Source organism: Chiroxiphia lanceolata, chromosome 3 (assembly GCF_009829145.1).
Source record: "Chiroxiphia lanceolata isolate bChiLan1 chromosome 3, bChiLan1.pri, whole genome shotgun sequence".
NCBI lineage: Eukaryota > Metazoa > Chordata > Aves > Passeriformes > Pipridae > Chiroxiphia > Chiroxiphia lanceolata.
In genome coordinates this window covers 11212106-11351234 of record NC_045639.1, presented here as the reverse complement: position 1 = coordinate 11351234, position 139129 = coordinate 11212106, and the positions used below count along the sequence as shown (strand labels likewise).

At 44.0% G+C, this 139129-nt stretch overlaps 4 protein-coding genes and 1 long non-coding RNA gene across 13 annotated transcripts; 2 read left to right on the top strand and 3 right to left on the bottom strand.

Annotated features, from left to right (window-relative positions):
* Nucleotides 1-21289: 21289 nt before the first annotated feature.
* Nucleotides 21290-45215, bottom strand: ACTR2 (actin related protein 2). Of its 3 annotated transcripts, none has more exons than XM_032681543.1 (10): nt 44811-44973; nt 38656-38766; nt 35754-35768; nt 33488-33703; nt 29831-29903; nt 27800-27936; nt 26868-27017; nt 26026-26171; nt 25528-25660; nt 21290-24356 (listed from the first exon to the last, which is right to left on the bottom strand). In XM_032681543.1, the coding sequence occupies exons 1-10, from the start codon at nt 44856-44858 to the stop codon at nt 24186-24188; spliced, it is 1200 nt and encodes a 399-aa protein (XP_032537434.1). In that variant the 5' UTR covers nt 44859-44973; the 3' UTR covers nt 21290-24185. The 3 variants fall into 3 exon arrangements, with proteins under 3 accessions (XP_032537434.1, XP_032537436.1, XP_032537435.1); XM_032681545.1 differs by lacking the exon at nt 44811-44973 and adding an exon at nt 45116-45215 and having other exon boundaries at nt 21767-24356; XM_032681544.1 differs by lacking the exon at nt 35754-35768 and having other exon boundaries at nt 21767-24356.
* A 608-nt stretch (nt 45216-45823) lies between these two features.
* On the top strand, nt 45824-60160 carry LOC116783740. Its single transcript, XR_004355808.1, has 2 exons — nt 45824-46664; nt 58534-60160. It is a non-coding gene; the product is annotated as an uncharacterized LOC116783740 (long non-coding RNA).
* An 11712-nt stretch (nt 60161-71872) lies between these two features.
* Nucleotides 71873-85429, top strand: RAB1A (RAB1A, member RAS oncogene family). Its single transcript, XM_032681546.1, is given in 9 exon segments — nt 71873-71926; nt 71928-72161; nt 72163-72198; nt 72200-72264; nt 78479-78551; nt 80653-80748; nt 82094-82189; nt 83177-83308; nt 83581-85429. Coding segments are annotated over 9 exon segments (984 nt in total). The 3' UTR covers nt 83779-85429.
* A 1017-nt stretch (nt 85430-86446) lies between these two features.
* Nucleotides 86447-95289, bottom strand: CEP68 (centrosomal protein 68). 7 transcript variants are annotated; one of them, XM_032681533.1, is made up of 9 exons: nt 94400-94942; nt 93022-93075; nt 91721-92146; nt 89786-91234; nt 88666-88788; nt 88377-88473; nt 87419-87574; nt 86954-87011; nt 86447-86814 (listed from the first exon to the last, which is right to left on the bottom strand). In XM_032681533.1, exons 1-8 carry the CDS (start codon nt 94400-94402, stop codon nt 86962-86964), a joined length of 2358 nt encoding a protein of 785 aa, XP_032537424.1. In that variant the 5' UTR covers nt 94403-94942; the 3' UTR covers nt 86447-86814; nt 86954-86961. The 7 variants fall into 7 exon arrangements, with proteins under 7 accessions (XP_032537424.1, XP_032537429.1, XP_032537430.1 ...); XM_032681538.1 differs by lacking the exons at nt 93022-93075; nt 94400-94942 and adding an exon at nt 95219-95289; XM_032681539.1 differs by lacking the exons at nt 93022-93075; nt 94400-94942 and adding an exon at nt 94949-95208.
* A 5175-nt stretch (nt 95290-100464) lies between these two features.
* Nucleotides 100465-135630, bottom strand: SLC1A4 (solute carrier family 1 member 4). Its single transcript, XM_032682875.1, has 8 exons — nt 135075-135630; nt 124816-124858; nt 123629-123691; nt 118530-118696; nt 115511-115744; nt 114179-114373; nt 112594-112728; nt 100465-109960 (listed from the first exon to the last, which is right to left on the bottom strand). Exons 1-8 carry the CDS (start codon nt 135611-135613, stop codon nt 109726-109728), a joined length of 1611 nt encoding a protein of 536 aa, XP_032538766.1. The 5' UTR covers nt 135614-135630; the 3' UTR covers nt 100465-109725.
* Between the last annotated feature and the right edge of the window lie 3499 nt (nt 135631-139129).

The window sequence follows — 139129 nt, the reverse complement described above, 5'->3', positions numbered from 1 at the left end:
GTTGGGAGGATGTGGCCTGGTGACACCGTGCCCCAGTAGGCCCTGGCAGCAAACGGGGCTTCCTCCTGCTCTCCCTGCTCTTCTTCCCAGGTCCTCATCCCACACACTGCTTGGGGCTGAGGTAAAAACGCTGTGGAGCTGGTTTTATTTTGTTTTGTTTCACCCAAGCAGAGTGGCTCCAAGGAGGAGGGGAGAGCAGGGAAGGGTGACAGACATGGCTGCTGAGCAAGGGCCACCTCGATTCCTGAGGGCACGCGGAGCGGGTTTGCAGCAGCTGGTAAGGAGGGATTCCTGAGGTGCCTGGCACTGCCATCCCTGCTCAGAGAGACTTAGTGCGGGAGATGGCAGGAGAAAAACCCGGTTAAAGTGGACACCAGGCTGCCCCCAATCAACTGAGGAAACTGGGGGGAAACTAGTGAGTATATCCAAATTTTTATAATTATTTCCAACAGGAGTTGGTCAGGCCACCACCAACCGCATCTGCCGAGCTCAGGTTTATTTTTCCATAGGTAAGTGGTAACACAGCCAAGCTGTTGCTCCTTTTTATGCGCTGCTGCTTGTTTCGCTGCTGAACAGCAGAGCTGCCTGGAGCGATGTCAGAGAGGAGGCAAAGAGCACGCTTTTTGTTGGTTTATATTTGTATTTACATATTCCTGGAAATGTTATATGCTCATATAAACAAATATTTCTGTGTAGGTTTATTATACAATTGCACGGATGTTACATATTTTTAAAAAAAGACTTGCAGTCCTCATGACAAGCACAGACACTGTTGAGTCAGGTGCTGTGTTTTGGACTTGCTGCACACAAAATCATTCAGTCTGTGTTGGTGTTTGGTTCCATCCACAGCAAAGCTGCAGAGTGACTCCAACAGCCTGTTGCTCACAGTCCATGCTCACTTGACTAATTATGCCAGAACTCCTCCAACCCTGTTCCTGGCCACTTGGATTTAGCTTGTCCCACAAATGCCCAGCTATGCACATTTCTTACAGCCTACAATGTCCTCTTACTTCCATCTGTGAATCAAAGGTGTCGCTTATGCCTGGAGATTTCTAAACTGAACCAGAAAACAGTACATTTGGACCCCGAACCTGTGGAAAATTGTAATGTCACCAAGATACAAGGCAGCATGAATGGCAACCAACCTTTTGCAACCTAATTTACTCTTGAACATCTGGGACAGGTACTGTCCTCGTGGTAGGATGGAGTCACAGAGACTGAGTTTGGAAAGGACACAGATACTGTAGGCTTGCAACCATATGAAACAATCTTGAATATTTTCTGGTTTAAAAAAAAATCTATTTCACTAGTAAACGTGATACAAATTACATTTTAGAATACTCTCAGGAGTGTAGCTGCCTACCGTTGCTTTTAGGGGCAGAATGTTTGCACGAGGAGAGTTCACCTGGCCTGCTTTAATCACTGAGTAATCTAAGCTTTTCTCACTCTGCTTGGAGAACTTGTAATTTAAATAGGCAAAATGGACTTATCCCTGTTGTGAAAACAGGTAAGTCCAAGAGTTTGAATGACTTATGTAAAGTCGTATGGGGATTTTGTGGCACAGTCTGGCCTGGAGTATCCTGAGCACAAGTTCATCACCATCTTCATCCAAAGGTCATTTCTCCTATCATTCTGAAGATTAATTGGGAAGTTTGGGCTTCAGCAGGAGTTTGCTGCATGGAGCATAAACCAAACCACCAGCCAGGGGTGTGTAAATCTCCTTTCTCTGCTAATTCCACCTGGAAAGGCAAATTAGAAGTAGCTCTCAGGATGCCTGGAAGCAAGAGGTATCGTTGCATGTGTTCTCAGTGCTTACCACAGACAGAACTTGGCTTCTTGTACAAAAGAAATGCAGCCTTTTTCTTTGAGAGCAACAAGGAGATGCTTTCCTGTCTTCAGGACACCATGCTAGGTGAGTTAACATCCTCCTCACGCCTTATCCTTTTCCAGGATGGTCAGCCTACTGGTATTTTCTTTACATTTTGAATTAGGCAATTAAATTCCTTAGAATCTCGGTGACATATGTGGAAATAAATAGAAAAATGTTTGGCTTCCACCCAGAGACAAGATATTTAAATGGTGGAAAGTATGTGTGTATTTTCGGGTGGTATACTTAGATCCCCACAAATATTTTTAGTTGCTTCCCTGCACTCATGCACAACCATGCCATGCCATTCATCTCATTCCCCCATTCCCCACTTGTAAATTCATTTAGGAAGAACTGACAGACTTTGGTTTGGCTTCTGCTTAATTCCAGCACTGCTGCCTAATGTCGTGTGAGACGGGATCTCACGGCAGCACTCTGGGTGGTTGTAAAGGGGAAGGTTTGTGAGGACTGTAACACATCTGATCTCTCTGCATGAGCAATCACAGCTCCTTGCTCAAAGGTGACAGGGAGAGTACAAAGTCATTTTCAGGCTTAATATAATCCCTGTAATCACCTAAAGAGTCACAGATGGTAGGTAGGAGCAAGTATTGTTGCTTGGGGGAGCTAGAATTAATGCATACTTTGGGATGGCTAAGACATTGCCAAATCATACACAGCCTTAAACTTAATTCTTATCTAGATTACTTAATTATTATTAATTATATAGAAAATGTCATACAAACTGGCATTCCTTTTTTTTGCATTTTCTAAGGTTATGTCACAATGAGCTGCAGAATTGGCCAACATCTGTTTTAAGACAACTGACAGGATTGCTATCAGGCTTATTGCTTTGAGCCAGCACTATGCTGATTTTCACACTCTTTAATTTTCCAATTCAGTGCTGTGCCAGTATTTTCTTATCAACTGATAGAGCTCTTGATATGATATTTCAATCTCAGGAAAGAACACAGGAAGAGAACTTGTCAATACAGTGAGATCCTTGAAGTATCAAGTCTGGTATGTTCCAGATTCAAAAATATCTTCAAATCTGAGATTTCCAGTATGCAGATTGTATTTTCCTCCAAACTGATTCAGAAACTAAAAGCTCAGACACTTCTAAAATTTGAAGCATTAACATCCTTGTGCCCCAGAGAGTCATTTCCTATCTTAAAAGCCCAATTCCAGAACTACTGAACTCAAGTGATTTCACTTTAAAACTGCTTACTCTTTACAACTTCCTGAGAACAATGATAAAAGCCAGGTTACAAAGTATAACTTTCAACCACGTTCTGCAAAAGTGCTGGCCACAATTTAAAGCAGAGAGTATTTTGGTGTGGGCAGTCAAAAGAAGCAGTACTCTGCTGGTTTTTTGCAGGAGTCTGAACATTGCAAAGTTCAAATTCCAATAAATTTATTTCAGAAAACTCTGAGCAGCTAAAAAAAAAAGATTAGAAGCTAGGACTGCAAGATATATGGTTCATCCTAGATATGAAACATAAGTAGAAATACAGTCCTTTTTTTCTTTTTTTTTCTTTTTTTTTTTTTGAGGGGTACCTAAAATGAAGCTCCCAGTGTCACAGTAATGTGTGGCTATGGGGCCGTGATGTTCAAGCTAAAGTACCCCCGGCAGTTTCCATGTATTTCTGCAAGGAAGGGCAGATGTTCTGTGCCTCCAAGAGGAGTGCTCAGACCAACACTGAGGCACAGGCTGCCAAAATGGAAATGTATATGCACATAACACACATAGATGCACATGTGTGTGCATATCCTTTTGGAGCAGAAATATGAAATTACCAACATGAGCTAAAAACCCAAGTGACAGTTACCCTTTAAATAACTAAACAAACAGGTAAAACTCCAGCTGTGTGGCTGCCCCTGGTGGCTTGGCAACAATGAATAGGGTTTTCTGTGCAGTGACCCCAAGTCTTGGGGATTGCTGCAGGATTTCTCTGTTCATTTAGTGAATAGTTCTCAGTGAACATCCTCATCTTGAGGAAAACCCCAGAACCCTATTAAGTGGTTGAGCCAGCCACAGAAATGAGAAAGCTTCCGAAGTAGAAAGCAAAATAGCTGTAGGATGAAGCAGAGAGATATATTCTGCTCAGAGGAGTTTTCTGCTTTGCTGTGGCTTGAGGGTCATGTGCTGAATGGTCAGTGATGCTGTTTCTCTGGGGCCAGTGACTGGGCTGTGGGGAAACCATGGGCATTTTGGCAAACAAGAAAGCCTGTGCATTCATTCATCCGTCTGAAATGGAGGGGTTTGTGGCAAACCATTTGGCCAGAGCAAGGCAGCCTTTGCAGTGATGCCAGTTCCATAGTTTAAGTACAGTTTCTGCCACAGGGCTGAGACACAGTTGTATTTCCACATGTGACCAGATGTGCCACAGGCCTGGATTAGCCTGTAGGGTGAGCAAAGTCCTCACACTCACCCATGTCTTTTCAGGGAGATTTAAAGGGCTACAATGTGGCAGAGAGGTGGCAAGAATTACCACATACATTTAATTTCAAAACTCTAGCAGCCATCACCAGTGCAATGCTATTTGCTGCCTTTCTGCTTCCCTAGGTTTTGAACAAATGGACTTCTTCCAGCAAAAAGTAAGAGATGGCTGGAGACTGTTCTCCAGTTCCCTGAGGTAAAATCCTGACTCCACTTTAGTCAGTGTCAAAAATCTCAAAAACCAAAGTGAAGCTAAGATTTGTCTCCTGGAATCTGCAGGACTTGGATGCCAGTATCTCAAGGTTTGGCACCCAAAGTACCTTCTCCACAGGCAACTCAGGTGAACTTTCCATGGTCTTCTTGTTCAGCCTGGAGGAGACTGAGGGGAGACCTCACAGAGACTACAGCTTCCTCATGAGGAGCAGCAGAGGAGCAGGCCCTGATCTCTCTGGTGACCCCAGGGAATGGCTGAAGCTTTGTTAGGGGTTTAGGTTGGATATTAAGAAAAGGTTCTTCACCCAAAGGGTGGTTGGGCACTGGAACAGGCTCCCCAGGGAAGTGGTCACAGCACCAAGCCTATTTGAGTTCAAGTGTCTGGACAATGCTCTCAGGCACACGGTGTGATTCTTGGGATGTTCCCTGCGGGGCCAGGAGTTGGACTCAGTGATCCTTGTGGGTCCCTTCTAACTGAGGATATTCTATGATTCTTTGATTCTCCCTCCCCCATTCTCCTCAGGGACACTGGGTACAATGTCCAAGTTCATAAAAAGGGGTCTCTTATCCTACGCACTGCTCCAGCTCCCCGATTCTGTCTTTAAAGGGCTGTTTGAAATGGGAACCACTTTCTCCTCCTGCAAAGGAGCAAGAGTGTCCTGCTGACAGATGAGGAAGGCCTTTTGGGACCCTCTGATCCCCAGTTTTAAACTTAGCCCCTTAGCTTGTCCCCTCTTTTTTTCCTGTGCCCAATTACTAGGACATTTCATTTGCTTGGACCTTCCCAAACCAGCTTGGAAAAAAAAACTGTATCTTGGAGGAGTAAGCAGTTTTGACTGAAAAAGTGACAAAATTGTCAGGGAGGTTCCCTCAGCCACCTCTCACTCATTTTTGACAGGGTTTCAAGCTGGCAGCAATCCTTTTTCATATTAGGTCAAAATTCCAATTGAAGTTTAAAAAAAAAAAAAAAAAGTTGAAAGGGTGCCTGTGTACTAACATTCATGACAGAAAGGTCCTGAAACAAAGAAGCACCTCTGAAAGGGCTGTGTTTTCAAATCCACTCACATACATAACATTTTAAGAGCTGTCACCATCAGAGCACGTTTTATGGCCAGTTCCTGAAGGAAGTGGTTGTAAAGATGTGGCACGAAGAGCAGCAAATCCAGGTGCTGAGCAGAGAGCTTTTGAACTTAGAGCAAATGCGTGATGCTTTTTTCTAACCAGAACAACTGCTGTTTGTGACCATCTGAACTTTGAGCTACAAGAAAATGTCTTTGGGGTTCGTCAGGCTGATATCCTGTCTCTAACCACAGCCTGTACCAGATACTTCAAAGGGAGAGAATACAAGAAACTCTGTATTGGAATCATCTGCTAGCAGAGGAAATTTCTTCCCAACATCAGACAATTTGTCATTGATTTATCTCCTCAAGCAGGAAAGTTTATGTGCCTCTTAAAAAAAAAAAACCAATTGAACATAACAGTGATGAAAGTTTATTCATTAAACCTAACAAATTTTTATTTGAAATGTATTTGATTCCTCTAAAATACCATAACAACCCTTCTACCATTTTCTCTGGTGGTTTTTCTAGTGCTAAAGTGATAGTTTGAGGGGGTTTTCCAGCCATTTTTTTATACAGATAGCCCTGCAGATGTGACAATGTTCAGGAGCTGTGGCCCTATAGCAGCCACTTTGCAAATGCCAGTGTCTCCTCCTGCAAATCTCTCTCCTGGCAAGAGTTTTTAATACCCTTTTATGAATTCTTTAACTGTAATTTTCTTATTGTTGGGATGATGTTGTGTCCTTGTTGTTGTACAGTTTCTCTGAAGCCTCCTGTGTGTCAAAAGACTCAAAACAGATTGAAGGTATGAGACGGGTAGTGAAAAGACAGCAAACTTATTGGTTTGCTTATCTGTCAGGTTGCTGACAATGAGCTGGATTTATAATACTTGTTTTCTGGAACTCAGATACTTTCCAAAGCAGCTGTGCTCTAGCTGTGAATGTAAACTAGGATGAACCACAGGAAGGTGTAAAGTCAGTATTCAGGCTCAAAAGTACAATGGGCTTTGCTCTGAGCGGTGTTGAATGTCTTAGTTTTTTCCTGAAACCCATAAGCTTGGTAGATGTAAAACATTGGCCCCACTGAGGTCAATGGCACACTTCCCACTGGCTTCAGTAAAGTATAATCAACTCCAAAATACAAAGTTAGGACACTAATTAGTGGCAGCTATTTTTCTAAGAGCCTGAGCTAATACACAGAACAATACCAGAATGCCTCTGTGTGTTTTATTTCTTTGTGCAAAGGTCTTCTATGCATTTTCCCATACCCTATAATGAAATATAGGAAAATTCTGCAGCCTAAGTTGCCATCACAGTCAATTTATTCAGTCTTAGTCACAAGCAACACAAGTGAAAGACCTGCTTTGTTTAAAACAAGGCCTGGCCAGGTGAGCAGTTCAGCCAAATCGTAGAAACTTTGGGGTTCTGATGCAGAAACTCACTGGCTGATGTTTGGATCCTAATTTGAACTTCTAATATGATTGTTTTTAGTTGCTTCAACATGAACTACAGATGAGCAGCATCTCTGGAAATCAGACCACAGATCACTGAAAATAGCAGGTATGGGGTTTTCTAAGATGTGGATCCTAAGGCTCTGCGCCTCATTGAATTTAATCACAGCTTGGAATAAAAAGACAAATTCATCTTTGGCTTGGTTTCTGACAGACTTGTATTTGCACCATTAATATTCTGCGTGTAATAGTCTTCTCCAGTAATGGTTCTTGAGCCACATGTCCAGGGAAAACCAAACTGAGGCCTCAAAGACATTAATTTCCTACAGGCCTCATAAAAATAGGCAGCTGGGTAAAACAGAGCGCTATTAATGCTCTTGCTGAGCTCATCCCTGATTAAACACTGAGAAAAGTGTGGGAAAAACCTCGTGATGAATGCCTTACCTGTGGATAAACTCAGCTGGCAGTCATGCCCTGCTGGACACTGAACAGCCACCCAACCAGAGCAGCTTTGCTTTCACACCGTACCTCTCACTTAAACAGCCAGTCACGCTCAGACACATCCTCTGGAAACCAAGCCCTGTTTATTTCATCGCTTGTGGAATACTTGTTTTAACATATCCCAGTGATATCTAGGAGGGAAGTGACATGTTTTCCCAATCAGGGCAAAGAAATGTGTTAAGTAATGCCCTGGTGTTTTTCAGTCTGACTTTAGCTGCTAAAGGGTCTGCTTCACAATTTGTTAATTCAGCTGAGAGTGTTGGCTGCACCTTTGAAGGGCTGTAGGTGGATGGTTTTCTTTTTTGTTGTTGTCAGATTGAAGTCTGCTTTCACCTTTTTTTAAATCACTTTCTTGTGCATCAATATAAACATCTTTCCATCTATGAAATTAAATTATTGTAACTGAAAAGTCAGTGATACCAAGAGTTTTCTGTGGGCTTCTACCTGCATGATGAGAGAGATTCCTGGGCTCCAAAAGGCTTAAAATGTCTGTGTCTTGCTAATAATAACAACCCAAAAGGGAATAGTCCAGCTGACTGTATGTAGGCCAGACTTAATCAATTAACACAGAGATAATGACATACCAGCTTGTGGAGCCTCCTAAATATAATCACTTGTGAGGAAGCCCACCAGCTACAGGAGGTTATTTTGGCTTCACAAGTTAAATAGCAAAGACCTGCCAACATTCAGATCTGGGATTTCCAGAAAGCCACACTGAGATAGAGAGCAACAGCGATTTCTGAAGAGATCTTTCCATGCATCTTTCCATGCTAGTATCTCTAGAAAAACCATAGCTCAGGGTTAGCTCAGGGTTAGCTAAGACCAGAAATTTACTTACACTGCCATCCTTTATGGCTGGTGGGTGCGAACTGATACCTGATGGAGTTGTTCAGCCAATGGCACTGTTCCCACATCCATCTTTGCAGAGCGTACGGAAACGTTGCGTACTTTGAAAGTTTCAGAACTATGTGGCTCCGTATTGTTCGAGCTCATGTGAGCTGAAGTTTGTATAACAGCTCTTAAAAAAGTGAGCCTCGAAATGTCAAAGGGAGCCCCCCTTTCATGTAAAAGATGAAAGCCACATTGTCTTGGCTGGATTCCAGCATCTATCCTTGTGTGTTCGAGTGGATGATGGAGGATTTCTGGTGGTGGCTCCTGAACCGGGTGCCCTTTTACAGCCAATAAAGCTAAGTCGATTTGCCTTGATTTTGCTGTGGGCTAAATTGTGTACAAAGGGGTTACAGTAAACTCCTAATTGGTGGCTGCTTGAGTGTGTATGTGAGCCCTTAGTTCACCCATCTGTACAATGAGGGCAAAAGAGGGGTCTCTTCCTTTTTGACCCTTTTGTCTACTCTGGTTTGACTGTAAGTTCTTCCAGGCAGAGATTGTTACCACATGGTTGCACATGGTCCGCTGGGATGGGGACCCTGGTTCCAGTGGTAAATAACAGCCTTCAACAGTTATTCTCACGTGAATAAAATACGACCGGCAGAGTGATCTGAGTCATCTATCAAATAACCCACAGCTCCACCCGCGTGCAGCTCCTCCATATGAGTCCTGAGGTTAATTAAAAGAATCTAAAGAATGACGGGGTTAGGGCGATTTTGGTTGAGCGTTGAAGATTGATGTAACCTCACAAGCTCCCTGTGCTGTTCCTCCAGGCTTAGGGTTTTGAATCTTTGCTGGTTAGTCCCCAAAAGGCCAGGACTAGGGTTTCTGGCTGCCCTGTGGAGGCCATGCCAAACTACAGGTTTAAATATTCATTGCATTCTTCACATGCCAAATCATCCAAGTTGGAAAGCAGGAGTCTAAGATTTTGCAAAGCTGCTCTCACAGAGAAAGACCATTAAAAATTCATTGTGACAGGATAAAAACAACAACACTGCCAGAAGTAGGGAACTTTCTGTTAACTTGGCTAATTCTGTGTGGAGCTAAGTTAGAGCTAACCCACATTAATCCACTTAAGGGTGGAAGGGTGAGCCTGATCCAGTAAAAGCAATAAATCCTCTTTAGAGCTGACCAGACTCCAGTTGCACTATAGGAGAACCAGGCTGAATGGCAAACAGTTGGCAGGAGGTAACTGGATGGGGCCTGAATTTCCAATGCACCAGGTAATTTAACCCGCAGTATCCCTTTTTCCCTATGTGCGCAAACCAGTTGTGGGTAGGACCACATCCCAAAGTTCTTGGCACCAGAGGTGGAATGATAGACTGGGGGATGGGGAAACTCCCTGCCAATACAGAACTGGAAAGGTTGAAGCAGCTCTCTGTCATCACAGGGAGTGGGTACCTGAGGTGCCTGTTTTGGCAGAGTTATCATCCCAGGCAGCTCAAGCAAAAAGGGTGGGATGCAGAGAAGTGAGATGGACAGACAAGTGCCTGACCCAAAGCTGCCTTGTCTTGGATGCAGCCTCCAGATGTGAGCAGAGAAGGGCCAGCTGCTGCTGCTTGCTGTGGGTGAGGGACTAACTGGGTTGGTGTTAAACTCCACAGAATTATATCTGAAGCTGAACTGGCTCGGGAGCAAGTGGACCAGGAAGTGGCTGTTACTGTCAGAGAGCAATTTTCTCAAGGCTGACCCAAGACATGGAACTAAATCCAGACTGGGTGAATAGCTCTGTTTCCTTATTCCTCTGAGAAACTGGGCCTGAATTTAAAAGGCTGTTTAACACTTTGAAGCCACCCACAGTTCTGTCTTTGCCTCCCACGCAAGCTCCAAGGAACTGACTCATTCCCACCGTATTTTCAGCTGCGCGTAGATCCTGCTCAGAGCCCGGGAAGTTCCCCGCTCAGCCAAGCAAATCAAGCACACATTGTGACTCCAGTTAGCTGAGCTTGAAAGGGCTTTGCGACACCGACTAACAGCCGACAGTATCTGAAGACATCTGGCCTGCCTTTTAAAGTGGAGTAGGAGCCATATTCTTTAGTTGGCTGTATAATTTATGCCTTATCTGCTGTTCTCTATTCATTACGCTTCCTTATGTTAAATAGCTGTTTGTGAAAATAAGTGACGCTGTCATCTGCTGTTGAATGAAAAGAGGTCTGCTCACAAGCAGGCATTCACCCCTCCTCTCCCCTTCTGCGTGGCAAACTCGTGTTGCTTCTCTCCCCATGGGGACACTGCTTTGGTTTTTGCAGAGCTTTGTAGGGTGTGAGTGATATGTGCAGCTCTAGGCGGTTTGTAACTCAGGAAAGCTTTTCTGCAAGGGGAGACCTCTGTCTCCTGCCAGTCTGGTGAGCTCAAGTGCTCTTTCCAGTCTGGACTAAAGTCCCGACATCCCTGGATATCTGGCTCACTGGTTCTTTCACTGCTGAGGAGGACAACTCACTTCTTGCTGACACCATGCTGTCCTCCCGCTATGCCGGATCCACTGTGAGTCTTTAAAACTTCTTGCTGTGCCTGAACAATTACACCCACGTTTTGACTGGGAAACAGAGACAAATGAAGGCAGTTAGAAGGAGGACGTGGGAGCCTTGTCTTCTTTCTGTTTTCCTGTTCTTCACACTGGGCTCATTGCTGCTGTCTTTCCCCCTGCCTGGTAGCAAATTTCCAGCAAATGTGTTCGGATCACCGCTCTGTGCCTTCTCCTTGCTTCTCTGCAGAAATACCCCTGGTCTGTTTTGGCTCTGGACCACTTGTGCATGCCATTACACCACAGCACAGTCTTTACAGATAAACATTTGCAGGTTTGTGAGCATAATCCTACTCAATACCTCATTACAGAAGAGAGGGGGAGTAAACGTCCTCTGCAGTACAAAGGAATTGTCAACAAACTCAGAGAAGAAGGGGGGAAATATCCAAAGGCACGCTCCATTTTTGGCTTGTTGCATTTGGTTTCTTTCATGCAACTGACTGAATGTTTGCCCCCCTCTGCAAAAATCCAGGGCAAAGGCCTGGCTCTTGTCTGCACTATTAGCTAATGAAGTCAGGAATTTACCTCTGTCACCACCTGGGAATTGAATAATATAAAACCCAGCTCCTCCATCCTACTGGCACTGGGCTGAGTTCCATCAGCTTCTGAGGAGCTTTTTGGAGTGCAGAGTCCTGACCTGCTCACAGTGGCTAGTATGAGCTGAGACATGAATAAACAATAAAGGAGATAAAGGAGAGGCTGGGTTGAAAGCAACAGCTGTTTCCTATGGACTCCTGAATAAACTCCGGCTCCTCTTGCTGATGGGTTGGGCTTTTGTCCTTGTGCAAAGGAATGAGCTGCTCTGGGAACTGCATTCTGATATGAGGGCAGAGTGGTGTTTGTTTATCACTAAACATAAAGGGTCAGCTCAAAAAGTTTTGGGAAGAAAAAAGTGTCTGCTTTAAAATGTGCTTATTTCAGGTAGTTCCCAAACTTTCAGCTGTGTTATATCACTTCAGCTGCTCTAGGAGCAGAATTACACCCAGACTTGCATGTGCAGTTCATAAATGGCAAAGAGCAAAGTCCTTGGCCCGAGATAGCCTTTTGCTGACTCCAGATGTGCTCCTCTGCCACAAAACCCTTTGGAGGCCCAATGCTGTGTTACATAAGCCACTCAGTGGCTTTAACACTGATTTCAACAGAAGGAGCGATCCCTTCTCTGTGTAACTAAGCAAAAGGTTTGTCTTGAGCCTGTTGCTATAATGAATTCCTAAAGCTGGGCTTGTGGGAATGACTCCATCAGTAAAGCACGAGCCTCTGCTCTGCTCTACCCCCAGGAGTTCAAATGAAGTTCTGGAGTTTTAGGCATTTAGTCCTGATTTCCACTAGTGGAGCAGAGAGATGAGCTTGGCCAGGAGAGGTGGATTTTCCTCATACTTCTCTTGTGTAAGCTCATTCCATTTGTGTGGAAATCAGGCATTTTTCTTTTATAGAGAGGCAGAGGTTTTGGTTATCTCAAGGGTACAGCAAGAGGAAATTCTAATATCATGATCCAGGAAATAGATAAATGCAATATATCTTAATGCAACAATGTCCTTTTCGGTTTACTACTACTAAGTTGTAAAGGACTGAAAGTCCTTTACAAAGTCTATTCACACAGGCAATCTCTTAGTTTGCTGAGGGCCTGGTCCCTTGTGTTTATATTGGTAGAACCCACAACAACGTATTCCAGATTAGCCAGTCCCTATCCTCTCTCTCTGTCTCCCAGCTGCAGAAGGGTGGCTGCAAACTGCCGTTGGCATTGGCACTGCAGAGACCGTCCCCACAAAAATAAAGATTTTGTAAGGAGCCAGAGTTTGAACAGTGCCATGTTTGATTTTTCCTCCTTTTTCTTTTTTTTTTCCCTTTTTCTTTTTTTTTAAAGCAGTGTATATAACTTATTTTAATACATGAATTAGCAGAACCTGGAGGGGGTCCCCAGGTGTATCTCCGTTTTCAATATGAGGTACTTGGCTCCAGCTGCAGTGGGAACTGAGGGCAGCTGGGTCTAGTGGGCTGTGCTATGGGCCAGGGCAGCTGCAGTGACTTTGTAATGGATCTGTGGCTCTTTGGGGTGGCTGTATCAAACTGGGCAGTTGGCAAACCAGCCACCTTAGGAGAACAGAGTGTGCCAGACTCATCTCCTCCGTGAACACTGAAATGGAGCAGTGATTGCATCTGCTACATCCAGGTTGTTCGTATCTTCTTTTATTTTATAGAGGGAGGGTGAGTAAAATCCCTGGAAAAGTAAAATCTAAGGGTAATCAAGTCTTAAAAATTCTATTTATATATTTGAAAATAATTTGTATAATACCTTGCCTTAGAGCAAACCTAAATATACAGAAATACAAACCTGCTAAATTTCTTATGCTGTTTTGGAAGATGGTGTATTTGTTTTAAAGTTAGAACTCAAGTCAATCCCTTCAACATTTCCTTTTTGATTTCTCTTTTCTATTTTTCACCAAGCCTTGCCCATCTCAACCGCTTTCCTGAGGCTCTTTTTTGTTTATCCTACACAATTTCCTTCCTTCCTTCAAGTCCAGATCCCCTTGTTCCCCTGGGACTTCCTATGATAGCTAGGCACTAATCGTGTACTTCTGCCCCAGAAGCACATATAGAGGCTTCCTCCCCCTGCTTCCAGTCAAAGGAGGATGCAAGGCATAATGGTAATCTTAAACAACACTGCTATTCATTGTTTGGGAGATCTGGGAAATATCCTTGAATTCAGCTTGCTAAATTAGCTGCTTCTTGAGTAACCCACAGCTGCTGCGTATCTGTCCCATTACATTTTACAAAAAATGCAGCAGTTCTCATTACATATGATATTCTCTCAACATATGGACCTTCCACTAGTTTATGTCTCGGTGTAGCTCTGTTGCCATGAATGTACACACAGAAACATTTTCTTTTGTACTTAAAAAAAAAAAAAAATCAAAACCCCAAAGCCAACAGTTCTTGAAAATAGATTAAAGACAGGCATTTGCAATTACTCAGATGGAGCAAAGATGTTGGAGTGCCTCAGAATACAGCCTCTGTCAGGAGCCAATACTTAGATTAAAATGTTGCTTCTGGCAGTAAAAGTGTAACTACTAGTGGTTTTAAAACTTCGTCCTGCCTGTTGTGCACGTGAATATCTCTCTTGAAGTTGGCAGGCAACGTCTTGTGCTTGCAGATATTGAAAGTCAGATGGACCATCCATGTAAGGTGATGCTCAACTGTCTACATGAGGCAATGACATGGGTTTTGGACTTGGTCTTGTGTGTTTGCTCCTTCACAGTGATTCACAGAGGAACTTGGTTTGAAAGAAAATGCATTCCTGGTGTTAGTGGATTTACACTCCCTATCCTTTAATAACTTCTCCACATGAGCAGGGAACTTGAGCAAACCTTGGGGAGGAAGGTTTCTATGTCTCCTCCCTCTTGTGCACTTTTCTAGGCTTTGCCCCTCAAAATGGAGCTGTGTCCTTGAGGAAAACCCAGAGTTCCATCTTTACTGTGCTCCCTGTGACATAACTAGTTCCAACAGGGAGTAATCACTGATGCATCAAGTACTTTAACTAAAAATGGAATGGTGGAACAAGTGAAAATTTTCCTTGGACCCCTCGAGCCCTGTTCAACACCTCTCTTATCCCATCCAGGGCTGATTTCATTGATTTCAAAAGGAGTCTGGACAGGGATGAGCATCCACTTGCACTCTAAACCTTGTGAAAAGTGCCACAAGTTTGCACATTGACTGTTGGCACCTCACACAAAACAAGGGGTGACAGACCATGTCCTCTGTAGTGCATCCTTGGGCTCTGCTTGAATGCATGGTCACCTGCAAACGTGGCCTTGATTGTGTAACTAGGGTTGGTAAGCCAGTGGTATCCCTCTCATTGCCATCCCTCCCTCCTTTCCTGGTCATCTCCATTGTCCTTCTTCCCCCTCTTTGCTTCTTTCCCATTCTGTTTGGTTTTCCTTGCTTGAGTTGTATTTTCCTTGTTCTGTTTCTGTCTTACCATGAGCTGATGCAAGTTTGGGGCACTAGATACCCATCATTCTTTGGGATGTTGCCTTGCATCTTAATCCTGTCTGCTTCAGGGATGTGATTTTGGGGCTTCCAATTAAAATTAAAATTAAAAAAAATTCAAAATTAAAATTATGTCATTCTGGTTTACACCTCTTTGCTCCTTTTATAACTAAACATGTCCCCTCAAATTTATCCACCTATGAACAGGTATAGCCTGAGTAACTTCTGTATCTGAGCCTTCTGCAATGCACATTTATATCCAATACCTGCTTAGTACACTGGTGCTGCAGGAGAGGAGGATCATTTCTCTCCTGCAGGAGTTACAGAGCAGTTGGAGATTTGAATCTATGCGAGGATGTGGCTTTCCTGTAGCCTGGGGGAGCTGCCAGTTCTAGGGGCCGTCAGGTACCTTTTCCATTCTGGTGCATGAGGGATGGTGTGCAATCGATCCCTGGGTGTTGCTCAGCTGTGGGAAAGGAGCTGCCAAACCCTGGCAAACTGGAGAGGCTGAGGACACTGCTGTGGGCCCTCAAAGCCAGCCAGGTGCTTTATCCTGTATTAGAAGGAGATGTCTCCTCCTCACCAGGATGCACAGGCAGGAACTCTCTGCAAGAGAGGCCCTTCTCATGAAACAGAGGAAGAGGGTTTGGGTTTCCTTTCAGTGGCCTCTAAATCATTTGTCCAGAGCTGTCTCTTCCTGGAGGTTTTTAGGCTCATTCCTTTAGAAGTCATCTATGATTGTGTTAGTATTTGTGCATAAATGAATATTAATGGTAAATGTGGTCTGACTACTGGCCCCATTTCCTCCCACAGCTGTTTTTGTGAGAGACTTGATCCAAAAACATCTTGCGCACACATCTTCCAGCCTGGCTCCGCAGGCGAGCTTGATAGAGAACGCTTTGCTGGTAGGGCCTGTTGTGGTTTAGGCATGGACACAGCACATAGCTGCTCAGTGCTGTCAGGGTCTCAACAGATCTGCACTCGCCTCACAGCAGACTTTTAGGTACCGAGGGAACTTGAGTTTTAACTGGAAAAAAGCTTATGTGCCAAAGGCCTCCCGTTATAGGGGAGGTTGCAGCTGAGCAGAGGTTTGGAGGGGCTTAACACTGGAGTTGGCTGATGCAGCTGGCAAGGAAAGCCCACCCACAGCTTAGGTGGGACCAGCACCTGAAATCAAGTATCGAAACACCTGCATTATAGCACTTTTATTTGGTTTGGGTATGATTCTGTGCAGTTCTGCATTTATCTTTTCTTCCCCTGTGGATTTATCCCAAAGATATTGCTGGGACTGAGTCTGGGATTCCTGCAGCAAAAGATGATCCCAGAGACAACAGATTCTGAGACCAAATACTCCAAATACCCAAATTTTTAATCATTAAATGCGCATATCCTTACAGATTTAGATTTATTTGAGTAGGGAAAGGGATTTGCTGTATGACTCACTTGTCCAAAGTATTGCTGCTCATTTCTTGATGCAAAACCCTCCCAAGTGCTTGCAAATGATCTGCAACGGATGTGTGTGCTCGGAAACTCTTGAGCAAGTGATTTTGGCCTCGAACACTCAAAAAGGTTGTTTGCAGATGATACACATGCTGACCACTTCTGTTGAGAAGGGGGCCTAACTCAGAGTGTAACAGCAGGCAGCAAAAAGGTTCCCGTTGCCTGAAATTAGTCACGAATAACTTGCCTGGCTCTTGGTTTCGATCACATGATCCAATTACAACTTAATCCCATCAATACGAAATAAATGTGCCCACCTTTGGGGTTTTTTCTTGATGTGGAAAGCTGCTCACAGCCTCATGCCCAGCAATGTTTTGTGTTGCTGTTACAAAAGAGGAAGGGGGATGCGGGAAGGCTGGTTGGGGAAACATACAGCTTGAAAACCTTTCTTTCGGCCCAAAGTGGGAGCGGAGCAGCCCATGGAGATACTGTCACGGATCCAAGCAGGCTGGGGTTAAACGGTTTCCTCAGCTTTTCTTCCTAAATCAATTTGAATATTCTTGGCAAGCTCTCTTACTATGCATGGTGGGCAGCTGTGATTCAAGCAGGGAATTTTTTTTCCCCTTTCTACTGTCCCAGTCTTCCTGTCTTGTGCAGATGTGATCCTTTCCCTCTGTCTGCCTAACAGCTAATTATTTTACCAGATGAGCCAACAGTCTGAAGAAAACAGACCATGCATATTCCTGAAAGCAACAACTGTGTTACAATGTCAGGGGGGATGGGTAATTAAAAAAATAAGGAGTCACTTCCTTCTGACCCACTCCACTCCTTAGGAAAACCTCCAGAAATAGCAAGCATTCTGATTTACAAGGGACCAACCTACCTCCCAAGTTAGTACCCCCCACCTTTAACAGCAGAAACTTGCACTGTGCTTTTTGGGAAAGTAGAGAAAAAGTCAACTTGGATATAGAAGACATCCAGCTAGCAGCTCTGCAATCAATGACAACCCAAAACTGTACACACCCCTGTAACTGCAAGAATGTGGACAAGAGCACATCAGCTGCTCCCCAGAAACTGCCTGGGTGTCTCTGCACTCGCTTGAAATTTCATTCCTAATCCCAATTAAGCTTTTCCTGATTAAAATCATTAGTCCCTGGCTCTGAAAGGGGCAGAAATTCTGCTTTGGTGGTTATGTTTGAGGGGGCTTTTCTGGCAGGGCAGATATCTGGGCTTTGTAGCTCGCTCCAAAGCCAGCGGCTCTAAATCACAGTCTGCCACGGTGTCCCAGGTGTGAGCTGTGAGCTACCAGAGAGCACCATAACCATGCCAGGTGTGTTTTATAGCCTACAGACTGTGTTTTGAGAATGCCTATAGTATTGGGTTACACAGGCAGGACAGGCAGACGAACGCTTCACTCCCAAATCCCACAGCAGCTCAGCACCTGTTGCTTGCTGGAGCACCGCTGCCATAGGAGTTGAAGTGTGTGGTCCTGCTGAGCCAGCTTTGCTGCCTGCCTTCATCTCTCAACAGCACCCCAAGAACAGCAGGTCAGGGGTGTTTGCTCTGAAAAGGCTGGCAAATCCCTTGTATTTGGGAGACCCTGGTTTAAGTAGTGAGGGCTTGGTGTTTTTACCAGGGCAGTGATAACATATGAATGCTGAGAGGCAGGAATGAGGACTCCAAAGGAAGACATGTGGCTCGAGATGAGGTAGAAGCTGCCTGGTACTTTTTGCAAAGTTAAGTTAGAGCCTAAGGTGCTGATCATTGGTGGACTCAGCACACAGGATAAGGGGTTTTACAGAGGTCTACTACTGCTGCAACAAAAGCTGCACAGTCTTGAATCACACAGAAAAAAACCACAGCTGCTTTTTTTTTGACAGGCAGCTCTTTTCCTAGGTGGAAACTGCTTGTCTCAACATGGAGTAAAATCATGGCCTGTCCTCAGCACACTGCATCCACACCAAGGGACCAAGCGCTCCAGATACTTTAAAACTCTGCACAAGCAAGTGTAAAAGGTGACCCATATGGCTCTGAAGGCCAGCATGGGCTGCCTTTCTGGATAACCTGGGCCAGTGAATCCTCCTTCATTTTGAGTTGGAGCACAAAAGCTGAGTTGCTTTTGAGTAGGCAGACAACTCACCTTAAAGCAAGCTCCCTGCCTCAGTCCTTGCAGCAGGATGGGGAGAGCTTTATCCATCCTGGAATTTCTCATTCACCTTTCAAGGAACACGTGACTTTGCTGACAGTACTGGAAAAAGAGCCGAAAGAATGAGTTTTCCTCATCTCTTTGTTGCCATTTTAAGAGCAGATAACCATCTAATTTGTTTTCACCCTCTGGGGCTGTAAGTTCTTGAATAATTAGATAATGAGCAACTATCATTACAGCACTTTGTTCTCACGTGGCACTACGTGGATTCCAGCACTGACCACGTGTCAAAGGCTGGTGTTCCAGGTTATTACCCAGTAACACCATGAGAAGCACTAACACTCTCTTTACAAGAAGACTTTGAGGGGACAAATCTACCAGTATTACAGGTGCTAATGTAAATCCCACCTGCTCTTACTGGACTTGCCCCACAGTAGCTGGAAGTAGTGCTGATACCCACTACAACAGGAAACCCCTAAAATATTCCAAGGAGATTATGTGGTTGGGCGCTTCCCGAAATACTGCCTTTCATGTCCTTAATGCCACCCTTGCTTTTCCTGCTTTGGCAGGGAAAGCCAAAATCAGGGTTACACGGAGTGGTTTAGAACAGGAAGTTGTTGGATGACACAAAGGTTTCAATTTGTAGCCCCCAGAAGCGCCGCTGCGCTAAGAAAAGCGCCTGATGAGAGTCAGGACTTACAGGATCTACTTATGTTGAGGTCAACAACTGGCAATTAATTCATTCGTTAAAATACCTGGAGAGATTTAAAATGGGCACATGGTGAGAACACGCCAGCAAGAGGAGGATCTTGAAACCACTTAAGCTTTAGGGCAAACAAAAACCAGATGGGAGATGGGTGCAGAGATGAAAAGGTGTAGGCAAGGGGCCCATATCTGTCATTATTCCTGCAGCTACAATTTAATTACTAGTCCTAGGCTTCGGGGAACAGTGATTTTTTTTTAATAATAACAAAAAAAAAGGTATGGGAAGGAACATGAGTTCTGTGGCTGAAGGATGCCCCTTATTATCATCCCAAGTCTCTGCTAAAACTCTTACTATGCCTTATTCATGACCTAGAATAGAAACTGCTTCCCTAATCTTCAATGTTAATGAATTGCTTTCAAAGGGAAAAAAAAAAATTAAAAAAACAATTGAGAAACAAAGTCCCATGCTTCCTCTCCTCTCCAGAAGCACCAGAACTCTGCCTGAGGCACAAGGCAGGCAAAACTCTCTTCTCCAGTTGTTTTGGGCAACAAGCAGATGTGCACTGCAGTGTTGTTTTGTGCAGTTGTTGGTTGGGTCAAGGGGCTGCAGCACCAGGTTAGAGAAAGGTGAGCAACTTACAGGGAGGATGTTACTTAAAGCTGATCTTAATGTTGTAATGAAGTGAAGGCAAGAGGTACAATTAGCAGTCTACTCTGAATGGAAGATCTTTTTTTCTTGAGGCCTATAATGGCAAAGTGACAGTGACTTCGTGACCACCAGAACAAACCAATTCTTTAGAAGGGAACAAGCATCACATGGTGAGGGCTAAAATAAAGAAAATTTTAGTCAAATACTTCCTGAAAAGGTCCAAATCAATTTTTTCTAACACCATTTTCCCTGTAGCTAGAACATAGGAAGAGATGTATTTGGATTTAAAAAAAACTAAAAACAACAAAAATTAAAAAAAACCCACAACCAACCAAAAAAGACCCCAACAACAACAAAAAAAAGGCAAACTTTGATTTTTCACTGCACTGAAAAAGCTAATGACACTAGTTTGTGGAAAATAGCTGAAGTGCCTGCAGGGAGGAATTCACTATTGAAAGAGTTGACTGGCAAATGTCAACTGAGTTGTATTTAGTCCTTTCCACACAAAGGCCATGCCAGGAAAAACAAGCTAAAGGGGAGGAGCAGGGAATATGAATTAGTACTGTGCAGAGGTAGGGCAGATGTATTTATTTGTTTCCCAAGAATGCAAAGTGATGGAACAGAGACTTGGGTTTTGGGAAACCTTTTTTTTTTTTTCTTCCTATTAAAAATCCCGTCTACCTTGTATCTATCCCTAAGATGACAAGTGTTTGACCAAGCCACTGAGAGAGATGTATCCAGAGCCAAAGTATACATATTGGGTCCTTCTAAGAAATCCAAAGGCATTATCCTACCAAGGACACGATGCCTGGGGAACACACCTCCAGCACAGCACACACAGTGAGCTGGGGGGGAGGGAAGAGGCTGATTGAGCTCCTTTCAAAGGCCAGACAAATGCATCGTGACTGGGGGACCAGTCACTAACCCACACAACCAGTCCAGAATTACAAGATTTCAGCTGCAAGAGCTGCTTCAAACCAGTGTATCCTTCTGAATGCAACTGGTTAACCCCACACACCGTTTTTTCTATCAGTTAAAATAAGGGATGCAAGTGAAGCAGCACACAAAGTCACAATGCCAAAGAGACTTTTTCTAAACAGGGCATCATTATGTGGCTTCTGAGCTTAGCCAAGGATGCTGAGGCCAGTACAACCTAAGGGGTCTTCCCATTTTGCAGTACTGAAGTTGAACTAGAAAAAGATTCCTGTCCAAGGATAAGGATTTTATTTTCTTTTTAAAGAAACTGGGATGGAAGGAGTGGGGTATTGGCTAGAGAATAGAGTATGACAGCAATCAGTAGAGAATGTGTTGTCAAGTCAGATTTCCTCAGCAAAAGCTGCTCCTGGTAGTTTTGTGATGGAAGTTAAGTTAGAGAAAAACTGACAGAACTGTGATTTCCCAAAGGAAACAAAGCAAACATAATCTACTTTGAAAAAAATCTGATTTTATTTTTGTATTGAAAAGACCTGTCAATTTAAATAGATGTTTATTTCCATTCACGGTCTCAACCAGTGTTGTGTGTTAACATTATTCAGAACTGTATAAAAAGCCATTTGTGTTACATCGGTTAACATCCTAGAACACTGGGGGAGGGGAGGGTTTGAAGCAGCTTAACATTAAAAATAGGATGTTCCCAAAAAACTTACAACTGATGCGGCATCTTCTATTCTAATTTTATAGGAGCTGAAGCATTTTGCAAATACAATTCAAGTTATTTGGTCTTCAAAAAAAAAGAATATTTTAAAACCAGATTGCTTTCATAGCAATATTGAAGCTGTCAGCTGAGAGAACACACACACACACACTCTTGTGTGTGCAAACACACACGTGGAGAACCACACTGAGCACAACTGGAACACCCCATTCAGTACTTGGATTACATATGTGTTCCTCTGAATCCACGATAACAGTTAATTTAAAATGCTAGTTGCCTCTTTTTTTTTTTTTTTTTAATATATACATGGTTTCCATGGAAACCCAAGATTCTGCACAATCAACTGACATTTATTACTCATGGTGCTGTGAAGTTCTCTAGTGAAAGGGCCAAATTCCAAAACTTTAACTCAAACATGCACATACCTAACCAAGTCCAATGGACAGGGGAGAAGATGGTTTAGAAAAGGGGTTGCAGGGTCAAGGTCTAGATCTGAAAAACCACATGACAGATTGTCATTCAAAAAAAGTTTTTTAAGTCATTCTTTGGTTTATTTCCATGATTCCCAACACTGTCTGAAAAGCCCAGAGACAGTCACTTGAGAAATCATAGCTCTAAAGCAAGCCCACAGCATTTTTTAAGTCTTGTGTATTAAATGTTTAGAAGACTACAGGAATTCAGAGTACCCCTTACATTCATGTCCCCAAAAATCTAGTAACTGCTTAAGTGCATGCACTGAGGCACGACCGGCATGCCTGTAAATTCATATTGTTCAAGTTAAGAGTAAATATAGCTGCAAAAAACCCCACCCACCTATAATTAAATGGTCATTACTAGCAATACTATAGTGACTGTCTTGTTATTAAAGAAATGCAGACATGGTTTCTGCCCCTTTGGCTCGCTCAGCCAAAGGAAGCTGTCTGCTTGATTTAGAAAGAAAGCAGATTTTAAGAATCCAAGGGAGTTTAATATTTCTGTGTTCCTGGGGTCAATTATTAATGCAAAGATGTAGACAAATGGCAAGTATATGAAAGCATCTCTTGTACATTCCAAGCTTTGGAAGTCAAAAGCAGGTCTTAACTTCCTTATGCTTAAATGTTATGGTAGGCTTCGAAAACCAGCAAGAAGTAATGTATTATTTCCATGGAAAGTAAAGTAGAACTAAGTCTAACTGGCAGTTTTTGCTATGCTTACTGTAAGGCAGATTTTATTGCAAAGATAGTTACCAGTCTGCTAGTAGGAAAAAAAAATACAGGCAACTATACTCAGAGAAGGTGGCTGATAATTACTAGTGACAACTTCTATTTTTTAGAACAGCTCAGCTTTAATGTACTTTCTCGAAAACAGCATTTTCATCACTGGTTTTCACTTCCTTCCCCATCCCATGTTAAGTATCAAAAATCAAGACGGGATAGAATGAATTGTGGCTATTTACCAACCAACAACATCTCATATTCCAATGTTATTTTTAACTGGAAGAAATATAAGTCATTCTTTATAACCTACTGCCACTGGTTGTTTATAAATATCTGCTTGCTGCAATAAACACTGGTCATTGAAATATTCATTTGCAGTAACTACTTGGCACTAGGTTAATATACTTGTAAAGTTTAATGGAAGTGCTTCTGATGTACACACAAGCACTTAAAACATCAGACTTTTTTAAAACTTAGTTCTGGGGGTTTTAATATCTATAGTTACAGTTTTCACAAGCGTTTCTGAAAGTATTAAATCACTTCAATAAGTTTAGAGGCTCCTGTCTCAGCATATCTAAGTTTCTCAACAATTACAGAATAGCTAATTTAACATTCTTGCTCCCTATGCTGAGACAACGTGGTACCAAAATTTAGTTATAAAAAGAGGCATTTTTGGTCAGGCTGACCCCCCCCAGCTGTCCCTTAACAAAAAAAGCAACATGCTCAAACCTGTCTCCTCTCTCCAGAAAAAAAAAGACACCTAAGGCCACAAATGTACATTTGCCAGAACATCAGGTGTTGTCTCCATTTGTGGCAACTGTACATTCCCACTTTAAAGAAATACAGTCTGAAAGCCCCACCACCACCACCTTTAAGGATAAACCCCCTCAGAAGCCAGTTTAGGCAGCAGTGCATATGGAACCACATTACATGGAAACGGTGTGTTAAAGCCATTCCAGCTACTTCAACTAGTTTCTAGCAATGTTTAATCAAAATTCCTAATTTGCAAGAAAAGAAAAAAAAATGAACTTGATGTAGAGAGAGGCATAAAGATGCAAAGATAATCACCACAATGATCCAATACCAAAACCTCTTGTTTAAAGGTTTTCTTATGCTAGAAAAGGCACACAACTCCTTGTGAACTAGAGACAAAAGCTAGCAGGACTACAGCAATAAACCCAGAAGAAAAAGCCTACCAGAATTACCCAATTGCCTACTGGGAAGGAACAATGAAGTAGACAGGCTGCTCTTGCTCCGTTTTGTTTGCAGGGAAGTGGTCAAATTTAATAGTCAAATTTAGCCACATTAAGAAACGTTTAACAAAAGCTACCCCAAGAAACCAGAACAAAACTTGACGTTTGGGTCAAAAGGCCAAGACAGGCCCTTCCATAGCATGTAGCTGAGTGAGTTCAGAGATTGGCAATGAAAGAAAAAAAGCTTTAGACATGTGATGGGAACAAGCTTTGGGATTTATCGAACAGTCACACCAAGCTTCTCCAGCACACGCACTCCCTTTTCCTGGTATTCTTGTCGGGTCATCCAGAAGTTGTCTTTGTCTTTCATGATGTCTGCTAGAACCGCGCCCCCCAGGAACACCATGTGCTTCCGACGGGGTGGATCCTCGATTCGGATCTTAAATTTCTAAGAGAAAGGAAAGAAACTGTTACTGTCAAAGCCCTTCAAAGATAAAACGGGGCTTTTCCACCAGAACAACGAAGTGGAAACTATAGTGAGAAAAACACGGCCAAAGAACTGAAACGTCAGCTCACCGGGCGCTCCGTGTGAGCCTCCAGCTTGTGCAACCCAAGTAAAATAACTGCTTTGCACTGGAAATCAGAGACAGCCATTGACACCTCCTCCAAAACTGTACTTTCGGTATATCCACAAAAAGTTCAGGAGTCAGAATATAAAATTAAAGACCCAATTTTGTGCATTTCATGAACACAGTAAACACTGAAATACTTCATAAGCTTCAATGGCTAAAATTATCAGAAGTTACCAGATCATCAAATCACAAAATATTTTACAATTATACCCAGTTTTAGAAGGATAGCCGAAACAGATTTTAAATTTACACAACCAGCTTAACAAATTAATATTCCCTTAAATTCTTCAATGCTAAAGCTCTAACTTCAAGAGCTTTGAGTACAGTCATTTGTGTGCAATATTATCTCAGTTGTAAAACATTCTGTACAACTGAGTCATTCCATATTGCCCCAAAAGATATTTAGAGGACACTGTATTAAGAATCAGGGAAGTTCAATTTAGTTCAACATTGGAAACTCCACTCAAAGGAGTTTTCTCTGTAAATATCTCCTCCTTGAAAAGCAGACAGCATTATAACACAGTGCTACTTCTGTAATGTGTGTGTGGCTGTTGCCTCCTTATCACAGTAACCAATGAAATCGGAAAACTTATTCCACTTGAACTCCGGCCTCTCACTTTTGAGTATTTCATTTGTAGTATGAATCAAAACTTTCACAGATTAAAAAAAATATATTTTTGCCCAACGATGACTTTAAGGCACAAAAGACTTTCCTTAGCTTTGTTTAGCCTACATTACAAGTTGTGTCCTAGCCCATTTCACATTCGAACTAATCCAAGACTTAAGGAATTACTTGCTTTTAGCACGGACTAAAAGGTGACTATTGCAAAGGAAACGCAGGGGTGTGAAGAACAGAGAGGCAGCGATTTTGCAAGTCACACGGAGGGCCACCCGCAGCCTTTCATTTTTGACTACTTGGTTCCCTCTAGTGGGGATTCAGGATAAGACTCCGTGTCCCCCCAAATGAAGCAGCCACTCGATACCCACCGAGAGCTTTTCCACGTCTCCTTTCAGAACTCGTTCCAGGTAGAGCTGTTTCAGTTCCCGCTCCAGCCGCGAAGGGAGCCCGGGGTACATGGTGGACCCTCCAGACAGCACAATGTGCTTGTAGAATTCAGACCTGACCCAAAGAAAAACAGTCCTTCTAGTGTTGTATAGTTTACCTGTTATGAGGGGTAGATACCTGTACGGACAGGGGAGCAAATACAAACCTAAAAAATGGTGACTACACAAAGACAGACTTGCTCATGCTTTACCACAAAGCAGCAGTAAAAAAAAAAAACCTGTGCTTTCAAGATTTTATCTGCTCATTCACACCAAAATAGTTTCCAGACAACCTGCTGAGCTCCAAGACCACAGCCTGAGCCCCTCTCCCAGCATATGCCCTCCCCTAGCAACACACATTAGTGTCTAAAGCAAAAGATGTTACTTTGAAAGCAGTTCTCACATCACCCCTGCATCCTGACAGAGGATTTGTGCTCTTACCTGGTATCAATGTCAGCGGCCTGGATGGTGTTAAACAGCAACTCAGCCACACCAACCCCTTCTACATTTATTAAGTGAGGCTGGAAAAGGGCCTCTGGTGCCTCGAACCGTTCTCCACCAACTTTGATAATCCTGCCATCCGGGAGCTAGTGAAGCAAAAACACCATTGAGAAGGCTACTTTTAGCCACTTGAATACTAAAAAAAAACCAAGAGGAAATGACCTACATTGCTCCCTAATGTTTTAAAACAGGAAATTGTTGATACTTGTCAGCACTGCAAGAAGTCCTTCAGTACTACTGAAAGAATACACAAATTCTTTAATCACTGCAACTCACTCTGAGACATCAGGGACCAGACACATCCATACCAAACATTTCCTTACAATACCAACTCCTATTATCAATTTAAAAGATGATCTTACAGCAAGAGTAATGCTTTTCTGCAAATTATTTTCTCCCATGTGTGATCACAGGAAGTTTCCACTAGGAGCAAGTTTACCACTCCTGACAGCAGATATCAGTCTCATATGTCCCACTGTTATATGGATGAAGCTGAAAGAATTTGATATGCTGGAGTAAGTCCACTTTCTCTACAAGTTCCCACACTGCAATAGTCAAATTTCAAAGATCTACAATGGCAAAAACGAGTGCAAAGTCTTACGGAAAATCTGAAAAGAAAAAAAGCTTTTAGAAGCTTTTCCCAGAACCAAGTAATCTGATTCTTACAGACTCCTATGGCTGGGAAACGAGCTACTGCCAAGAAAAATTGTGAAGGAATCAAAGATAAATGAATTTAAACCTAGGAAGTTTAGGACAAGAAAAACTGTCTCTAAGACACTTACCGTGTAGGATTCAACTAATACTGTGGTCTCTAGTGCCAGTTTCTGCTCCTGTTCAATGTTGTATCCCACATAACAGAGCTTTTCCTTGATCATGCGAACCGTCTCAAAATCAGCAGAATGGTTGAAAGCGTAACCTCGCAGCAGGAGGAGCTGGAGGGAACACAGCAGGTTAGTCCAGATCTCTCAGTAGAGGTGTACACTTAAGCATGTATCTTTAAAAGCTCATCTCCCTTTTTTAACTGCAAGTTTAGTGTTGAGACAAATCCATCCTGGTATATCCGTTATGACCAGAAAAGCGGAACAGCAGCAGCGTGACTCCAAGTGGGAAATTTTCTTCATCATTACAACTTTCAGTGTAGCCATCACAAAGACAAATTAAAGATAACCAAAATAATTCTTATATTTAGCACTTCACTTCAGAACACTCCAGTGTTCCAGTTTAACCATCAAATTTGTCAATCCAGAATGCTGCTTATACTTAAAGCACCCAAACAAACAAATTGTCTTTCAAACATGCTGTCTTATTTAATAATCAGGGAAGAATCACTACACTATTTTCCACACTGTAAGAAAGTCTTTCTGAAAACAGACAAGTAGAACTGCGAGAATACAGTTTAGCTTTCATTTTATGTGTTGAGAAAGCCAACTTTTGAGGTTTTCCTTGCCAAATATGGAATAAATTCCCTTCCTACAAGACTGCCACTAAGAAAATGTGATGTCTCTGAATAACATCAATATCATCACGTGTGATTTACATGAGGAAACATAAGAATAGACTGAAGGAATACAGAGACAAAGGAGTTCTTTATCTAAATTAATATATGAATAATAAAGGGAAACTGTATAGTGGTTTATTGCTATCAAGGGATTTTAACTTGAACCAAAGTACCACAGATACCAGCCTCAACCTTTAAGAACTCTTCCCAGCTTACCTTAATGAGGTACCTAGTGATATCCCTCCCAGCAATATCTAACCGTCTCGTGAGATGAGGGAGAGAGAAACCTTCATAAACTGGGCAAATGTGGGTTACACCATCTCCAGAGTCCACAACAACACCAGTCAACAAACCTAATAGAATGGGGAGGAAAAAAAAAAAAAAAAGGTGCAACTTCTGTTAGTACTTTCATAAATAGAGCAGAACAGTAGCGAGTTTAAGATTTTTTCATTGTAATCTTAACACAGCCTCAGTTCCCTCAGTCATCACTGGATTTTAAAGTTAATGTGTTCACAGTAACAAATGCTTTCATATATTTTTTTTTAAAAGTATTACCTCTACTTTTACCTAGATGCTTAGAACTCTACCGTTTGCAATTTTACCTGGTGTTTTGACATCTTAAATTGCACTCTAATTAAAGAGAGTATCTATGCTCATTAAATGCTTGTTGGGGCACAAATTCCTCCACAGATTCAGCTGTATATGTGCAACCTTATATTAATTTTCAAATATGAAGAAACTTAGAGATATTCAGGCCACGATTTTACCTTTTACAACACTTAGGACTTGTTGATTTTGACTGGTATTCAAAAAACCAAACCAATGCTTTCATAAGGTGGAGAATATTTGGACTGCACAGCGTACACCTAATTTTTTCCACACAGAAGCAGCATTAGGCTGAATCAGATCCACTGTCACGGACCAAAAAAAAAATCAACTCTCGTGAAAAAAGTTTACCATAAAACCATTAACTTCTAAGGTGTAAAAAACTGAGATATCATAAACGTGTAGAAACATACATTTCTTTACTTTAGAGGCACAAATCAATGGTGAAAGTTGACCAGAAAATAGTTTTATAGTTTTTCACAAGCTGCCTAAAGCAAGAAAACATATTTTAAAGGAAGGCTTTAAAAATGCACTGAAACGAGGCACATCTCTATGTAACTTTAGCCACTACTTTAACCTTTAATATAAAATAAAGAAGTAAGATGTTTTAAAGGGCTTTTTTAATTTTCAAAAGCAAATGTTTTAATTATGGGCCCCTTGACTGTTACACTTTAGAAGGTCTTCAACTTTGTTTTAGATGATGGTATGTAGAAACACTGCAGACTGCTCTAAGTTGTGACACCATTTTGTTATTCACAAAATAATTGAGCACTACACAGTAGGGTACATGAACAATTACAGCAGATTTTAAAACTGTAGATGTTAGTCAATTAAATACTTAAAAGAAGTAGACCAAAGAAAAAGTAAGGGGAAAAAAACATAATAGCACAGATTGCAGCAAATAAAATTAATATTCAGGTGTGCAAAAGTGGTTTTGGTTTAACTAGTTTTAATGACTTGCATAACAGAACTACCTTTCCAGTACCCCATCACTTTGCCTCTTGGACACAGAAACTGCAATGATGTGTTAATGGACAAGGATATTTATGTCCTGCTATGTGACAGCTAAATACACCAAGCCACTAATAAACAGATGTAAGGAGTCATTGTATTAGAACTGATGTGCTTGAGTCACTCCTTAAAATCCTAGATGGACTGCAGCCAGTGGTAGAATTTCCACTGGATTTAGTCAATCCCTAATTTTCTGCTCAGGCTGAGGATCTTTTAACCTACTTTATCTACAGCAAAAGACTCAACTTTCTACTTATTTCCCCCCCTGAAAATATTGCAAAAGTCACGTGATCATCATCTTGAAATTCACTCATGATCAGAAAATCAAAAGTCAGCCATTATGACTTGGTGCCAAAGGCAAAACAATCACACCTTGAAACAGTAACAGTTTTGATAAGCCAGGATTTTGCATTTACAAGCATGTCCCCATATGCTTGTAATCCAGGAAAATAACACTGACAGTGATACCTATCAATATTTCCCCAAAACAAAAAGCAAGCCTGTCAGTTAGAGCTGAGCTTGCTCAGAGAACAGCGTTGAATTAAGCCCAAGACCCAGTGATGCCATATTAGTAGCTTGGCTCAGCAACACATTAATAAACTAAAGAGATTTTAGGTTATTTTTGCCTACCTTGAGCATACAGAGTAAGAACAGCCTGGATGGCTACATATACCCCAGAAAACTGGTACGTCTCAAACATAACCTGTAAGATGAAGGCAAAAATTAGCTCCCAAAAGCAGGCCAAATACTAAAAGAAATTTCATAGGTGTTTGAAAACTGTATTTCTAGCATTTTATATTTTTTCTAATCAAAAACACAGTAGTACATTCAGTTCTATACTTCACCTGTTCACACCAGATAAGCCAGATGAAATATTCCACATCTGTTTAGCAGAATGCTCACAAGAAAACCCTTACAAGAAGCGAATACTCACAAGAAAATCCACACACCAACTTCTGCAGCTTTACTAAGCCCTTTTCCAGAGTGCTTAATGAGTGGGAGGCAGTACTTGCAGACCAGACAAGCACCTCATTACTGAAGTGTGACTTGGGAATGAAATGTTTGTTAAAGGTGTATCCTCTAAAACGAAGTTCAGGGGTTTATTATTCTGCATATCAAGCCTCATAGACTTTGTACAACTGCAGAGTCTGTCAAGTAAAACCAGACTCCTGTGCATCCGGGACCAGAACAAGTCCAGTGTCACAGGTTTCTCTCTGCACCTGGGCCACCTTTTTCACTTCTTTAAAGCACAACCAATGACAAACTTCTAAAATCAGTGCAAACTCCACTACAGACAGAAAACTGCAGGTTTGCAGAACTCATACTGAAATATGAGAAGTAACTGCTTGTCTTGCACACGAGGTTCCCCTAACCACTAAACTAGTTTCAGTGAAGAAACAGGCCAAGATTAAAGGATGTAGGGTTTATAGGATCTTGTCTTCTTTATAAACACAAAAAAGGCCAAGTAAACAAATCATACTGTACAGCAATTTTCCCCTCAAAATGCTTTACCAGGAAAAACGGATGAACTCTGATTATTTCAACACATACTGAAGTTTTGCTTTTGCTACTCTGCAGCCTCCTGAGCCCTTCTGCAACTTCTAGGATTAGAAACTGATTAAATCCTAAGTACTCCCACAGCTCAAGTAAAAGATATCCAAATATTGTTGAAGAAAAAAGCTGATGCCTGACAATTTTAGAATTCTGAGCTATTTAAGGAACCTCCTCTGTTAGAATAATGTGAAAAGGAACAGAAAGGGAACAGTTGAAAGGGCAGCAACTCAAAGAGATTCCATATGAGTAGTCATTGTCTAAACCCGACACTATTCCAAGTAGATGAGACTTTCAAACAACGTGCTTATTAAATGAAAAAATAACATAACGAAAACCTAAATTATCAACTTCATACAACAAAATGAATACTCAAATGGCATTAGTTACTGCCTTCACATGTTGTACCAAACCTGTTTATAACCTATATGCAAGGCCTTTTGGGGATTGTTATTCTTTCCTTCAAGACATATTTGACATGAAAAATGCCTTGACATGGGATATATATGTTAACAAATCTTAAGATGCAAATACTGAGCAGGGTGTTCTATGAAAAGATTCTTCTTCCCTTGAGAGCAGATTTTGGATTACCTACAAAGTGATGTCCTAACTAGAAAGGAAGAATTAAAAACTGGGAAGAATGGTAATGAATTCTAGTTTGGGATTAGAAGTGACTGTGCTCGAGTATCTCTACAGCTACTTGATATGCCATTACAGTCTGGCTGCTTCTGAGGGTGTTACAGAATGAGAATGCAGCAGAGAGAGACAAACAGCAAACACTTAGTTAAGCTGAAGAGCAACCAGTGTCCAGAACATGCTCTGAAAGAAAAGGCACTTTTTAAATACATATTTTACAATATAGCTGTCACGTGAACACCTGCTGCCTTACTCTGAGGCTGAGTTTGATGAAGAAATGAGGTAAGGAATGAGAATTACTAAAAATAGAATGAGGGACAGCATATGTAATTATCTATCCTCTTGATATGGTCCAGATGACTAAGCTTTCCTTTCAGAATGCTACTGCACTGTATCCCAAATTGCACAGACATTATTATATTTACTGCAGGCTTTAGGAAATATCTTCATTCAGTCCTCTGCTTCACACTGGGCTACCCTCCCTGGAAAGAAGGAGGCCATGTCAAAAACGGAAGGAGTATAAATACACTGTGGTTAAAATAAATATTGCAAGTCCTCATAACATTGTGTTCCATTAAAAATATTAATAGAAACAATGAGCTTCTGTGTAACTCAAATTTAAATTTACAGAAATGAATTCTAGCTCTCACTAATCCTCTAGATCATGATTACGTATCTACAATCTCTGGAGTGGTATAAAAAAAGCAAAAGGAGCAATGCAAATATTTTATCAGAGCTCAGAGGCCATACTGTTTTCAATTTATGGTATAAAATTGCTTGATACCAGAATAACTAAAATCCAGCCTTTTGTGTTCAGCAGGAAAACAGAAACAAGAACACCATTGTAGACAGCTGAAAAGCAAAGAAGCCTGGGCAGGAAATACAGCCATTCCTGCTACATGGAGGCCAACCAGAATAATCTGCTATGCCTATCACACCACAGCTGACTGATGTGCAGGACGTGGTGTTACTAGTGTTGCACTACATAACAGTTGTGTAATAGTTCCCTAATGTCCACAATTGCTAAAAAATGCTGAATTTAGATTGCACGGTTTGACTTTTTTCACTTAAGTTTTACCTTTGCTAGAATTCATTTGCTCCCAAGTCCCTGAAAGAAAGGATTAGCATAGATACATTCACTGCCATGTTGCAAGGGGAAAAGAAAAAAAGCACTACTGTACTTGTGACAACAAAAGGATTTTAAGGGAAAGGTCAGCAGGTAACAATAAATATAAATTCTTATTAGAATAAGCAAAAATTTGGGGGAAAAATATATATATAAGCTTTCATATTCAAAGCTCTGACAAATGGATATGGTTACAGACTTGGAATCCATTTTTCCCATCCTATCAGGTATTCTAACAGCACTTTTTTTTAATTACATTTTAGTTACACTGAACACTTATATTAATTGAAAATACCTATGATGCTTGAGAGGAAAAAAAAAACCCAAACAAAATGGGAAACTAAACTTTTTGTTCTCTTCAAACATTATTGCTCTTCAAAACTATATCTTTGTCACATAGTACTGGAGCTAAACAATATCTGACAACCTACATGAACACAAGCTTAGATCACCCAGGGCAGCCCTCTGAGATCGAGGATCCAAGAACCAGGCCTTCCTTCTTAGAAGGCTCTCATTGATAATCCCTAGCACTAATTAATGATTAGTGCATTGGTTGTCATCACACCTTTGTCTCGACCACCTCCAACAACATCACTCCATCTGGTGAGCATCATCCAGCTCCAATCTCCTCTGCAGCATTACTGGCTTACAGAAGTCCAAGTCATTTAAAGTAATTAACATTCATCCAATAGCTCATAATCAACAGATCTTGGATATATGCAGACAGACATGTATTCCCAATTCTGTGTTCTAATGCTGGTATGGCTTGAGACAAGGAGCCTGCTACAGCTTTTGAATGAGATCAGCTTGTTTCAGTTTAAGCTCAGGAGCATTCATGACTATGGCTGAGGATGAGTTTTGGTTAGAAAACAGAACTGCTTTGCCTCAGACAGTCACTGTGTGTTGACGGAACAAGAAACCTCTTAGCAATATTTCAAGGACAGTCTGTATCAGCTTCTACTAGACAGACATACCTCCACAATCTTCTCCCTGTTTTTAGTTGGATTCATGGGAGGTTCTGTGAGTAGAATTTTACAATTTTTTGTGTCAATATTAAGTTTCTCTGGTCCAAACGTGTAATCCCAAAGGTGCTTCATATCATCCCAGTTTCGAACTATGCCGTTCTCCATTGGATAATTCACTTCCAGCATTGACCGTAATTCACTGGCTTCATCACCAACCATGAGATCCTGCGAAAATTTTAATACAGAGACATGTCAGTGCTTGCAAAGTTTTCTGAACACCAAACTCCTCAAGAATGACAGTGAACTGCTTCAGCCTGTGTCCAGCTGTGTTCTTAAGCAATGCCCACATTTTTGAACCATTTTCAGGTATTTAGGAGAGAAGTAGAATATATTTCATGTAGTATTTAAAATTTGGCTGTTACCCATCCCAAACCTTTTCCAAAATGAACATTATTAATTCAATTAATTCAATTTCAATTAACCTTAAACAAACCAATAAACCCTGTTAGAGACTACGAGCACCTCTGTAAGTACAGATGTTTCTCCACTGACACCTCCAAAATTATTTTATCAAATACTAATTTCTAAGAGCTGAGATGCAAAACAGCACATAAGGGTAGTAGGTGGGATTGGCAGAGTATTTTTCCATGCATGTTGCAAATTTCTGTGCACAATACCAAAAAAGGAATAATGAGTGGTGAATAAGCATACCGAACAGTAGCAAAAGCAAATAAGAGATTGTAAGTTCCACACTAGACATTAAAAGAAACAATGGTTTACATATTGCCTGTGTCAGTAGGGTGTGAAGAGACACATCTAAATATAAAATATAACCTCGTCTGTTCCTTGCCAGAAGTTTCAAGCCAAAAACCCAAGTAATGCATTCTTGCACAAACACAACCAACTAATGCAGTTTGTATAGTCATTTCACACTGATTAAGCAATCTGTTTATTAAAGTTAGTTATGCAAACACTGCAAATTCAAATTAGTAGCATCACATCTTCTCCTTTCCCACGTATTTCCCAGAGGAAGCATGTACAATAACATCTTATCTTCGCTCCCTATTATATCCCACAGTTGTCTGGGATAAAGAAGCCTGGACTGACTCACCTGTACTTAGCCTATAAGAACATAATTCTAGATACCAACAGCCCTGTGTCTATACTAATATTAATTGCCAAAAAAAAAAAAAAAAAAAAAGCCAGCTGCTTCATCCAAAAATATGCCACTGCAGTTTGCAGTTGCTGTGGCACAGCAAACTTGGAAGTGAGGATTACTCAACCTACTACTCAATGCCAGGGAAAAAAAGATGCACAGCGAAAAAATCCGGTGCCTGGTTTACAATGCCCTTAACAGTAACCTAGTTACTGTTGACTATGTAAAAGGAAGTTCATTGAAAATAGTTTATGTTAAACCATTCTTCTTCCACCCCCTCTCACTGACAAGGTGTTTTGTTTGTTTTCCTTGCCCAGTAGATCACGCTTCAGCTCTCGACTGTACAGAACACAAAAGTCAGGACTCCAGTGTTTTAAACCAAAGGTACTCTGTTGAAACCGTACTATTAGAATTCCACCACGCAGCCACACTACTCATGAGAATTTAGGATGACAGAAACTCCACCAGTTAGAAGACTTGGAAGCCTTTTTGTGCATTGTTCTCTGAGGCTCTCTGCTGCCGGACAGGACACAGCCCAGGAAAAGCTGCTATTCAAAGGTGCAATGTGAAAGTTGCACGAAACTTTCACGTCCTTTTAAAACCAAGATAAAGGGCAGAACAATTGTTCTCTCTTGAGAACATTAGTGCTAGCACACTAACAAACAGGCACACTTGGCAGGTGAAGAGGAAGAAGGACGACACAACTGAGTTTGCGGAGAGGAATCAGTATCGTGACATCCAATATTTCCACCACTTGGTTACTCAGGAATAGTTTGTCTAACTGAAATCTGAACATTTCTTCAAACTCTCGAGTTTTAATGTTCAACAGAGCACTTTCTACTGTTAAAGATGCTGAGTTCATGTTGATCTTTCAGTGTTATCCTTGCATCTTGCAAAACTACAGGTTATGTAGCACTTAGAAGCAATACATAAAATATTCTCATGAATTAGTTTTGCCAGTAAACCAAAGCGATGAACAATGTCCAAAATAAGTATGTATTCAAATGTAAAATGTAAGACAAGACAAAACAATGAATAGCATTAAAAAAATAACATAACAGCTACTAGGTCTCATCAAGCAAAAATGGTAAACAAAAAGCACAGGGGCACCTCACTTACCATCTTTTTGTTATTCTACTTCAACAGGTCAAGAAAGGTGAAGAAAAGGTAGAAGCAAGAAAGTCAGAAAAGGCCTAAATGAAATTCTCAAATTACTTTAAGTACACAGTAGAATTAGGCTGAAAAGAGATGCAGGTACAGCAGGAAACGATCCGAGTTAGTTTAGTTAGGGCCAAACTAACATTCTCAGGGTATCAGATTAAATTGTCTCTTTAAAGGAAGCTACTGCTACATGTCAGTGGCATGTCATGTTTATGCATCCTAGGTTGCAAACAGGATCAGTATATCTGCCTATCTCTCATAAATAGGATTCTGTGTATAAATATTCTGTAACAATGGAGTTTTACCCTGGGCAAGGTGTTTATCTGAAGCAGACAAGACTCTGCACAAGGCACTTGACCATAATTAGCTCTGACAAATCCTAAATTTATGTTTTGTTTTAAAAATTTCATTTAAAATATCCAAAAACTGAAAACTAATAATCAGTAGTGACTTACTAGTACCCCTAAACCCGCTGCAAAGACTAGCAAGTCAGTAAAAGCTAAAAGCAGCATCTATCCTTCTGGGTTTAGAGTTTTAAGGTTGCAATTTTAAGCAAAATAATCCCACTAATAACTGAACTCCTGTATTTATGTCCTGAACTGAGGACTCTGAGTAGGAGAAAAAGCTATATCCTTGCTTCTAGCCAAAAGGAAAATCCATACAGAAAATATGGGCAAAGCAACTTGAAACTGGTAACTCAATGGATGAAAACCACTGTTTTGATCAGCTTCCAGGCTCTTTTCACAGAGTTTCCGAATTTCTCAGGAATGACAGCTTTCCTGAATAGTTTTGAAAAGTTAAACTCTTGCCAGCTTCCTTTACTCAGTTTCAAACTTATCCTGTAAGAACTCACAGTGAATGCCTAGAATTAAAGTCTGGCATAAAACTCATCTGCTAAAATATATTTCTTTTAGGAAATCTGCAAGAATCTCACAAAGAAAACCAGCACTCACGCTTTACAAGTCTTCCTACTGTATAATCCTACTGGGATACCCAAAGTATCTGTGGCAGGGATTTCTTCTCTTGATATACTGCTTCCTTAAGAAAGGTGACAACTTGTTATAGGCAGATGCTACAAAACTTGTAGGAAGATTCTAGACACGGTTTATACTCTGTACAATGCGCCCATGTGATCCATGCTCAAGCAGAAGACCAGCAATGCATGTGAAATTATAGTTTACTGGTTCTTTTGCACTGATTTCATAGTAATTACCCACCTCTACCTCCTATCTTTTCAATTTAACACTGTTATCTGTAACAATATTAAACCAAGTTATCAGGTAATCAGAGGATATCAAAACTGGCAGGACAGGCTGTATCAGACCAGCTCAAAAGAAAACACAACTTCAACAGTGAGATTTCACGCAAGAAAATCTTTTTTGGACTTCAGACTCATAAATCACTGCATAACTTTCATAAAACTTTACCAGGATCTCCTTTAAGGAGGCTCCTCACATCAAGTTCAAGGAGATACCCAAAGAAACTCCCGTCCCCAAGTCTTGCAAGAGAAAGGAAGATGTTTTCCCTCTCCTTACAAAAAAATTCTCTCTACTGTGAAAGGGAAAGATCTCCATCCTCTCAACCAAATTGTCCTAGCTGACACAAGGTAAAGCAGTATTGCAATATTAGCAACACACAAAAAAAACCCCTATGAATGTATTTTGGGAAGGTTTGATGTCTTTCAACCTCTTGACTTCCTTGTGTGGCCATCTGCTGATACTACAACTGTTTTACAGGCAGTAGCAGAAGTCAGATCACTCAAGTTCTCCTTGTCGACCACAAGGTTCTGAAAATAAAGAACAAGACTAGGCCAACTTTTTCTTTTCCTAAGCTGCTGTTCAGAAGCAATATGGAAAGTAAAATTGAAAGCCTGTGTATATGTGGTCCTACTTGACCTTCACTGGCCTAAGTGAGGACTTCTACAATTCTGCATTGCCTCCTGCTTCTCCCTCACTCTCCAACTGGAGCTTGCACAACTGTGTAGTAAGACATTCAAAACTTTACCTGACAAAGAAATCCCCTCTTTTTCAGCTGGATCAGCTCACTAAAGTGGCTCACCACATGCCTGCACAAGCAGCATGACCAGCACAAAGTGAGAATTGTGTGGCTAGAAGCAAGAAGGATGTGACCACAGCAGGGCTGAGACATTTACTGAAGCCTGTATCGCAGAAGCAACTAGTAACACTCAAAGCATTACTCTGTAATTATAAAACAAGTGAGAAATGACAGCTCCCTGGACTTCAGAAAAAGATTCTCAAACAATGGTTCTCCCCTCATGTCTTGGAATAATGTCCCAAGACAAAGCAGCCTGGACAGAGCCTCTCTAACTGCTATGCAGTACCCAAGTCCATCAACAGCAAAAGGAAAACAAAAACAATAGAAACAATGAAATGCAAACACAGCCAAGGTTAAACATCTCATACAAGATCACAGGTGATCAACTGTGAGTAGAAAGCAAACTGTATAGAAAGACCTGGAAGCTCCAGCAGTTCTTCAACACTATCTCAGGATCTCACAGTACAGCTTGGGGACAGTCAGTCACTTCTGTCCAAATTCTACCTTCTAATCTTGACATCATTCACATATTGGCATTTGAAGCCCCTTTTTGCCCAGAACCACTTGAGCCCTACCTGCTGCCTCCTCAGGTGTACTACTTGAAGGCCTCCAGTGCTTTAGATTACCCTCTTGATAACCTTATATAGTTTGTGACAGGCTAAAATCCAATACAGAAATGAATCAAGAAATACTGAAACAGCATAAAGGGGAGTTAAGGAGAAAGCATTTCCAAACATAACATAAGTCAAAAGCTGCCCTGTGTATCTTCATCTGTCAGAAAGAAATAATAATCAAAAAAATTTACCTTGATTTCAATGTTTCCTACTTTAGCAGTTGATCTTATAATGGGTCTTCCAACCAAAGCTGGAAAAATGTGCTCTGGAAAATTTGAGCCTGCATAGCCACATTTCACAAACTGAAAAGGAAGAAATTATTTTATTAGAATATGCATTACTTTTGTTAACCAATAGAAACCTGGTTTGGGGTAAAAAATTAGAAGTCCAAATTTAAGAGCATGTGTCCCACTGGAAACCAACTGGATTTATATTTTCAAATCAATTTTACACATTTCAAATGATGCATTAAAATATTACAATATTTTCCAGAATGTTTTCTGAATCAAGACTGTCAGATTTTTAAGAAATGGTATTAAAACAACTAAGTACATTGTGAGGTGTACAAGAGTCTGGCGTCTGAATTTGGATTTGGCCACTCCATAAAAAAGTCCTCCAGCAACCTGAAATCCATAATTTTATAATAGATCACCTTATAATGAGTACCCAATGAGACCTAATTAAATCACCTCTCCAATTAAAGCACACAGTAGCATAATGAATTACACACCAGAAAAAAAAAAAAAAACCCTTGTGAAGTCAAGTTTTATGCTCTTATAAAAAGTGCTGAGCTGTGAACTAGCAGATAAGTCTATGCAATTCAGGTGGATTTCTCAAAGTTCCATAACTTTCAGGGTTTCTTTTAAGGATAAAGTTTCCAGCAAGCACTTCTAAAACCAACAGCACAACCAAAACCTCAGATGATGGCAGTTCACACCAAACAGGATGCTCTGAAAGTGTTTGTTACCCAAATATATACAAAAAGAAGCTTTATATCACCAGGTCCCAAGATAGTATATACACTAAGAAAACAACAATAACTTATTGAACATTAAAAAAAAAAAATACAGTCACTAGAGGAAGCTCAGTTGTTAATCGTGAACTTTAAATGTGTCAGCAAGAAGTTACAATTTTAGTTCACAGGGAACAGCAAGATATGTTCTTCAGCTATCCTACATGTGTGTGTCATATGCACACTTTGCATCTTGCACTGTATTAACATGCCAGAACAAAAACATTTTCACCTGCAGAGTTACTCAACCACTGAGGTGCAGCAGTGGTAACCCAGTACCACGGGATCACTCAGGCTGGAGGGAACCTCGGGAGCTGTCTGGTCCAGCCTTGGGCTCAAAACCAGTCACCCCTGACCTCAGAGCAGGTTGCTCAGGGCTTTGACCAGTTGGGTGCTGGAAGCCTCCAAGGAGAGGCAATTCACAGCCTCCTTGGGACCCTGTCCCAAAACTTAATTAGCCACTTCAGGTTGTATTAAAAGTCATCTGCCAGCATTTTCAAAAGCATTCCCCAAGTTTTCTGGAGCGAGGTCTGAAGGCTGCCACTGGAACAATTATCCCAGCAAAGAGTACAGCTAATTGCAGTGAGAGGAATTTTGTCATTACACTAACGGGAACATGAAAAGTCACGTGCTGTTGCTTGTAATTATTCACCTTACTGCAGTAAAAAAGAACACCTGTTTTAGAAAGAAATTTATCAAGCCAGTTACAGAAAGAGTCAGAGATATTTTAATTAAATATGGGGTAATAGAGGGAGAAAGGATTTTTTTTTTTTTTTGCTCTTTTGTGACCCTGATTTCTTTCACTCATTCAGTGCTTGCTGTCTCCAAAGGCAGAGCTGTCTGGAATACCTGAAGAATGACACTGTGTACACAACGCGTTTCACTCATTCTACTTAAATCCAAAAAGGCAAGTACTTATCAATTCTTTTGCTTGTGTTAAAGCCAGAAGTACCTAGGAGTTATATAGATCTTATCTGTGTATTCAAGAATGCAGTGCTGCTATCAGAAAGCAAAGAGCAGCCTCAAGCATTTCTGGATCACACTACCTGAATACACCAGAAGACTTTACCAGCAGTTTGAAACTCCAGGAAACATATGAGAAATTTTCAAAGACTGAGCTGAGCCCAAATAATGGTGTCCAAATTTAAAGGAAAAAAAGCTCCCTTTCAGGCTTAGCAAATTGCTGCATAAAGGGCAATCACACAATTTTTGTTGCTTCTAAGTATGGAGGTATGCTTGTTATAAATTTCACTGTGCAGGGCCTGGTCAAGCTAGAAGGAAGTTCTATGAAACATCTGATACAATCCCATCCTCCAGCTTAGGGCTTCCTGAATTATTCCAAGTACAACCATAAGCAGTACCCCCCCACACACCTTTGCACCCATATATTTGTCTACAGCTTTTCCTCCTTTTCTGCCCCCCTCCCCCAGCATGAAGCAACTTCCCTACCAGTCATCACCCACCACACTGGTCAACAGAAGTAACAGGACAAATAATATCTAAATAAATCTTTACAACTCAAGCTCCTGGAACACCCCTCAAGAAGCTCCACTACCCACACTTTTAAACCCTGCTGGAACCCCAAGGTTCATAAAGCAACCACTGAGATATGAGATATGCACTGACTACTGCACGAAAATCAGCAAGTGCCTCTCAGCCAACCTTAAAAATACCTCTCAAAATCACATACAACTACATTGACCTAGAAACTGCTGACCTACAAAACCACTATTCTTACTATTTGATCTCAATAGTAACTTCCAGACCCCTTCTGCATTAAAACCTTGACATACCTTCCCAGGAAATTAACTACGTTGGCAGTGAACAAACCCTAGATTTTAAAAACAGATTGTCATTTCTCCAACCAGCCTAAAACACAAGCAAAACCAGATTTAATCTATGTGAACTGCAGTGAGTGAGATTAAGCTTGGACACTCCCAGTCTGTTCCCCACCTCTCTCAGACCAGAACAGACCACCTTAAAAATTACATTTTACAAAGTTCTATAGATTTAGCCATATACAGACAGAATTTTAACTCCTCTTCAAATTTGAAACTTCCCTCTCCAATCTACATAAAAATTTGGTGAACATGACAGCAAGTGAGCCTTGTACATCAGCTTCCCCATCAATGGGAGCGTCCCTGCTGTAATATTCTCCCTGACATAATCCTGAATATTCAGGTGGTTCAGTATGTTTGTGATGACCCAACAATGGCTGAAGAACCAGACTCAGTAAAACTACCAATAGGTAAATGCACCTAAAAAACACAGCTCTGTATAATAATAGATGCTGGACAGTTCTTCATATTTTGAAGGGGTACAAGAAACATAAGACACTTCTCCCTCCTGTCCATTACTGGAAATCCTCCAAAATCTTCAAGTAAACGTTATGAGCTGCAGTAACCTGGAACAGAATCAGCTTCTCTTTTCTAGTGCCCAGCACGAAACGCTCACTGTTCCTGCCACTCTCAATTTGAAACTCTCCAGTTTAAGTACAGTGTACTTGTTTCTCTTCCATGTCTTACTGTGCCCACCTCTCACAACAATTATCAGCACAACGCTCATGTTTTGAACTACACCATGAGCACTCAATGAATTTACCCATTTCTGTAGGGACTTCACCACCATTTATTTTTGCACACATTTAGAATGTTTTAAGAACAGCTACCTAGCCTGCCTGTGTGCAAGGCCATGTATGTAAGAACTTTTACCATATATAGTTTCTTCTCCATTTCACTGTGGTTTATACTGACTCTTTCACTTCCTACTGAGTCATCAAACACCAAGAACTCGCATGTATAAGTATTCTTTCAAACTAAAAGAATGAGGAAGCTCACGAATAGGTCACGTGACAAGTTTTAAAATGAATGCTAATATTCTTATCAGATCTCTGTGCTTGATTCTTTCCATTGATGCAACTCCCAAACAAAAGCCCTAAACACAGTTACAGCAATTTTACAGGCCACTAAGTAACTTACCATTTGTCCTGTAACAATAAGAACATCCACCTTTAATGGTTTAGACCTTTGAGGTGCCATTGCCTCTCTCCCTCCTACACTACATGTTGCAAGAACTTCCTTCTAGTCACCTCTTCCTCAAAGACTGGCTGCAGCCTGACACATTCAAAGCCCTTGTGCAGCCTAGCAAGAACAGTAGATTTCAAAGACAAGCCCGAAGTTAAAACCTGCACTTGATTTTTCCAAGGACATTCTCCATTTTTTTATCTAACATTTCTGATGCCTGGTAGGAGATCTAATTTCAATCACGGTTTTAAGTATGACATATCAGAAATCACTCTGACATAGAACATCTCTTGTCATACAGGAAAAATATTATCATCAAAACACTGGTTTGACAATATAGAGCTACTTGATAATCTTCAAATGCAGTTGAGCCTCAAAAATTTACTGAACAGAATTTTCTTCTTCGTTATCTCAATACTAGTTCAATTACCCCAATTCAGTCTAAATATTTTGAGTTTTACTGATTTAACCATTGTTTCTTGACATTCTGCCCTCCCACCCAAGTTGCTCTGTGGCCAGGGTACTTCCAGACACACGTTGCTCTGCTCAGAGGCCAAACATGACCCAAAGCCACACAAGCTGGAGTGACACAGGCCCCTCCTCTCGCACCACAAAGGCACCTTCCACTGCTGGGAGGTTTTTTATATCCTGCTGGTACAACTCACAGAGGGGAAAAAATGCATCAATCCAAGATGTCCCTGGAACTAAAAGATACGTTATGTCGTAAAGAAATCTGTGTTGCACACACGGCTTGGGAAATTTGATAAGGACAAAAGCTTTTATCCATGTCCCACACCTGAGACCAGCCAAGGCACAACACTGCTGTCACTATCAATACACCAAACATTTCACAACTCAGTGATTATTGCCATATAAAGGACCATAGAGAAGGATGAAGCTCTTATTTTTTTTTTCCTCTTTTGGGCCTGACAACAGGGATATTAAATAATAATGATATTATTACTGAAAAATCACAAACAACAGCAACAAAAAAAAGCAAAACAGCTTCCATATCCCTTTGTAAGAAAAAAGTGCTAAATGTTATATTTTTTCCTTTCCTTTTCCTAAAAGATACTGTAAAAAGTGCCAAATGTTCTAGACCCCGGCCTTAATAATGATAATTTTTGCTATAGGAGGAAAAATGAAGAGACATTAAAACTGTCAAACCCCAGACCTGTCAAATATGATGTTCTAGTTCTTCCTCCTGAACCATTCTAATCATTTCAGATGCTAATTGGAGAACCCTCTAATTCAGGATGCTGAATGTCTACCAGCAGCATCCTTTGTCTCAGCTGTTCTCTTCCTAGGCTTATAAAAGAAAAGAAAATTCTTTTTTATTCCAAGTGTCTATATAAAATAAAACTTCATTTTTGCGCCATTCAAAAGATCTCAATGTACCACCAGTTATGTTAACTCTCCATAATAAAAATGATATTGTTTTACTAGGGGAAACCCTAGATTGCTAAAAAAAAAATTTACCATGGGGAAATAGCATCTTATTTCTTTTTTTTTTGCTCTAAAATGGTATCTTTTTCACTTCCTGTCAAGGTGCCTCGCAGCCTGACAAAAGGATGGATTTCCAGTGGGTGCCTGCACGCTCGAGGAAGCAAGAAAAGGTGAAAAGGACGGGGAAATTAAAAAAAAAAAAAATGCCAATTTTGAGGGTACGTTGTGGACCAGAAAGGTATTTTAAAAAATGCCAATTTTGAGGTTACACCGTGGATCAGAAAGGTACTAATGAAAGGATGCTTAAAAAAAAAAAACCAAAAAACCAACCAAACAAAAAAAAACCACCACAGAAAACCAACAACCCCACCAAAACATTTCCCTGAACTAATAATCCTGCGCACAGAGGACACATCCTGGTTGCCCCACGTATAATGCGCTCATTCAGAAATTTTAAAAATCGGTATTTTTGGCTAAACTCGCGTCGCTACAGAGCCTCGCTCGGGTCACGTAGAAAAATCAGATACCGACGGTAACACGGCGAGAGGCCGAGGCTCCGGGGGCGGGCAGGACAGCCCCGGCCCCGCATCCCGCCCGGTGGTCCCCGCTGGACTGGGATCACGGGATCAGCGGGCGCCGGGCCCGGAGCTCCCCCCGCCCATTCATTCCCGGGCCCGGGATGGCGGCCGGGCCCGGTGGCGGCAGCGGCAGCACGGCCGGGCGGGTGCGGCCCGCGGGCGGTGCCGGCAGGAAGCCGGGCCGGCTCCGGGAGCGGGGAGGGGGGAGTCTCCCGGCTTTTTCCCCTTCCCCCTCCGCCCCGGCGGCAGGGCGGGTCCCGGGCGCCGCCGGGGAGAGAGACACTCACCCCGGTGCCGTTGTCGCACACCACCACCTTCCTGCCCAGCGTGTCCATCGCCGCGACACCCACCGCGGGGGCTCCGCACCGGCACCGATCGCGACACCGCCCGCGACAGCGACACCGGCAGCGGCACCGCCCCGACCTCCGCCGGGCCCCCCGCGCGCGCGCGCACGCCGGAAGCCGTCAGCGCGCGCCGCCCGCCCCGCCCCGCCCCACCCACCGCCTGCCCGGCCCGGCCCGGCCCGGCCCGTTGCCATGGCGGCGGGTCCGCGGCGCCGAAGCGGCCCCCAGACCCGGTCCCCAGGTCGCACCAAGTCACCTCGTGTCAGGAGCAGGGTGGCCGGCAGGACCGGGGAAGTGATTCTTCCCCCTGCACTCGGCACCGGTTAGGCCGCACCTCGGGCGCTGTGTCCGGTTCTGGGCCGCTCAGTTTAGGAAGGATACTGAGGTGCTGGAGCGTGTCCAAGGAAGGGCAAAGAGGCTGGTGAAGGGACACAAGTCATGTGAGGAGCGGCTGAGGGAGCTGGGGTTGTTCAACCTGGAAAAGAGGAGGCTCAGGGGAGACCTCATCACTCTCCGCAATTCCCTGACAGGAGGTTGTAGCCAGGTGGGGATCAGTCTGTTCTCCCAGGCAACCAGCAACAGGACAAGAGGGCACAGTCTTAAGCTACACCAGAGGACGTTTAGGTTAGATATTAGGAAGAAATTCTTTGCAGAGAGGGTGGTCAGACACTGGAACGGGCTGCCCAGGGAGGTGGTGGATTCACCATCCTTGGAGGTGTTTGAGGAGAGACTGGTTGTGGCACTCAGTGCCATGGTCTAGTAGACAAGGTGGTGTTGGGTCAAAGGCTGGACTCGATGATCTCGGAGGTCTTTTCCAGCCTAGCTGATTCTGTGACCTCAATCACACCAGGTGGCCCCAAGTCACCAGATGGGACTGTTTGTTTTCATCTCCTACCGATGCCCACTCAGGGACGGACCCTGAGGGGCTGCCCGCCCTCACCCCTCACACTCACACAGGGACGGACCCTGAGGGGCTGCCTGCCCTCACCCCTCACACCGTCCATCCCCCGCAGGGGTCTGTCTGCCCACTCTGAGGGAAATCGGGCATCTGCTAAAAGAACTATTTGTAATGAATATTGTGTTGTTTTCATAGATCAACGTCCCGGAAGAGCTTTTACTCTTCCCAGGTTTTACCCAGCTCTGGTAAACAGTTTGTATTTGTGTGAGATGGGCCCGGAATAAAAGGGGAGGTTAAGTGTGATCTCCCAGCTCCTCTCTGGCAGCCTGGTATTCGTTTCACGTGTTTCCCAAAATTCCACTGACTTCCACAAGAAGTCAGGAACAAACCAACACCACCCCCATTTTTCACACAGAATTACACAATCAGTTAGGTTGGAAAAGACCTCCGAGATCATCGAGTCCAACCTGTGACCAAACCCCACCTTGTCAACTAGACCATGGCACTAACTAACTTTCTTCCATGCCATGAGCTATGTCAGTCCACTACCAACAGCAGCCTGTTACAGAAACAATATAAGCATAAGGGTTTTTGCATAGTTATGAGAGTTGCATATGTATAGATGTATATTATTATATATGTATATGGTTATAAAGGGGTTTTTCTACCTTTAATTTTACAGAGTAGTGGGAACAATCAGAAATTTTTAAAATACAGGTCTGTAGGCCATAATATTTGACTCTTTTTTTGCTTTAGTCACATCAAGATATTGAGAATGAGGATACAACAGGGCATTACCTAATAGGACAAAGAGGCTATGGAAACAAACATGGACTAATCCAGTGGCATGCAGATGTGATGGAAGAACATCCTGGTCACTCTGCAGCAGCTTTACCTGAGTAGGGGTTTCTTTCTAATATAGATGTGATTCGTGTTTTAATCTACTTTTCAGGGAATGATGTTTTGATATTTGTACAACCAAAGGGTTTACGTTGCTGGTTGAAGCCAGATGTGTAAAGCAATCGCCTTAAAAGCCTGCTCTTTGTCCAGAAAAATTAATTAATCTGTATATCTGAAATCACTTGGCTTGTTGAACCCAGCATAGAGGGCTCACTCAGGGAAACTACACCCTGTTTACTGCTCTGCCATTGGACTTGCTGGGTAATTCTGGACAAAGCACTTAGCCCATCTATATCTTAGTTCCAATAAGCTGGATATAGTACCATGCCATATCATACTAATGCTCGTGAATTAAGCATCTGCAGTCTCTGAATGTGAAATGTTTCATTTTGGGTTGAAATCATCTTGATTTGTCAGATAGAATGATTCAGCTATGCCTCCTTATGTGCAGTGATGGCAAAATTTACTCTGCTGTGAGGCAAACTACAATTTCGTTTGGCAGACCTGAAGTAAAAAAGAACAAACTGCCTCCAGTAACTTTTCTGAGGTTAGATATTCACTAGATCCTTATATATGTTTAAGATTTTAATTTTTATAACATGTAACTTTTTAATAACGTTTCGTAGCTTTTATCACACGAGCCTTTTCCTACCAGGGATTTACACTGTTAGTTAAAGAAAACGCTGTATGACAAAAGGTTATTTTGAGAACTGCCAGCAGAAATTGTGGTCTAATTAAAGTCACTCAAGAAATAGTGATATTGAGGTCTGTTAAATATAAATATGGTTAATTTGCTGTTCATAGCACAGCATATGAACAGCAAGATATCAAAGGGATGCAAGTTCTGCACTGGAAGTACCAGAACTTACACACTGCGTGGCATAGTAGGTAAATTCATCACTCCAACTGTTGCTGTTAGCTGTTGGACAGCCTTAAAACATTTCTGTTTTGTACTAAAGGTCATGTACAACACAGGAGAGGAAATACAGTGTGGTTTGAACAGACATCTATTTTAAAACTTAGTTTACTCATTAAGTTGAACTGAGATATTACTTCTCGTTCTGAAGATAAAATAAAACCGTGTCTGTAGGAATAAAGTTGCAGAGCAAGGTAACAACCTTTTCAGAACCAGGAAAGGAAGTTTTGTCGTGGTCTGTACTTGTCAACTTCATTTGCTGTGAGCAGGGTAACACAGAATGAGATTTAGTTTAACTACACCCAAAATACACAGGAATTGGTATTTCTTTTGTAGGTCAGTCACTTGATGCAAAGAGGTGGAAAAGCTTAAAAATCAATGAATTGATGGGTACCATATACATTTGAATTATCTTTTTTCTGTATATATTGCACATATTCCATTCTGTTAGTGCAGTATGTTCCAGTTAGTGCAGCTTGCTTAGAAGGTTGTAAAGAAATAAGCAAAGAGAAATAAAAAAAAATGTCCTATCTTCAGCGTAATTTTGTATATATGCTTCATAACTTGGGGGGTTTGCAGGAAGATGAAAAGTAACCTGTGCATAATATTGTGTAAATAGTTTTGTCTTCCAAAAAGCTAGTGTCTGCTTGCTGCTGCTCCTTGTAAAAGCCATGGAGAGAATGACCCACAGTTCCTGGTAGGAGAAGGTGTGGCCACTTGCTGTGACTTTTGTGAGTGAGCAAGACTTTGTGATAGAAGGTAATAAAAATATGATGACTAAACAGAGTGCTGAAGCTTATCAGATAAAACACTACCACTACCTTACACTGAGTTTAATGGACTTCTATGAACTTGCCAATTAAGTGCTCCATGCTTATCCTAATGCACAGGCATTGAGAACCCGTACAAACAGAGGCAGGAAATACTCTGAACAGAAAGGGAAAATGAGTTATTGGGACAGCTGTCCCACACCCTGCTCAGTATGGCAGAGAAAGGAGGGTCTGGAAGGAACTGATGATATCTCACACACAGCAAAGCAAACAGTGCGTTCCTTAGTCCCACTTCCACTTCCCACAGAGCCATCTCTCTCAGTGTAGGGGTATGGGATTTGCACCTACAAACTCTCTGCTCTCTGGAGAAACTGAGGCCAGTTCCTGTGCTGATGAGGCTGGTTACCATGTTGTATTGGCAGGGCAGGAGGAAGATATTCTACCTAAGAATTAGCATTAATCTTTTCTCTGCCATAATCTGTTTTGCTTCTTATTGAGGCATTTTGTTTGTCTTGGAATTACGTCATTGCTTTACCAAAAATAGCAGACTAGAAATATTCATGGAAATTGTCCCCTGACTAAGCACTGGGTATCATTGCCTGGATTTATGAAAGTGTGGGTAAACATTTAGGAAGTCTGAATACTTCTGAATAAATCATGGTTTAAAGGGCAAATAAGCCCTCAACAGATACACTTCCAACATTGTCTGACTACCTCATTAGCACTGAGGGACTCTGACCTTCACCAAATCCTGGTTATCTAACTTTCCTGGTTATCACAACCAACCTTGCTCAGGTGCCAGAGGCAGTGTGGTCATGGCAGCCTATGCAGGATTAATTTTCCTGGTAGGAAAAGACAACTCGGTTGTCAAGCTGCATCTGACAAGAGTGCTCAGCAGGCCTGGATTTCTGTGAAGGACAAGGAGGTCTGGATTCTCCTCCCTAGAAACACCACCCATTCTGAGTCATCTGAGCTGGAAGTACTGGCATAATTGCAAAACATCGGCACACAGATGGTATGATCCAGTGTAGCTTCCACGAGGATTCTTGAGTGAGGTATTCGGCTGTTTAATTAAAATATTATGAGGACAGGTTTCTATTGTTGGGTGTTTTTCACTAACGTTTTTCCTTTTCAGAGACACAGGGTTAGACAGTAAGAACTTTTATTTTTGTTGACTCATTTCCAGATAAGCATAAGAACACATTGTAAAGGTCACTTTGTGTCTTAAATTCAACAAGAGTTCCGTTCCATGTAGCGTCCCTAGCATGTATCCCATCTGCCATTCAAAACTTCTAAAACACAACCTCAAACAAAGTTATCTTCTAGAGTTCACACACTGCAAATCACCATGAATTTTGACCTCTGTAGATGTGATGATGCTTTGTCACAAAGGCCCAGATCCCTGCAGGCCATGTACTTGTGCTGATTTCACTGAAAGTTAGGGGCCACAAAGAAAATCTGCCTTTACATCTATGGCTTCTTATTTGAAACAGGTGAATTTCTGACAACCTAAGTGGAAGCACTGAAATATGCAGATGGGGGGTGTTGGACACAGGACTCATGGCAAGCTTCTGGATGCTCTGTCTGGACCCTGCTCTCCATTGCCCTAAATATTTTGCAGTTGTTTAGGGATGTGCAGAGGATGCAAAGTATTAATAAATCTGAATTCTCCGCTTACGTCACCAGTAACATTTTGAGGACGCTTTGCAGGGATATAAATGGCAACCAATGACATTTCAGAGTTTCAGGAACCCGATTTCCAGAGATTTTTGAGTTCTTTTTATACCAGCTGAAGTGAATGAAACCATTTTCTGAAAATTGGGTTCCAGATATTAAAGTCTGGCAGGCAAAGCTGGGTTATCCAAAATTAGATGCCAATTCTGAAAGGATAAATTGTACGTGATGATCTCATGGGGGAAGTCTGAGACAGAGCCAAGACTAGAATCTAAATTTCTGATGCCCAGTCCTGTGCATTTACCACAACACTGATTTTTTAATACTGTGGGCTTGAATACTGACTTGTTAAAAAAATAAATGCAGTTTTCAAAACACATCCACAGCATATGCAAAATAGTGTTTTGGTGTAATTCGTTGAATTCTGGTAGCTGAAGTAAATTTGCACCTCAAATTTTCAAAGAAAGGGGTTTCAAATAAATTCATTCTTTGCTGCAGTGAAGTTGAACCCCATAAGAATGAATGTTGCTTTTAACAAATTGATTAATGGATTTTTTTTTTTTACCATTGTTTATCTGTTTTCTGCACTTTCAGATTCAGTTTTTACCAAATATTTTACATGACTGTATAGGTGGTTGCTGAAAAATACAGCAGGAGATGAAAACATCTGTTTCTTGGCTTCCTGGTCTATGGGATGCAGGAAAGCCACTGTCCTGCTGTTCTGCAGGGGTTTTGATGCTCTCCTCCCTGAGCTCTTCTGCTCAGGCTCCTGCAGTGCTTGGAGAGCTCTCTATAATATTTTGAAGACCAGGGAGGTTTGGTTAAATAAGAGACACTTCTGAATTAAGTGCAATGTCTTTCATTAAGTAGCTTTTCCAGAAGGTATACCAATTATCAATATCTTATATTGCTGGGAGTTTGAACTGCACCTTCCACTTTTTTTTCAAAAGATTTGGTATTTTTAAGGCCTTCTGTTTTTAACGAAGTCCAAAAACTTACTAAGATTGAGAATGAAGATGGGGAAATAAACAGGGAAATAAACAGCACCACTACCATAAAGTAAGGAAAACCTCTCTTCCCTTGATACACTGAAAAATATCACAAACTTTCAATTAGCAATTTTGCAGAGATTATTTGCCCTGAATTTCAAATTGAATAAGACAAACAAGAAGTAAAGGAAAGGAAATACAAGTGTGTGTTTGTTTTTAAATTGCAGGTGAACACTGGATGTAGTCAAAACTTTTGTGTGAGAATTTTTATGCTTCCTGACAAGGGAGATATTGATATCTCAGACTAGATAGTAATAGAGGAATGTGCATTTACTTGGATTCCAGTAGCCACGCGGATGAAGAGAAAGTCTCAGATGTGAATAAAAGACTGTCATGTTGCTGCCTAATTTATCAAAAGCAAAGAATTGTCAGACATCTGAAGTGTGCAAAGCATAAGACTGGCTCTAATTTCTCAGTTTTGGCAGTTTTTGATGCCACTTGTACTTTAAGTTAATATTAATCGTTGGGGGGAAAAAATGCACCCTTTCTCCCTTTAATCTTTCTCCCTTTAATCAACAGTTTATAAATGCAGTAGCACATTTCAGATGCCAGTAATGTGTTTTTATCTGGCAATTGATTAATGTGCATAACAAGATGGATAAGCCTGTCTGCTGAGACACAGAACAGTGAGACACAGCACAGTGCTGCTTGAGAAGGAAATAATCTTTTTATTATTATTATGTTCATTATGTCTCATAGCTTTGGATATCCATGGAAATAAACAGCTGCTCGTAACATGGATACAACATATTTCACGTTGTTTTACTTTCTGTAACTTATGTAAATATTTTTTTTCTGATTATTTTTGAGGAAACATCGTTTCTACGTAGAATTATCTTTACAAGCAAAGCCAATGTTGGGAGAAACACCGTGATCAGGTTACTAATCAGCCCGTGAGTGAGTGGGGATTTAAAACAGGAGGTGGCAGTCTTGAGTAGCAACTCACTGCTGCTTAGTTAGGCTCGGCTCCAAATGGAGTCAGAGCTGGGCACAGAACTCAGGATCTCATCCCTTTTTTTATAAACATCACAACAACAAGCAGCTTGGATATTGAAGATGGCAACAACTAGATTTGTCCTTTGTGCCTGACAATTAAACATGTAGTTAAGTTATTTAATAATTTTACTGTGGAATTGTGTGAGTTTTCTTAGGTTTTTTTAATAATTGGATCAATATTTCTAGAAGGACAGACTATAGCAAATTGCAGAGGCAGAACTTAATCTGTCTCATTCTCATCTGGGTTTGCTTCTTCTAACTAGGAAAGTCATGTTGCAAACAGGAATAACTCCTGATGAAATATGGGATTGTTTTGTTCAAATAAGAGGTGTGCCTAATTCCGGTCTCCTTTTTGGTATCCGGGAAGGTTGGGTGATCCTTCATCCCCTAACTGTGATCTACAAGCAAATCATGAGGTACTTCCATCTCCCTCATGAACTACCACGAAGTAATAGCAAAATAACCTACTTTTTTTAATAATATCACCGATTGCAATTTTCTGATCAACAAAATCAGCACAAAACTTTGCAACTACACAGTCTCAGCAGAGAGGGGAACTTGATGACATCATTGTTTTTCCCCTGTGAAAATGCTTAGTTGGAAGAAGACAAAAAAAGATTAAATGAATCAGAGTAGCTCCATGCAACCTCACACTTCTAATCTTTTTGAAGAATGTGAACCATTCAGTGGTAAAAAATGTAACCAAGAGAGTTCTGCAGCGTTGTTCATTTCTGCTGGGTATTCATAGTAGGAATTTTACTTGTAAATGTTATTGTAAATTTTGTATATCTGTTGATTGCTTTTGCCTATAGCTCCACATTTTAAAAATATGTATTTTGGGCCAAATCTCAATTTACAATTTTTTTTCATTCAGATGCATGTGAAAAATCTTCCTTTAAAAGTTTGCTAAGCAACAAATCCTTCAAATAGAACAAGTTGCAACTCTGCTCTGCCTGAAATGGATACATGCATGCAAAGTCTCAGTCCATAACAGAACTAATTTTCTGAGCTTGTTTTTCGTCACAGTCTGTAGGCAAAAAAATAGAATTTTTTTCCCCCTGTGGTTTGAATGCTCCAGTTAACCTGTGCATGCACAGATCTGTCTGCTCCACACAGACACAACAGTCTACCTGAATGGATCTGAGTGTGAGATCAGGTTTTCTGTAACAGTCTCATCCCGTCAGACACAGCAGACATTGTCAGGGAACCTTCTGTTTAATCTTGTTATTAAGCAAACATTTTCCTAAGTTTGCATAAGCAGTCGCCCAGCCATGGCTTCCACAAAGTCCTTTAATAACTAGCAGGGTGTGGTAATTAAATTTCTTCATCCTTCTCTTCTGACTACCAAAGAGAAATTTATTCTTTGGTCAACTTCTTACTTGCTTTGTTTCTTCACTTCCTTTGTTCTGTGGAGATCAGGGAGTTCATAGATGCCTTTTTAGTGCAAAAAGTGTCTGGGGGATGATTCTTGGAGCCCAATCCCCTAAAGAAACAAAGCTTGTGTGATCATACTCAGCCTATTCCAACATTTAGCACCAATAACATGGGATCCCATTGGCCATTTCACTTCATGTGGAAGAGAGACAGAGGACCCCAGTCTTCCATCTTCCTAGCAATTTTATGAAAATGGATGGCTGGGGGGAGGAAAGAAAGCCTACTACTACCTTCTATCAAGGCATTTGTTAATTTAGAAGATACATGCTAAGATTCAAATATCAAAATATGAAAAAAAATTATATTTATTCGGAGTAAAGATGAGCAACTCACTTTTTGCATGTGTGTGTTTTTTAAGTAAGGCCACTGAAACTGTGAAAGAATGTGCAAAACTTGCTTCATAGAGATGATCAGTAATGTTAATTGAACATTAGATTGAAGGCTGAGACTTAACAGTTGTCCTGTGCATTAGTTCAATTTTCGCTCCTTCTCAGCATTTATGGGATTGGAGAATGTGCCAAAAAGTATTTTGCTCTATGAAGAAGTACAGTAAACTTGGGCCTTACAATGTCTGTGTTGCTGGAAAAATATGGTTTTCTATTTTTTAAGCATATGTTTTTGGAGTCTTACAGATTCTGTTTCTGATTGTTGATTTTCTTAGGAGAAGAGTAGCTGGCAGCCTTGTCTAGTTTAGGGCATGGGCAGATGTTTCATTTCAGAACCAGATGTGCAGAGGAAGGAGGTGTTCCTTCCACAGCCACATGGGTCCTTCTAGCTGCTACAAACTGACCTGTCACCGAGAAGTTTTTAAAAGTGCTCCCTAATTCCTATTAACCACAATTAGGTATGTAATTTTAAGCAGTTTAAAATCCTGATCTGAGACATGGCAGCTGACTTTGCCTCACCTGAGTTAGCAGTACTCCCATAAACTCTTCTGTTAGCACATCTGAAGAGTGGTGAGGAACTTCTGCAGTAGTTAATCCTGTCCTCTGGCTCTGCTAAACATAGAAGAAATCACCTCCACATAGCCTGGAGGCCTTCTGACAATTCACAGTCATGTGGCATCATGGGCAAGACCTCTGCCCACACAAAAGGTAGATGAATACCAACTGGGGATTTGAATATCTAAGCTCAGCAAATAGAAAGAAAAAGACTGACTCATGTGCTTTTACAAACTAATGCCAGTGAGCAGAATCCCATTTTAAATAAGACCACAAGAGAAAATGGTTTCTTGTGCTGGGAAAAATTGTACAGAGTCAGAAATGGTATTTGAAGAACTGCGTAGTGGTTTGGGGCACTAAGAAGATCTATTACGAGTGTGGAAAAAAGTCCTCATCAAGTACACACTGGAGTTTTTAAGAAGAAAATGTACTGGGAATACAGCTTGGATTGTGAATGGCATGAGAAGATATTTAGGGAACCCTAGCCCTGTGTGTGGTAGGAAAGCCTAAGAGAAATGAGCAAGAAATCCACAAGCAATGGAATCAGTGAAGCCTGGTTTCCAATGGATTTGTGCCTCATGCAAGTTTTTCCCCTGGCCTGTATGGTCTTTGTCCTGTATGGATTGTCAGATGCCTGGTAAGGATGGGGCTTTTTCTATATCCTTTCTGATGGCTGAAGGCACCATCTGGATCTCCTCTTCTTCCCAGCTGGCTGACTACTTCCACTAAATCTGGGACAATTTTGTGTCTTGAAACCTGTGATTCACTTCCAAATTCATTTGAAAATCAGATACTGGACTCAAAAGTTACTGGAAGAGGAAGTAAAGACAGCAGAATAGGCTAAATATGATGACAAAGGCCTTTTTTCCTTAGGAAATCAGAACAGTTGGAGAAGGCACATTTCAGATTTGGTGATTCCAGCACTGGCAAGACTGCCTCAGGCTGGGGCACAGAAAGGGTAAATGGGAGCAGCACTAAAGCCTGCTTTCATGTTGCAGACCTGTTCCATAGAGAGCTGAGGTATAGATTTACAACACTGTACTCCTGTTGTGGGTTTGTTGGCATTTATTTGAAACTTGGTTATTTATTAGGTGAAAATATGCATAGTTTGAATTTCAAGTCTTGGTCTAAATCTGTATGTAGATGACTTTTTTTTAACTGTTTCTTACACCAATGTTACTGATATGGTTAATTTTGCTTAATCTGTTAGTCATTCCAAAATTATGTATATTTTTCTAGAAGGGAGCTGCAGTGGGGATGAATGAGAAAACAAAATCCAGCAACAGATGCACAAAGCAACCTACCTGAACATGTAGGTCAAGTTTAATAGGTACATTTTGTGAACCAGAGCAATTTTCTGTAGTTGATATCAACATCTTCATCTTTGCTCTTCACCTCAGTAGGTCAGAACTCCATTGTTTTGCTAATACTTTGGTTGCCTTGCAAAATAATCCTCCTTTGACTATTTGAGAACCTGTAGCTGAAATATCTGGTAGTGGCCTAGGGAAAAAAAAAAAACACATAAATGGAAAATAAAAGAGGAAACTATCAGAAGAACTGTTCGGAATAAACAGCTGTGCACTTGTCCCCTCTGTCTCTGAAAACTTCATTTAGCTCCAGGCATAGCTTTAAATAAACTACCTCATGTTTACTAGCACCAGCTAAAAATGTATTCTATAGAGATTATACACAGTGTATACCTCGTGTCAGACTTTGTAAGAAAGAAAGGTTGGTTTCATGTAGATTATGTCATTGCATGTAAAAAAATATACATCTTGACTGCACAAAACAAAGTGCTTTATCTAAGTGCTTATCCAAGTGCAAATGTTTTTCCCCCAAATACAAAATAACTGTTGAGATAGCTAGGGTGGAAGAATCTGTATAGATAGGTGTGATAAAAAGACTTCTTTGCCTCAATGGAAGAATGTACCATTCAGTAGGGCTTGTAACAGAATAATATTTCAGTTAAACACACTGTAACTTGTGCTTCTAGAAAGTAATAAATCTTCTACAAGAATTGTATGTAGACTAGATCCTAGGAAGTGTTGTCTAACAGCACAGCTCTTATCCTGGGATAAGTTCCTTTTAAATTTGAGGAAGTTAACTCCTATTCCCCATTTTTATTTTATTTCTTATATTATACTGTGAAATAGCAGACTTCCTTATTTAATTCCTGCCTTACAAGCCTTATTTTTCCAATTTAAACAGGTAATGAGCTTGCAGAGCATGAGCCTTTCTTTCAACAGGCGCGGTTTATAATACTGAACAATCCCAAATTAGTGAGATTAGGATTCCCCTCTGTAAGGAATTCAGGGTGGTGTCAAACCTGCCAAATGACTTTCACAACACTCTGACCCAGGTGGTGTGACCTGGGTATTTGAATGACTCCTACCTGAGCAGTGCTGGTGGTGGTGTAAACTAGCACAGGTATCCTGACTGTCCAGATCTGTGCTTGCATAAGCTTAGCCAACACCTGAATCAACTGCAGGGCCAAGAAAAGCTGTAGTGATGGGGTTTCAGGCTACTCAGACCATTTTCCTGCACTGAACATTGTACTTGCCAGCAGGTTAGAACTGAGCCTTGTGAGCCATCTGTGAGTTGCTGGGTATGTATGGAAAACAAGAGCTGTCTTCCAATCCAGGGCTTCCTTTAGATATCATGACGTTTAAGTGCCTTCTTTCTGTTAATATCAACAATTTATGTACTAACTACTAGGTGAATCTGAATGAATAGTTTGGGGTGATCTTTGTACTTAGCCCAGTATGCAAGTAAGATGGTTCTCTTGATTCTGGGAGAGGAAGAGGTCTGTTTGTGTGACCTTGGCAGCAGACATGGGTATGTGCTCCTGGCTGCAGAAGGGGCAAATGTTTAAGGAAACTGGAGACAGGGAGACTGCTTATGAGAAGTATTACTACATGTTCATTCTAGCCTGAATAGTCTTCCTTTGACACTATGTACTGGAAGTGTCTGTATCATGGAAAACAAAATTTAAACACAAAGGCTGTGTAGAGTGTGACCCTGGTGCCCCAGAGCACAGATCATACCCATAGCAGCCATGATCTTCCTCTTAACATACTCTGTGTAAGTCAGAGCATCTTGGGTCACATTTTCCAGTACCACTTTCAGTGTTCCTTGGGTAGTATTTTTAATATTATCAGCTGAAAAATAACTGTTGCTCAAGAATATTTCACCGATTTCATTGGCAAATATCTAAGAGAATCTTAAAGGTGCAGCTCATGATCGGGACAGTTTCATTTCTTTTTCCTTTCCTCCTGCCTACATTTTTTTCCCCCTTGAAGATGGCAAAGCCTTGTATATAGGGATTTTTACTCACTGACTTCATGCCCTGAATTATGGCCTCTTCATTCCAAAACAATTTTTCTGGTAGTCATTTATCAGTACCTCTGCTAGATATGGGGATAGTAAAGTTAACAAAAAAGCATGTAGTTTAACTTCTAGAACCCAGGCTAAAAATGTAGTGTCAAAGCATGGAAAGTCTGCGTTTTCCTAATGAAAATGAATAAACTGCATTATTGAGACAGTAAAGAGGGAGTCCCATGATGGTATTGTACACAGCTTTGCTTTTTTTATTACACAACTTCACTTTCTTATTGACAAGAAGTAATTGACAAAGTAAAATGAATCACACCCTAAAATTCCAGTCAGCTTGTCTCAGCAAATGGTCAGTACTCAATAAGGAGAAACAGGCAATTCAGAAGAAAATTCATTCCCTCAATCTTTGATACCCATTTCAGGCTGGAGGGAAGAACTCATCCCTCAGGAAGAGGACGGGATGCTGTCTTGTATGTGCAGCTATCATTGCTTAGCTTTCAAATTAATACCATTATAACAACCTTCTCCAACCTGTTTTTGTGACTGGAAACAAATGAAAATGCAGTCAATATTTGCAAATGCAAAGTTCTGCAGCAATGTAAGTAATTCTGCTGTATTCCACCCTGCTCCACAGAGCAGCAGAGAAGGTTTTTTAATTTACCCACTAAGAACAAAGTGCTGACTTGGCTCTGTGCTTCTTGGAAACCGTCTTTGCTCTGCTATTTCCTGTTATTTTCTCAAGGTTTGTGTTTCAGATGTGAACGGGGACCTGCTGAAAATCTCTTTACGTTTGTAGCGGTGTGACAAGATTCCTTGGACAGATGAGTGTTGCAAGTGTTGCTTGCAGGTAAACAGGGAACGAAGAGCGAAAGCACGGCAGAAAGTTTTCCCGTTTCAGTTCTGAGGCTTTGCTGCTTCACCGCCAGCACACCCTGGTGAGCAGCCGCGTCCAGCGCTGACCTTGCTTGTCACGTTCAGCAGAGGCTGCTAAATCTCGTTTCCTCAGACTTCCAGCACTTTGGGTGATTGTTCCTCCTTCCAATCCGAGACACGGCCCCTCGGTGAGCCGGTTCGTGCTCGCTGTTGTCGCGTTGGCAGCGGCGCTCGGCAGCTCCTGTCACCCAGCTCTGCTGCAGTGTGACATCGGGAGCTGTCTGCGGGCCAGGCAGCGCTGCAGGACAAGCAAGAACTTCTGAACGCTCCTGGCTGCAGTAACAGATGATTAAATTTAAAGACGATGCATTGCCACTGCGTTTGTTTGAATGATTGTGGTGCTTCAGTGCCTGCTAGTGTTGACTGACACGGTAATTTATAGAGTTTTGTTTGTGTGGCTTGTGAGAAGGGAATATATCACTGCAGTGACACCTCACCTATGTTGGTGGCCTTTTTTTTGGATGTCAAGTTGAATTAAGTGCTGTCAGAATCTGCAGATGACCTGGCAGAAACTTAATGATTGTTCTTAAAACCATTTGTACTTTCTGTTTTGTGACCTTGGCAGATCAGTGATTGGGAAATTTTTTCACATGCTGTCTGCACCTGCCAGCTTTGCCATGCAGCAATAGGTCATTTCCTTTCCAAACATGACTGGCTTCTGGTATCAGTGGGAAATTGGCAGCTCTTATATGAAAGCAGTACGATTCCAGTTTCCTCTTTTGGTGAGATAGGAAAGGATTTGTTATTGTTATGGGCCCAGAGCCCTATCAGAGCTCTCTTCCCCACTTAACTGCTTTTTCAGTCACTCAAAACCAGTTTGTCAGTACTATACAGCATCATCTATTTTACTGCCTATGAGATTGCCCCAAGTCCATTTTTTTCCCCACTATCATGGGCTTAATTCTAAACAGAACTGCAAAACCTAAAGTGAAAATATTTCTATCTTCTTCTGACTGTTGGTCTTTCTTCCTCATTTCTGTGAAGGAACAAGAGAGGGCAGAATAAAGTGTCTACCTGGTGGTAGGCCTTAAGAAACGACACGGAATTGAAGTGTACTTTTCTCCCTATTTCTTTGTCATATCAAAAAGTCGATGTGAAGTGGCACTTGTTGTGCTTTCAGTTCTCAAGAAAGGACAGAAAGCTGTTGCAATGACTTCTTTGTAAGGGGTGTTTAAATCAGCAGACAGGGAATCAGTAGTGTTGGGCAATTGCCTCATATCCAGCCTGAAGTATCACCTTTGCAAAGATCTACAAAGGAGTTACGTTGCTGACAGTGAGGTGGGGAATTTTGTTTCCACTCTTAACAGCGTAAAGCAGCTGCATTGGCTTTACAGGTGATTAGAAGGATTGCTCTCTCTGAAAGTTAGGGTAAATTGTTAGTACACCCAATGTGTCTCTTTTTCTTCTGCAGTTACTGGAGATGAAAATAAAATTGTGGGTTTGTCTATGCTTTCATGTGGCATTATTAATGAGACAGGTAATCCCATTTGTCTTAAAATCAAGGCAATGATCTCTTGTGTTTTGTCCATCTGTTCCAGACACCAGCAGCATGTTCATCACCATGGCATTGGAACAGTCTGGTACACAAATAGCAATCAGCAGTTATTAACATAATATTATTACTTGGTCCATAAAGCTAATATTAGCTGAGATACCAGACATCACACATTGTGAGACAGTTTCTCAGATGATGTACTTTGTTCTGCCAGAATATGATAATATTCTGTATTAAAATCAGTAAAAGGATGCTTTGTTTGTTTGTTTGTTTCATGCAACAAAAATTGCCAACACAATATACATATATAAAAATTTTCTCTTTACATCCAGTAATTTACAATCCATCGCTACCTATTTGTAGAACAGCATTCTTTAGAAAACAAAAGGGCTTTTTTTTTATTATTTTTTACATGCATTAGATCAAATCAAACCACTGAAAGTTCCCTTTTCCTTCCTTTCTCCCCCAGCTGCTGATGTAGACTGATACAGGAGTGGGTCTTTATATGCAGAAGACCATTTATCTCGAACTTGACCTAGACAAGTTCAAGTCTGTTCAGCATGTGACCTCCTTCTGCAGTGTTGAAGGGGTGGCATGTGATTGCAGCCCACAAGGAAGTCCCTCAGAACATCCTGAACACCCACAAAATTTGGATGTTTCCTACTTGCCCTTATTCCCCTTCATACATCTCATTTATACATGTTCAGAAATCCAACTTCAAACATCTCCTTTTTGTTTGGTCACTTTTTGCTATTATACAACTTAAAGATTTATTTTTTTTCGGAGTTGAACAGCCGTACTTTTAAAATCACTGGTATTTAAATTGCTGGTTAAAATGAGTAGGTTCCTCCTGAGTGCCGTATTTGTGCCGATCAGGTTAAACGAGGAGCCCTTCTAAATCTCATTTTTCTTCCCTTCTTAATCAGAATATATTCCTGGGAGACCTATTTTGTAAGCCTGTCTACAGAGACTTCTATAGAGCAGCAAGATGGAGCCTTTTCATCTTGAAGCTTCACGGTTACAGTGTTGCAACTATGAAACAAAAGTGAAACCGAGGCATTACGGGCCCCAGTTTTTATACACGACTTTTGCTTGCTTTAGAAGGCAAATTGCTGCTAAATTAACATTTCTGTAAGCATCGTGGTGCCCACACAAGTGCTGCTCTAATGAAAGGGAGCATCCTTATCTGAGCTGGTTGTGGTGATGTTGGGAGGGACGAGCAGATTGTGTCAGCCATTATTATTCTTTTAGTGAACATGAAACTTAACTGATACTGGCGATACTGGTTCTGTCTCCTTTTTTATATCAGTAGCTTTTTTTTTTTTTAAAAAAAGAAAGCTTAACTACAATAATTACCTACTATTAATAATCAACTATTACAATAAACTGATTAAAAATGCATATAGATTGTTAAGAACGTTGTTGTCAAGTGGGCTGTATATGTGTGGGGGAGTCATCCACTGGGATGGAAAGGCCGACAGGATGCTAGTTGTAAAAACAGAGGATTATTCCCTACAGGTCAGCTCTGCCTTGAACACTTTATGTGTTTAAAATTAATAAAATGAATAAAATTAAAAAAAATGAGCTTTTGGCTCAGCTGTGGGAAGGAGTCCAAAGTCCTGGGTGACTTTCATACATGTCTAGGTACAATGAAGGGCAAAGTGCAGCATTTTTATCCTGTCATTCCCCGTTATCACTCTCAGTTATTAAGCAAGTGTTGGGTATTAAGATAAAGCTTGCCTGAAACATTTAATAGATATTATCTATTAGACTGCATGTGCCCCGTTTTCTTTCTTTCAGAGTCTGTCCCTCACTGGATGCCAGACTGGGATATAGCCCAGTGAGCAGGAGAAATGTGTTTGAATTTCGTAAAATGGCCATAAACATAAAGGTATAGTTGGAACCTCCTTGGAATACTCTTCCCTGTCTTCCTATTGTAGGACAGTATCTTGGTTCTCTGAGGCCAGTTGCTTTGGAGCAATGTTATGGAGAAGAATAATGACTCAGTTTAATGGCTTTATCAGGACTGAAAAAGCTTTGGCTGGACTAAGTGCTGTACCCACGGTTCATTTCATGTAGCTCTCTTTGTCTTGTGCAGTGACTGCCCACCGAAAGAAAATGAAGATTCATTGCTTTAGCTTTCATAAGGAAGATCTGTGGCAGGTTTTGTCGTATCCCTGAACAGAAAGTGGTTCCAGAGGCCATCAGTTTTCTCTGCTCCCGTGTCTGCAACGTACATTGCAACAGTACATGTTGTCACTGCACAGTTTCCCCGTGTCCTCTTAGTTTTAGATAGGCTGCATCCTCCTCAGTAATCTTTGAAGTTTATGACATGGAGCATAAAATGTAACCACTAAAATAGGGCGGATGGTTATTTTGTACAGTTTTGAACAACTACTCAAAGTGGGATTTGGGGAAGAATGTCTGACCTCATAGTTCTGTAGAACTGGGTGCCTTTCAAAAGAGATGCTCAGAGTGGGGTGCTCATTCAATTCACCAAGTGTTAAATTTGACATACTCTAGAGGAAAGATGAGGCAGACTGTTTTGAATTATGAGGAGGGCTGGGATCTCTGATATTGTTAATTATGTGGTGATGGAAAGCACAGTAGTCCATTGTTCTTTCTGAACTACAGTACTAGAACAAAAAAAGCAATGAAAAATCATCACTGAGGAAGCTGCCACCTTTGTTCCCTTGTGTGCTGTATCTCTTCCATGGGGATATCTCATGGACACCAAATAGGAAAGCAAATGTAGTTGTCCTGATTATTTTTTTTCTTCAAACCGCATCACACATAATAAGCCTCTGTGGCTTTCTGCCCCACACAACTTTTTGATGCTCTTTATTTAGGTATGATGTTACTATGTCTTTTGGACCACGTATTTTAGCAGATTTTGTATTTAAACATAAAAACGCAGCTACGGAATGCACATTACGTGGGGCAATATTATGTTAGATAACAGCCAAATTTGAATATTTAATCTCATGTATTCAAAATGTCACCCTTTTTTTCGCATGGTACAAAGGGAATCTCATGAGTTAATGAACATAGGCAATGCATGCAGCATGTAGGGAGAGACTGCATTTAACTGTGAATTGCATTTAACTATGAATTGCATTTAAATATGAATTATTAGATCCTTGAATAGTTTTCTTAAGATAAAAGAAGCAAATTGAGTACCGTATCTCAAATAATATTATTTGTAACTATTTCTCACAATAGCCAATGTAACGCAAATAGGTTTTTTAATTTCTTAGTGGTGAATTTGTAGCTCCTGAAATTATATATTTGTTCTCTCCTTTCGCTTGCTTTTAGAAAGAAACTGGAGCTGCTTCTTCAGTGCCATATCATACTGTGGCTGGCCACACGAAAAGGATCATATTGATGAATTAGTGCAGCGACCCTCCCAGATATGGAAGGATACCTCTTACAAGAAAATCCATAGCTGACTAATAGGTGGTAAATAGTCTTCGAGATCTGGGAGAAACATTTTGGTGTACCTGGAAATCAATCTAGATCTGCCACTGTGGATATCTTAGTCTTAATTTGTGCTTTTCTACCACATTTCAGAATGTGTCCTGTGTCTGAACACCTTTGCTTTCTTGTTTGTTTGTTTTTTACGTTTGTCAGTCACTACACAGTGCTACTTAGAATCAATTTAACACCCTTCCCTTGTGTGGAGTGGTTCCAGGGAGTGATGATTGCAGGATTAGCCTGCTGGTAATTAAATGTTGCTGCCTCTTTGCTTGAAAATGAAACAGCTCTATGGAATTTAAGAGTTTCTTGCTTATTTAGGTTGTATGTGTCTAAATAGTTCTAAATAGTATGGATAGGTGTACCAAGTCAGTGCAGACACATTGCAATCTTAAAAAAATAAACTAAAAAAGCAAAAAGATAAGAGAAAGGAGAGAGAGATAGAGAAGGAAAAGATCGAGAAACCATGGGAAGGAAAACAAGTTCACTCAGCTCATTAAGACTTCGAATTGCATGGAAAATTTTCCAGACTTAGCTGAATCCTGAGTGTAATGTCCTAATTTTGGCTTCATACAATCCAGACAGAGTTTCATGTCGGGACTCATTTTCACTCGCAGATGGGTCTTCAAAATTTGCAGGTGGTAAGTTGTGTAAAATAGGTCGTGTTGCCTGTTTGTTGAAGCCTGGAGGTATCCCTGTTCCAGTAAGGCAAGGGCTGGGTTCCTTACCATTTGTGGACTAAAGAACCCACTGAATGCTTGCTTCTCATACTGGCTTTACTACTATGAAGAGTTTTATCTCCTGAATTCACTGATTAATGTTTTAAGCAGAATGAAGCCTTTCTTAATTTTATTTTTCTTCAAAATCTGCTATCAAAAATCACAGTATTCCACCATTCAAAGACAGTTCTTTGCTTGTTCAAAGACTTGTTAAACTGATGTGTACCATCCTCCTCACAGGACCGCAGTGGTGTAACCTCATGACATACAAATGATGAGCTTCTGTTTGAAATAATAGGGATGATGCCTAATCCTGGACAGTTCTGTCTGGCCTGTGTTAGGGTAAAGATGAAGGCATTTGACTGTCATAATTGAACCACAGCCTGAGATTTTTACCTTGAGCTTTTGTTACATTTAAGGATTCATGCTGAATAACAATAATAAAAGATGAATCCCATCTGGTTTTCTGTTGATTGTTAGTTTAATTTAGTCTATGACTACTCAAAGTTTAGCCTGCCAGCCAAAGAAGGTATGCAGTTATCAACATTACTGATAGGATAAACCAATTATGGAAGCTTATTTTCAAATCTCCCCAAATCCCATAATACTTAACAAAGTAAAACTCTTGAGTTGAAATGTACCTGTTTACAGAAAGATACATCAAACAGAGGCTTCATTTAGAGCTTTGGGTAGACTAAATGGCCTTGTTGCCTGCTTTTTTTTTTTCTCTGTTGCCATTTTTAGGCATGAAATATAGCAGGAAACTGAGAAGAAAGTATGGACAAGAAAAGTGCAGTTGTAAGAAAGACTTTTGAGAGTTGTTGGAAAGAGTTCTGCGCTTGCAAGGCTGTGGAGGCCGAAGCCCTGAACAGAATGTGCTGTGTTTTGAGGGTCTGGTTAGTGCTGCATCTTTGAGCTGTAACAGTTATTTCTCAAACAGTGTCTAACCATTGCCTTGGCAGGACTCCAGATTAATCCTGTGGGGAGAGGAAAGTGCCTGTGGAGCTTGGCAAAAGTTGCTTGTTCTTTCCTCCTGAAGATATGTGTTTGTTCCTGGGTAGTGTGGGAGGTGACTCCTCCTTCCTCTCTGCATTTGTAGCCACCATGGAAACAAATAATCCCAGAAGATGGTTTAATATGCAATTGCAGACCCAAATGTCATTATATAGGTCTGAGACTCTCTCTCCTGACACTTAATTGGACATGCACGTGCAAGCAGTTTAACAAGCCTGCTAATGAATGCCCCAAACCAAGTTAGATGGAGCTTCTAGGGAATGAACAGGGTGAGAACAAAATGCCAAGGGCCAAGAAAGACAAAAAAGCACAAAGAAGAGTTGAGAAAGACATTCAAAATTTAGATCATGACAAGTGTAAAATGTTATTGTCGATGTCAGGCCATGAAACAAGAGGGACATTCTGTTGTTGAATCACATGTTTCAGGTCCCTGTAAGTGTGCAATACACAAAGTATGTGCCAGGCAGGTGTGTAAACAGGGTGAGCAAACAGAGGAGGATCGTGAACAAAGAAAAACTGAGAAGAAAGTTTTTGAAGACGGAAGAGGTCATAAGAGAGGCTGGTGGCACAAAAGCTGGTGTGGAAGAAAAAGGATGTGACAATAGAAGTAAAGCTAAAAGAAAGTACAGCCACTGATTTGATTTGCTGTTTTTCATTAGAAATGTATCCTTTTGCCACTTCTGGATGCCATACACATGAAGAAGATACAAGCTTTTCAGCTTACCAGGGTGAAACTCCCTTCCAGAACTGTGGCATCAAAGCCACCTACAAAACCCAATAAAGCAACCTTCAGTATTAAATCAATGTCAGTGTTAAATAACATCCGGTGCCAAGCAGGGAGATGCCAGCCCAGCTGCATGAATGGGTGCCAGAGCATTTATATGATAATTGGTATGATGAATCAAACTCTGAAGCAAACAGATACCTAAGCAAAGAGCAGAGCGGCCAAATTCCATGGAGCACTATCCTGCTATCTCCCCTGTTGCAAAATGCATGAGTCAGAGGTAGGAGATAGCCCTGGGCAGGACCTGCAGGGAGTACTCTGATCCCCTCTTGAGCAAAGCTGATGTTTCTGGGCTCCTTTCAGGTGTGCTTTCCAGCAGGACTCTGCCCCAGTGTCTATGGGGCATTCTACCAAGCTCTGCTGCAGTAAGGAAGGGTTCATTTGCTAGAAGGAAATGAGTGCTGCAAGCAGGACATCAGGAGAGGGCAACCTTAAAGTCTAACCCCATGTTGCACAGTTGTGGTGAGAGTTTGAGTGGCCATTATAAAAACAAACAGGTCGGATCCTCAGCTGGCACAGAGACACGGGAGCTCAGCGTATGAGCTCGGGTTCTGTCCCCTCTATCTCTCGTGGCACTGAAGATTATGACTGAAAAGATGCCCAGGAGATAACAGATGAAGTAAAGTGTAAGTGTACGGAGTTCACCAGCAAACTTAAATAGAAGCCTAAACTGCTTAATTTATCCCTGGACTCATTTTAGTGGTGAGCTTTTTTTACCTTTCCTGCAGATGCTGTCATAAATGGCCTGTGGGAACGGTGGAATTGTCATATCTGGACGTTTTCAAGAACGCCGTTATTGACATGAAAATTGATGCAGCTGAAGCAGAGGAACCGACTGGATCATCTCTTGGAGTCTCTTCCATGATTTTAGCAGGTGCATTCAGTTGCTGTCCTAAGCTGGCAATGTTACCCAGCTTCCATGAGGCTCATGTCCCAGAAGCTGCAACTCCCACAACCCTCTGCTTTCTCCATAGCTACTCACACAATACAAAATGTGGTATTGTCAGTTTTGCAAAATATAGCGAAATCATGATCTGAACCATGGCAACAGTGTAAAGTAAAAAAAGGAAAGATACCAAAGTTAATAGGTAATCAGCTTATTACAGTGTTTCATGTCTTGCTCAACATAATTTTCTACTTCAGATTTGGGTGATGGTTGCTAGAAAAACTTCCGCATGCTCACAGGAGTACTCAAGCAAACTGGGCCTGAGGAAAGGAGGAAGAACAAGGTGCTAGATCTCCTTCTAGGAGTTTCCCAAAAGAGATTTAGCTCACTGGAGTTGGACTTCTGCTCTCTGAGCATCCTGCTATTGCTTCACATCCTCTGAGTGCTCTTGATACCTCACCCTGCCCACACCTCTTGTCTTCTGCCTGTGATTGGAACCAACGTGAAAGCTCTGGCTCCATTCCCCTCACTGTAGGATGTAACAGCACAGGCCAGATGTCCAGCAAAACCAAGAGGTAGAGCTGCACATCAGCTGTTTCCTGGTGATTCTCAGACCAATAAATTTCGCTGCACTTCTGTAAGAAGCAGTGAGTGGTAGTGGACCAGCACTTTTAAATGGTTCCAAAATACCATTTTCCTCTCCATTACTATTTTTCTGACATTAGACTACACCTGAGTATGGGTTCATTTGTTCTTTCCCTTCCAACAGTACCACAGATCCAACAGCAACTTAATTCTCCCTTGCCCTTTACTTCCTAAATCAAGAATGAATAGGAAGAATTTGCTGACACCACTTTAGGTGTGCTGCCAACACATCCAAAATGGATTAGTTATATTGTCTAAAAAACACCGGTAGCTGACAAGTCCTGCAGAGAGATTATATACATGGGAGGACTGTGAGCAAGACGAGAGAAACACACTGCTATTGATAAGCTAAAATCAGTGTTTGTTCCCCAGCACTCCCAGTATCAAAACAGCCAATTGCAATGTTGTGCCTTCCTGGTGCCTGACCTTCTCGGCGAGACTTTTGTGCATCTATCAGCCTGTGAGCTTCCCACTCCATGGATCAGACACTGAGAAGGGGGAGGGGAAGTGAAGGGCAGAAGAAGGCAAGAGGGCAAATAAATACCTGTATTATTTTTTTTTTCTGATTTTACACATAGTCTAGGGAAAAGGACCCAGCAGGGGGCAAATGGTATCTGAACGCTGCTGTGCTAACATGACAGCTTTATGGGGAGGCACTTCTGGGTCAGAAGCCTAATTCCTCCTACCTTTGGTTCAAGAACTGTTACACAGGGGAAAAAAAGACATTTTCAGGGTAAAACTGTGGTAGAGTGGTAGAGAGCAGACCTGAAACCTTCCTTTACCCTGTGACTGTGTGATATGGTTATATAGCTAAGAAATATGGACCATCTCATATAGAATAAGGGCAGAAGAGGAAGGTAGAATGAATCCTGCTTTCTGCAGACTGCAATCCACACAGGGGACACCACCCCAGTCTCACTGGCAGAGCAGGCATGGGGGCTCCGTTCTGCACTGCAAAACCTGAGCTGTAACATTCCTCCCCCCATCATCTGTGCTGTTTCTCCTCCTTCCTTTCCCCTCTGACACCTGACTGTAGCCACTGCAGCTTGCTTTCTCCCTCCCTCCCATCCTCTGCCCTCCCTCCTGTCCCCTCATTTCCCAAAACCTTCTCTGGCACACGCCTTTTGTGGCCTGGGGAGGAGAGAGATGGGAGCAGGGGAGGGCAGATTACCTGAGTGGAACCAGGAACCAAGGAGAGTTCAACCTCAGAAACACGAGTTAGTGGGTCAGGACACTGCCCCAGGGTGGATGGGACTGGGGAAGGTGGTTGCATGTCATGTGCTGATGGCTTTCCCTTGGCTGCTCTGGTAGAGCACTGTGGCCCAAGCTGAAGGAAATTCTGCAGCTAACAGGATAAAATCAACCTCTATTTTCACAGGCAGAATTCAGCCCTGAGGGCTGAACACGAACAATGTTTCCCTAACTGGCATCTGATATTGCCCTTTGCACTACGCTCCTGATAGCGAGAGAAGAGCAAGGCCTCTCTGACCATCCAGCAGTTCATGGTGTACAAGACAAACTGTGAATAACCCCCGAAGGCAGGAGGAGAGACAGGACAGAATGTGATACACAGGTTATAAACCATTGCTGAGATCCCAGCTAGATACCAGGCAGGGGTCTCCAGCTGAGCCTGTTCATCCAGTTAAACACGTGCATGCACCCAGCTGCAGGTGACATCAGGGCAGCAGGTGACCTCAGCCCGAGCATGGGCAGCAGAAAAACCTCCCTGCACCTCCCCTCAGAGCTGGGGGGAGACTTGCTTTTCATACTTACCCCTTAGCCAGGGGTTGCTACAACTGCCACCCTGCCAGTGCAGTCACACAAATTAAATATGCTAGTCTCAGACACAGACACATTTCTCTGAGATGAAACAGCATCCCAAACTCTTATTAACCTGTGCCCTACTTCAGAAGTAAATCTAATTTGTGGGTTCATAGTTAGCTGGTGTTGGTTTGTCCCTGTGTCTACTCTGACTTTGCTGGGTACATTTAGGCAGTGCCATATGTGGCAGAGCCTTATGTATTGTGGCCTGTGAGCATTATTCCTGACAATAGAATAAGGAATTGGGGTGGTTGAAGCTTTTTCTTTCACTGAGGAAGAGAAAAGTAAAAGGACAAATGTTAAAAATGTCCCTGCAAAACCAAATTTTATACTCAGCAGAGAATTAAGTGCTGCCTGCTAAATGAAGTTTGTCATCTGGGATATTCCTGCACGTCTGGTCACCTTCCATAGAGTGCCTTGAGAGTTGTGCTGTACAGAGAGGAGAGAGTCTCAAAGGATTCACTGGATTTCTGATGGCAAACATCAAACAAAATGGGTATTGTTTCACAAGTGCACAAAGTAATAGAGAAAGGGAAGTGGAAACTTTGGCCATGGCCACCACAGAAGCAGCAAGTACAGCAAGGTATGTGGTAGATTCATCTGTAGATTATGTTACCTAACAAGCAAGGAGAGAAAGAAAAGGAAACCCAAACCCTTGGTAACCAGTGCTCAGCATTGCCAATTACACCCAGCACAGTTTATTGACTTTTTGTGAGGAACTGAACGTAACTAAAACCACAAAGATATGAGGAGCATGAGTGACTTCTCTTGGTCTTACTGTGGGGAGAAAAAGGACAAGTCTGCAATTTCAGTTCCTCTGGGGCTTCAGCTCTACTCTGTTGCTGTCTGAGGGAAAGAGACCCATTCACACTGGTTATTTTGATAGTCCCTTGCTGTACTTACAACTCCTGGAAGTCAGGATTGTGAACACACAGCATCCAAAGCTTCCCAGCTTGTAAACTGAGTCCTACACACACTTCCCTGCACAGGATGTTTCAGTGATCTTGCAATACACTTAGGAGATTTTTCCTCCTGTCCTTTGAGCCTGTTGGAAGATAAACTTTGGTCAGTGTATTATACTATGCCCTTTGTAATGAAATAATGTCAGATAATATGTGTTTAGTGGGGATTTAAATTCCTGAGCTCATTACAAGGAGCTGTTAAGACTTGTAAGATTTAGCAGTGCCCTGTGTGTGAGTCTGGAATGATGTGCAGTGTTGCAGTCCTGTGTCCTTTGTGATGCTGTGGAAATGGCTGGGGCCTAGGAATAAACCTGGGAACACCAACAACTAAAGTGCCAGCAACACAATCTGATGTTGAGTGAGAATTTTCTGTAAGTGGTTGACCAGAAAATCACACTCCTGTATTGCAAATTCTTCCAGCTGTAACAGGTTGGTTGCTCTGAGATCCCAAGCATGGGACAGTCCCTCCATGCCCAGCAGCAAAAAGAGCGTGGAAATATTTACTGTTCCCAAAGAATGCTGTGAAATGCGAACTAACTAACGCTCGAAAAAAAGCCTTTGATAAAAGATGCAATGGCAGTGTAAAAAAGGATTGTGACTTACTAATGCCCGTGGAGAACAGAGGCCTGACAGAGGCTGGAGAAGCCCCCGTGCTGCTCCAGGTGCTGCTGCGCTGCAACCCCTGCGCTTCCCAGTTTTACTGCAAGGTCTCCAGTTCTACCCCCACCAGACACCGAGATAAGTGGTAAAACAAGCAGCAGAGCGGGTTCTCCCCTTCCTCCCTCCACCTGCCGCCCTGTCCGCATTCCCAAGGAACATTCCCGACGCGCGATGTCCCTGCCCTGTCCCTCCCACAACCCCCCGGCCCCGGGGCCTTGGTGGGACACTGGAAACCCCATCGGGGCGTGGGGGTCAGACCCGGGCGAGGGTCGGAATCGCCTGGTCACCGCCTGGTGTGGAGGGAAGGGAACCACCGGGAGAAATGAGGTAACTACCGGAGGAAAGGGAACCGCCGGGCCGCGCTGGGGGGTACCGGGCCCAGAGGGACGGAGGGATAGAGGAAGGGATGGAGAAAGACATGGAGAAACGGACTGATCTCGGGAGGGATGGAAGGATGGAGCCCGCGATGGAACCAGGGATGCGCCCCGGACTCTGCCCCGGGATAACTCTCGGGCGCGGCCCCGCGAGGCCCCGCCCCCCGCGCGCGAAGGCCCCGCCCCCGCCCCTCCCGCGCGCTGACTCGCCCGAGCTGCCACGTCTGCCCGCTGACGTCACCCCGGCCGGCGCCCTGCGGCCAATCAGTGGCGCCGCCCGCCGCGCCGAGCCGACGGGGCCTAGGGAAGAAAGGCCGGCCGGCGCGCATGCGCCGCCGCCACCGCGGGGGCAGCCGGGAGAGCGAGTCTACAAGGGGCGGCTTCTGCGGGCCGGAGGCGGCGGCGCGGACTCGGTTTCCCGTGGCGCCCCGCGACCGCCCCCCGGCCATGTAAGCGCTGCTCGGCGAGCGGCCGCCCCGTTTCCTGGTCGGGCTCCGGCGGCCATTTTGGGCTGAGGCGCAGCGCGGAGGCCGCGGAGCGGGCGCGGGCGGACGAGCCGAGCCGAGCGCCGGGCGATCGCGGCTCCCTCGGACCAGCGCACCGCGGAGCGCCTGCCCTCGGCGGCGGGAGGTGCCGCCGCACCGCCCCCCCTCTCACAGCGCGCTCGCCGTCCCTCGGGCCGCGGGCCCCACGGACATGTCCAGCATGAACCCCGAATAGTGAGTGCGGGGCGCGGAGGCCCCGGGGCCGCGCTGGGGGCGCCGCGGGGCGCGGGGAGGGCCGGACCGAGGCCGTGGTTCCGAGGGCTCGATCCCCCCCCTCCTGGTGTCCACGGGGCCGCGCCCGGGGCCGGGCGGCGGGAGGAGAGAAGGGGGGGCGGCCCGAGGGTGGGAGCGGGGGGGCCGTGAGGGGTCAGTGGTGTCCCCGCTGCGAACCGGCATCGCCGCCCCAGCGCCCCGGGAGCGCCATGGGGCGCAGCCCGCGGCGATTTTCCCGGAGCTCGGGAAGCACAGCGGGGCCTTGGATCCAACAAGTGCCCGGGGGGGGCACCGGCGCCTGGGGAAAGGCGATGGCCCCGGCCCGCGGCGGATCGGCGGCCAGGGGTCCACCCTTCGCCGGAGCTGCGAGTCATGTGTGTGTCACATGGCTCTTGCAAAACACTTCTTGCTTATGTAGATTTTGCAACGCTGCGACTCGATAATGGAGCGCTCTCGGGGCTCTGACTGGAGCTGGAATAGCACTTGCCTGGAAAGCCTGGGGATGACACAGGGTTTTTTTGTTTTTTGGGAGGGTCGTTGTGTGAGAGTGGCCTTTCCCCGCTCGGGAGTGGGGGTATCTGAGCTCTCTGCTCAGGTATCTGAGCTCTCTGGTAGCTCCTGAGAGCTGTGTCCTTCCCACCGGGCTGTGGGGGACAATAAACTCTGTTTTGCTCGTGGCTTTTTTTTGAGCGAATGAGAGGAGTGACTCGGAGTTAAGTTTAAAAAGCACTTCAGAAATCAGCTGCTGCACTGCCAACCCTTTAACCTTTAGGGTGTGTTTAGGCTTCTGGCTTTGCTGGCACTCCAGTTTGGGGGTGGTGAAGCCACTGTGCCCTCTGATGTCACTCAGGTGGTTCTGGTACTGAAACACACGTGTGGTGTGACGTTGCTGCTCTGGATACCCATGGACTCTGCTCCTGGCAGGCACTCTCACAAACTCTGTCCTCACAGCTTTTCTACACAGCTCAGGCTCCTGACTCTCGCGTGTACTTGGATCCTCTGGCTGTTTGCACAAATGTTACCTCTTAAAATCACCTGAGGAGCAAACAAGCGCTCATCAGCTGGTGTGAGGGAGTTGGTGAAACCCAAGGGGTACAGCCAGGAACTCGAGTTACATCTTGGCAAGGTTACATCCCAAACTTGCATGTGTAGCTTAGGAAAACACCAAGACAAGTAGCTGGAGGTGGGCAGGCCAGCAATCTGCTGGTGCCTTTGCGGTCCTCAACAGTTAAACTCAAATTTACCTGTGAGACTCTGAGTTTTAACACCTGCAAAGTGTTAGACCACTTACAGAAACGAGTGGAAGGGGGCTTTTTCCAGACGTGTTTGGTTTGGGGTTTTTTTTGCCTTTCCTGGAGTCTCTCAGCTCTCTAGAATAATGCAGAGTGTCATTCCCTGCAATGAGATACTGAAAGCTGCTGTGAAGAGGGGGGAAAACGTTCTGAGAGAGGCTTGTTCTCAGTGGAAGAGTACTCGTTCCTTGTTCCTCGCAGAACGCGTTCTTGAAAGCAAAACAAAGAGGAAAAGCTGTAGTTTAAGATTAACTTGCAGTGTTAAATTGCCACTTCCTGATAGGGTTTGGCCTGCAGGATGAGGGGAGGAGATGGGAAGGGCGTGGTAAGATGGACAGAAAATACCTGTCACTGTAATGGGTGTACTTGGGTCCGTGTTAACCCAGGAATAAGATTTAAGGTATTATGACATTATTCCTTCTAGTTCCCTGTAGCAGATATGTCCGCTTTCCTCTTAGAAGTGCCTTGTAACACATTCTCACTTCCTTATCACAGCTTCAGATCAGGCTGTGGCCCCAGATCCTCTCTTCTGGGCGTTCCAGAACTCTGTCAGAAGTCAGTGTGATGATTAAAATCTCTCACTAAAGACTCGTTTCCTTCAATTTTCCTGCTAAAGTTCAGGATTAGAATCTGCTCGTGCAGGGGCTTGAAGGGAGAGGTGTGTGTGGTTCTGAGAGCTTCCTTGGAACTTCAGGGCTGTGGGACAGCCTAGTGGACTATTTGGAGCCGAAGGGGAGTGGATGAGAGATTAGTGTTTGGAAGCTAAATTCTGAAAACACCTGCCCAGTGAGCACTGAGATGTATTCCTTCTGTGTTCCTCCCTCCCCGCTGGTGTTTAAACGAGCAAAATGTCAATATTGACTCTGCTGTGACTAGATCATGTCAGGTTCAGCATTTCCTACCCCTTCTGCCACTTGCATGTAGTTGGCTAAATGGCACAAACACATTGGTGGGTGCACTATCCAAGTCTTACCAGGAATTAATCTTGATCCATGTTCTATAGTGTCTGAACCTTGTTCTAGATACTCTCAAGCAGAGATGAGGAAATTAAAGTGGGTTTTGGAGTAAGTCTGGGGTTGTTTTTTTTCATTCTTCAGGAGTGCTGGAGAATACCTGTGAGGGGGTTTCAGTTTTGTGTGATGGTGGTTGGGAGATGACAACTGAGTAGCAGCTCCTGGGCTGCTGGAATCATCTGAAATTGTTTGTGTTCTAACCTTTCTAAACATCGGTCTGCAATGCAAAGTGGCATTTTGTCTTCTGGGTTCTGTTTACTTACACAAGTGGTGTGTAATCAGAGTGACAGTCATGCTCCTCTTCAGTAAAATTTCTGGGGTGGTAGAACAAAGACCTAGGATTGAGGCTGCCTGAGTACCTGTTTACTGTAAACTTGCAGCTGACATCAGTGATTAAAGCTGATTCCAGCAGTTTCTTCTTGGAGACAGATGACTACCTGGTCTTGTCTGCTTTGGCATAAAACCTTCCTGGCATTTAGAAAATCCCCACGTGCCTCCCTGTATAAACAACAGTATCTTAGAGCCCCACAGGTCCCTTGTTCCACACACCTTTGACCAGACCTGTCCTAAAAACTTGATTTCCCGGTTTTCTGCTGAACTGCTGACACGGGACATGCACATAAGAGGAGGATGCTGCTGCACTGCTCAAAACATCCACAGGGCTGGTTTGGAGGTGCCTGGGTTGTTTTTTTTTTATCTTTTGCAAGAGGCAGTTAAACTTCACATACTTGTCCTTTATCTCTTGGGCAAGAGGAAGTGACTATATCCCCTTCCTGGTGGAGAGGATTTGAAAGCCTCGCTCCTACTGACTGAACCTGCCTTGCTGTATGTGCTCTTCCAGTGGGATTTCTCTGAAGGTCCCAAGTATGACTTGCTTATGTAAATGGTGAGAAATAATTGAATGATTAACCTGAATTCCCACTGTCTCCTAAGTAGTGTGGAGAAGGCTCTCTAAACTGGAGGAGCTCATGAGTTTAAGTGTTCAGGTTTAAGGAGCAAAATTCAGTCGCTTCAGAAATGGTTGTGTGGCTCTTTGGGAGTAAATACCAGAATTAACCAGTGTGTCTTGTTGGACCCATTGCTGCAGTTGAACCCATTTACACAGATACTCTATTGGTGTAGTTCAGTCTAGAAATACTTAGTTTTATTTGCTTTAAAGCATTGCTGTACCCAGGAGCTGTCTCAAGCATCACGCTGTGTGTAACAGGCTGCACGTTTGGTTCTCAAACCCCTATGTGGGCACCTGCTGTGTTTTAAAAGGTACAGCTTCCAAACTGTATTTGGAAAGGAAGGCACTGTATTATTGCAATATGGAGTGTCTTAGAAAATTAAAAACTCAATTTAAGTAGAACCCTGCAATTTATTTCCAGATTGATGCAGGTCTAAGCATCAGCCTTGCTTATCTCTGGCAAAAGTAGGTTTTTGTGACACAACACCAGTTTCTGTGCTCAGAGATGGAGCTAACCCAGGAAAGGCTGTTTCCAGCCTGTTGCTGGCCCTGGTTTTGGTGAGGGTGAGGCAGGTGGCTTAAGGCCACCACGTGAGCCTGTGGTTATCACTTGCCTCTGAAAATACTGAAGCCCTAAGTGAGGGAAGATCTGAATAGCAAAGATGTCAAACCCAGTATTTAAGGCTTCTGAGTTCCTGTTGTATTTACTTAACAACAGTTCTGTGTATAAGCTGTTATTCTTGTTTGCTTCTGAGCAGTAACTGATTTAATGGCAGGGTAGGTTTGTTTGGGAGCTGCTCATAGTGCTAAGAGTAACAGAGGAAGACAAGTTACTTGATGTCTGGGGGAACCTGAATTGCTCTTGGAAGCAAGGGGAGGCTTTTAGGTGGATCTCAGACCATAGCTGAAGCCTTACCTATACCAGGAAGGATTACTTTTTTCCACTAATTTTAGTAAAAACAATGTAGTGCTAATATTCACATGTTAATATTCTTAAGGGGATTATAATGTGCTGCAAGCTGTAATACTTTCAAGTGTATTAGTGCTTGCTTTAAGTAATAATGTAACTTCAGGATTGCTGAAAATTCTGGATATGTAGGAAACTGAAGAACCCAAGCTTCCTGAGGCTGAGGCATCAGTGGTGGGGGAGAAGGCACACGTGTAACAGTGGTCCAGGTCTTGCAGCTCTTGTACCTCACCTTGGTCTCCAGGTTACAGAGAGTTTCTGCTGCTCTTGGGGAACTAAACAATTAGTGGGGCTAAGAAGTTTTCTGATCAGTGTTTCAGCCATCTTGAATCTGTTGAGATACGTGGGTTGTGATGCAATGTGACTTATGCCCCCGGAACAGTTTCAGTTAATAACTGTCATTCTCCTAAAACCATCTTGCCTTGTAATAGTACATGACTTGACAGGTGGAGTGGTGACTTCTGTGACTGTAAGCTGGTAGGTATCCTTTGACTTTGATTATTCTTTTTTAGTACCTTGAGTGCTTTTAGCTTTACATTGCAAGGTTGCATTTTTAAGGATCAGCGTATTAGTTGCTACATTTACCACTCCTGACCTCTCTCTAGCCTTGAGAGGAGTGCTTGGAAACTGGAGGTTTCAGTTGGGTGTGTTCCTGCAGCCTGGGGCCAGCCAGGGTAAGAGTCACTTGGGCACTGAAGCAGAGGAGTGGTGAAAAGCTGAGCAGTTGACCATCTGCTTGGCTGTTATCAGCTGGGGATGGATGCAGTTTCCTGGCTGGATTCCTGCCAGCCAGAGTCAGTGGCGATGCTGAAGAATAGTAGGTGGGGGACAGTTGATTTCAGGCATTTAGGTAAACTTAATCTTTACTCAGCTTGGTTAAGTGGGCATAAAAATATGCCTGTTAAACTCTTGTGGTTAAATGAGAAGAGGACTTAAAACTGGCCACTACAGGGCTGGAAAGTTGTAAACTGGGCTAGTGTAGTACTTAAGAAGCAAAATAACTTGTGTTATTTGTGTTGTCTCTGCTGCTTGTTCTCTACTATGAAATTTCCCCATTAGTCTTAGGACTAACACAGAAACTTATATTTTGCCAATAATGAAATCTTCACTGCTCTTAGAAGTGTAAATCTAGGTTGGTCACTGATGACACTGTACTTGTTCTTTAATGTTGAGAAGACTCAACATTAGGCAAGAAAAGAATTATCAACTCTTCCAGTGTGTCTTGAGAATTACTAATATCAAACCTGACGTCCTCCAGAGATGTATCCTCATCTGGCAATAACTTTAGCTGTAATTCCTGAAAGGCAGGTGGAGTATTGGTCTCTGCTAATAAATAGTCTGTAGTGGAAGGTGGATGTTAATTTTGCTTTAACAGGCACTGTAACTATGACACTTGGTGTTCATAGTTTGTATATTTAAATTGCATACTGTGCTGTTGCATTGTGTTGGAACTTAAATATGGGTAACTTAAACTGAGGAAAGAAATGGTTGGCTTTGGGCAGCTATGTTGTGAAGCCTCTGACTCTAAAGATGCAGAGATAATGGCTCTGGTGGGCAGCAGGCTGTCACTGCCACCTGCGTGTTATTTGAATTACTCACCCAAGCAGCGAGGCTTGCACTTAATTGCAGAGCATGATTTTCATCTGTGCTAGACCACAAAGGGCTGGAGTAGGACTGTGTTAGTCTTGCTGATTGTCCGACTAATATCCCCAGAGTAACTTCCTAGGAAAGCACAGTGCCACATAAAAATGCTGTCTTCAGAGCATCTACTTCACACTTCCCTTACCAAGTAAATTGTGTCTAAACTGGATAGAGGAGCTTGGAGTTGTGGGTGAATTTCCTAGCAGTGAATTAATTTACCCTTCTCAAACATCATAATACCCTGGTGTAAGGAACTTGGTTCTTGACAGTGTTTTTCATTAAGTGACCTAATTTTTTTTTTTTCCTTCTGCAGTGACTATTTATTCAAGCTACTTCTGATTGGAGACTCCGGTGTTGGGAAATCTTGCCTTCTACTTAGGTTTGCAGTAAGTGATCATGCTTGAAAACTTTATGTAAAAAAGCTGTGTAGCAAGAACTCTCCTTTCGAGTAGTTCTGGTAGCGGGGCTGATGTCTGTCAGGTCTGGCATACCAAGGAATAAGTACAGTATTGCAAAGCCCTCCTATCTTCTGAATTTGTTTCTAGCTGATGTATTTGAGTAAATTGGAAAGAAATAATATCAAGACTGTGTCCAGTTAAGTTTAATTCTAATTTTCCTGTTGCTAGAGAACAAGATATCTTAATTTAACTTCCATCATTACAGTAGTAGTAGAACACTGAAGGTGGAAGGATATACTTGAATTCTGGGGTGTGAGCCTTCAGGCATGAGGGGTACAAATGTGTCAGGGCAAGACCTTGATCAGTTACTACTTGATAAGAACATTTTCTGCCAGATAAAATTTGATATCTGCATTGAAAAGATCTACCAGTTGTTTAGTCAGAGAAACAATTGAAATAATCTAGGAATAACAAGGCCTTGTGCTTCCTTTAGTGAATGTTAAAATTGCTGATGGGCTGCTCTGGTTGAACTTTGATGCAAGAAGCTCAAGTTTTCCTGTCAACAAGAAAATTTAGAATGGGCTTGACAGCTCTTAGTAGAAAAAGCTGAAGTCCAGTGAACTTCTTATCTGTGCCTGTGCCAAAGTGCAGCTTTATGTTGCCATGGGAAGAGAGGAAGGAAGGGAGAATATTGGACATTAATGTAGAAACTCCAGTGTGGTGCTACCACAAGGTGATGGCATCGTTCTCGCAGCCTGAAGAATTGCTCTGGGCACCTCTGGGAAGAGCCTGTTGTGTCATGTTATTAGTGTGAAATGGTGGTCTGGGGTGTACAAATAGTCTCAGTTACAGCTGTCACAGCTGCTGATGGTGCAGTGTTAGGGCAGGGAGGCACTAAAACCAGTGTGAACAGGAGAAGGATGTCCCCTGCTCTGCTCACAGCATGGAGGCAGTGGATTGGAAGTGACACCACAGCTGGAGCAGTATTCCCAGAGCAGTCTAGCCAGCTTCTCTTGCAGATACTGTTGAATTAATCCTGGCCTCATGCAAATAATCCAACTTTTCCTTTTTGATAGCCAGCTTAAGTTTGTGCTCAGTTATCTGGTGTTTCTTCAACTAAGTAGCTCTTTCCTTTGGAAAAATGTGACTTTCCAACTAAGCTGTTTTACCCTGACATAAGGAATTACCACAGCATTCACTTACCTGTGTTCTTGCTGCTGTAGGTTAAACTTCAGGCTTTTCAAACATACCCTTCTGAGTATTGAAATGTTAAGGAAATAAATGTCATGTCATTCTTAAAGGCTTAATATTTCATTCTTACTTGGATGTATTACCTAAGATGTCTTCCATTCACAGCCCAAAGAAATCCCTTGTGTTTGTGATACCTACTGGTTGCATAAAGCCTTTTGTGGTATATTGTGCATGAAGTTCTATCCTACGGGTACTTTAGGAATAGAAACTTCCTTTATTCTGACAAGCTGACAATCACTAGAAGGTAGCAAAGGCTGATCCAGCCCTTCCTGTGTGCCTTAAGGCCTGCTGGAGACTGCAGAGCAGAGGACTCAGCACAAGCACCTCAGCTGTAACTCTAACCTGCCTTAGCAACCAGCTGCAGCAGCAGAGGATCTGAAATTCATGTGTGGAGTGTGACTGAAGCAAAGCCTCTGACTTGTAGGTGGCTGCTGTGTAACACAGATGAAAAAACATCAAAGGAAAATAAAAATCTGATGCATTTTATTAACCACAGTGGTTATTCTAAGTAGTTCTTCAGTCTGCCAACTTGAGCAAAGCTGGTTTTTACACTACAATTCACAAGGACTTAACACTGCAGGATTTCCAGAAAAAAAGCTTTTTTGACTAGTTTTTGAAACACAGGTCTGGTTGGTTGTGGTGCGTTTGGAAAAGTTTTGCAGAATTTTTGAAAAGTAGATACTCTGTGGAAATGCATAGTTGCCTCCTGGACTTTGCCATGAGAGATCAGGCTGGTTTTCCAAGGAAATTAAGTACCCTTGTCTGCCTGGTGCATAATGAAGTAGGTGGCTGCAGAAGAGGTGCAGCTGGCTTGACTTCTGTTCACTCTCTCTCCTAGGATGACACGTACACAGAAAGTTACATCAGCACGATTGGTGTGGACTTCAAAATCAGAACTATAGAACTAGATGGGAAAACAATCAAGCTTCAGATAGTAAGTAGTATTTCTCAACTCCTGGGTACTTTAAACTGTTTGAGCACAGAATTATATTCATAACTGTTGGCAGTTATCTTTGTACTTTAATCATTAAAATGTAAGTGATAGCTTCCCTGTTACAAGAAGCAAGGCAGTCTTCACAAGATTCCAGGACTTCCCATGACCTGTCCTTAAAGAAGGATGCTTATTATGTTTCCCTGAAAGAGGAGGTTCTGTGCTGGAGTGCTCTTGTATCAAATTTGGTGTAGTTCTGCAGTTTGTAGCAAGGATTTGTGTAAGTGCAGGAATACCACAGAGTTGTCCAAGATGCCTGAATTCCCCAGCAGCTGTTACTAGCAGACTGCACTGTCTAGTGCTGGAAATTGCTTTTGTTGACCTGAGTGGAAAAACTGACACAAAGCCTTGTAACTGGTCTGTCTGCCTTAGCACTGGGCGGTGCTGCTTTTGGCCTTCCACTTGGAATAAACAGGGGAAGAGACTTGGCAGTTCTTTAATCTTGAAGCACTCTAAAAGGGTGACTGGTGTAATGAAACCCAATATCTGTGCAAGGTCACACAATCCTTGTCAGCCACTGCTTCCAGCTCAAGCAGAGGCTCTCAGGACTTGACAGCAATGACTCAGGGATTCCATGTTGTGAAGCAGGAGTCCAGCTTACAGCCAGAAGCACGAGCCTCCAGACTCCAGTGTAACTGTCCTGAGTATAGAGCAGCCCACTAGGAATGCTGTCACTGTTGAATTAGTCTGAGTCTGACTGTTTCTAACATGCAGCCAGCCCTATTCTTGACACGGCTCCAGGGAGCTGTTTGGGCAAGTGCTGTTCCTGTCCTGGGTGGGGGAAGAGGTCAAGCACCTAATATCCCTCCTTAAGTCTCACAGCAGGAGAAGAGAACTGGGTTTGGTTCGAGTTGTTGCCTTTAAATACTTTTGCTGGAGCTCCTGTGCCAAGGAAGTTGCAGGGAGTGGTCATGTTGGAGACCTGCAGCTCTGACCTTCTTTCTAACCAACCCCTGGTTTGTGTTTGTTCTTCTGAGCACTGAACCATGGCTTCTTCATGGGTTAAAACTACTTCATATTCTCCTCAGAGAGATCTCCTAGCCACCCTTGGCTGAAATCAAGGAAATGAGCACTTGAGAAAAGTGGCTACCCAGGTGCAATTCTCAGCTAAAATACTTGATCTCCTCAAATCCTGTTTGATGCACGCAGTTTCAGAGCCACTTCTGCAGCTGTGACTTGGCTATGGTTGTAGTTGGGTGGCTGATCCTCTGAGCTGTGTTGCTGGAAGCTGCTGTGTAACTCTGGCACAGCCACACTGCGGTGACTGACCCTGTTACTTGTCTTGTAGTGGGACACGGCGGGACAGGAGAGGTTTCGGACTATCACTTCCAGTTACTATAGAGGAGCTCATGGCATCATAGTTGTGTATGATGTTACAGATCAGGTAAGTGTTAAAACCTGTGCCTGGAGAGTTTCTCCAGGCTGATAAGTAAATAAACCCAGGAATTTAACAACTGAGCACGTCTTAAGGAGACAGTGGCACAGTTCTCCAGGCTGCACTGAGGTTTATCAAGCCAAGTGTATATGTTCCTATGCAGGGTTTGGGGCTGAACACAGAAATAAAAGGAGCAGTGGGATTTGTGGCTCTAAAACAATTGTACTTTAGGCTTAACTTCAAACTTGCTGAGCAGGTAACTGATTGTTCTGTGTGAATACTTCTCACCCTGCCTTTGGTAGCAGGAAGTCTGAGTTACTGATGGAAGTTGTTGAAAGATTTCTGAATGTACTTGAACTTTGGTGTACAGTAAAAATGGGCATTTGGAACGGAAAATTGTCAGCATGTGTGTAGGACACAACTGAGCCAGTGTTTTCTGTGAAAGGATCTCTGAAGATTACTGGTGCAGTTGTCCTGTTGGAAGGGCACTTGGGAAGTGTAGGGTTTCTTCATTAACAGAAAAAGAACAACTGTGTTCAATTGCTAACTGGAATATTGATCCAGCATTTCTGCAGTCAAAGGTTGTTCCAGCATATCTACAACAAGGTGGTTTGCATCTGATACCTGGTGCTTTGTAAATTTGTGGGATTCTTCTGGTTTCAGCTGTGTGCTGTGTCTCTTATCTCTGCTACAGGAAGAGGAAGAAGAGTCCCAGATGGTAGAAGCTCTTGAATATTCAAGATATGGAGCTGGGAAAATAATAGGGGAGGAGGAGTGCAGGAAGGGCTGATTGTGTAGGGCTTGGAGCAGGAGCTGTGTAGACCATGTGGTGACTGGGCTGTCCTGAGGCCATCAGGGATGGCAGCATTAGAGAGTTCTCTCCCGTGGTTGTGAATCACATTGGTCAGGGCACTGCTTCCTGTTCTTTCCTGGTCATTACCAAAGTGCTGAACTTCCCTCTCCCAGGGCCTTGCTTACAGTTCTCTTATCTCACAGGAGTCTTTCAATAATGTAAAGCAGTGGCTGCAGGAGATAGACCGTTATGCCAGTGAAAACGTCAACAAGTTGTTGGTGGGGAACAAATGTGATCTGACCACAAAGAAAGTAGTAGACTATACAACAGCAAAGGTATGTGGATACAAACAGCTGTGTTTGCTTGGTGAGCACCTGCTTTGGTTCATAATGCACAGAGCTGCTAGAGCAGGGAAGTGCTGTGGTACGTGGATGTCAGGGTGACACAGATGGGGGCAGTTTAATGACCCCCTGCCCTGCAGGTCAGACTGGAGATGGGGGGTGGGGTGGAATCCAGGAACTTGTGGCTTATCCGGCAGTGCACCAGGAAAGGAGGTGAGCTATGAACCTGTGTATGAGCTTACTGTTCACTGTTTCTCAATTTGCAGGAATTTGCAGATTCTCTTGGAATTCCCTTTTTGGAAACCAGTGCAAAGAATGCCACAAATGTAGAACAGTCTTTCATGACCATGGCTGCTGAGATTAAAAAACGAATGGGCCCGGGAGCGACAGCTGGTGGTGCAGAGAAGTCCAATGTTAAAATTCAGAGCACTCCAGTCAAGCAGTCTAGTGGAGGTTGCTGCTAAAACTTGCCTCCCCCCTTTTGTCTCACAACAATGAATTTGCAATCTGAACCCAAGTGAAAAAAAAAAAATTGCCTGAATTGTACTGTATGTAGCTGCACTACAACAGATTCTTACCGTCTCCACAAAGGTCAGAGATTGTAAATGGTCAATACTGACTTTTTTTATTCCCTTGACTCAAGACAGCTAACTTCATTTTCAGAACTGTTTTAAACCTTTGTGTGCTGGTTTATAAACGTGTAATCCTTGTTGCTTTTCCTGATACCAGACTGTTTCCTGTGGTTGGTTAGGATGTATTTTTGTTTTGATGTTTCTATTGGCATGTTTAGATGTCAGGTTTAGTCTTCTGAAGATGAAGTTTAGCCATTTTGTATCAAACAGCACAACAGTGTCTGTCACTTTCCATGCATAAAATTTAGTAAGATATATGTAAGATCTGATTTGCTAGTTCCTTCTTGTAGAATTATAAATGGAGAGATCACACTATCTGATTAATAGTTTCTTCATACTCTGCATATAATTTGTGGCTGCAGAATATTGTAATTTGTTGCACAATATGTAACAAAACTGAAGAAATGTTTAATAAATATTGTACTTATTGGAAGTAATATCAAACTGTATGGTGATAAATATTGTCTTAATTTGTATGGCTAAGGGGGAAATCAGGCTTGCATTGTGCACAAAACATATCTGTGTGTGCAGCCATGGCTCTCAGACCTCCTGATAGACCAGAGACCTTCCCTGCAACTCAAACCAGTGGCTGTGGCCCCAAAGCCTGAGCTGTCGTGGTGCTTAAGGCACATGTGCTGTACTAGAAACACCCAGCCAATGTTCATGGAGGCATAATGCACTCTGAATGTACAACAGTTCCCTAACTTAGTCTTGGAACTTAATTTATTTCTCAAGGACTCCACTTAGGGGATTCCCGACAGCTTTGCGTAGTAGGGGAGAGAACAGTATTTCCCTAACACGAGTGATTTCAGTGTAACCTGGAGGAGGTGTAACTTTCTACCAGTATATTATGTCTTTTCTATATACTGTTAATTCCATCCTCTTTTAATCAGTACTCTTCTGACTTAGTGCAACAGCTTAGCTTCTATTCTGTTCTGCAGCGAGGCACCAGGAGGATGACATGGGGGCAGCAGGGCCCCCCCACCAGACTGTTGCTCAAAGTAGGCGCTATCTCAAATAATTTGGAACTAACCAGCAGCCAAGAGGTTTTGGATGGTGTGTGATTCTTTGTACAGAGCTAATCAAATCATTAGTGCCTGATGTCTAGCTAAAAGCCACAGGAAAGCTAGCCTATAACACTTCCTATACATGTAAAATTGTTCAGCTTTATCTAAACTCAAATGTTCAGCCTATTCTGTAAATAGTCTCATGTTTGAAAGACCATGTAACATTCCCCTAGTAGTAAATACACCCTGTGATAGTAAAAATATAGCCTAGGTATGTTGTGAGGTATAAACTAAAACTGGTGCAAATATCCTCTGATTTTTTTTTTTTTTTGGGGGGGGGGTGACTTTGGCTAACAGCTTTCTTCAACATAGTTGCATAAATCAACAGGCAATTGTAATACATAAAGTATTGTCATGGTTAAGTTGAACTCTTCCACTTGAGACCTTCACAATAAAGTGATGTGCTTTCTAGTAGAGATGTGCTTGTTGGTATAATTCATTATAAATGTGAGTGGCTGCTCCTCAAGAGCAGGAGCAGCAGCGAGTGCTGCCCAGATCAGGAAGCGAAGCAGAAGGAGGTTGTGTTGAGGGTGAAACATCTTCCCTTCAGAGAGTGCACAAATGAACTTCAATGTCGAGATGCCTGCTACATACTATCCAAACCAATGTTAATATATACAGTAATAAAAGCATTGCAAAACCAACTTGGGCTACACCAGGTGTTTGGTGGTTATTTGTTCCCTCCTCAGTCATGACTTTGCTGGTGCTGCTGAAGCTTGTGGTTTTCAGGCTGAGGTGTGAGGGCAGAGCAGGCCTAAGAGTCCTGGAAAAGGGCACTGTAGTCTCTTACCTGTGAGCTGAAATACTAAATACTTTTGACCTAATGGGTCAAAAAAAAATTGCCTGTGAGGCTTAGGATACAGAAGATGGGAGAGTATCCAAAAAACCCAAAACCTCCAATGAATTATTTGTTGTAGGTGCTTCAGTTTACCTGTGCTTTTACCTTCTACTTGTGCAGAACATAAACTTCACTGTGTTGTGTTCACAGAATGGGAGGAAGTGATGCTTTCTGCACAAGAAAACCACGCTCACCATTTAGTTTAAAGGTTAATTAAAGCCGAGTACCAACGTGCTCTGTAACTTTGTTTGGCCACTTACCTTGTTGTGCTGCTTCAGAGATGGGAGCAGTGGTTAACTGCAGTAGCTGTAAGAGGGGAAACCAGCACAGCACCAACACAGCTACAGCCAACAACAGGTGACACCAGATTATACAGAACCTGGTTCTCCACGGCCTGTTTATTATTTTATTGAGATTCACTCTTTCGGCTTGTGTTTATGTATAAGAAAACTGAAAGTTAAACAGGCTCTGCTTCAGCAGGGAGTGGTAAATATAAATAGACCTTCAGTTTGCTCCCAAGAACCAGAAGGAGTTGCTATTTCTTGGCTTCTGGCACCTATTTTTGACGAGCATAAACAAAACATGAGAACGGGGCTATTAAGATCACATGGCTTTACTTGGCAGGGAGCTGCATGGCAACACTATGGATTACTCAGTTAAAAAACTCTGTTCCTGACATTCTGCTAACACATGGAACAGGCCACTTCAATAAAGAAAGGAAAGCTATGTTAAGAAAACAAACCAGAAAAAGGCCAGCTGTACATTCCTTACACGACTCCAGACGTCCCAGCAGCAGAGCGCCTGCTGTACAGCACACCTTTCTCAAGCCCTGGTGGGCTCACTGAACACATTTTGGCATCTCTGCAGCAAGTGGTGATGGAGGTGGTTTGGTGCTTGCTGCAGTTCTGCTCAGCCCTCCCACAAAGGGCTAACGAAGTCCAGGTCTGACAGAGGCAGCATCATCTGAAATAAAATGGGGTGTTTGTTACTGTACTTTGGCTGCAGTTTAACAGAGAAAAACCTTCGTTGGGTACTCCCACAGTGTATAGGGTACAGCTGGGTATAGGTATCAATTAAAAAAAAAACAGAAAACAAACACTACTTAAGATATTATCCTGCTGTGAGAGGCTGACACTCCTGAAACACTTGTGTCTCCAGTTCTATTTGAAGGAAGACAGTCAAGAAATCAGCAAACAAGTTTTGTAGCCCCTCTTTTACACCTAAATTTGCTTGCTTCCCTTTCCCACCATTATATGGCAACCACAATGTTTCTGAGAAAACACAAAGCCAAAAAATACCCCTTCCTCATCTTCCCTCTGCTGCTGCTGCTGCTGCTGCTGCTGCTGCTGCTGTCCCCCCAACCCTCCCTGCCGGGTCCCTCTGAGGAGCTGCCCATTTAAAGGTGACAGGGCATCCATTTTGAGACCTCCCTTGCTTTCCAAACATCACATTCAAAGAAATAACAATAGACCCTGACGTGCAGTGTTTGCTAATTTAAGTGTTTCTCTCCCTACGCTTCCTTCCCTCTTCCCCCACTGCAGAAAGGCTGGTTTGCCCCCCTGCTTACCCACAGGGCAGCTTTGTGCTGCATCTCCCTCGTGCTCCACCTCGTCCTTGCCCTGCACAGGACCCACAGCAGCAAGAATGGACTTGTACAGGTGCTCTGCGTGGCTTTCCAGCTCTTCTGACTGCTTTGCAATCAAACCCAGCGTGTCTTTCAGAGCTGGAAAACAAAAAACATGAATGGAGGTGGTAGTAATGTGGTAATTCAATGTCTGTAAGAGCAGAAAGAGAGAGTTCTGCTCACCCAGGCAGAGCTTTTGAAGGAAATGGAGTGTTAGAAATCAATAATCTGATGTTCACCCTGTCAACATTGTGATGCAGAGTGTGGAGGGGGTGGGAAGCGACTTACGAAGCTCCAAGTTAATGAAGATGCAGAAATAAGGGAAACCTTTGGGACTGGGTAAGAAAGCCCATCCATAACACGGCACTCGGCCTCTAAAGCCCCTTTGGTGACTGCAGGTACAGCCCACCCTTTAGAGAGCCTTGTGCAGGATGCACCAAGTTACCAGAGAAACTGCTCCACACACAGTCTGGCTGGGCTGTGCCCCCAGACTGGCTGCTGACACCAGCACAGGATGCACCGAGTGTAAATGGGGCGTTAAAATGCCCTGGAAAACAGCATCTCCCCCCAGCTCCATCCACAGCCCAGTGGGAGCTGGCCATGCTGTCACTGGGATAGCCTAGAGGACCCCTAAGAGGCAGGAACATCCATCACCCTTGATGGATGGCAGGGCCCAAGGCCAGGGTCAAGGCACGGTGCAGCCAAAGCACTCGGGAGTAATGGCTTCAAACCTCCACCTCACCTCCAGGTCTCCGGGCAGCAACAGAGGTGTAAAACCCTTTTCCTTCCCACTGCTGACCCATCCCCAGACATGTGGGGCCAGGAATTTTGGGGGGCAGATGCTATACAAGCATCACCAGCTGCGTTCATGACCAGCCCCACTCAAGCACTCCCTCCTCACCCGGGGAATTTGATGCCATGCAGTCCAGGAGAGCTTCTCCCCTCTCCAGCACGCTCTCTGTCAGGCTCCGGTGGTTGGCCACATCCTTCCTGAACTCCTGGCAAGGAAAGGAGAGGAGCAGCATTGCTTAAAAGGGTTTTTGGAATAGACACAGGTCGCCCAGGGAGCACTTTCCCCTGAGCAGGTTCCTGGCGCTCCCAAATTTGTCTTTGCAAACCCAATGCACCCTGGACCGTTCCAGAGGTGCCTTGCTTCCCACTGGAGAGGGGGAAGCAAAGCCAATACCCACCAGGTAGCGGTGCAGCGATGCTGTCACGCTCCCGGCATCCGGCGAGGGGGGCACCCAGCTGCCGGTGACATCGGCCACGTCGTACAGCCAACGGATCAGCTCCTCCAGCTGGCAGCAAAACACCTACTCAACAAAGCACAAAAAAGGGGTCACAGATCTATTGCTGCAACGGAGAAAAGTCACTGTGTGACAAGAATTGAGGGTCACCATGAAATGGCTGCATGGAGAGGTGCTGGAAGCTGGTAGCACCCAGGCGGAAGGAAGAGGTTGGCCTCTGCCACCTCGCAGCCCAAGAGACACCCTCATCCTCCTCTTCCTCACTGGAGCTGTGCAGTTAATTTGCAGTTGCTTTTTCCCAGGGGTTTGTCTCGTTCAATTAAGTGCTTTCATTTATTTTTAAAGCGTCTCGGTAAGGGATTATTTTTGTAAGATGCTGCACGAAACCCAGGGGCCTCTGCTGGCACTGAAACCAGACTCAAGTCCTGCTGCTGCTCATCAGGGGTTTGCCATAAAGCTGAGCTGCTTTTCCCTGGCAATCTGGGGTGACAGATACAGAAAAGACCCTTATAAATCAGCAGAGTTATTCCCATACAGGAGGAGGGGGTGAGTTTGCAGCTATGTGAGTGATAATCATTACACTCCTGCAAACAGCCCAGCATCACTTCCAAATTCATCCCAGCACTGGGGTGGGGAAGAAGATGAAGAGGAAGGTGGGGAGCAATGCTTGCTTGCCAGGGAGCAGAGCATTGGTGGCAGGATGGCCATGAGACATCATTTACTCAAATTATAAAAATTCTCAAAATAATTGGGAAACTCCTCAGTTGCTGCAGCTCCTGCCTCTTCCCTGGTGCAGCAGCACTGCAGGATGGGGGGAAGCTGAGAGTCACATCTCCACTGAGCCTGGCCCTGTGATACTGAGCCCCAGGAAAAGCAAGACAGGCTCTTGCTCCATCAGAAGGAATTATCTGCTCCGGTGATCCCCCCTGCATAAATTAGTACCAGCTGCCAGGCAGCACAACATCATGCAGCACAGGAAGCCTTAATTAATTGTGCCATAAAGACCAGGCACGTTTTATGTGAGATCTTCCCAAAATAAACTTTATTTCTGGTCTCAGCCTACCTTGACACACTGGACAAGGGACTCGCTCTGCTGGCTCTTCATTGGATGTCCCCTGACCCGTGGCTCATTTCGGTACATCCCATCCAACGTGTCCCTGAGACCGGTCGGTAGATGAAGGCCCCGGAGGGGATCCCTATGGATCCAGCCACACGATTCTGTGTTTTCCCAGCTGGGCTTTCGAGAGCTGCAGGGCTGCCACCGCCCAGCATAACCCTCAGTGTTCCCTCTTTTGTCCCTGCCACTTGCTTCTCCAAAAGGAGCCAGCCCAGATGAAAGGGGCTGCCTGTGACGTGGCAGGTTATGGTGGTCATGCCTGGGCGTCCTTACAGTTACGGAAAGATTGGACAGAAAATGAGCCAGCCTTTCCAGCTCCTGCAGTCTTGGAGGCAGGGAAAGAAATTCTTCATCCCCTTCCCACTCCTTTCTCAGGGGGAGCACACCTGTGATAGGTAAAAACCTAGCAGTGCTTTTTGCCTGCCCTGTGAAGTTTGGGAAAGGGCTCCCTCTGGAACACCAGCTCCTCCCATCCACCTGGGCAGGGTGCCCAGGTGAACTTGGCCCACCTGACTCCATCCTTACATCCTTAACAAAACCTCTGGAAGGACGAGAGGAAGTGCTTCTTGCAAAGGATGCTTTGGCAATAGGTGAAGGTTCATAGAACAATCTGGCTCCCGAGCAGCCGCTTTCTCCAGGCCCTGGGGTGGAGAATCTCTCTGCAGAGGCCACCAATTCCCAACGTCCATTTTCTCTGCTTCCCTGAGCCTGCCCACCTCGGGGGCCGTAGATGCTGGTGGACCTCAGCGTGCCCTCAGGAGAAGCAGAAAAGCTGTCCAGGCCGACTCCTGAGTCATGGAGGACAGGCTCTGGCATCCTTCCCAGCTTGTACCTCGGCTTCAGCGGATAAGCATAATCCAGCAAGTCCTCATATTCTTTGTTGGGGTTCCAGTGGGGCGAGCAACGGTCTGGAGACGGGGGTAAGGAATCCGGGATGGCACAGGCCCAGTAATCGGACTGGTAGGAGGAGACCTCCCGGATGCGCTCCACGGTGGCGCGGCAATCGAGGAAAGGCGCCTGCAGGGCCCTGCCTTCTGCTGCTCCCTGTCGGCACCACAGGTCCCTGGTGGCCATGGTGGCCATGGTGGCTGCTGGAGAAGGGACATCCATGCTGGCTGGCAAGCTTCCCGACGGCTCCTCGGAGAGGCCGCTCTTTCCCGAAGACAGAGCGGAGAAGCTCAACATGGAGCGGCTCCGCAGGGCGCTCCCTGGGCTGGGGGGGGTTTGGGGCTGCAGGAGCTCTGGGGTGGAGGGAGATGAGGATTGGGCTCCCAGAGTTTGTCTCCGATGGCCAACAGGGGCGGCGTGGCAGCTGTCAGGAAGGATGTTCTCCTCTGCAGAGCTGCGCCGGCTGGGAGGGCTGGATGCCGGATCCCAACAGCCCGATGGCTTCACCTGCTCAAGGACAGGGTGGAAAAGGAAAGGGAGAGAGATATGTATAAAATGAAGCAAAGTAACCAGACAAAGACATCCACACATATCCAGGATATGGAGATAACAGCCCAGCCCTGGACCTGCCATGAGCTGAGGCTGGAAGTGGAGCTCTGTGCCGTCTGTGGGACAGCCTGCAGCTGCTCAGAGCCCAGAGTGGGGCTTGATCTTAAGGAAAGGCATCTCAAGGGCTTGGGAAGCTGCAGGAGTCATTTGGCAGCAAGAGGCATTTATTTAAGGAGCACTGTCCTGAGCGACTTTCCAGCTCTGCAGTGGCAATATGGGAATGGAAGCAACAACTTGGGTGTTGGAGCCCCAGCCTTTTCCCACCACACATCCTAGCCCGGGCAGGGGTGGGCACACTCTGGCAGGAAGAGATGGCAAACAAGTCCCCACCTCGCCTGGGACCTCCCGGTGGTGCAGCAACACCTGCACACACAACCCTCTCACCTGCTGCTCTTCTGAGGAGAGGGACCAGTGGCTGACACGAGGAGGCACATCACCACCAGCAGCACCTCGACAAATCAGCGTCTCTTTCTCTGAAAGGTTTGCTCTTGCTCTGAAAAATCCATGTGCAGATGCTGAAGACACTGCTGGGTGGTAGCTGGAGTCTCCCTGAGTGACACCAGTGGCCAAGTGACCGTGTCTGCTCATTGCCACATCCATCCCTTGCGGGCTGGGCTTGGCTTCCTCTGCCCCTGAGAGCCGGTGCAGGCTGTCCGTCAGCTCCGGGCTGTCCACCTCCACCTCCGTGCAGTCCCAACTACCATCGTCCTCGGCATTCCCGCTCAGAGAGGCTTCAGAAAGGGATTTTCCCACGTCCACGGCCATTAGGATAGAACTTCTTCTGCAAGAGGACACCGAGCCTCGAGCTCTCTGGAACACACAGCACACAGTAAGGGCAACTCATCATCCCCCCTCATCTCCACAGCAAGTAAAGAAACTGGGTTTGCCCCTAATAACAAAGAGCTCAAGCATGATCCGGGTCAGACCCTAAAATTCATAAAGGAGCGTCTTGGTGTGTCAAGTGGGACAGAGGAAAGAGCAAACCCTCACATCTCAGCAGCATTATCTGGTTTCAAGGATGTGACACACACACAGGGAAAATCTAACTAAAGCCCTGGCCACACTGAGAACTAACTTGGGTTTGTTCTGGCAGAGTGCAACCAGAGTTAATGGCCAATTTCGCCAACAGTTTGTGCACCATGAGGTCGCTGGGCCCAAATGAGACATCCTTAACTAGGACATAAAGCACCTACGAGTGTGGCTGAGCCCTGGGGGCTGTTGGGGTGGAGAGCTGAGGGTTTTTTAAAGACACAAAAGATTCAAAACCTCGAAATGGAAGCCACCCAGAAGCAAGTAGATATAAAATGTCAGAGTGGGAGGCAGGAGGCTGTAAAACTCAAACCTGAGGCTTCTACCTCAATTCACGAAATTAATTCTTCGTGAAATTAATCAATGGAACTGCTTTCTCGGCTGATGACATTTTCCCACGTGCTGTACAGCCAAGCCCAGTGCACCTTGCTGCAAAACCTTCTAACCTGAGGTATTCCACTCAAAGCCTGAGCTCTGGATGCTCCACGCATGGAGATACTCCACTCCCCCCTCTTGCTCCCCACGCTGGGCTCGAGTGAGGAGCTGCTGCAGGACAACCCATAAGCCAAATCAAGGAGACCCAATACGGCCTCTTCCAGCAATTCCAGCCCAAACCAGTAGGACAACACCGGCAGGGTGGTTTTGCTGGGACTCACCCAGCCAGTGCCAACCGAGAGGCCAAGGGAGCAGCAACAGCAAACTACAAAGAACTGTAAAAAAAAAAAAAAGGGAGGAAAGAAAGAATTCCCAAACAATACTTGGAAGTGGGAGACAAGCTGATACTCACTCAGCTCTTTTGTCACAAGTTTTATGATCCACCCCTCTGACAAGCGGGGTTTTCCCACGGGCAGAGCCCGTGTGCACGGGAACAAAGAGCGGCCGGACGACGCGCCGGGTCTCCAGGGGAGACCAAATCCCCACACAGACAGCTCTGCAGCTGCCTGCCCCCTTCCCAAGGGCCGGCAGCTAAATTCAGCACGGCAGCAGCTGCGGGGAGGACGAGCCTGGGCTCTGCCAGCCCTCTCCCTCAGCCCCACACCTGGAATCCCCCACTCCATTGCTTAACTGCTACCAAACACAACCCCACGCACGTTGTGTTATCCTAATCGACAGCACCGCTCTCTTTCTGCCCCCAGAAAGGTTGTATATCCAAACAAAAATGTGGGGTCACTGAAATAAATGAAATCAATAAACCTACCCCTGTGGCGGGTAGTGATTTAAAAAAATATATATATAAAAGAAAGAAAAGCCTAAAAATGCATCAAAGCAGCTTGTAAAGTTTCAAAGTGCATGTGCAGTAATTAACCATCGACCTCGGTACCTCTTTATTTTTAAAATAAAGATTCTTTAAGAAGATGCCACGTTGAGTTCAAAGTGATGTTGGACATCTTCATCTCCATCGGATTTAGTGGCTCGAGTCAGGTGTCAGCCAAATTGTTTTAACAACTATAAAAAAACCACATACAAACTTGATCTTAAATCTGAAAAGCAAGTGCTAAGCAAACATAAAATAAAACCTACAGGTCACGACCCATCTGTTATTTTTGTAACGGTGTGGAGGAGGAAAAGGTTGAATATGCTGAACTTAAGATCATTTGTTATCTTGTGGAGACAGCATGCAGTGATTTACACTTCTGTGATGCCACTGGTCTTTAAAAAAAAGAGCAAGTGCTGGTTCACAGGTCCATTAAATCTCCAGAAGCTAATTGGAAGCTAAAGAGAAACCAGGAAACCTGCCAGTACACAGGGGCGAGAGTAAATCTGCTTATTTCAGGATTTGTAAGGGTATTTAAAGGGACACCAGGGATCTCACTGCATTTTCAAAAGTCTCTAATTCAGGCAGACGATTTCAATTAACTTCAGGGGGAGCTGGATACAGAACCACACCTGGATGCCTAGGAGATAGGGATGTCACACACATCCCACACACAGAACAATCAGGCAAAAAGTCACATTTAACAGCAAAGTGAACGTGCTACTGCCACGACGTGCAACTCCCAACTACACAAACAACTAGAAAACGAAGTTTCTCACCATTTTCCAACAAAACCACAAAAATTCAGCGGCAGCGGCGCACCAAGATCAACCCTCAGGGCAGGAAGAAGCAATCCCAAATCCTCGGGCAGGACTGAAGAGGGATGCACGACCACAGCTTTGGGCACGGTGGAGACTTTCCACTGCCCTCAAACGCACGGGAAAACAGCCAGAAAACCCCAGCTACACCCGAGCCCTCAATTGTCTCGGCAGCGACACAGAAACAGGACCCGCGGGCGGGTTTTTAGATAAGAGATGAAGACAAGTCGCTGTTTCATTCATTCCAACAGGGGAGGTCCGCAGGGATCTCTCCTGAAAGGCAATCCCTGAGCTTTTTCACGCCGTCAGGAGGGCCCTGCCGGCCCCAGGGCGCCACAAAATTCCCGGCGGACAAGGAGGACTCTATCCCATGGAGCGGCTCCCACCGCCCGCGGGTCTCGCTTGGCTCATGGAATTCGGCGAGCGCAGCGGATGCTGATGGAATTTCCGCCTCCCGCCAGCTCCGCTTTGGCTGGGGAGCATTTTGGGGGCTCGTTTTCTGAGACAAACCCACACCGCTCTGGCCTCTCAGATCCCGCGGGATCCGCGGTTTGGGATTTTCCGCTCCTTTCCTCCCTGCCCGAGAAGCCTTCCCGCGGCTGCAAAAAAACCCGGCAATTAACCAAAAAGATAAGAAATCACGGCAACGACACCGAGGAGGCGGCGCACCCCCGGGGTGCCCCGCACCGCCGGGTGCCGGGATTCCCAAGGGAAAGTCTCCCGGGACCCCCGGGATCGCCCCCGGGACGCCCCTCAGGCCGCGCCCCGTCCCTCACTCACCGAGCGACGGCCGCGCCCCGCCCCCTCCGCGCGCGCAGCCAATGGGAGCGCCGGGTGGTGCAGGGGCGAGCGCCCCCTCTGCCCCGGCGGCCAATGGGAGACCAGCGCGCGGGGAGGCCCCGCCCCTCGGCCGGTGCTGACCCCGCTCGCGGGAGGGGCGAGGCCGACACGATGAGGCCACGCCCCCCGTCGACCAGGCCACGCCTCTTGCCCCGGCCACGTCCCAGCCCGATCCCAATCCCGGCCTCGCTCGCGGTCCCCTTGTCACCGGGGACGTGAGGAGCGTCTCCCGGGACGCCCTTGAGGTTGCTTGTCTCAACTCCGGGGTGTTTACTCGTATCCCATATATCGACCTTCCCGGGCGTTTCCGCGCTGCTTCGGGGGTGGGAAACCGCTAAAATTGGCACTGCGCGAGCCACGGGCGAATGAATCCCGGCATCCTCCAAGCACTGCTCCAGGAGGAGGTCCCGGTGCAAGACCTCCCACCGGGGTAGCGCAGGACACCCCCCCAAGGGGGTCTTTCTCGAGGATGATCCCTGTGGGATACCGGCCATGCCCTGCCCTCGGGGGCGGCTTTCTGGGAAGGTCATGGTGCCACACTTTAAAGCAGGCTGCTCTGGGGTTTGTACCTGGCCAGACCCTTCTTTGGTGGATGGAGCAGACATGTTCCCGTATCCTAGAGAAAATACTGACCTTTCCCCTTGTTGCTGTCCATAGGCTGATTCTGGATTTTGCTTTTGTCACCTGCTCTGGAGCTTTCCTGGATATCTAGGAATAGCTTATCTATTTCCTAGATAATGCTGAAATTTCCTACATGTCAGTTAACTGATAAAGCGCTTTTTGGACAACATTGTTCCCAGCTTTAAGCCCAGAAGGACCAAAGAGTCACACTCCTTGGTTCTGCAGCATGTTCCAGCTCTGCCACCCCTGTGTTATAGTCCAGATTCCCAGTGGCTGTGGCCTGTTGAACTCAACGGAGCCAGCCCCATTTATGTCCTGGAGGTTCTTGCTTTTTCTCCCTTGAGAAACACAGTGGGAATACCTTTTTCGGGGTTGCTTCCCGAAGCAGAGCTGTAATGCTGCAGTATAACATGGCGGGCGCTCTCAGGAGAACTCACAGCCAAAAAAATAGCCCAGATCACCTCTGTTCCTGTGCAGTATTTCTATATTTGGGGTCTCTTTGATGAACATTGCAGCAGGCCTTCCAGGTGGGCTGCACATCCGTCTGTCTCGGACGCAAGACTTTGGAGAGCTGGCTTTTTTTTGGAATTCACACAGGCAAAGCCCTTGTGAAGGAAAAGCCCTTTAAAATGTTGTTTATTGCTTATTCTCCAGGGAGCCAGTAGGGGCCGTGCTGATGCAGGCGAGTGGGAAGGCGGAAGCACACACGGATGGGTCATGATTCATCCCCAGGCTCGGCTGTTTTTAGCCGGGTTTGAATTACTCGCAAGCTGCCAGACATTGTTCTGGGAGCTGAACAGCACCCGGCTGCGGTCTCGGCCCCGGCAGGAAAGGTTCGTGTCCTGTTCCGCCCCCGATCAAACAAGTGCCAGGATGTCTACGAGAACAGCCAAAGGAGCCGCAAAATCTTTTCCCCTCTCTCTCCTTGGGCTCACGCTGAGTGGGTGTCAATAAACAAGGGGGGGGAACCAACTGATGGTCTAAAGGAGAGATGATAAAAAAAATTCAGGGAAACAATACCGACTTTATTCTGCTGGCATCTGGCCCTCTTTGTTGGGAACCCTGCTGAAGAGAAACTGGCTTATTTGATCTATAATACAGGGTCAGTCAAACTCCCACCCAAATTCACTCAAGGCTGGCAAAGACTAGCATGGATATTTTCTTGCTGATTTGGGACCTCGGGATTCTTTCAGACTTCGGTTTTTGCAGACAAATGGTTTCTCTGCATCTGTGAATGCAACAATTCAGCAGTAATCCCCCTACCTGTGATGTGAACTAGACTTGCTTATGATGATCAGATTTGAAAGCAGTGTATTTTCTGGTACATGAGAAGCTACCTTCTTGGTGGGAATATCCATGGGGTTTGTACGGAACTGGATCCACCATGAACACCAGCTGTACGTATCTAGAGTTTTAATATGCCCATAACTGGTGACCTGCTGTTATCCAGAGCTTTTGGCACATTGATTTGTTATTTCTTTCTGCCTTGAATGGTTTCAAGCTACAAGCCAGACAGTCAACACTCTGCCACGAAACCTGAAGCCTGGAGGTGCACCATATGTTCTTGCAGGGCATCTGCACTATCTTCAGCATCAAGTTTCAGTCTCGCAATGCAAATGTCTGGGATGGATGAGATGTCAGCAAATTCAGGGCTTGGACCAAACCTACTTGTTCCCAGAGCATTCAGAGCAATATTAATTTATCTTTTTACAAACTGTTTGCTAACCCCTCTCTGAAAAGTGTTTGCAGGTGTTTGTCCTTCTCTTCTTGTGGCTAACAACCCTTTTCTTTTCAGGATTTCCACGTCTTGGACTATTCTTGTTCTCCTCTTGATTTTCACTCTTTGGGCCACATTTCTTTGAAGTTTAACACTGCTCCAAAACTCCAGCATGGGCTTGGCTATGATTAAGCAGAACTGGTGTGGTAGTCCAGACTTACACACCCTGGTACAGTATCTGCCTTATTCACAGCACGGGGCATGGACTCCTGCTTCTGACTGCCCACAGCTTCCTGCTCCTGCTCCTTAACCTACCATTCCCCACAAATGTTAGTGCAGTTAATCACTCTTATCTTGACTAATTCTTTGCAGCCTCTGTTTCCCAGACTCAGTCTCAATTTTTCTGATGTTGCTATGGATTTCAGCCCTACCCTTTTCCATTTTCCCAGACCTTCTCCAGGTGGGACCTGCAGATTTTCTCTGTTCCAACATTAGTGTCACTACTCAGCTACTTATGGTCCTGGACCTACAGCAGCCCCTAAGGATTCCAGTCATTCAGCTGGACAGCTGCTCTAGTAATGTCTAAATAAGCAGGTTCAAGCTCAGCCATGTTGCTTTAGCTTCTTTTTAAGGCCCTAAGAAGACTTACCAAAAGCCTACGAACCTTCCATCACTCTTCTAGATCATCATGGCAACTATTGCACTATTACTGAATATTTCCTAATAAAGGTAGCTGCTGCTTTTTCTTCATGATTTTGGAGAAGCCCCTAAAAATATGACATGTAAGGCAGGATTAATGAAGAACAGAGGGAAAACTGGAGTGACATGTATTTCAGTGTCAACTTAGAAGTGCAGAGCAATGAACCCCAGTGGTAGCAGCTGGGCAATTCGAGTTATTTACCACTTGGTTGCTTAGCTGGACCGAGAGGCAGGATTTGGCCCAAGAGAAAGGCCAAACAGAAGTTGCACTTCTCCTTTCTGGCCACACGATGTACCCATCACACCGCGAACAGCCTGGCCAGACCACCAGCAAGAGCTAGCAGCTACCAAGGCAGGTGTTTCAGGGGTTTGTATTCCTCAAAAGCATCTCCTTCCCTCTATCCAGGCCCTTTAAAACACTCACGCAGCTGCAGCTCAGGGCTGGGTGCCATGGTGCAGAGGGGCCTGGATGGGATGGAGCTGGTGTGGTCCAGACCCTCCACCTTTCCTCCTGGAGGAAGGTGACACCTTGCTGTGAGAGAAATAGGAGCCAGATGGTCAAGAGGTCGTGGCAGCTTTTCATCAGTGTCAATTATAATCGGCAATGAATAATTGGAATTTTACTTATTAAACGTGAGATTTTACTGCTGCTTTCAGTGGGGAGTGTGAGCGATTTCTTTTTCATTCTAATTTGCTGGGATGTCTCGGCCCTTTGTCATTTGTGTGTTGTCCTGAGCAGAACCAAGAGGCTCTTCAAAAACAGAGCTGGGATCTGCAGGAACCAGTCATCAGTACAGAGATTTGCAAAATATTGGGGTTGGTACAAATGAAAATCTGTGTATGTAAGCGTAAGAAGAAATAGCAGAGCAGGGAGGATAAGAACAGCTTGAATTTATAACAAACACCATTCCCAGCAAAAAATTTGAGACTAAAACTTTGAGCCACTGCTAAGACCACAGCACACACAACTCATTTGAGGGAGAGCCTCCTCTCTGACAAGAAGAGGTTGGCAGCGTTTCACATCTCCCATTCCCACTCCTGGCAGTCAGGCAGCAGAGGATCATCAGAAAACAACTATCGATTCTTAAAGATTATTAAAGAACTGTCCCAAAACTGGGAGGTTTGGTGGCAGCCATCATCCCTTGTGGTCTATGTTGCACACAAGTGATCGTGGCCAAGACTGAACAACCACGTCCTGTTGCTTGTGTGAATGAAATCTCTGAGGGAACAAGTGCAGGCAGGTAAAATTGGCTTAAAATAAATGCCATATTTCCCTTCTGTAAGATCTCCTAAAAAGATGCAGTGATACTCCCTTTAATGCTTATAATGGGGACATAGCAGAGATCTGACTTTCAACAGATTTACATATTTTAAAGGTGATCAGTAAGTGCAGCTGTACCACACAACCTGTTCAACTCAAACCATTCATTTAGCAGCAGAACAAATTTGTATTGTCTTCCATTTATCTAACTCACAAAGCACTTTCCTATAATTATATCTATCTTAATCAAACAAAATGAGGATTTAAAAAAAAGGACTAATCTGCTCCTTGGCCATAATTGGATTTCTTCTGCAAATATTAAGTTACAACAATAGCAGCGACTTTTCTAATAAATTTACTTTTAAATGCTTTTCTTTATGTGAACTAGAGGAATGAGTGTTGCCTGCCTAGAAATCCTTAGAAGGAAGAAGTGAGGAGCATTTTCCAAGAACTCTCTTCGTCTTAAAAAAAAAAAAAAAAAAAAAAAAAAATGAAATTAAGAAATTGGAAAGCAGGTGGCCAGATTTGTAGGTGTAGAAAAACAGAATAAAATCATTTAACTTCAACTAGAAAATATTCCAATTTTTATCTTTTTGTTGAAATATCGTAGGAAACTTTATCTATTTATCCAAAATAATGCCTAGCAAGCACTAACAATGGCTGGGAAAGGGTTAAATGGTGACAGTCAGTGACACCAGCATTGCAACAAAGGGCATGGTCTGGGAAATGGAACCAAATACCAAGTTGCACAATTCTCATTCAGGGGCATTTCCAAAGGAGTCTTCGCTTCAGCGACAGAGCCTGGTCCAGCAGGATGTCCTGCTGCCTGTGCAAGGCTGATCCAAACTAAAAGGCCAGGTCTTCTCCAAACAAAGATGGAAACATGAATTCCGTCTGGGGTGATTTTTATTTCAGATTGAGAAGCTACACAAAGAGAGAACAAATATACATTTCCATCAGAGAACGGAAAAAGAGAGACAGCATCCCATTGCGTCACCCTCCTAATACAACAAACCATCCCAGCCTGAGCCACGGGACTGTTTGCTCCCCAGGCAGGCAGGGGGGTTTTACTCCAAAGAGTACACTACATAATAAACATCTTTAATATCTGCCCCAGGGTCACACACCCCCAGACACAGCAATATGGTCTTTGCATATGTGCACATACGTCTGTTCTTGGTAATAAAAGGCTGATACAGAGTCACACAGATGAAACCCACAGCTTTAAAAGAGGAACAGTTACAGATGTTGACAAGGATCAACACACCCACGTGGCACAAGCACTTCCTCAATGGAGTGGTTACTCTTAAGCACTAGGTTTTAACCCGCAGGCAGATACGTTTGTATCAGTGATACTGAACTGTATTGGAGCAGATGGCAGTGGATTTCAGAGTTCCTCTGTCTTTTTATTAAAGTAATTAAACGAATGGTTTAGCATATAAAAATACAAGAATCCTCCCTCCTAATTAGAGAACTTGTGTTCTTGTAGAAATAAAAGCACACACACACATACACACCTCGGGATTGCTGTCAGAGAGCTCACAGGATAAAGAAAAGAAACCCACTCTCCTCGTCTCACACCAGGACATCATGTTCTCCCTCCTGTCTCCAGGGATAATGGAGTCTTTCAGCTTTGGTGCATAGTTATATTTGAAAGCCAAACAGCAACTTGGAATTTGTCCTGAAGGGAACCAGGACAAGGCACCTTTAAGGATAATAAGGCAGATTGCATACCTCTGCTGCAGAAGGGGACTCCGCTTACGCAGGGGTGGTCCTGCTATCCTTGAATCTAGAGGGATTAATCAAAACCTAATCAAAATCTTCATCCTCACCAAACGTGAGTGAGTCGGCCTCAGTTTGCTATAACCAAGCAGCAGTCCAGAAGCAGAAGCTCATCCCCCATAAGCAGAGGTACACTCAGCTATTTGTAATGCTACACGCGGTCTCCATCCGCTACAGCACATGCTTTGTGGATGACCTGACACAAGTGCAGCCAGGAAAGTAACAGAGAAAGAACGGAATACTCATGGATGGCAAACATATCACCTCCACACTGGTCTTCAGGCAAGAGATGTCAACAGAGCATCTATTGTGGGGCAGAGCAGGGAGGCAGTCAGGGCTGGGCTACCTTGGTCACAATTATTTGACTTATTAAGTGTAAAATGTCATCAATGTATTGCCTTAATGAAGTAGGGGTTTATTCAGTCCAGATGCTCCTCTGAAGCTGAAACTACATCTTTGCCCTCTCAGAAAAGGATGTGAAACAGTCTTTGTCCTCACATGGGACCAGAATATCTTTAAGTTTGATCTATGTACTCTAGGAGCCTGCTGGGATCTGGGCAGACTCCAAGCAGCACAAAAGACTCTGCAGGAGGGATACAGAGAAAGCAAACTGAACAAAAGTTGAGGAAGTTTTCCTCTGCATCAACACCAACCATCTAGAAAACACTTTTTTCTTTTTGGAGGTACCACATCATAAGAATACCGTGAGCATGTAAAATGCCTCTAATTATATCCAACAAGTTTTAAAAACATTCCTTTACTGCTGCTTTACCAAATATGATCATCTTAAAAGGCCCAGAGCAAACCCAAACCCCTATGCTGCTAAGGAAGTACCATCTCCATCTGAAGTCCACAAGCCACTGAAAGCTCAGGAAATTACATCAGTGTACATCAGCGAAGTTCCTGGCCTGTCCTTTTTGTGGCATTCCTTCTGGTTCTTAACAAAGCTCCCATCCAAACCACTTAATATTTGGTGTACTTTTTATGGTTAAGCACAATTCTTTCTGTGGGAATGTAATCCAGGGGGATTCAGGCATGTGTAAACAGTTTCCTTGAGAGAAGATTTCCCTTAGAAATTTCTTTCTGCAATGTGTAACTGCAATGAAGTTGCACTGACATGCCACATGCAGTTTAGTTCCAATTACTAAATACATGCTTGTCAAAGAAGGGTATTACTTTCTCAGCGTTGTTACCAGAAGGAGCAAGTGAAAGCTATCCTAAGGAACATCTAATGCTGAATTTCTTGGTCTCTGTGGCTTAAAACCACACTGTTAACTTTGCATTACAACAGAGTTGGCTCAAAATTAATTTCCTCATGCTGGTTCTTGTTGGTCCCCCTGCCTGCCTTGCAAACAGCATCTGTGGCCTTGAGAGAGACAAGTATAAATGTTCTTAAGTAGGACTTCATATAAGATGAGCTGGCCTGCTGAAATGTCCACAGTCCTCACCTCCTGCTGGCACTGACATCAGGTTAAATCCAAATGAGATTTCATAGTTGTTAAGAATGATATATCTGCTGACAATGTGATAGAATTTGGTAAGTAACCATACTGTCAATTCCTGAATGAAAGAGGTTTTCTTTTTCCTTTTCTCTTCAAAACTCTATACTAAATCAAAAATATACATAAACCCACAAATGTTACTTTTTTTAGGGAGATGATAGTAATTAGCTAACAATGAAGCTGGCTTCAGGATTCGGGATCTGCTCCTAGCCTGCTTGGTGACTCTTCACGTGACTCAAGATGAGCGTTTTTTTCACCTTTTTCTGCATGCATTCACTTGTGCAGCTGTGAACTGATGCCTGCTGGTCATAAATGCCCATAAAGACCCCATGCAGAGAATGAATTCCATGTTAACATTAACTTCCCAAGACAGTGCTCAGATGTGACAGCGAAGAGCTACAGGAGCCAAATAAGGTTCTTGATCACTTATTGTCAGAGTTAAAATATTCAGAAGCAACTGTCTTAACGTGTTGTCTGGAAAAAGTTTCAGATCATTTGTCAAACCCTTTTCCCTCCTGCCAGAAGCTGAAACAGCAAGTGAACATGGCTTTCATCAATATGCTCACACAGATAACAAGTTCGTCTTTGTCCTCGGAGAATAATGGTCACCAGGCATTTCTCTGAGGGGCATTTGTCCCAGTTATCCTGCAAGGAGGAATGTGGGTCAATCCCTGATCCAGAACTGTGCTGCTATTCCTCTGGTCATGGCTAGCAGCCAGGAGTAGCTTATCAGAGCTCCACGCTGGCTCACTGCATGCTTCCCCGTTGCTCAGTGACGAGGCATTTCAGAAACATCAGCACTCATGCCTCTCGCTGCAAATCCTGGCCAGGGAGCAGGCAGGGATTTGCATTCTCTGCTACATGGCAGGCAAATGCCCGCAGTCTTTTTGATGCTATCTATATCAAAATGCCAAGGGAAACACGCTTCCTTTAGGTCTTCTTTATCCTCTTGCTTACCCTGTCTTCTCTGATGGTCCCCCTGCAACCACCAAGCTCTTCCTTCTTTTTCTCCACCTTTGTCACCCATATTGACAACAAGACAACTTGCTCTTTTAGTTGAAAAGCTCTTTCTTTCATTGAAACAAGACAGAAACTAAGCTGTCAAGACTCCCAATTTAGATGTTGAATCCATGGTGATGTCTGTTAGTTTACCTGAGCCTAAGCTTTCATGGCATGTCAGGTGGAGATGGAAGGAGGCAGACAGAACAGGACACTGTGTTGTCCTTGACTAAATCACATCCACTTTTTGAACTGCAGCTCACACTGACATCAGCTCCCCACTTCCCCTGAGTTAGCCCAGCAAATGCATACACAGATCTCTTTTCCATCACAGTCATTTATCCTCTAGCACACTGCAACTCTGCATACTTTCATTATTTGATTCCTTTCAGATTTTTGAAAAGTTCATCATTATTTGAGATTTAGTGCTCTGTGTCTTAGGAGTGCTTTCCAAACACTGCAACTCACTGTCTTCCACACTACTGCCTGTGAGATACAGGTACACCTGTAAAGCTAATTCACAGAAAAGGAGGCACAGGTATAGGATTTATGTGACCTGCTAATTCTGTGCTGTTCATTAGGATCAGTCAATACAGGCAGCTCTGTGAGTGATTATGAACTGCCAAGGCCCTGCTAAAATCAATGAAGATGTGACAATTTTCCTTTGGCGAGAGTTTGTCTTTTGGTCTTTTGATTTCATACCTGAGGCTCACTGCTCACTGCCTGTGGGGAGGTCAGGATTAAAAATGATGATTTCCAGCAGGAGAATGCTTTCCAGTGGCTGCAGAAACTCGCTGTGTTAGCAGAGGACCAGAGTGAAGATTTAGCCCAGACTGTTGACCAATACTGCAAATCTTTGCAGAAAGAGGTGGTGGTGTTGTCCCTTTTGCAAGCTCTCGAGGACAGCCTACAACATATGGTAGGGTGGTCAGTCACAGAGATGCCAGGGCCTCTGGCTTGGCTGAAAGAGGAACTGCTAAACACCTCAAGTTTTCATTATTCTTGCTGTAAAACAAGGAGGAACCACAGAAGAATGAGTCTAAGAATGGTGACACTGGGTCACATCCATCTCTGTGGGCCACAGCAAATGCCCAGGGAAGAATTTAGGAACAGAGCAAGCACACAAGAAACCCTCCTGCCCCTCATACCGTCCCCCCAAACTCTTGCCACCTCCAGCTCAGCCTCTTCAGGCAGTAACAGGGCTGCCCAGAAAAGACAAAGCAGAGATTGTTTCACCAACAGATTTGGTACTTTGGCTGGCTCCACATCTCTGTTATGTCCACAGAACACAGTCCCGTTCGTCACATCCCTGCAGGGGAAGCCCTGGGATTGGCCCTGGTCTGTCCTCAACACAAAAGCCATCCTGATTGCAAGAGACACCCCCAGAAGTGTTTAAAGTCCATTGCAATTACTGAGTTTTGTAGTGCAATTACTAACACCAAGACTCAGCTAAAGCTCAGTTCTGAGGAATAATGGGTCTTTACTGAAAATATTCCAATGGCAGCCAAGTGCTGGCCCCCTCCATTGCTCACTACCACTTTTCAGGCATCTATACCCACATCTTGCAGCACAGAACAAGCACCTTTCTCAGTCTGAGAGACAGATACTGCTCTGCAGCCTCAGAGCAACTCTAAATTACTAAGGCTCACAAACCTCTGCTGAGCTACGGACAGGAGCAAGGCAGAATGCAAACTGGAGCCCCCAAAACTCTGTTCGCTCTCCCATTTATTCCTGAGCCACTGAAACATAAAAAGAACATAGGGTATTCCAGGAAATGGGATGAGATCAGGCAGTGATGGATGAAGCACAGAGTGAAAAGTCAAATCCTGGAGAAGAAATAAAAGATGGTTCAAAACAGTCAAAGAAACTTCACTGAAAAAAGAGAATGCAAAAGTGGAAGAATAAATGGCATCAGAGACAAAGTGGGATTGCATATGCCAGAGGCTTGCAGAATCTTCTCTTAAATACTTAATAGAACCATAGAATATGCTGAGTTGGAAGGGACCCATCGGGATCATCAAGTACAACTCCTGGCCCTGCGCAGGACACCCCAAGAACCACACCATGTGATTTCCGTATCTCTCTCAAAAAGCAGTTCCTGTACTAGAGGATAGGACATGAGGTGTTTGTAGCCTCCTTTTCTAAGAAGAGAATTTGTACCTTCCATAAAAAAAACCCCCAACAAAACAAAAAACTAAAATCAAGTAGAAAAATTGTGTTTTCTAGATGAAATTTATTTCCTCTTGAAAGAAAAAGCAACTGACTAAAGGGTTCCAATTTACAGTCACGTCAGGAGAACAGAAATATATGTCCAGCCAAGAGACATTGGAGTTTAGTACCACACTGGCACCAGATTTGTGGAGTGCCTGGGTGAGAACAGAGCAGGTACTACCTGCATGGCTGCTGAGGACCTTCCCAGCTCACAGTGACCTGGAAAGAGGCTGCATGGAGACCTTGCACGGCAGGTCAAGAACAGAATCTAAAATGCACATCCCTCAACAGCCCTTTGATTTTTCTCCCAGTGCTCTTACCTGAAGACCTTGACCACTTGAAGCAAATGGCAAGTCTTTTATCTCATCAGGCTTTCCATCAGGATTCACATTGTTACAATGGCAGTCGTTGGAATGTGTTAACATTTTCTAGAGTCTGAGAGAGTTTAATATTGGATCTTTCACACTTGTACCGTAAGAAAAAAAATCCAGGTAGAGAGAACCCTGGAAGATGCATTGTGGCTATCGTGAGGAATGAGAACATCACAGAAAAATAAGAAATGTAAATTCTGACACGAATGATACAAAAAATACCAAAAAAGATGTTCTGACAAGCGGTAGTTACCCAGCATTCCTGCTTCCATGGACCCCTCTTGTGCACAAACAACAAAAGAACTGGCAAATTTGTAAGTCTAGAGTAGGGCTGTTCTAAGACTATAGATTTCTGACAGGTTAAGAGCTGAATATTCATAGTTCATATAAATCCTATAGCACCTGTTTGCAGGAGAAGGAGTGTCAGGTTTCCTTCATCAAATTCCTGCTATGAGAATGATTTGACCTCCTTAAATCTGACTGCTCTAACAAGCTTTACATGGAACTAGACATTCCCATCGAAGCAAACATGGCAAGCCACTAGTAGGGACTGGGAGAGGTGTTCAGCAAAGACTTTGAGCTGCTGCATTGCTCTTGGAAAATACTAAGAAGACTCTGGGGTATTTGCTTTAATCTGCCATTTCCTGGGATCCTCCCACTAGACCAGGTTGCTCGAGGCCTTGTCCAACCTGGCTTTGAACACTGACAGACTGGGGCATCCAGAACCTCCCTGGGCAACCTGTTCCAGTGTCTCACCACCCTCACAGTAAAAGATTTCTTTCTAGTATCTAACCTAAATTTCCCTTCTTTCAGTTTGTACCCATTACTCCTTGTCCTGTCACTACAGCTTCTGACAGAGTCCCTGTATGGCTTCCCAGTAGGTCCTCTTCACATACTGGTAGGTTGCTCTGAGGTCTCCACATAACCTTCCCTTCTCCAGGCTGAACAGCCCCAACTTTTTCAGCCTCTCTTCGTAGGGGAGGTGCTCCTCTGGACTTTGTGGCCCTCCTCTGGACTTGCTCCAACAGTTCCATGTCCTTCCTATGCTGGGGGCACCAGAACTGTACACAGTACTCCAGGGGGTCTCACAAGAGAAGAGGAGCTAAATGTCTAATGGGGGATAAAATGCAATTACAGAACCCAGCCCACAGGGAACAGTCATGATTTTCAGCTTCCTTGAGATATCCACATACTGCTTTAAAATCAAAGTATTTGGGTTCCGGTGCATTCAGATTTTTCAAAGAGATACTCAGACTTAAAACTGTGCTTTTGGTTTCCTGAGATGAAAGGAGCTGGAATGATTCTAATGGGAGGAAATGCAAAGTTCCAGTGGGGCTTGATCGGCTGGGCGAAGGATGTCCCTACAGAATTGTGTTTATCTCCTTCCATTTTGAAGACGAGCCAAGGAATGACCAAATTTTGTGGACATGGTTATAAATAAACGGGTTAAAAAGAGACTCCACCTGCAGTTTCTCAGTGGGCTGACTAATCCTTTCCTACTTGGATTGTCTGCATAACTCTGCTGCACAAGATTAACCAACCAGGCATGGTGCACTCACTGTGTTTCCCCTCAGGGGTGGCCACATCTCATCCTGCAAAACTCATTGTGTCCCTTTACCAGGGAGGATGCTTTGCAAAGGAAGGCAGCTCCTGCTATGAAATTGGAGTTGCCTCTTCCTTGTGCTGATATCTTTCCAGGATAGCTTCCTCTGAAGCAAGAGAGGAGAAAGAAAAAGGGAGACTTAGCATTACTTTATACCAAAGCTAAGTGTAAATATATACTGCTGAATTAACAGTGTGGAGACTGACCATATGCAACCTCTTATTTAAGTAGCCAAGGGAAAACATCCACAAGTCCAGGCTAACTACTGGCATCTAAAATGCCAAGATAAATCAACAGGATATTTGCAATGAGTTTGCCAGACTTTGTTCAGGTTTGGGGTGCAAATTCGGCAAGAACATTGTACAGGAAAAAAGGTGGAGTGGGAATCCAGAAGCATTTGGCACAGCCCCCAGCAAAGGTTGCCATCTGCCACTAAGCACTACCCTGGCCCAGCACCGCCCAGAATTACTAAATGTAAACTGCTGCCAGAAGAACATTTATAGCAGGACCAAACTCCAAGCAGGAACAGGTAGGCAGCTGCCCCAGCACACAGAGATCACTGAACTACTCGAGGTTATAAACTCATCTCTTCTCCTTTCAAGCCAAGACTCAGACTTGCCTGTCATCAGTTCCCACATGATGCGTGTTCAAATTTTTTCCTTCCCTGCTCAATTTTGCTGGAAGAGGGATATGACTTAATTTGTTTGGACTGACCCATTAGATAAACATGAGCAGGACGTGGTGTGCTAGCAGAGGACCATCTGTGTTTTCATGAAGAGAGCTGACTTCTGAATTTACTGATGTTGTCACAGGCAACCCTCTTTCAGACATATTTATGCTGGAACAGACTCTACATTTCTTTCAGCCCCCGAGGGATTACTTTAACAAAATTTGTGTTTCCTCTGGATTTTTTCCTTAACACTTGGTTAGAGGAAAGTAGAAAACCAATCCTTGATCTGCATGAAGATCTCCTATGTTTGGTCCCAAGGTTTGGGAGTTACTCACCAAAAGGCCAGAAAGCTGCTATGAGCTGCACTGCAGTGGGGAAATGGAACAAGTCCCTATAAGCTATTAATTCAGATATGAAAAAAAAAAAGAAAAAAGCTAGTTATAAAGACATATTTGACATTTTTAAGGGATTGGAGAAGAGGAGAGGAAGGGGAGTGGGAAAAAAATGTTGCTTCATATCATGACTGTAATGGTTGGTAAGGCCAGAAAATAAATTTAAGCAACATTTTCACCCACTCTGGAGTTTCTAGACTGCTTCTCCATTCAAACAGCAGCAAAATAAGCTTTCTAATTTTTCCCTACAATAAGCACATACTGGGTTTGTCTACTTCCCCCTCTCCAACCTGTATGAGCCTTTGCTAGCAGAAGTCTTGTTAAACCAGAAGTCTCAGTGGCAGTTTTCACATACATGTATACATGTGTGCGCACGTACAACACATATACACACATGTGAACTAGCAAAATACTATTATAAAGCGAGTGTTCCTTCTCAACATCCTTTCCCTGCCCACCCCACCTCCCTCCCCTTCCCCAGGCCAGCATATTTTCAAAACAGACAGGAATTGAGCACTTCCAAGAGCCATCCAGCCCCTGGTCACACTGCAAATGTCCCGGTGTGCTGACAAGTCCCTGGGGCCACCTCTAGGACAGGTCTTGACGAACGGCCTCGAGTTCACAACACTGATTCCTTGGATTCAGGGTCTGCTGTACTGCTTGTGTTGGAGACTCGGTTTTTGTGGGTTACCAAAGGTGATGTTTCCGTTTCAGACTTGTTGTTGGCAATTGCTTCTACGGTGACTTCCTTTAGCTCCTGCTCTCTGTCTTTCTTGTCTTTTTCATTCAGGTAATTAAGGATGCCTGCTCCTAGGGCATCCCCTTCCACATTCACAACTGTGGTGGTTCGGTCCCTGGTTAAGATCAGAAACAAAAACCAAAGCAGCAGGCTTTTAGTTTAAGAGAGTTACAACACAATAAGGGGAGTTGATTCACCCCTGCTGATCCACTAACATCAGTGGAGGTGGACAAGGGAGATGTAGTGTTATCACAGGTGTTCTCCACAGAAGTATCATCGCTATTTCGGAACTAAAAATGTGCACCAGAGCTGGTTTAAGGTCAGCCAAACTTACCATCAACTGGTTCTGGTCTCTCAGTGGGTTGCAGCAAAGGTACTACTCTTTCTCAGGCATCCTGCTTTTCCCAGCCCACCTCCTTCCTCCTCCCTTTCCCCGGGCCAGCATTTTTCAAATGCAAGTTCAGAGCAGGAACTGATTTTGGGCCTATCCAGAAAGTGACTCAGAGCACCCAGCTCTCTTTTTTAACCATAGCCACTCACACCTTAATCCAAACACCTACTTAAGGGGTCCCTGCAAAAGCACAGAATGACTTGTGTTCTCTGCATGTCTTGCTCGTAGCACCTCTCCTAATCTTTGGTCCTACAACACAAAACTAGTGTGCCAGGATGTAACAGAGGACGTTTATGAGTCATAAAGAAGAAAAAATTTCTTCATGGGTCGTTTGAGATTTGTTCATCATTCTGCAGCCTAAGTTAACATAGGTTCAAATTGTAATTGTGGTCCTCTCTGGTAATTAAACAGTTGGCATTAAAACAAGACACAGGGCTCCTCCCTCCCTCCTTCCCCCTTCTGTTATAAGGCTGAGTTCCTTGACTAGAACAGTGTTGACCACAGAGGGATGCTACTACATATTTTGAAACAAAGGCAGCCAGCACAGCAGAGGCTGAGGGCAGCCCAGAGTGAAAGGAAGGGCAAAATTTTCACTCTTGCCTCCAAGCACTTGAAAGTACAGGTGTGGAACACACAGATAGCACTGTACTTCCTTAGGAAGCCAAGATACAAATGGCTAGCCACTGCTTTGCCTCTCTCCCCTCTCCTTTGGAGGTGGCTGATCCCCAAGAGGTTACAGTAAGAAATGAAACTGTAGGAATAGGATTATGCTCCAGACCTTCTCCAGCCTCTGGAATTCAAGAGGGTCCTCAGGCATCCTAATTTCCACATCTGTTGTGGGAGTACACCATCTATACAGAGAGGATGGTGTTTCCAAAAAGCAGTGCAGAGGGATTATGGGCAGTCTAAACCAGGAACTGCCCAATAACCCACCAACTGGAACAAAAATACCTCTATGGGATTCAGATCACTTGACCCATACTGACCAGTCATTTCAGACCACTACCCAACTTCAACCAGAGGGCTTGAAAGCAGATTATGCTTTTAAATTATCAGATCATGCTTACTCCACTAGCATTTAAACTCTAAGCATGCTGTAATTCATGAGTGCTCAGAGAAGTCCTTCCAGTTTGATTCTCTAGTACTTGAAGAAGTGCAGCTAGCCAGGCTTGTTTGAGGAAAAGTGGAGACAACCTTTTCCACAGGGTTCATCCAAGCTACAAGAAATCAATTGCATGTGGCATTTACAGTTATCATGCACTTGTGACTGCGTCCCCAAAACCTAAAGCAAAACAAATTTTCTAAGCTCTCCTTAATCTAATTTAGGTGGTGGAGAAGGTAAATTTAGGCCTTAAAAAGGATGTAATTGTGCTAAGTGGTGAGACAAGCTTCTCCAAACAGAGCTGTGCATGGAGGTAATCCCTCATGTTTCAAGGAGGGGAATGGGTCTTGGAAAGAAAAGGTGACAACGCTGTCTAGTAAACTTGTGGTTCTCAGCAGTATGTTCCAGTCACGACACTGCCCACAGCTGTGATGAGTGCCACAAACTCTCCCTGCCAATGGACAGCACTTCTCTGTGACACTTGTGTTGTTGCTTTGACCAGTCTTGAACTATAAAAAAATAATAGCTGACAAGAGCTTCTGATGGAGACTGCTTCCCACATGTCACCAAGGAAACTTTCCATCACTATTCAGACTCAACTTCCTTTCTCCTCCCCTTCCCTTCTAGTGTCCAACTAACTTCCAGCAATGTTAACATCTTCTGAACAAACTTTCAAGAATCTCTGCAAAGGGAACTGAAGCCAAGAAGAAATAAGTTTCAATAAAGGCTGAATAAAAAAGCTGAACAGGGATTTTAGCATTCTAACTGCTCTAATTGAGAAGGGACCACCTTTTCCATTACCTGTGAAGAGCTGCCTGTCCTGTGGGCAGAATATCTTGTAGGGTCTTATTTTATACTGATTTTATTTCATATAGAGTTATATTTTGTACTTCGACTACTGTGGTCCTTGTTTCCAGCTGAACATGCTACAAGGAGGCCATAGAGAGGTGGATGTCAGTCTCTTCTCACAGGGTAACAAGTGATAAAGGAAGTAGTCTCAAGTTGCACCAGGGGAAGTTTAGATTAGATATTATTTTTTCATGGAAAAGGTTGTAAAGCATTGGAATAGACTGCCCATGGTGGAGTCACCATCCCAGGAAGTGTTCAAAAAACGTGTGGATATGGCACTTGAGGACATGGTGGTGGTGCTACACTGATGGCTGGACTTAAAGAATCTTAAAGATCTTTTCCAACCTTAACGATTCTATGCTTCTATGTCACGCAACAGCAGATACACGTGGCCTGAAGTACTCACACAATCCAGTCCACGGCCAATATCAAGGAGAGGTCGTTGGTGGGCAGCCCGATGGCCTCCAGGATGATGGCGATGGTGAGGACTCCTCCGGCAGGGACCCCGGCTGCTCCCACGCTGGAGGCAGTGGCTGTCACGCTGCAAATCAATTCCCATGCCTGGTTAGCAGGAGCTCGTGGCTCTCCTCTGCTGCACTTGCATCACATGTTTCCATGCTATGGGAATTGTAAACAAACTCCACAGCACGGGACGCACGGATCGCTTGCTTCCCAGGCAAACCCTTTCCTGCCTGCTAATGCAAAGGAATGGGTACAGAGCAGAACTCTCAGCAGGATCCACAGCAGTTACCAAGGCAATGGCTCTGGGTTTAACACCTTAATTGCCTTTTCAAAACAAAAAACAATCAACCAGTACAACTATACCCTGTTGCCTTACTAATATAGCCATTCCCAAGTCCTGTATCAGTTCCAACATGCTGAGTACTTTACATCTCCTGACCTCAAATGTATAAAGGTAAACCTTGCCATGCAGGGCACAGTCCCTTCGCTGTGTCTCGTCTGCACTCCAACACAGCTCCTAAATCAGAAGCTGGAAACCTGCAGTGCTTGTGCTATGGTCACAAACCACACACCTTTTTGTGTGCAACTGAGCTTTCCTTGGGCTATTCACTGCATCATCCTCTGGCCTGTGTTAACACCTGATTCACTAAGAATACCTGAAAGGCTAATTTGGCCAACCCCAAAAAAGTAATAATGCCCCAGCCCTGTCTTAAATAGATGAACAATATACTGGGAAGTGTAATAAGGAAGGAAATAAAACCAGTTCGGGGGGGTAAAAAAATTCCAGGAACCAGCCCTAGGAGACATCTGTTGGATGCAGCTATGACAGCTCAGCATGGTGAGGGGCCAGGACTCCTTCTAGGATCATCACTGAAGCCATTTTGAGGCAGGAAATGAAGATAATAACACCTTATGGGATACAGGATGTGGGAGGATATTCCAGGCATGGAGGGGAGAGAGTCCTAGAGAAGGATGTAGGACTGAGGTGGTGGAGGGGATAATGGAGCAAAGCAATTAGGAGGGCAACAACAACAGGTTTGATCAGGAAAGCCATCAATGTCATGGTAGGAAGGGCAGAGGTAAGCAGGAGCAGAGTCTTTGGTATGAAATAGATGCATAAGGAACTGAGGAGCTGGCAGGAGGATCCAGAGAGGGAATCAGGGGCTGCTTTTTGGGTAGAGCAGCATGCCTCAATTACCCAGCCTAATGGTGACTGGAGGACGGAGGAGTGAGATGCTTAAGGAAGGAGAAGAATTTCATGTGAGAAACAGCTTTAAACCACTCAAAGTCTGTTTCAGAATTCAATTACCCCTCCCAGGTTCTACCTTTTATTAAATCGAGCCTCTGGAAAATCCTGTAAAGGCTTAAAGACTCCATCCTTTAATCACCCTATAATTATGTTTCATGGCAGTTTGCAAGCTTTAGGTCAGAGACGTGGAATGCAAACTGCTAGTTATTAACAGAGGGACCACAGGCTTGAGTGTGTCTGGGGACCAGAAGGATGTGGTTGCAATAGCGAAGCAACTTACAGAATGGTGAAGATTTGCCCAGGGTTGAGGTCGATGTTGTTCAGCTGAGCAATAAACACAGTTGCCATGCACTGAAAAATAGCAGCTCCATCCATGTTTACAGTGGCCCCAATAGGAAGGATAAACCTGCTGATCCTCTTGTCGACCCCATTGTTCTCCTCAACACACTTGATCATGGATGGGAGAGTGGCTGAGCTGGAAACAGAGAACAGGGAGAAATCAAACACATCAAGGTGCACTGAATGGCCAGTCACTGCCTCGTGGCTTTCATGTTGCTAACATGCTGCAGACAGGATGTCAAGACAACAATGCCATTTTAGAGTCCTTCTCTGTCATAATGGCAATGAGGGACTCTCCTTGTTGAGTCTTGAGCAGAGGTATTTAATAATCTGCTTCCATCCAGAAATAGCTGATAAGGACTCTAATCTCCCAGAAGCAAGAACATGACTTAACATAGTATGAAGCATTACAAGTCTCAAAACCACAAAAATACACCTGCCAATATGGCAGGAGAGGCTGTAAGGAGATGATTTAAGGTCCCTTCAACCCAAACCATCCTATAATTCTATGACAATATAAACACAACAGATCATACTAGTGCCTTCTCAAATGAACAGAAAAATAATTTAAAAAGAAAATATCACTGTTGGATTTATTTCTTGCATTATAAAATTAAATTGTTTCATTCATAAACCCTCTCCTACTATATAGGAGGGTTTATGAATAGTAGTTCAGCTTCTGTGACAGACACGCATCTACTTTTGGAGATGACCTGAAATGATTTTATATAGTTATGTTATTTGATCAGGTGTTTGTTCTTGAGAAAAGTGTAAATGACATCCTCAATAGTTTGGTTATGACAAATAAAAGCTGATCAGGCCAGATCTTTGAAATCAGTAGTTAAATCCCTTTGAACCAGCAATCGAGTCTGCTTTGCTCCTGCAAAATTAGTCTAAACTTGTTCTTTTGAACTTAGAGAAGTAAATTTCTCTTGACAAAGTCCCTCACTACTGATCCTCACTTTACTTAAAATTAAAAGGACAGCTGGCAGGATCTTTTTAAGGCCATTACTTTCACCTTTTATTTTCCCCAAATATTTCCATCTCAGCATCATGCTACAGTCACAGTATTTTGAAGAATTGTTTTCAACAGCTAATTATCAGTATGTGATGCGTGGCAGGCTGCTGACAGCAGTGAGACTCTCTACTCTCTGAAGTCTCTTTTTTGCAATCTCAGGAATAATATTCACACCTAAAACTAAAACTGGATATTATCAGGTTATGGTGTCATATATAACCAGGCTATAATCCCAAAAGAAGCACATAAACCCACCTGGAGCAAGTGGCAAAAGCAGTGGCAAATGGTGTGATAAGTCCTAAGAGAAAACGATACGGATTTTGACGTGTGGCTGCAAAATAAATAAGTGGCAGGATGATTCCTCCATGGATGAAGTGGCCCAGAATAGAGGCGAAGATGTATTTTCCCAGACTGGTCACCAGAAGCACAATATCTTCCATTTCCACAATCTTGCTCCCAACGAGGAACATAATGCCAATAGGTACATACCTGTGTAAAGGAAATATTGCCTGTCATTAAGTACAAACAAAAAGCCTTGGAAAATATGCCCTTTTTCATCCTGGAGATAATGTTCTTGTAAAGAACTTGCTGCTCCTACTGAGGGGTAGTTCCTTATCCACCACGCACTCAGGGTAAGCAAATTGGGAAGGCTTCTTTAACACTTTTGCTTGGTGGACGGCAAGCAGTTAAATTGAAAAAGCTCTGTTCACTTATGCCCTCAAAGACACAGGTAGGAGGAGAGTGCCAAAGGGAAGCTGAGCAGGAAGCAGAAATGCTGGCAGAAGCTACCAGGACAAGACACCAGTGTGGAGTTTTAGGGTGGAAGGCAGGCAAAGACCTAGAGCTGAAGGGATGGCAGATGGAAAGAAAGAAAAAGGAGCGGTATCATGTCACTGGAGCAGAGAAAGGGGTGGAAGAGTTGGGTCTTACACATGCAGAAACTCCTAGCACAAGTATGAGGTTAGGTCATTAAAATCACAGACATACTGGATGCCAAGATACTCAGTGTAGGAAAGAAAAAGCTATGCACATACCAGAGAGCTCAGCTAAAGGCTGCTGATGCACGTGCCAAAGATAGCAATTAGCTCTGCTATTTGCCTACAAAGGACTAAGTTAAATGATTAAGCTTGAAGAGCTTCCTTGAAGCCAACAGCCAGGCACACACACATATCCATGCCTCCTATCCAGAAACATGCCACGTCAGCATTTTGTTTAAGGTTTCCTTCGTCAAGAGCACTTGGAGCTACTCCAGGGGAAGGGACACCTGCAGGCCACAGCCACACCTCTGGTCCCAGTAGTGCAGCTGGGAACAGCCCTGGAAAGACAGAACTGCCTTTTCACCAAGAGCACAACAGCTCTAAATGAACTGCGTGAATCACTTCAGGCCCAGGGTCAGTTCCTCCCCAAGTTCTACTGGGATGTTTGTGGCTGAGTACCTCTGCTGATGCTGTCCACACTTCATCCTTTTCTGCTTCTAAGATTTAGAAATACTACAAGATCACCCAGCTGCCCAAAACCCTGCCCCATGCACACATGTGACTACAAAAGATTTGCCTGTACATCTCAGGAATGAAGAATCCAATGCCCATGTTCAGAGAAGCTGATTTGTTGAGTAAGGACAAACTTCAGAAGGTTTGGTTAAGCATGCAAAGGTTTGGAAAGATGGGCAAGCCTTAAGGTTGCCAGATCACCCACTTCTTCCCAGCCTGCCTCTCCCTCAGTGGTTCTGCAGCTCCTCTGTTCCATGCAGAGAGTACCTCTGTATGTCCCAGATCCATGTGAGCATCCTCTCCCTTGGCCAAATCTCTAGGGGGGCCTGCTGAACATTCCCCACTTAGCCTCTGCCATTGTGCCACCTACTGCCTTTGAACTGTGTTTCTGAGCACCCTGATTAGCCAGATCCAGCTGAGCCTGGTCCTGCACAAGCTCCGCAAACATGAATACTGGATTCAGAGCTGAGATTGGATTCCTCCCCTGCAAGAAGGAGGCTGGAAAGGAAGGAACTGAAAGTTGAGACCAAAGTGCTGCTAAACGGTCCTGCTGAATAGGACTAGGTACAAGCTCAAGCTGCTTTTTCTCTTGATAGTATGATTTCACCCATTCCAAGGTATCCTTTTGGGAAGGACATGCAGCTTGACAGATTCTGAATAAATACCAGGACAACTAAAGAGCCTTAAGGAAGTAAAGAGAACAAGTAAGGGCTACAGTGAACTGCAGTGTTAAGAGTCAGCAGTGGTCCCCATAATCCACAACTGATTGGCTTGAAGTGCTGGCACTGTAATGAGCTGAATACAAGAACTGCCTCTTATCAGTATTCAGTGTCCAAGGAATTACACTCGAGAGCCAAAAACTTAAGCTGCTTGGAGACTGAATTTTTCAATCCCTTATGACAGCAACTAACACAGAGATCTGCCTGTGTAAAATCAGGTGTTTTGTTAAAACCTTTCTACTTCTTAGAGAGAGGAAAACAGTAGGAACAACGAATGCAGAATGAAGGGGAAAGAAAATACCTCTGCTAAGGTACGTTTATAGCTTTCTCAACAGCTTTGGAAAGGGAGTGAGAAATGTCCCACTGTTAATATATTTGCTATCCTTATGAATATGTTTAACTTTGCATGTGAGGTATTATCACTGCTGGTTTCACAGGAGAGGCCTAGATCCATCCAGCTGCACAAGGACAGCTATGACACTGCTCTGAGGCCAAGATTTATCTATCTGACAGAAAGCCCTGTCAGGAGGCTGCTCCTACCCTGGCTTAGGGGGCCTGAACCACTCTCTAGAGGTGCCTGTCTCCTTCAACACTGGTTTCTTGCCTAAGGAGAAAGTTCAGTGAGGTCCAGTTCCTAATATACAGACCTTTTTTGGTGCCAAAAGCTTTGTGAGATGGGTCAGAGCAACATTCAGCCCATAAACATGTCTAGACTCCAGGGAAGTTATGTGAAATAATGGACTTGCTCATTAATAGGCCAGAGAAAAAGTAAACAATCAACTTCAGGAAACAGAAAGCTAATTAATTCTACTAATTAATCAAAAAAGAGTCCTGCAGAGGCATTATAAACAAATGTCTAAAGTTTTTCTGACTGATACCTTAAGCTATGAGTGATTGTCTAATTACAGGGCATGAGCAAGAAGAAAAGACCCCATAAGTGATACCAAGACATTCACTTTTGCTGTGATGAGGGATCTGGTAGAAAAAAGCCAGATAGACAGATAAATGGTAAGTTTCCAGAACATAATATGGTACTGAAAGATGCATCTGCAGTCACACACTTACCACATAATCCAGGAAACCAGGACCATGGTCGCCTCATTGAATGAATTAAAGAAGCGAATCAGATCTTCCCCCTCCTGGCCAAGCTTTTTCAGGGCCACTCCCAAAACCAGAGCAAACAGCACCAGTCCCAGGATGTTCATCCCTTCAATCTCAGTACCGACAGGGATCTGCAGAGAAAAAAAAGAGAAGGCTTGTTAGATGTGAGATCAGCACAGAACGTAACAAAACGGTCACCTCGTTTTGTTGCTGCCCAATTGATCTGAAGTCAACAAGCAGAACCTATTTTGGAAAGAAGAACCTATTCTGTTTGATCAAACAATCTGGATGCAGTTCAGATACAAAACTCTCTAGCCATGAGCTGGCATGGATTCCCTGGAGAAGGAAAGTGCCTGCTACTACCCCCTCTCGTGCCCTTCAACATGATATGTGTGTTGTCAGTGACCTGAGCAGGAAAACCCCCAGTTTACTCAGGACTTTAGTGCAACAATGAAACCCACGAGAAAACAACCAACTTTATGGAGAAGAAAAGGGGAGAAGGGCAGAGAAAGGCAACATACTTTGACAACCTACTCATTAACCTGTCCATGTCAGCTATGGGAGATACAGAGAGAACAGAAGAGATACCTGTTCCCCCTCTCAGAAATCATGTCACTGCATGGTAAGAGGATAAAAGCAGGATCCACCTATTGACAAAAACTACTCTGCTCTGCTAGTCCTTCATGGTTTGTTTCTGAAAGAGAGCTGGAGCCTGTTTGGCAATGTAGTATCATATGAACTGAATGAGTGCTCTTGTGGCTACATAAAAACATAATTGTTTTGACAAACTGTTTTTTTTCCTTCCCCAACTTGGCAGTACAGGCTCAACATGTCAAACTGTTGTTTTATTTGGAAGAACTTCTATAACAGATGAGGTTTGTGTACAAGTTTTGGCCTTTTGGCTGGTTTAAGTGGACACTAGCTCAACACTAGGAAAGAAAAATATATTCTGAGCTAAAAGCTTGAAATGAATATTGACTACAGATTTTGGGATACTGTTCTTGTAAATCTGATAAAATCAGCCTGCTTGAGATGATGTTTCTGCTGTAAGTATACCACTGAACTGGACTGTCTCTCAATGGCAGGTGGAAACAAAGCACTGCAGGGAAGGGGGTAAAACATAAATTATACACAAAAGCAGGAAGGCTAAACTGCTCTTAACAAAAGTGTTTACAAACAGTGAAGGTGCTGACATTTTTATTTGCTAATACAAAATACTTAGATATGGGATCTGCAATTTTTTATGGTAGTTGCTTCCTCCAGGCTAAGCTGCCATTATTTATTTGATTTCCAATTGAAAAAACTGAAAACATGGCCAGATACAAAGCATGAGGCACAGTGCATCTCCAGGGATGTCTGAAGAAAGGTGCCCTTTCCTCCACACACAGTAACACTTTTCTGTCTGGATAGTTTTGGCTATATTCTGTTTTGGGTATCTGAAAGCCCTAAACTCTTCAGTGGTTAGAAAAAAACAAAAAAAATGACACCCTCTTATTAAGTGGATAAACTGCCTGTGTACATGGGATGTTATTTTATAATATAACATCTTCTACTGGGTTCATTTGATACAAGGCTAATATGAAAAATTCAGCTTGGAATGGAATTTTACCATAATGGCCACAAACTTTTTCCACAAATAAAACTATCCTAAAAACATTGAATATTCTTTTGGTTTGGTTCTCATTCTGAAAAAAAAAAATTGATATAAGACTTTGCTATGGTACAGAAATTCAGTGTTTCAAGCTACTGAAAGAGATCTGGATGTTATGGGGAGGAATTTAACTATACTACATAATACTGATGTCTTGCAAAGAATCTCCACCCTTTAAACTCCTTCTACCAGGGATTTGCTTCTCATCTCATGAAATGCAGTGGTGTGAGCCTGAAGCCCAGGAATCCACTACCATTTGGGTTTCTCAGAAACTTTTCCACTTTCAGGTCTTGCTCTCTGTTTCTCTCTCTTGAGCCAATTTTTTTTAAACACACAACATTCATCATCATCTCCCATCACTGCAGTTGTAGGCAGAAGATGCATCACTTGCATGGAGCAGTAACTTATTGCAAGGAATTTCTGCCTGCAAATCAAGGGGACGATCTGCAGCATTCAGGGAATTTCACCTCCCTGCCACACAATATGGAACAAATCCAGCAGTAAATCTTCAGCAGTAGATCCTCTCAATCCCAGCCTCTAATACTGGCAGATGCTGAACAGCCTTTTTGTACTCCAACAGAAAAGTGCATCACCCCAAAGGGGCTGCCAAACCAAGCAGCATTGTGAACACCAAACAAAAACAGCTTTAATGAGGACTTTGTTCCTGGACAAACTATGGGACACGTTATTGTTTGACTGAAATTCTGCGTTCTGGTAGGAAGATTCATGGAGCTCTTCTGGTCCCTGAATCTCTCTGAAGATCTTATTGTTTTTTAGCTCTTGAAACAAAATGCTTATCAAGGAAACAACTGCTGACATTGAACTGCCCCAGTAGTAGATGGCTGAAAAGAAAATGCAGCTATGTGATGTGAGGAAGAAGAGCAACCACTGGTTTGTGTATTTTTACTGCTGCCAGAAGAGGAACTGAGTTCCCCCAAGCCTCTCTGTGCTACAGATGGGGAACTGAGATAGTCCATGCCCCAGGAAGCCTTGCTGCCAAAGCAGCATAGAGGATGTAGCCATAAAAGCTGGGTAAACACGAGGTGAGCATGTGAAACAACAAAAAGAACGTGGCTGAGCAAACATCTACATATCCACTATTCATTTCATCAGCAAGAGAAGACAAGGCCTATTAACCAGCGGGGGGAAAGAAATATAATCAATGGAAACTTTTGGTCTACACTGTGCATACAGAAAGTTGAAGGAAAACATTTCTTCTCTTCAATCAAACATTCTGCTGATGAAAGAAAAAAAACCAGATAGGAATATCATTTTGCTTCCCTGGAACCAAACTTCTATCACTATGATTTCCAAAAATCATACTCTTCCTTTCCAAACTTAATCCTCATCTATCCACAAATACTATGGTCAGATCAATACTGAAACTGAGCTAACAAAACTGAGATGATGCTTTCTTTTTATTTGGTCCATTCATCCCTAGAGACAGTAGGGCGTCTTCTGGAATTAAAGAAGATCAGGTCTGGTTTTGCTCCAACAACTGAAGAAAGGTTTTGGAAAAGCAATAGCAGAAATAACCTTTACATCATAACTGCTGGCAAAAACAGGCACCAGTGACAAATTCAGAATATTTTTCCTGATATTACATCAAAGAGGAGACTGATAACAGGAAAAAGAAAGAAGAGAAATGAAAAATAATCTCGAAATTTAAACTGCCAAGAGATGCATTCCTCTCTCTTAAGGAAGAGTGATGGCTCCAAACAAACATTAAAAAATACTTGACAGCCAAGACTATGTTCAGTGGATATGTTTAGCCTTAATCCATGCTTGGTTGCTAAGGAGCCCCTATCAAACTTGACACTGAAGATCAATAGAAGAGTCTCATTCCCCTTTCATTTGCTTCTGCTTAAATGTAGAAAAACTCTATAACAAACACACAAAGCTAAGTGCACATTGCTACAGCCTTTCATACTGAACTTGCTTTTTAGCAGCATGAAGCTGCAGGGGCAGCTGCCCAAGGACACGATGGCACGAAAGGAGAACGTGCTCCTTTGGGATTCCGCAGTCGTTGCTGTGCATCCGTGTCAGATGGGCCGAGTGTGGATCTGGGCTAATGCAACCCAACGGGCTCGGGCAGAGCCCGGGCACATGGAGCTGCCTTCTCGCCCACTGAAAACGCTCGCCCTGTGGTGTCCGGGATAACTCTTCCCCTGCTCAGTTCATGCGTCAGCCAAGTCACCTGTCACCCTGCCTCCAGGGCTGGTGAAAGTTCAGCCCATCAGCTGAAAGCAGAGCTCGTAAACACTCTGTTCTGCATCACCTGCTCACACACCACGCGTGGGGAGGAGAAAGTAACGAAGCCAGTACTTCCTGCACCCGGGGATATGCTCCAGAGTCCCTCCGGGTGATCATCAACCGCTTTTTCCTTGATGATTTTACAAACTAATGGGCGAGCCCCAGCTGAGCCCTGCCATGACAAATGCAAACATTAAAAGTCTCTTGCCCTAGGGGCATTCAAATCATATTAAAAATATGGCAACCCAACATCTGATACTGAGCTCAGATAGTCAGAATGAGCCTGAGGAAGAGAAAATAACCTTGAAGGTAATTTCTCAGACCTGTCTCCCCAAAATCCAATGAAAGCATATGAGATACTTCATTTGGAGCAAGGCGACACCTTGCAGGCTGGGGCACTGGCTCTGTTTCACAGCATGCTGCCTGTAATTATTGCTGGACCTGCAACATGTTGTCTCTGGCCAATAATAAATATGTTTGATAGACCCACGATGCAAGAGAGATGCCACTCAATGGGATACAGTGCATCTCTGAAGTCCTACAAGCCACACATAGAATATAACACTCTACCTCATCTACACCTACAAATTAGTTTCTTTTTTGACACCATTCCAATAACAGCCTATTTGTAATGTTCTGCCTGTAATTTTTACACCTTCAGCCCACGTGTTACAGCTTCAAACAAAACTTCAGCAGCATGGCAACTAAAAAAAAATTCTCAACCAAATTCTTTTCTTTTTTTTTTAAAGAGCTTTGGGTAGTGGAAAAAAGCCCATTCTCTCCAAACTCCTAATGAAGATAAAGGTTTAAGGGACATACTCGGCCAGCTCGATTGCTATTTAATTCCAAGTCTACTAAAAGTTATTTAAAAATATGAGGCAGTGACTAATCAAAATTTGGATCAAGTGAGATCAGGTCCAAGAAAGCATGGCCTAAAAAATAATGTGTTGTGGGTCAGACCAGTTGAGCTCAACTCTCCTCCCCCATCATAGATTTTTTGTGTGGCTGTGGGTAACTGATCTGCCTTGTGTGTCTCAGTTCCAGGCAAAGAAAAGTACTTGTTTCTTTCCAATGACTGCTGGAAAGGATTAAAGACTTTGGAGTAGTCAAATATTACAGCTGACAAGAGCTTGTTTAAAAACCTAAGAAGTGACCTTACCTTCTCCAACGTAACATTTCCAGAGGTAGTGTTTCTGAGCAGCATCTTATAATCTGTCGCATACTGCAAGTAAGAAAAAAAACATAACCAAACAAACCCAAAAAATAGTGAGACAGGCATTAAAATTGTCAGTAAAATATCTAAAATCTAGGGCAACAGTTTACTTTGATAAATAAGCTAGACACCTCCAAAGTAGGCCACTTCTTTGGGCTTGTTTTCTTTAATTATAAAATGAGGGAAAGAAAAGCCAATTCCCTATGACAACAGCAGCATAGAGGAAAAGAGGACTGCTTTATTTCATCCCTGAACACACAGAACACTCGAGGCATCACAGAATATCCTTTTCTTGGTGTTATTTTTGTACTGCTTCTGCTTTTATTCATGGAATACTGACTTGTACTGTATTATATATTCACTCAAAATGGAACCTTCATATCAAAATGTTTTGATATGAAAGCAAACCAACAGAACACCACGAAGGCAAAAGCTATTATTCCACTCCTGTATCATGAAGAATCACTCTGCCCCATAGCAACATTTTCAACACTATCTATTCTGACATCTAAAATTAGCAATGAGAACTAAATCAAAATCTTTTAGGAGCCCTACAGCTCCTGTCCGTCAGTTTAAACCACACTGTGTTCTGGTGCCAGTTATCATCCTACCACACACAGTCTCTGTTGGAAGAGAAGCCAGGCTGAGTAATTAATCCAGCAAGAAATAAAATGGAAAATACTGAATAAAAGCATCAGGTAACAGGTAATGCTTACACACATGGGAGCCTAAAAGCCTTTAGCCTTGTCAGTTCCGAGCTCAGCTCTAAACTATGTACCCAAGGGTTTGCCAGCTAGCTCTTGCAAAGTGGTAACCAGCCTGGCACAAAGCAGAGTTGCCACTGCTGCCCAACAAAACACCCAAAGTTTAAAGTTTAAAGTATATTTCTGGTGAAGGTACAAAAGATAGGCTTTGAATATGCTTTTGTTTGACAAATATTTTTCAAAATCAAACTATTTGTCACGGAAGTTCTAAGTCTGATTACATCATGTGCTTTTAAAAATTCCAGTTATATAAGTAAATTAACTTTTGGTATTTTCTACGCCATATTTTTAGCCCTCTTGCAAAAAAAGAGCAGTAACTTTCTCTGCCTGTGCACCATAGCTCATGTCCAAAGTCCATATAGATCTTACCGTTCGGAAAGCTGCAGCAACAAGATTTGCAGGAAACAGGTTTCTGTAAAAGACAAACAAGAAAAGTAAGTATTTCTTGTAGAAATTCTAAAATGAATGCACCAAGGTGTTTTGCTCTCAGAAACAGAATTCCTTTTGCACAGGCAAGCATATGGGCACTAGTGAGGTGCGTAGTAGAGAAGTTACTCTGGCAGCATGGAACAGATATCTTCCTATGTCTCTAGAGGTGTCAGTGCCATCTTCTCTGGCTCACATAAAAAGGTCCCTGCTTGTCTGCCAACCTCACCATTTGGGTAGGGCCACCAGAGGCAATTAGACACAATGCTGGTTATACACACCCATCAGCCAGTGGCTACAGAAACTGGCTCGGCCACGCCAGCTGCAGCAACAGCTTAGGGCCTCCAGTGTCAGGCAGACTTTTAACATTACTCATGTGATTACACTGTGCTCACAGCATCAACATGAAGGACAATCCCATCAGCAAAATCCACTTAAGAGAATGGCTTAACCCTTCAACACAACAAGGTCAGCTTCCCTGAACACTGAGGCAGAGCAGAGCAATATCATGGGCCAGACTTCTCTGCAAGGCCTTGGACAACACAGATGGAAAGTAGGGGCAACTCCTATGGAAAGCTGCAACATCTTCACACAGAAATGCAAATCTAGCAGCAGGTTAGGGCAGACACATGCACCTCTACTGGGCATCCAGTGTATTTCTGCATCTAGGAAGCAGCAAGGAAAGGAAAATGGTGAACTGGGCCAAGCAGGGAAAATGTTGCTTCTTGTTATATTTTATAGTTGGTGTTAATTCCTTTCTCCCCTTATGCTGGGCGAAGAGCACGTGTTCCCCTAGCCAAATGACAGCTTCTTTTTTTTCCTGTGTCAGAAAGGAAAATCGGAATAAAATCTGATCTCTGGGGTCATGGTAGAACCCCAGGTGAGGGCAGGTAAGGTGATGGGTATGAACTGAAAATACTGACAGCAGAAGGCATCAAGGAGGCACAAGAATTCTTATGGTAAGGAAAGAGAAGACCTTACTCAGAGACAGTTAACTCTGATAAAAATCATTTGGGAAGCTGCTCCCCATCCTTTGCTCCTTGCTCTGCTCCAAGGACACTGCATGTGTCTCCAGGCTGTGCCCTGCTAATGGTCCCCGAGTTTTTGCTGTAGTTACCCTGGCAAACACGACAGTTCAGCTGTGGTCATTCCATGACCGACATGGAACGTGCAAATCCGAACCACAGCAAGAAACAGAGCAGCAGAGTCAAACCTTTGAAAGCAAGAGGGAGATTAAAATATGGCCTAGATAAGGACTTTGGTCTTTTTGGTTGCATAGCTCCACTCTCCTGCCACACAGGGAGTTTTCCCACAGCCTTGACAGCAATTGTAAAGTACATGGAACTTCATCAAACACATGGCTGCTGTGAACTACCTCAGCCTCCCTCTCTGTTGCACTACAAGTGTATTAGGAGACAGCTGCAAAAGCCAAACTGCTCTAAGAATAATTTGCCTGCTGGAGTCTACATTCCACTGAGGATGAAAGAAACAGCAACTTTTTCTCCTCAAAAGTTGACAGTACAGCTGTCTGTCTGAAAGCAGGAGAGCGAGCTCTAATTCTGCAAAGACGCTTAAGAATTGGTCAAATAAGATCAATGGAACAGCTAATGTGCATCAGTGCTTGCACAGCTGGAACTCTCTGGTGGATAAAAACCTTGAGGAAACAAAAAGCAAACTTGCTGTTATCAGGAATAAAATATCACATACACAAATGGGCCCATGCTGTTGGGAAAATAAGGGTATTTCTTTTCAGCTTTTCACAGCAGGATGATTACTCTTTTTTAAAAAGAACTGACTGGACTTTGAAGAAGCAAAGAGATGAAAAAAGACTGAAAACGAACCAGAAATCAATTTTTTTTTTTCTTTAAATCAGCTTTTCCATCCTGATGAAAACAAAGCCAAAGGAAGCAATCCTAAAGCCTAAGCAACATGGTTCTCCAATGTTTAAACGTGGCCAAGAAACCAAGCCCTCCACAATTTGCATGGGTATGCCAAGCATGGGCCTCACTAATTAAACACTAACTTATCTCCAAGGATATACTTAAAGCACATACTTGAGTGATGTCAGCAATCCTGTTACAGCAAGGCAAGGGGCAGGTTCTTGCTTCAAGTGTGAATACTGCTAAAGCTACTCAAATAAGAACCTAGAGCACACTTTTATTTATCATTCCAGCACCAGTCGCAGGACTTGACTCTGAGGGCAAAGAAGAGCATTTCCAACAATTCACCAAGTAAAAAACCTGGATCTTAATCAAGCAGCTCAGAAGAAGTTGTATGTTCTGTTCAACTCAACTTCTAACTACACCTGACTGCAAAATACTCAAACCACATAAAATAATGTTTTGCTCCTCTCTGTTTCAAATCCTGAAGTTTAAGAACAAAACGTGTTGGGTCATAAAAAGCAATCAACAAATAAATGGCTTACCTTGGAGGCATGAGGTCTGCAAATACTACACTCATTGCTCACCTAAGCTCAGTCAGCATGTGAATTAAATTCAACTTTAATTACAGGTGGGTCAGATCACAGGTTCTTACCTTTGGATGGATTTGTGCAAGAACACCACAGCAATGCCAAAAGAAAAAAAAAAGGGGGCAAGATGCTGTGTGCTCTGGGGAGAGCCAAAAGCTGGCTAGTGACCTGCCTGGGCCCATCATGTAATTGTGCCTGCAGGGTTTGCTCATCACGTACAGAAAGGCAAAGTTCACCCACCACAGAAACTCAGACAGCCCTGTCCCTGTGAGCCAGCATTCAGCGCGTCCCCAAGCAGAGGAGTCACATGGGGAAGTGTGAACACCCCTCCTGTGAGGGTGAACCAACAAACAGGAAAGCTGATGAGCTGGGTAATTGGGCATGCAAATTAAATGTGGGTGTCTGCCAGTTGGTTTTTCTGTTAGGACCAAATGTTGAGAAGGTTTTTTTGCTTCGAAAGCCCACAGCAAAAGTGAACGTGGAGTTTAGGGAAACAGGGAAAGCTATAGGTGAGCTGTGTTAGGAGGTGGCTGGAGTCACATTCTCGTCACCACTTCTCTCCTCCTCCCTGGTTTGGTGCCCAGCAGGATCAGAGCCAAGCTGGCTCTCTGCAACGTCACCTACTCAGGCAGGTGCCAAGCCCCTGAGCCCACCACACAAGAGCCAGCCTCTTCTGCCACCTGCTACCCACTTCACAGCAGGTTGTATCACTGGGCTGCTGACTGTTTCTAATGGCTCCATTTCTGCTGTTTTCATATCCTGTGCCAGAGAACACGGTTGCCTTTTTGAAGCAGATGTGGATTATCGCACGAACGTGACGCTGAGTGAACCCTGAGTCTGGGTGATAAGGAGCCCGGCACAGCAGTGTAGGATCAGACAGCCTTGGCCCCATGATGCACAAAGACAAAACCTGCTGCATGTGGCCAGAATGAGACAGGGGACCCATGACATCACGGCAGGCAGACAGAGGTTCTTCGTGCATTCCCAGGTGCTCCACTGCTGCCAGGACCTCGGTCCACACACTCACAGACCCAACCTCCTCTCTGGCATCAAAGTGAAATAGGTGGTTCTACAGAGAGACTTTACTCCCCTCACCAAGCACCAGGCAGGAAAGTCTCTCTCTGTTCAAGTTGCACAGACAGCCCCAAAAAAGCCCTGTATCAGAAATCCATCAAACAGCTGTCGAGGGTGACAGCTGTGTCCTGGGGCTGCAGCAGCAGCTGGGCTGAGCCAGGAAACCTCCAGGTACCTGCACAACACACAGTGTGAGAAACCAGCCTTCTCAGATCCTCTTAAAATAGGAACGAGAAAGCAGCAGCAGCAAGGGTGGGTGTTACAGTGCATGAATATTTTCTGCTTGAATAGTGTGCTCATCACACCATCTCCCTATGCACAGCTGGATAAGTGCATCTTCCTTCCAGTGAAAAGCTGCTCCTACCAAAAGGGACCATTACTTCCCTAATCAAATTTAGCAGGAAGGTCCCACTGTACTTTTGTTGCAATAGAAATCTTTGTTTAGCTGCAACGCTTGCTGCTGGAAATCCCAGACAATTAAGGGAACTTGGAGCTATTAATGGAGCAAAGAGGGGCTGTAGCTCCCCCATTCTCTATTTTGCCATTATGGTCAAACTGCTCTCTTCTTTACAGGCCTGAATATTTCCACCAGCAGGATAAGGATTCCACAGGAAATCCTTCATTGTATGTGTAAGGGATTATTATTAATAACTGTTTCTAAACGATGCTTTTGCTAGAGCTCTGCAAACAACTTTACTCTGGCAGCAAAAGCATGAAGGGATATCCAGACAAGTAGAATGAAACCCTAAAATGCTATGCATTCCTCTTGCATAGCTTCTTGCAAAAAGGTTCCACTTCTGATGCCAAAAACCTTGCTGTTGGAAAACATACTTTTGTGAGGGTGCCTAGAAAAAAAATATTCTGTGTTGCACTATCTCCAGTTCTGGGGGTTTTTCCAATGAAATGTTTTCAATGGTACAAGTCCACTCACAGCAACTTTATTGCCATCTGTGGCAAAATGATGAAGCCCAGTTTGAATTCCTACACTACCTTTATTTTTCTTTCTGTGCCAAGATTTCCATTCATTATCACAGAGCATTTTTTCTCATCTGCTTTTTGATATGTACATGGGTGCTCAATACACGCTCTGGACATACACATATTTCTCAGTGTGTGCATTTGTTTCAACACAGAGAAACATGAAAATGTGTTTACTTATAGCAAATACTTGATACTTTTTTGCCTTACTGTTCCAGTCTGCATCTTTGTTACTTCAAAAATAAAACTAAAGGGGGGAGAGTCAGTAGTAAAAGGCAACAACCCATATAAAGAACTAAAGAAAGGAGCAGAAATGTTCAGAGGTTTACCAAAAAAAACCCACTAGACAGTGCAGGCACATGAATGAAAACACTGAGTTCTTCCTACAAAAATCAGTCAGCAATCCCTGTACTTCAAGGGAGATTCCATATGGAAAATGACACAAGCCAAGGGGGACAGTAACATTTACTTCCTTTCTTTTTGGGGGTGCCCCAGAGTTAAGAACTAGCCATCGGCTTTGAAAACCAGTGGTCAGCCCATCTCTTCGTGTAACTGTAGCTGTTCCCTGGCCAATTTCTATTCTATTTATGACTACAAAGGTGGGACTTCTAACAGTCATGTTTTTACTCTCTTTCCACACTGGGACTTCAGAGACAGCCTTAATGGTTGCTGCTTTTGGGTGACTCATTGGGAACATCAAGGCTGTAAGAAACGAGTGCTACTGGAGCAACTGGTGCCCAGGAGAGGGTCACTGCACGAGTGCTCTGGATCCTATGGTCTACTCTGGCCAGCTGCTCTGTAGTCCAGACAGCAAAACACAACAGATGCTAGTCCCTGTGCTCATGTCTGCCTTCCCTACCGCTCCAAAGGGGCTCAGAGCCAAGGCACGGGCTCACTGACAGCGCTGTGGGTACTGCCTTTGGCAGCACAGCTGGTAACATCTGGCACAGAGACAGACAGGGCAGTGAGGAGCAGTAAAATTTAAACAGCTTTTGCAGATTTGCCTGGCAACCTGAGAAACCCTGACCTTACTGCTTGGGGCAGACGTGTGGCCCTTTGTGCACCCTTCCTATAAAAAAACGGATGATGCTACTTCCTCCTTCCCTTCCCGGACTGTTACAGCTAGGGCTGGTTTAAAAGCAGAATTCCCTTCCCAAAGCCAATTCCACAGCTTCAAAACATGTTTTCATCCCAAAATTGGGCAAAGAAAGCCTGTTCCAGACCTTTTTTTCCACTTGAAAAAAAATATTGTAAAATACTTTGTTGAAATGCTCCTTTTTTTTGATGCCTGAGATCTTCTACTTAAAGTCTTTTGTATAAACTTACAGCAAAACATTGACCTCACTGAAATGAAATGTCAGGATCATCCACTGATGGAAATTTTGACACGATCAATAGGTTCCTTTGAAACTGTTCAATTCTGTTCAATCAGCCAACATAAATCGGAGCTAAAACAAAACTCTGACCTTATTGAAACATGCAGCTGTAATAATTGCCCATCAGAAGTGTTAGCAAATCAGCAGATTCTTGCAAAACACTTCATCTTACTGTTTCAACTGCTTTACAAGAAGCTATAGGCTGTTAGCAGGTGGCAGGAGTCCCATCCTTGTCACCACACTCTCCCCTCCTCCCTGGTTAGGTGCCCAGCAGGATCAGAGCCAAGCTGGTTCTCTGCAACATCATCTACTCAGGTGGGTGCAAGCCCATGAGCCCATCATGGGCCCAGCCTCTTCCTCCACTGCTACCCACTTCACAGTCAAGCTCACAAGTGCTCTTTATTCTCTGTTGCTTTATCTTCTCCATCAAACCAACGAGCAAGGGACAAAAACAGAAATTCTAAAATTTCCCTTCACTCCTCATCTTCTGCTGGCACTCAGTGCTCAACTATTTGGTACAAGTGAGCAGCTCTCCATGTCAGATGCTCTGGAGATGCTCACAAGGTCCACCTTCAGCTAAGACCACATGGAGTAAGAGTGCACTGGAGCCTGGCTTAAGGTAAGAGCCCACAGTGGGTCCTCTGGAGAAGCCCCCCTTTCTTCACTGACATTGGACAGAGTTAAGGAATTCCAAGGTCCCCCGTTGAGTTCAGAGAACACCCCACTTTTTGGGTGGGTTTTTTTTTTAAGCCATCAGCCTCATGGATGCACCTCTGAACTCTTGCTGGATCCCTCCCATGATCACTGCCTTTGGCCATGCCTTGGCTCCAAAGAGCTGCCCACATGACAGACCCGAGATGAGATGAGCCATCAGCATCCCCGCTGTGGGGCACAAAGGCACCTTATGGCAGCTCTGCTGTCCCCACCCCATGTCCTGGGGCAGAGGACAGCATGCACAAGCCCTGACTAGGCATGCTCAAGGCTTGCTTCCAGCACTTGCCAGAAGGGAAACCGGGAGGGTACTCCAGCAGCTCCAGCCAGACAAATCAGACCTGGAGGTTACGGTCAATGGACAAAATAAAACAGAGACAGCCTTTCGGGTCACCCGTGAGTCACCATTCATTTGCTACCAAAGCCCACAGTAAATCTCTTTTCCAGAGGCTGGGTCTCCATGCCTAGATGTGTGTTTGTGGGGAAGCTTTAGACTTGGAAAAGGAAAACCATGACCAAGAATTAAGCTGGCCTCCAGACATGGCTGCAACAACATAAATCAACACCTTTGGTCATTACCTAACAGACTTCCCAAAGGCAGAAAGGATCTGCATGCCAGAAAAGGACAACCCTGTGTTGTCCCTGCAGAAGCCACGGCAAATAGTGACTAACAACTGTGATTTTCTCTTGGCTATTTCCTCCTCAGGCCATGTTTTACAGCTGCTTTCAGTGTTGTAGGGGGACTCAGTTTATCCATTTTTACCTTTTCTCTGATACCAAGCAGCAGCAAAGCCATGAAGGACACGGCCAATCTTGTGACACAACTGAAAACAAAGTTTTCTTGTGTCTAATAGAAAGTTTCATGACCAAATGAGAGAAAGGGAGAAGCAAAGAGCAGGATGTTGAAAGACACCCACAGCAAAAGGAATGATTTCAGTCTTTCAGGTCCTATAGACTCAAGGCCTTGTTGTCTGAAGGTAAGGTTACTCTAGTAACTTCCATCACAACAGGGACTGAGTTCAGTGCTCAAACAAGAGCACCCACATTTTCAAGAACAGTTAAAAATAATATTAAATGGCAGAGGGAGAGAGATCTTATTTCCTGAAAATCATATACTCACTCCATCCCTAGGTCTGTCAGGGATTTGTGCTAAGACTGGAAGTTTTAGTGACGCCTGCGTCCAAAAGCATCTTTTCTGGACTGGATTTCACTGTCATTGCTGTGACAACTAGACTGCCCAACAGAGCAGCTGCAATAGCCCTTCCCTGGGGCTTCAAGAGAAAGCTGAACTCACAGCCCACTGTACTTGGGGAAGGCCTCACTTCTCAGAAGGAAATTTTTCTGCAACCCACATGCTTTACCCAGGTCACAGCATCATGAGCACTGCTTTGGAATTAGGGACTCAATCCCATCACCGTCATAACCTCTTTGAAGAGGAACTCTCCACCTGCATTTACAGACCAGAGCGAGAAACAGTTGCCTGCTCCCAGCTTCACAGATATTACCTGCAGCCTGAAGCTTGCTGGAGCATCTCTGCCTTGTTTCCCAACTACATCCTGCTCCGTGCTGTACGGTGACACAGGAATGAAACACCAGCCACAGCAGCCACACCAGGATGCACCTGGGGCAGCCACCACTACAGTCGTCTTCCCAACTCTCCACAGTGTGCTGACTCCATTTTGGGCAATTTTCCTTTACCTACCTACGCTTCCATTGAACTCCATGTCACCTTCACAGACAGACCATCTACTCCCTCTATCCTGTTACTCCTTCTTAACATGCTGTCAGGAATTGCTGGTCCTGAAGAGAGATCCTTAATGGTTGGTTCTTAAGAGAGGTGAGCTGAGGACACTAAGTACAGGGCTGCCAGTGGAACAAATCAGACTTACTTTCAGTCCAAAGGGACCATACTTCTCTCTGGGGAAGAAAAGGACATTAACCTGAATTTGTAAATACAGTTCTGGGTTTGGGGTATTTTTTTTTTTAGAAATTCTTTTTATCTTTGTTGCCACACCCACTTACCCAGACACAGCAAAAAAATGTCTCAGCTGAAAAACTGAATTCATAAAAGAAAGCAAATAATTCAAATGAAAATCCCCCATTCAGTGTTTTAATTAGCAAGATATCCAGTAAGCACAACTTTCTAGCCACTTAGCTGTGATGCAGGTCACCCCCCACCTCTGTTTGCACCCTGGTGCAAAGTGTGAGGAAATGCAGTTGGAAGTCCCATACTCAAAACACCAGCTGGATGTTTGCCTCATTTGTGTGAGTGCTACACTCCACTCTTATTTAAAAAGCCAGACAGATCTCAACGGCGTTTGAGGGGAAAAAAAAAAAAAAGGTGAAGCTTGCAACTTTGCAAGGAGGAATAAGGATAAACAAAAATACTATGATCTGGTTAGAAGTGGAAGCCTTGCTTCCAGGTAGACTTGGGGAACATGAGTCTTGCCTTTGCAAGGTGCAGAGGTGGGATGGGCAGCCCAGGAACTTACAGGGTGTCCTCACGCCAGACTCTGTTGCAGTTATGTCCTCGACGGAAATACAGTGTTGCATTTCCATGCTCACATCTATAGGAGGGCACTATAAAAAGCAGGCAAGCATTTGGGTGAGGAGACTGAGTAAAGTGTTGGGGAATAAAAGAAAGAGATGTGTGTGAGGGATGGGGAGAGCTGCCCAGCCCTGCCTTGCCTGCAGGAGACAGGCAACAACAGGTAGCGGGGCAGAGGAAGGTGCCAGGCAAAGCCATCCCATCCCTGCCCCACGGTAAGCACCCAGGAGCTGCTCTCCCTCCAGGCAGAACCAAGAACGGGCCCAGGCACCCAGAGCTCTGAGCAAGCCTCGACTCATCCTTGCAGCCACCCAGGCAAAATTAAAAACAAAGTGGGGAGAGCACCGTGCAGCCCTACACCTGGCCGGGCTGCGGGTACCTGGGGAGAGAGAGGGGTGCTTCTGGAGAAGGCAGGATAAGGATGAGGAGGATGATAAGGAGGAGGATGGTAAGAAAGAGGAGGAGGAGGATGAAAAGAAGAAGAATAATAAGAATGAGGAGAAGAATGAGGAGGATGAGGAGAAGATGCAGGAAGAAGAGAAGATGCAAAAGGATGAGAAGATGAAGGAAGATGAGAAGATGAAGGGAGAAGATGAAAGAGGATGAGAAGATGAGGAGGATGAGAAGGAGAAGGAGGATGAGAAGGAGAAGGAGGATGAGAAGGAGAAGGAGGATGAGAAGGAGAAGGAGGATGAGAAGGAGAAGGAGGATGAGAAGGAGAAGGAGGATGAGAAGGAGAAGGAGGATGAGAAGGAGGATGAGAAGGAGAAGGAGGATGAGAAGGAGAAGGAGGATGAGAAGGAGAAGGAGGATGAGAAGGAGAAGGAGGATGAGAAGGAGAAGGAGGATGAGAAGGAGAAGGAGGATGAGAAGGAGAAGGAGGATGAGAAGGAGAAGGAGGATGAGAAGGAGAAGGAGGATGAGAAGAAGGAGGGGGGAGGGGGGGTCTCGGGCTGCCGGCTGCAGCGTGCAACATCGCCGGGTCTGTCATCATCCTCCGGCGGCGGGAGGGCGGGGGAAGGAGGAAGGCGCGGGGCGGCCTCACCTGACGAGGTCGAGGAAGGAGTCCACGGTCTCCTTGCTGGTGGGCAGCGCGCCCGGCAGCCCCAGCCCGGGCGTGTTGAGCGCGGAGGCTCCGGCGCCGGGACGGACGATGAAGCCGAGGGCCACGGCGAGGCCGGAGGCGAGCAGCGTGGTGCCCAGGAAATAGGCGATAGCGATGCCACCCAGGCGGCCGAGCGAGCGGGTGTCCAGGCTGGCGGCGCCCGACACCAGGCTGCAGACCACGAGCGGCAGGATCACCATGCGCAGCATCCGCAGCAGCAGCTCCCCGGGGAAGGCCAGGTAGGCGACCTGCGCGGGGCTCAGCGCCGCGCCGCGCACGGCGGCCCCCAGCGCCACGCCGGCCACCACCCCCGACACCGTCAGCAGCACCAGCGCGTTGCGCCGCAGGAACCCGCGGCAGCCCCCCAGCCAGGCCCCGCCGCCCCGCCGCCCCTCGGCCGCCGGGCCCTCGGCGTGGCCGTTCGGGCCGTAGCCCGCCTTGTCCTCGCCCGCCGCCGCCGCCGCCGCCGCCTCCTCCATGCTCGCGGCGCGGAGACTCCTCGTGTCCCGCTACCGCGCGGCGCTCGCAGGCTCTGACTGAGCGGGCGGGCCCCGCCTGCCGAGGGCCGGGCCGGCGGCGGCGGCGGCCCCGCCCGGGGGAGGAACGGCGGTGACCCCCGGCCCGCCCCGCTGCCGCCCGCTGGGGCCGGGTCCCCACAGCGCCATCGTCGGCCGGAGGGGCGGCACGTCAGCCCAGCGCCCGACTCGCGGGCCCTCGGCCCACACACGGGTGGCGTGAGAGCCCTCCGTGCCCTCAAGGGCCACACGCGTCCTCTCAATGCCCCCTCCGCGTCCCGCACCTCACACGTGCCCCCCTCGTGTCCCACTTCAGTATGCCCGTTGTTCATGCACATCCCCTCAGTGTCCTCACAGTTCACATACGTCCCCTCAGCGGCCCCCTTGGTGTCCCAAAGCTCACATGTGTCCCCTCGATGTCCCTCCTCAGTATGCCCATTGTTCATACACATCCCCTCAGGGTCCCCATAGTTCACACATGTCCCCTCAGTGGCCCCCTTGGTGTCTCAGAGCTCACATGTGTCCCCCCAGTGTCCCATGGTTTACACAGATCCCCATCAGTGTCCCAAAACTCACACATGTCCCCTCAGTTTTCCCCCTCCATATCCCCACCATTCATACACATCCCCTCAGGGTCCCCATAGTTCACACATGTCCCCTCAGTTCCCCTCTCAGTGTCCCAGAGCTCACACATGTCCCCCAGTGTCCCCAAGGTCGATACACATCCCTGTCAGTGTCTCCACAGCTCATATATGTCTCTTCAGTGTCCCGCTCAGTGTCCCCATGGCTCACACGCCTTCCTCCAGTGTTCCCCTCAGCATCCCCATGCTTCATACGCATCCCCTCAGGATCCCCGTAGTTCACACATGCCCCTTCAGTGTCCCTACAGCTCCCACACGTTTCCTTAGTGGCCCCATGGTTCAATCACGTCCCCTCCATGTCCCTGTGGTTTACACACATCCCCATCAGTGTCCTCACAGCCGTAATGTCTCTTCAGTGTTCCCCTCAGTGCCTCACAGCTCATACATGTCCCCATCCCCAGTGGAGTTCACATATCTTGTTGGTATCCCCCTCTCTCTCCAGGAACCTCTCATCAAGGCAGGAGCCACCCCAGGACAGGTTGTGGTGCCCCTGGTCATCAGTGGCACGAACACACGGACTCTGAGCATGCTTCCTTGAGGAACAGGGCTACAACCCAGTCTGATCACACGAGCAAGTTCTCTGAGGAGCAAATGATGTCTCTGGCGATACGAGGGGCTGACAAAAAGGGCACCTGGGGCTTTCAAATCTGCAGGAGCCCCAGGGGTGCGCTACTGTCATGTTTGCTCACAGAGCCACTTCCATGAGCTCCAGCCAATGTTTGGACTCGAGCAGGGGCTCCATTTCAGTTCATTCCCTTGACATCAGCAAAGCACAGCCTAGCAGAAAACATGCTGTGAAAACAATCAGCCACACATCTGCTTTTCAAGTAGACTGCACTAATTAAAGAGACTGACAGGGTGTGATGGGACAATAATCCTGATTTAATAAGACTCTTTTCTGCTTTCCAATCTCATGGATAGACCTGAAAATTGCTACACCATGGCTGGAACTCCTGGGAATTGTCCATGTGTAAATAGATAACAACACCACCAACAAGCAATTGTGTTTGCCACCATCCACTTCAGAGCTTGATGCGAAGTCTTGACTTGCAGCTTGCTCTTGCACTGAAATTTGACTCGAGATACCAGCCGTATTTTTTCCTCTGATAACTTTCCCTATGAGTAAGACTTGGCTTGTGGAAGTCTGGGAATGACTGTTCCATCAAATTAGAATAAGCAGAGATAGGAAACAGAGACTAAACTAAACAAGAAAACAAGCATCTGCAAATGCTTCTAAAGATATTCAGTTCCACAAACCTCAAAAGTAACAAAAAAGCTTTGTAGATCTTTTAAAATCAGGTTTGAGTCTTTTTCTGCAAATATGTTTGTTAATAATAAAAAAGTAACCACCCAACATAACTGTTTCTTTCTCCATTAGAGGCATTACTAAAACGGATTTTTAATTAATATTTTGACAGCGTTCCTTGTGAAAATGTCATGCTTCTTTTTTTTCCTTGTATTTTTTCCCTGCTGTTCTTTCTTGGTCTCACTCTTTTTTCTTTCCATTTACCCATGAAAAGGGAAAAGAAAGGGGGAAATGAAACAACAACAGGAAATTGTAAAACAAACACATGAATATAAAGTCTTTATTCTCTGTTTCAGTTAAGACTCTAAAACCAAACAACGAACACAAACGCCATTCCCATATGCAAAATGAAAGCAAAGGGAGAAATTCAGGAAAGAGTGAACAAGAAGAACATATTAAATTGGAAAACTCATTTGTAGCAGCACATGTATGAGACCAGCACAAGAGTTAACATAGAACCTTTTCCACTATATGAAATGACAGTAGACTCCTTCTCTCTTGGAGAGAGACCGTGACCTTTTGGGACTGACTTTGCTGAGAGCAGTGCCATGAGAACAGCCGGGTGACCTGAAGGAACACACACCTCCAAAATCGCAGGTCCCAGTGAATGTTTTTTAACACATGCTAAGGATGTTTGGTGACAGACAACCCTTCAAGAAGAACACTTTGACAAAGGGATGCTTGTGTCAAGCTTCCTGGTCAATGACACCGTGAGAATTCAGTCTCCCAGTTTCCCCTTCCTTTATTTCCCCCCTTTTGATTTCCTGATTCAAACACTGATCCAAACAGTTTTCCTTCTTTTCGTGACATATCTTGAAATCAGAATGTTTTTATCAAGAAGAAGACAAGAGAGCACATGAACCTCCCACCATACAAATGGACATGATCCCAAAGACATTCTAGGCAAAGCTAACTGTTTTTCCACATGCTGTGAGAGTTCATGGATGGATGCAGTGATTAACCCCAAAGCCCAGCGGCTTATTCAGTAGTAATCGTTGACTGATCCATTGTGTCATGTTTTCATTTCAGCGCTTGTAGATCTTGGGAGCTTTCCAGTGAGTGAGTCTGCATGTTTCCAGTGTCCACCCTGCTGGTGCTTCTAAATCAGGGATTTTGACTTTTTCTATTGCAACTTGAAGGTTCTTTTTTTATCTTAAGTGGCTTTCACCTTCACAGGGCTTAGAATGCTTCCTCCGGAAATCAGAAGAGAGATCAAAATCAAACAAAAAAAACCAACAAAAAGCAACCACCGAAAAAAAATCCAGTTCCTTTTAAATAAAATTTAAAAAAATCCTTTTGCTTTATGTGAGGAAATAGCCAGTATAGTTTTCATCACTGGCCCAGGAAGGAATGGTCATGCTGATGTCCAGTCAAGTTCTGCTTGATATCAATTTCTGAGGGTAGGCATTTGAAATTTCAGCCTCAGTGGAAGGAATGAAAAAATCTTGATGGCTGTAAGGGAATCATATCCTACTTCTTTGTGTATCATCACCGAGCAACCAGAGTGCAGGATTTAATTTGAGCCATTTTCCT

Bases quoted from the DNA above. Each gene is read 5' to 3' on its own strand.
- ACTR2 (XM_032681543.1), bottom strand. From the start codon at position 44,858: ATGGACACGCTGGGCAGGAAGGTGGTGGTGTGCGACAACGGCACCGGG. The intron at 27,937-29,830 runs GTAGGCAAAAAT...CCATTCTATTAG, and splicing joins TCTTACTCTGTATGCTCAAG to GTTTGTTGACTGGTGTTGTT. The intron at 24,357-25,527 runs GTGGGTATCGAG...CCTTTCTCTTAG, and splicing joins GAGACGTGGAAAAGCTCTCG to AAATTTAAGATCCGAATCGA.
- CEP68 (XM_032681533.1), bottom strand. The intron at 88,474-88,665 runs GTGGGTATTGGC...TTTCCTTGCCAG, and splicing joins CATCGCTGCACCGCTACCTG to GAGTTCAGGAAGGATGTGGC. The intron at 87,575-88,376 runs GTGAGGAGGGAG...TTTGTTTTCCAG, and splicing joins CATGGCATCAAATTCCCCGG to CTCTGAAAGACACGCTGGGT.
- SLC1A4 (XM_032682875.1), bottom strand. From the start codon at position 135,613: ATGGAGGAGGCGGCGGCGGCGGCGGCGGCGGGCGAGGACAAGGCGGGC. The intron at 115,745-118,529 runs GTAAGTGTGTGA...TCCTTTACACAG, and splicing joins CTGGTTTCCTGGATTATGTG to GTATGTACCTATTGGCATTA. The intron at 112,729-114,178 runs GTAAGTTGCTTC...ATTGATTTGCAG, and splicing joins GGGCAAATCTTCACCATTCT to CGTGACAGCCACTGCCTCCA.